Source organism: Diadema antillarum, unplaced genomic scaffold, assembly GCF_040938485.1.
Source record: "Diadema antillarum isolate AM-2024a unplaced genomic scaffold, OU_Dant_1.0 scf00000197, whole genome shotgun sequence".
Taxonomy (NCBI): Eukaryota; Metazoa; Echinodermata; class Echinoidea; order Diadematoida; family Diadematidae; genus Diadema; species Diadema antillarum.
The window spans coordinates 2,686,696-2,830,874 of NW_027271086.1; the positions used below are offsets into that span (position 1 = coordinate 2,686,696).

At 39.9% G+C, this 144,179-nt stretch overlaps 3 protein-coding genes across 3 annotated transcripts; 1 reads left to right on the forward strand and 2 right to left on the reverse strand.

The window, feature by feature from the left end:
* The first annotated feature begins 952 nt into the window (after positions 1 to 952).
* LOC139723692 (NADH-cytochrome b5 reductase-like) lies at positions 953 to 17,028 on the forward strand. The gene is made up of 8 exons (XM_071634915.1): positions 953 to 1,073; positions 1,813 to 1,977; positions 2,626 to 2,825; positions 3,508 to 3,662; positions 7,245 to 7,332; positions 14,855 to 14,959; positions 16,041 to 16,244; positions 16,825 to 17,028. The coding sequence occupies exons 1-8, from the start codon at positions 953 to 955 to the stop codon at positions 17,026 to 17,028; spliced, it is 1,242 nt and encodes a 413-aa protein (XP_071491016.1).
* Positions 17,029 to 23,598: 6,570 nt separating this feature from the next.
* On the reverse strand, positions 23,599 to 97,014 carry LOC139723693 (sushi, von Willebrand factor type A, EGF and pentraxin domain-containing protein 1-like). Its single transcript, XM_071634916.1, is given in 34 exon segments — positions 23,599 to 23,666; positions 24,102 to 24,230; positions 25,816 to 27,844; positions 28,448 to 29,175; positions 29,769 to 30,059; positions 30,690 to 32,582; positions 34,681 to 34,854; positions 35,496 to 35,675; positions 37,173 to 37,412; positions 39,602 to 39,771; positions 40,657 to 40,715; positions 40,717 to 40,859; positions 41,256 to 41,413; positions 42,157 to 42,358; positions 42,732 to 42,845; positions 43,960 to 44,073; positions 44,822 to 44,968; positions 48,754 to 48,915; positions 49,903 to 50,064; positions 51,224 to 51,385; positions 53,317 to 53,586; positions 54,069 to 54,227; positions 55,596 to 55,665; positions 56,096 to 56,214; positions 57,497 to 57,688; positions 60,605 to 60,844; positions 61,689 to 61,937; positions 62,730 to 62,927; positions 64,617 to 64,796; positions 66,453 to 66,626; positions 67,871 to 68,035; positions 68,328 to 68,504; positions 70,766 to 71,021; positions 96,147 to 97,014. Coding segments are annotated over 34 exon segments (10,467 nt in total). The 5' UTR covers positions 96,840 to 97,014.
* Positions 97,015 to 122,106: 25,092 nt separating this feature from the next.
* On the reverse strand, positions 122,107 to 139,744 carry LOC139723694 (uncharacterized). Its single transcript, XM_071634917.1, has 16 exons — positions 139,661 to 139,744; positions 138,230 to 138,277; positions 138,034 to 138,112; positions 137,421 to 137,622; positions 136,723 to 136,832; positions 134,665 to 134,777; positions 133,878 to 133,950; positions 133,127 to 133,287; positions 131,969 to 132,136; positions 130,751 to 130,843; positions 130,402 to 130,494; positions 129,210 to 129,279; positions 127,209 to 128,708; positions 126,514 to 126,688; positions 124,371 to 124,437; positions 122,107 to 122,160 (listed from the first exon to the last, which is right to left on the reverse strand). Exons 1-16 carry the CDS (start codon positions 139,742 to 139,744, stop codon positions 122,107 to 122,109), a joined length of 3,090 nt encoding a protein of 1,029 aa, XP_071491018.1.
* Positions 139,745 to 144,179: the final 4,435 nt, after the last annotated feature.

Consider the following 144,179-nt stretch of genomic DNA (forward strand, 5'->3'; position numbering starts at 1 on the left):
TGATTATTTTTCTTTCAAATGACCAGTACTGGCAGTAGAAACCTTGGCATAATCGTGATATAGTCCCCACCGCTGCGTGTCCGTACTAAATACAACCCTACCTAACCCTATACCCTAACCCTAGTCCGCGGGTGCATGCGCACTGCGGTGGGGCCTATGGTGGGGACTATATCACGATTATACCGAAACCTTTAGCTATATTACTTAAGTGCTAGTGTACTTTCGCGCCACTGTGATTGTCTATGCATGCCTTTTGCGCACAGAACAGTGACAGAAACTAGAATTTACCCGAAAATCCAATAAGAGAACACTGCTTGATATTCAATTACCACACAATGCAAGATACGTGTGAGAGGAATGGAATCATGAGTGAAACTTACATTGTCCTAAGGCATTTGGTGATTTATCGATCAGTTTGGGCACGCCGTCGACTGAGTCATGCATGCGAACGTTGCACATAAAGAGTTAACATTTGTAAGAGCCCAGGTCTAAATCAACAAGGAGATTATATTGTGCGAGTCTATCAATTTCATTATGTTGTTAACCCGTTGAGGACGAGTCCCGAGTATACTCGGCAAGTGTCTATGGGAAATGCGTTTTGTAGCAAAATCAATCTGTCCTCAATGGGTTAATGTCATAGACCCTAGCTACACCAATCATGCCCCTGGTCACACTCCAGTTGGCAAGGAATGGTCGTGTAATTGTGTAGCAAATTGAAGGTTGTGAGTTATGTATGTGTAAGCCATTATTTGTTGGTGATGTACCTGGTAACTGGTATAAATGGAAGACAAGAGAAAATATTGAAACTTTGCCAATGCCTTACACTGGCACCTGTCCAACAGTCCCAGACCAGTAAAAAATAAAAAAAATAATAATATAAAAAAAATTCACTGTTGGGGTCAGTTGCAAAAAGTTAACAGAATTAGTTAATCTAGGTTTGGACCAGTAAAAAATGGAAAAACTGGGTAGGCCTATCAACTGGTCTGACAGGGACAGGTCGGACCAGTGGAAAAAATGGGTTCCTGTGCAGCCCTGCCTCTGCCAAACTGCAGAATGTCGAATGGTAGCCAAAAGTGAGTTTAGTGAAAGCCTGACAAAAGATTGGACAAATTATGTCAAACCTTTGATAACAGAAAGAATAATAAACAAAGTACATTGTATAAAGTCTACACATGGAGTACTATGCCTACTTTAATAGAGATATCTACCTAAAGTGGGATTTTAGACTGTTTTTTTATTGACTATGGTGTCAATCTGAATTCTTCTCTTCATATTTTACTTTTAAAAGAAATTTACCAACTTCTTGTTACAGCTTGTTTTTTGTTAGAAAACTTAAATAATCTGTATGTAAGAATCTTACCAAAATTTGTATAAATTCATTCAAGTGTTAAAGAATTAAAATGTCTGTAAACTCAATTGTCTTGATAGGTAATTCTCATGTCTTTGAGGTTAGGTTATCAAAGTCAAGAGCCATAATAATTATGATCATTTAAGTACAGTGACAGTTCGATATTTAAAAAAAAAAGTGGGAGGGTGGGGTGTCAGGTCAATCAGTTTTCTTTGACAAGGAGAGAAAGATCTTACATTTGATTGTGCAACCATGATAGCAGGCTAAAGATGATGTAATAGTATAATTATGCTTACAGCATTGACATAAGTTCTTTGTAAATGTTTGTACCTTTCATAATACCTTGTTAACATTAAAAACAGAAGTAGGCAAAATGCCTGCAGATGTTGTGTATTCTTGATAACATATGTCACTTCTTGATATGTGTGTACCTTTGATAATTTCTCCATAATTTATTATGATAGGAAACAAACCGAGTCAGAAGAGAAAGCGTGACTCAGGCAGCTGCCCCGATTTGGAGGAGCCGCGCAAGCAGGTTGTCGAGGAAGGAATGTCTTGGTGGACCTGCATGATGCTCGGTGCCTCCCAGGACAAGTCCAGACCTCAGGGCAGAAAAGTGGAGACGAAGAGTGAGAATATCACAAAGAGTTAACCCCCGGCCAGGAAAAGTTTCCTCACAGCTCAGAGTCAGGTATGCATGTTCGATTTGGGTTTCATTTTAACAGCACGCAGCCTATACTTTTTCCTGCAGTGCTGTACTTGTAGTTCTCGGTCTTTCTTGTCCTAAAATGATCTGCTGTTATTGCTTTTGCTAATGATTGATTAACTAATTTTTATTGTTCTTTTTTGTATTTGAGTAGCAAATGAAAAATATAAAAACGTGATGGGGACAGTTTACAATCAAAAGTACCAACACAGATTTTGGTACATGGGACTACAATGATTTCTCTTCAATTTCTGTTCTAATAAAAAAAAAATGATGATGAATAATGTGGATAAATTTCTGGAAATGAATGATATCTCCCTGACTGCGACTAGTCTGTAACTTCTGTCATGTAATTCCCACAATTCATAATTGTGTTATAGTGTAATTTACTATTATAAAGTCATTCACATTTATCATAAACTTGAAAATGTTCCATTACTCAAGCCTTATAACGGGGTCAAGCATTTTGTGCTGATGTGTTATAGTGGCTCACTTGGCATTGTCCTCAGCTTTGTTATTGAAATTTCAATATATGCGTGTCATATGAATAATCACAAATTTCATACTTCAGTCATGGGAGATATAAAGAGACCATTGGACCCAGATGTGTGTGACAGCTGCCAGTGTCTCCGCCCAGCCACACCCCCTCCAGATTCCTGCTGCGGATCCGGCTGCGCAGTCTGCGTCTTTGACATTCATGACCAAGAGGTAGCGCTGTGGAAGAGGGACTGCCGGAGAAAACATGGCCCTGAGCAGGGGCTAGAAAATGAGGTTAGATGTCCTTAAAAAAAAGAAAGAAAGTAAGTAAAAAAAAAAGAACTTCAACATCTGTCAATTGACATTCGTTTGTTGCTCTTTTATTGAATTTCTTCTTGTGATATATTGATAACACAATCATGTATTAGTTCATAGATTCAGTTTCCAAAGTATTGATGTTGTTCAAGTCAAATTGCATTATTTCAGGAAAATTGAAGTTCTTCCTTGAAAAGCCCTGCTTACTCAAGGGCATAGCAAAGGTACCATCATTCTACGATGTAGTTACCTTTTGAAAGAACCACCTGAGAAAAATATTCCAGAGGAAAAGGGACCAATGATTGGTCGTATGTTCCTCATTTTTTTTTAAGAGTGTTACTGTTGTTGAGTCTAGGCGCTACAACTATAATAAAAGTTTGAAGATAACTTTCCTTAAGATAAGACTATCATTTTTTGTGCTGATATAAGATGTAAGCATTGCGGTTTTAATCCATGAGCCTTTATCTTTCTCCAGACCTCTACCAACAAAGCTTTTAAATGAAATCTTTTGCATCATAAGATGTGTATAATCACTTTCATTGATGGTCCGCGGGTATTGTTATTCACAATGAATGTGAAATGAGACCTATTTAGCATCATCTTCAACCTTATGATGTTTTTCCCACCAATGTTAACCTTTGAATCATTGTGTCTATCACAGACGGGCTCTGGAGATTCAGCCATGGACCCCTCCGAGTACAGGGAATATGAGTTGAAGTCTATTACTCCAGTTTGCAGGAATACAGCCATCTACAGATTTGCCTTACCTTCCAGACAGAAGTTGAACCTGTCTATTGCTAAGCACATTATTCTCAGGTTAGCTATTGGCATTTATTTCTAAACTGGACTGACTGATTTTGATACAACATGCTTTTCCTGTAGACACTTGCCCAAGTATACTTGGGACCTATCCTCAATGGCTTAAGTGACTCATAAAATGTATTTTCTCTCCTTTTTTTCTGAATTGAATAAACAGAGGCAACATTACCTGCTGGCCCACTGAAGGTAGCCAATATTGATCAGTATCAGACATACTATATAATTGGATTGTGATCTTTGAAGTGTTTCATACTTGAGATGAGAGCACTGTATCTGCCCTGTTTTGTAGATTTATTAGCTCACCTGAGCTAATCCCCCAAAATCCCCCAATCCCCCAAAAGTAAGGAATCTTTAAAAATTTTCTTCTCTTGAACCAGAAGTGATAAAGCTAAAATTGATACTACGAAATTTTGGCCCTGATTATACATTTTCATCTTTGACTTGAGGATGCCTGGTCAAATTTTAGTGTGTAATTTAGATTAGTGACTGCGTGAAAGGTGAATTTGCGATACTCTGGTGAGCGCAAGACCCCCGGGTCACTTGTTATTTTTGTGTGTCTCGAGCAAGGCTTAAAAATGCTGTATCACTCTTCTTGTATTTCTTTAATTGATTTTTCAATCAATTGGAAAATTGTTTATGATGACGATATTGCAATAGGAGGACATTGAACACACACTAAAATGACAATGTTACCAAAATATTTCAGTAGCTGATCAACTGTCATTTCAATGTGCTCTTTTTGGCTTTGACCCTTCATATTATCACATACAAATCTTGTCTAACTTCTCACATTTATATTTCTCAATATGTCAACTCGTTTTCTTCATGAAAGTACAGAAATGATGAGATGCTTGCTGTCTTGTCAGCTAGTGAGAATTGCCTTTTTTTTTCTTGCTCACGTGTACACCCTAAGTAGAAATAATTTGTAACCCTGCATCACAAAACCAACAAATAGTCACCAGACATGGATTTTTAGTTAAGGGCAAATTCTGAAAGAGCAGACTGTAAGCTTTAAAATGTGACTGTGCACCTCAAAACGAACATAAAGTCGCACACACTGATTTTGCGTGAGGACTGAAAATAAGTGAAATGGATCAAACTAGTCGAACTTGACTTTTTCATATTTTCTGAAAGAGCGGGTCTTCATTTACATTATGCTAAAATTTGGTATCATAAAACGGGCAGGAAAGTGTGTTTTTTAGCAGTTTATCTCGAACATTTTTGGTAGAATAATGTGATTAGGTGTGTCTTTAGAATCCCTTTTTCATTTCTGAAAACCCTTGTCCACACTCTTTACTTTCAACTCTAATCACTTTTGAAGGGATAGTGCTACTACTCTGAAAGTTGGCGTTAATCATGGACAAAGTGTGTTAATGAGGCATACTTAATTTCAGTTTAATGTAATAATCCCTTCATTGTTGTTACTCTGGTGGTTTACTTCCTGTTTTTTGTCCCATTCATCGCACAGCCAGCACAGTTTGGTAAAGACTAAGCGCTTGAATAGACACTGTACTTCAGAGCCTCTTTTCTCAGCTCACACTTTTCCTGAGTTTGTGCTTTCTTTCCAATATTTAGATAGGTTAGGAGAGTCCATTTGATTTGAGTTATACACCATTTTAAAGCTTAAAGTCTGTTCTTTCAGAATATGATCTTAACTAAAAATTCATGTCAGGCGACTTTTTGTTTGTTTTGAGGTGCAGGGTCACAAATGATCATATAACTTGATACAACTGGACCTTCCTCACCTACCTAAATAATGGAGAGAAAGTACACACTCTGGAAAGGTCCTTGTTTAGAAAAGAGCCTTTGAAGTTTCCGGTCTATTTGTGACCCGCTACAACAAACTGGTCCTAAAGTCGCGCACGGTCGAAGCCGTGAAAATCGAGTTTGAAGTCAGAGCATCAAAATCGGTCAAAACTTACGATTTTCTGAATTTGACATATCATTAGAGTATGAAATGTCTTCTATCATCTGTCGAAATTTTGAAGCAAAATGATGAAAGGAAAGACCATAAAAATAGCGTTTTTCTGGGCCATGTTTTTTGGCGTTTCAACGAAGCAGAAACTGATTCGAACATTTGGATTGAGCGCCACACATAGGCTCCGCCCCTAACAACGACCAGCGTGATCTCATTGGTCAGTTTGCCGCTTGCCGCTAAGCGAAGCGTGAAGCTCGCACACTGCCCAGTCGACTGGTGCATGCTGGCGGGGTGCGCTATGCCCAGCCGGCCCAGCGGCTTCTCCTGGCATCCTGGTCACTGATTGGTCGGTGAGGAGACCGCCGACGCTGTGTTTGAATGAGCATTTCGGGGGTTGCCTAGGGCTTACCTTCTATTGTCTGGAGGTGAATACTGCCTTGCGTGTACCGTGATCGTGATTGCGTCGCAAGGAGAACTTTTAGGGCGCTTTTCTCGAAACACTGATTTCCCAGACGTCTTGACATGCTCTCTTTTAAACATCGATATCTCCGCAGCCGATTATCTTTATAAGATGTGTTGTATATCAATTTAAAGCAGAAAGATTAGGGGATTGTGTCATGCAATTTTCAAATAATCGACTTCGCCCGACTTTAGGATCATTTTGTTGTAGCGGGTCACATTTAAATGCTTAATTTCACCAGGTTGTGTGCTGTGCAATGAATAGGACAAAAGGCAGGATGCAAAACCCTCTGATAACCACAGTTAAGGGATTATTAGATTAAAGGGCCTGTACAGTTGTGGTTGAGGTGGGGATTCAGGTTTATAACATTCCTAAGTGAGATAATGAGAAACCTCTTATGAAATATGAAAGAGCATGTAATTTTAAGAAGGATTCAATGTTTATTGGATGAAAATTGGTTTTCAAATGGCTGAGATATCCAAAAAAGTGATAATGATAAAAGGCATGGCCTGATCTCTTTATTTCACCTTGTTTTTTGATATCTCAGCCATTTCAAAACTGATTTTCATCAAATAAACTCTTGATACCCCTTAGAATTGCATGCTCTTTGACATCTCAGGGAGTGGTTTCTGAATATCTCGCAAAACGTTAAAAGCTAAATCCTCACCTCAACCAGAACTGTACAATCCCTTTAAGCTGTAATTTATACCCTCATTAACCTGTTGAAGACAAGTTCCGAGAATACTCGGGCAGGTGTCTATGGGAAATGCATGTTGATAGCACAATCAGTCCGTCGTCAACGGGTTATAAGGCAGATTCTATTCATGACTGATACTAACTTTCAATAAAGTAGAACTATTCTTTCAAAGGTCATCACATTTGAATGAGAACAGTGTGTAACAGGTCTTTATGAAATGAAAAGGGGTCTCTAAGACATACCTAATCTCACCATTGTAAAATAAAGTGTTCTGTAAAAACTGCTGAAAATGCAATATCCTATTCACCTTATAAACTCAAATTTTAGATTTACATAGACGAAGCATTGCTCTTTCAAAAAAATATAAAAAACTGAAGATTGACCACTAGGTTCACCCATTTCATCTATTTTGAGTCCTCACGCAAAATCAGGATATGCAACTTTTTGTTGGTTTGTGATGCACTGTCACATTTTGATCCTTACAAATTTGCTTTCCTCTCTCAGGGGTAACGCTAATGGAAGCATCATCACCAGGCAGTACACACCCATTTCACCACCAGACTCCTCAGGCCATTTTGATGTTCTCATTAAGGTAATGACACACCCTCACTGCCGAGAGATCAGTAAATGTCAATCTACACGTATGGAGCCTGAAAGTGCACGAACGAGACTTCCGATGAGAATCACTTACACATACAATAATTTGTTGCTTCCGTGATGATGCTTAGAAATCCCTGTAGCTGATTGGCTGTCACTGTCATGGTTGCTATTTTATTATTTGTGAAAGTATGAGTATAAGAAGTGCATTATGCTGCTGAGTGCAGATTGTGGTAATGCTAGCGTGTAGTCTTTAATACTATAGGTACATCTCGAAATGTTGAATTATGTTTTGATATTGGACTCTATAGAGTCAATGGTTTGGGATCAAATGTGATATTCATGATATTTATGCTTTTTTTTTTTGGAGAACTTGGAGCTTTGAAGGATGATGGTGAATCTGTGACCAAAAACATTTTTGTTTAATTGTTGCCTTATTTGAATAGCGTTTTCTTTCCTGTTATGAAATGCATGTGTATCAGTACATACCTTACAATCAAAGGGGCCATTTACTTGTTTCAGATAGTCATGTTGTGATTTGATATTTGCTCTGTTTTACATTTGCAAACTCTTTAGTTTCAAAACTGTGATAGATCAAGAAAAGGAAGGATAAGTGTATATGACTGTCATTTTTATGTAGTATTCTTCTTCTTCAGCCTGTTAATTTCACCTTTGCAATCTCTAAAAGAAAGAAAAATTGTGAACTCATTGAAATAAATGTGAGTATTGGAATAAAAGCAATAGAGAGTACCATATATGCTGTAAAGTTTGATAGTGTACATTGTAGATGAAACTGGAAGTTAATTTGATATCATAAAGTTGCATCTGAAAAAGAGATATGGCAATAAAGGACATAGCTACAGTACGCGCAATAGAAAACGCCCGACGAAAGTGCGTCCAAATTTCGTCCCAACGCTTTTTTCGTTGTTGATTTCGTCGGGGACGTTTTCAACGCTTTTTGCGTCCAGACTTCATGGACGGATTTTGGACGAATTCAACGAATTCAACGAAATCCCCGAACGCTTTTCCGAAGCTGTGGACGCATTCAACGCTTTCAGCGCTTTCAACGCTTTCAACCCTTTACACGCGATCACACACACACAGGAAAGTTAGCTCTAATCGCGAATTGCTAGCTCTTCTTTCGTCGAAGTTCTCTAGGTTTCCCGTCCATTTCTCTCATTTTCTCTCTTTTGCTTTCGTATCATTGTATCCCTTTCTTTTCAGAGTACAATCATACTTTAGAGAGTATTTTTTCTCATTTTTATTAAGTGATTACCGTGTTTGCCACAATTTGGGGTGAGTTTTTGTTCGAGTGTTTGTTGAGTTTTTCGATTGAACGATGTGTCGATTATCTTCGTGTGTGCGAGAATATCGTACCCACTCGTTTGTTTCCGTGTAAGTATTTTTACCGTAAAGTGTCTTCATCGTTCGTCTTCACGCATCGGGTTTTCACCCTAGTTTTCCTCATCGTAGTTTTCCACATCCATTTTTTTTTTCCGGTGCAAGATACTCTGTGTATTTTCTGCTACGGTAAAATGCCATCGTCGATATTTTTTGTGTATTCATCGTAGTTTTCCACCTCCATTTCATTTTTGTGTGCAAGATGTGTAGCTAGGTCTGCGATGTCTGAATCGTTTACAGATGTGTTTTGTGAGAGTATTAACCACGATGATTTTGAGGATTTTGAGGGTTTCGCGGTGGATGAGATCGACTGGAATGATAGTGATAATGATAATGAATCTACACTATCTAGTGGTGTTGATATAAGAGCTCTTATGATGATGCAATTTATTTCGTGTGACCGACCATCATGACGTTGGCGATGACGAGTACGAAACGAGTAGCCTATACATGTACAATGTAGGCCTGTAATGATCTAAGACGAGAGTGACACTGACGACATGGCCTGGCCCTGGGGGCTGTTTTAGTGTTGCCTGCTGAGTAGGTGTTCCATTCTATCCTTTCAGTTATCTTTCTATCACTTTCTTCTTTTGACCCTGGATGAAAAAAAAACCCCTATCTTGCCATGTAAAGACAGAACACATACCATCATGAAATATCATGACATTACTAAAGTAATAAAAGAAATAAGTAAGCGATGAAAATTCTTGTTTGTAAAATCATAAATCAAAGGTGATTTCATATGAACCAGCTCTTTGAAACGTATTTAATTTGCCTATTGATACTTGCTTTGCAAGTATACATTTTCTCTCCCATGGACTTTGTGTCCCCCCTTTTTTTATGTGCTTTAATGATTATTCTAATTTGTTTTGTCAATATCATCATTATTGCTGTATTAATATTACCATACTTTGATATGGTTAATTGCATTTGTTGATTGACTCTAACTTTCATTTTGTTGCCTCCTCTTGGTACTTGTACAGATCCTTTCTAGGGCTTGCTGTTTGCTCACCCCCCCCCCCCCCCTTTGCTGTTGCTATTTCACTCTTTACCTTTCTTTGTCTCTCTGTTGTTCCTTATCTTGTTTGATGTTGCCTCAATATTCATCCTTTTCCTTCAATGGTTGCCCCCTGGCCCTCACGACCATTACTAACCTTCCCCTGCCTTTTGTCTGTCCATCCTCCTGCTCTAATCCCCCTCCCTTTACCTGTTGGGCTCCTTGCCCATGACATCCTACCCTCTCCTTTTGTTTTCTTTGTTCCTTGTCCCTTGCCTGTTCCTGACTGTTCTTGTTGTGTGAAGTCGCTTTACATGTGTGTGGTTGCTTTTTCTGCCTATTTGCCATTTTGCTTCTGACGAAGATTCTGCTATGATCGAAAACTTAGGTCCCTTTTGACTCTATCCTAAAAACATTCATGTACACTCCCAAAACTTGCTGGGCTAGTAATGAAAACTTCCATTATCTAGCAGGGGAGAGGGAATGCTTTCATTTTCTCAAGAGAGCTTTTGTGTGAGAGAATGCAAAACTTGATTGAGTGTTGCCAAGTTGTTTTCAAACTTCTTCATTTTATTTGATCTTAAGCATAATCACTTTCGTAAGTACATGTACAGTATTACGATTTCTTCTCCCCTGACTGTAATCGGAAAGTTTGCCATAAGGACGATCGCTAATGTGTTTGGATGTGCCGATATGCGAAACACGTGGTTCAAAAGAATGCACCATGTGCTACTACAGTTGTACTGCCTTAAAGGTTACTGCAAGTTGAATGGATCGAATGCGCCATAGGCTTAGTTACGGTAAACAGTTTACGTTCGATGCGAATAATTATTACGTCTTTCAGGATCGAGGAATAATACACACAAAACATGCAAACAAACAAATCCACGAACGAGTGTTGATAACCAAAATTCATATGAAAAGTAATAGGCAGTTTTGATGAGCGTGAAATTTTATTGTCATGATTTTGCCGTTTAATCGGGTGGTGGCTGCATCACATAGGACATCTCAGTGAATTTGTCTAGGCATATGAGACTTTTCATATAAATCTGTGATTGCATTTTTGAGTGATTAATCAATTCCTTTTTACAGTTCGGGAACCAGAACATCAGAACATCTTTGCAATGATTCCTTTAACTCAACTCACCCGCGAGTTCTTCGATCGATATACTACACCAAATGCGCGCATTCTTTCGTCTGGCACCTGGGGTCTGGCACGCACCTGGTTTTGTGGAAATTTCCACAAAGGGAGAGGGTGGGGTTTTTCCAATCCCAAGAGACCGCATTCATACACAAGAAGACAATCTCGTCGCTTCTATCATTTTCCGTCACTCGTGTTTTCCCCTTATTCTTTGCTAATAATGAACATTTCGATTGAACTTAACGATGGTTGTTCACACGTGGTTCCTTTTGTTGTGAGGTGTAGGTATTTTCTTTTTTTATCATTCTTGGGAGGGGAAAGAAGAGTAAAAGAGGGAAAACTTATTTAAATAAACGAAGGGCACGTACGCTCAGCATCCACAGCAAGCCGTCTTTTACATCAGCATCGTTGATTATCATCACTTGCACTATCATCAGGCATCACTCGGATAATTTTGTCCTTTTTTTTATAAACATTTAGAAACACGATCACCATCACTCGAGATAAACACGTAGCAGTGGCAGATCCAGAGGGGGCGCATGAGGCGCACGCCCCCTTTATTTATCGTGGAAAAAAAAAATAGAAGTGAAACCCGGAAGTGGCACCAGAAATATTAGTTGCGCCCCTCCCCCCTCCTGTACAGAATTCCTGGATCCGCCCATGCCTGTACGAAAATAAATGTCAACAGACAAAGTATCAACAACCTCCCTGACAACCACATAAACATTACCACAGAGCACACCGAAGCGGCTGGCATCAAACACCCTTCGAAATACTGCAGCAAAGCGCGAAATCGCCGTTACGAAAATGCATGTATATATACACAGTGCGAGGCAATTGAAAGATTACCTTTAAATATTTCAGAATATGAAAGGAACAAATAAAGTGATATGAAACGAAAGAAATCGTACACCAAACGAAAGGTATAACGACCTCCAATAGGCCCTTAGCCGCAGCATATCAATAAACATGACGTATAAGCACACGGAATATGCGTGTTTCGGATTCCTCCCTTCTATATTTCTTTCCTGAACTATTCCCAATGCCCGAATAAAATAATGACTAGTTTGTTACACTGATTTCTTCTTCTGAGGTAAGGAAGTTCGTTCGTCCGAAAACAAAAGGATTGACACTCCGAAGGTTTGCTAATCGGGCAATGCCCCCCCCCCCAAAAAAAAAAAACAAAAACAAAAACAAAAAAAAAACAGCCCACAAAATGCTCGTTAATCAAAACATTGGTTAATAATGTTAAAGACGATAATAATAATAATAATAAAAATAATGATAATAATAATAATAATAATAATAATAATAATGATAATAATGATAATAATAATATAACAATATAGACAGAAATAAAACAATATATGGCCCCCTATAGCAATTACCCGCAGCATGATTACATTTTCGAATCAACAAACATGGATAGGCACAAGGAATATGCGTGTTTCGGATTCGAAATAACGCCGTAACCATCGGAATAGCGCACCCGTTTTCTTTTTTTCGGAATAATGAACACCACGGAAATGAATAAATGATTTCAAACTAAGAATCCATCGTAATTCTTGCCTTAAAGATTTTCCTCCCTTCTATATTTTATTCCTGAACTATTCCCAATGCCCGAATAAAATAATGACTAGTTTGTTACTCTGAAACATGGTGTTGTGAGTTAAGGAAGTTCGTTTATCCGAAAACGAAAGGATTGACACTCCGAAGGTTTGCTATACCCATCGAACAATGGGGGAAACAAAATAATAGTAATACATTTTATTTTCACACTAGGTACGAACATCTACAAGGTGTAAGGAATTTGCGTGTTACGGAACATTTTATCACTTTCGCATCAGCGAACTTTATGATACGTGCATTGGGTACTACAAAAATGCCTCCCCCCCCCCCCCAAAAAAAAAAAAATGTATATATAATTACACCAACGCTTGAGCATAACAACAAACAAGCAATCAAACAAACAAATAAACAACTTAAGATTTAATCTCATAGCTGCTTTGAATATTTCACGTTCCGTCTGCATGACTGTATATATACTTCTTTTCAGAATTATCTCTCGCTTCCCGCTTCACAACTAGGAAATAAACGATGTCAAACTACAGGTATATAAGAATTAAACTTATTGTCTTACTCTGAATATAAAATTCATTATTTCAAAAGTTCGTTTATCCTTGAATACAACAGGCTCGATACTACAGTACTCCGAAGGTTTGCTAATCCGACAATAACGCACCTATCCAATCACAAACATTCGTGCATTTTCGAATTATGAATCATAATTTGACTATCACATTTTATACGAACATCTATTTTTCGTGTATATATCGATAGGGAAGTCGCGTGTATCTGAATGTTTCATTTTCGTCCTAATGAACCTTATGGGTGCATGGGTACAACGAACATGAACCTCAACCCCCCCCCCCCAAAAAAAAAAAAATAAAAAAAGAAAGAAAGAAAGAGCCAAGTCAAACTAAGAATCAGTCTGAATTAGTCGCTTTGAAAATTCCACGTACCGTCTGAATTATCTCTCTGTCCAATAAAGAAATAAACGATATCAAACTAAGAATTAAACTTATTGTCTTGTTTTGAATATTACTTTTTTTTTTGCTTTTCTGGGGCCCGTTGCATAAAACTTACCATTGAATTTCAATAGTAACTACCGTCAGCATCAATGATTATAAAATTTACCGCTGATTTAAGACTTACCGCATAGAAAGGAGCGGTAAGTCCAGCGGTAAGGGTTTTATGCAACAGGGCCCTGATTCAATAAAAAAAACGGGCAATGTAACGCGCAATTGCTGAAGAAAGAAAATATATTTAATGACCAAATAACGGCGAACAAATCCTTCTAATTTCTTTTTTCCTCTTTTTGGGGGTTAATTTTCTTTCTATACTCAAATGGATTTTACGTACACGCAATTTTAGTGAAACCATTTTCTTTTTGGTCGGCATTCTACGATAAGGTTCCTGTGGGTTCCTGTGGGTTCACCCTCGCCAAAATTGCGTGATTTCTCTTAAATACTATGAACCCGAATGATCTCTGATTGGTAATTTAGTCTATTTCATGATCAACAGTTGTTTATTTTCTGCTTGTAAAAAAACAAAAAACAACACGTGAACAATTAGTAGGCCTTACTACTGGGTCTTGTCATGTATCGTACATATCTCTGTTTCGTTCAGCCGAGCGAGCCATGCCATGGCAATTGCGACGCACATACGGCGCACTCGCCTTTCCCACACGTGCACATTCCCTGGTTACATGCAGCCCGCATACCAACATGTGATGTATCAGGTGACTTACAAATGCAGTGAATAATCTGCTAACGGTGCCGTACTTACAGCTAGGGTAAGGGAAACTAAACTTTTACAAATTGCTTCAATGAAAACGGCATCGATGTATGTATACATGTTACCATTCTTAATAGTATTATGTGAATCAGGTGAATTCCACGCCTGTCTACTGTTCTCATTCCCGACCGCTGTGCTACTACTAGTACTTGTTGAGTCTAATCTTGCAGTGATTCTTGCCGGCTAGCGGCTGTGGATGTGGCCACTACACACACACGTGTGTACTGTATTCCATGTGCGCCTTGGATCACGGACGCTTTTAACGAAATTTGGACGAAACTGCCGAGCTCCGAACACGCATTTTCCGAACGAGCAACGCATTTGCCGAACGAAATTGAGCGGGCGGTCGTGCGTGAAATGCGTCCACAAAGCGTCAGAATCGTTGCTACTGGATCGATAACGAAATTTCGTCCAAATTTCGTCCAAATTTCGTTGCTACTCGATCGATAACGAACTTTCGTTGGAAAACGAAATTGACGGAGGCGTTTCTTATTGCGCGTACTGTATTGCAGCTGATTGACAAATTGCCTTCCATTAACATTACTACACAATTCACCGCAAGAATCATTGACATGATGGTTGCAATTATGTCTTAAATTCTGTTCTCTTTAATACTCTCAGTTATATGAACACGGTGCAATGTCTCAGTATATCAGCCATTGGAAAGTTGGAGACCATGTTGAATGGAGAGGAACCTTTGGATTGTTGACGTACCTTCCAAATAAGGTAGAATCACTTGTTGCCGAATCTCGTACATTGTGCTGCTACCAGCAAGTGTAACGTTATACAGCCAACCTTGCGCAGGCTGAATCTACTGGAATAGAAGAAAAGGCTGTGGCCCACCTTACAAGATACTATTTCATTGAGAGTTGCAAGACAAGTTTGCGAGTAGTAGAATTGGCGATCAATAACTAAGCTATACATGTAGGTAGCATTGATACTTAGAGTATAAATCCTGAACGTACAATGTATGAGGGCAATTACCCCCGCTAAGATTAGGGTTAGGTTTAGGGTTAGAGTTTCAGTTAGGGTTAGGATTAGGTTCAGGATTCAAATTAGGGTTAGTTTCAGGGGAAGGGTTTGGGGTAATTGTCCAGGGGGTAATTACCCTAGACCCATCCTGAAATCTCTTTCTTGTTTGGTTGAAATCACTCTTTTTCAGCTCATTCTTTTAAACTCAAATGTGAAACTGATATGAGCCAAACTTGGGTCATGACATGTGGCAACTCCTCTTTGATATAACTTTCAGGAAAGGCAAAATAGAACATCTTGTATCATTATCCTTGATAAGAGCTAAAATAACATTTCACTGCCATACGTAGCAACTTCCCAAGATAAAGTCAATTCACACTGTATGATATAGTAGATTGAACATTATGTTTGTGCGTGTGGGTGTTAGTGTGTGCACACACAAAAAGATTTTAAAAAGTTTAAAAACAAGTTTTTAACTCTACAAATATGTCACACCTGTTGGCTTTGAATCGTTTATTAACTGATCATCTTTTTATGTTTGTATTTTAAGGTCCACTGTGCATGTGCAGATGTTGGTATGTGCATGAATGCAAGGATGCGAGTTTAGGAATAAGATTTTAAGTTGATAGATTTGCCACACCTCATGGCTTTAGATCATTTATTAATTGTAATTTTTGTAGGTCCACCACATGTGTGTGGGTGATAATGTGTTGGTGTAGGTGTATGCTTGAGCGAAAGGATGCGAGTGTAAAAATTAGATTTTAAGCTGATTGGTTTCGGACACCTGTTAGCTTGTAATATTTTGCTAATTGATATCTTTATTTTTTTTTGAAAGGTTGACCGCATCCTGATGGTGGCAGCAGGAACCGGCATCACACCCATCATCCAAGTGATACGGCACATCGTGGAGGATGAGGGGGATGAGACTACGGTTAGACTCCTCTACTCCTGTCGCTCCTACGATGAGATCCTCCTGCGAGACGAACTCAACGAGCTGGCCCTCTTCTGGAACATCACGATTGTATACTTTCTGACCCAGGTGAGTCGGGCTCTCTGATATTTGTTTGATTAGATGACATCTTATTGATTGATTGATCTTTTTTGTGTGTGTGGCAGCAATAGAAAGGTAGCATTTGATAATTCCTCATGTTCACACATATGTAAAGCTCCAGAATACCACTCAACTTGATGAAGTTATTCTCCATTCCCTGTAGTCATGATTTGAATGTTGTAGTCCGCTGTACGCACGTGACAATGACAGCATTGCACTGTATCCATCAGCTTATGTGGGAACATGAATCGCTTTTCACTACAATGGCATCCATTACATTTCAGCTCAAATTACGTGTGCATTTTGTAATGTTAAGCAGAGGTAGTCCCTGTGTTTCCTTTTCTATCTCAGGAGTACTTCAGGCATCTTCTTTGTTCCTTACACAAACCATATGTGCCTTGCTCTATCTATGATGGGAAAAGAATAATCAATTTAGGATTTTATCCCATGCATTCAGTGGGGGTATGGAAAGGCCTTCTGTATAGTGGACATTTCACATCAGCAATGCACATTGCATTATGAGGATTTGTCCAAGTCTTCAGAATCTATCATATTTGATGCACTATAGGACTCTCCCGACTCACACAGCAAAGAATACGGAGAGACCGTTCGGCACGGACACATCACCAAGGAGACGATTGCGACGGAAGTGACCACGGTCGCAGGTCGACCGATGAGGGCGCTTGTCTGTGGGACCCGATCTTTCGAGGACGACGTCATCGCTTTCTTAAAGGAGTGCGGCATTGAAGAGACGAGTATTGGCAAGTTCTAGTGATGTCCGCACGTTGAAAGCAAATCTCTGCGTATGGTTTGTCACACACGCATCCCCTTAACATTAACACTGTCCTCCATTGCGCTTGCACATGCGCCTGTCAACATACAATAGGCGACAGTCCTATATGATGCCATACATGTATGTGGCTACTACAGTGAGCTTCTCATAACATATTCCACCTTGGAACAGTGGAGGGATTACTGCTGGTCCATTCATTTACCGAGCATTTCTTGCAATGTAAGAGGATGAAGAGCAAAATCAAGGAAAGTGTGGAGGAATTTTTTTCATCTACACCAAGCTCCCATTACGGGTACTGTTTACTTTTGGGAGCAGTGATTCTAAAAATGTTTTAGTTATCACATTTGATACATATGTGTAGGTCAGTTGTATTACAAAACATCCTACACGTAAGAAATTCTGCAATAAAGCCTAAAATATATGGAGCTATCACCATTTCTCTCAATAAACCATAACTGTAGACGGTTTAGTCTAGAAACATTTTTATTATAACTATTGTTCACATTTTGTATACCAGTATTAACAATACTTAACATTGACTATACTAATTCAAAGTTTTGGATGTTTCTATCCTAAACTCACATCTTGGAACTCTTTTGAAGCACTAAAGCTATCTTTTTGTTTCATCTGCAAATGGTAAATAATGCCTTTAATAGATATTACTTGCGAGCATTTGGGAGTTCGCTCAGTCACATTGACGAAACAATTTTTGTAACATCAAATGGAAAGGGTGAGGATACTGTTTGAAGGAACTGTTCCACCTTTTGGACTAGAAGTGTAGAGTGATAACCAATGTTGCATTGATAGTTATTATAACAGAAGTTAACCTCAGGTTCCATTTTGGTGTTAGCTGCCTGTGCAGATTATGCATGGTGTAAATGGCAGTGCTATGAAGGTGCTTTTTATGTCTAGATATACATGTAACTTCAAGTACTTCCATAAGTTTTTAATACAAGACTACCAGCCAATGTATGTTCTACAATTTCAATGGTGCAAAGATGCGTATGGTACATCACAATGAGAATCTACATGTACCAGCAACTGTGCAATGTGGAATGGGGGAGGGGGCATATTGGTGGAGTTTTGGAGCATCGCTGTGCAGATATTATTTTTTTTTTAAAGTTAACTTTATTTCACATTTTTTATATCACTCAGTGCCTCCATTCACAATTCACATTTGATCCAACACATTCATTATGATATTCAAGGTAAGGGTGTGATGTGTTCACTAGGATCATCCTAAATATGGAATCATTGTCTCTTTACCCGCTCCCTTACATTCCCTGATTCAGGAAGTATACCTCCGATCTATGTAAACCCAAACGCAAAGAACTTTTTATACTTTGTATATTACCAAGATGAATTTTTTAAAAAAGCTGTACATTGCAAGGTGAAATTTGTCTACCATGGTAATTTCAAATTCAAATTGGTAGAAAAAAATCAGATGACACCATGTATTGTTGCTTTAGCCCATTGAGGACAGGCTGATTTTGCTACAATGCGCATTTCCCATAGACACTTGCCCGAGTATACTCAATACTCGTCCTCAACAGGTTAATTAATCGGTTTTGTCGAGACATTGATCATGATAATTTATATCAATGTAATCATGCTTCAGTATGGCCCAGTTTTTGTAATTTATATGCAAATGTTTTACGTGTATGTGTGCTGGATATTGTCCAGTGTAAATAATTGGTAAACTAGAGACTCTTCTGTTTATATTATAGGTTTATAGCAAAGGCTGGGAACAGGTTGTTAGTTGCAACTTCTTTCCACAGATTATAATTTATGTATAGTTGTGGGGAAAGTACATGTAAATTGATTTGAAAATAATATACCGTGTGTTGCGTGTGGTACTTTATTGGGAAGAACCCATTTCATTATGTGTTCGCTCCTTGGCACTTTGTTGCTTGTCCCGTAGGATGCCATGCATTCTGGTACGCAACATCAGCTGGCTTTCAAGCTATGGTGTTGGGTTGTATTGTACATGAAGTCTAGTGACAATCGCTTTCTACATCAGAAGTTTCAGATGTGAAAATGGCATTTGAGAACAGCAAGATTTTGTTATCAGCTACATCTCAAGATGCATATATATTTCTGATACACAGATTTTCCTGGTTGATTCTGTCAAATCTTTGAAAAAAAAACCACACAAACACACCTGATGATTATTTTCTACATCAAGCTTTAAGCTATAGCTTAGTTTCTTACTAATCTTGGAACGATTTATTAACTTATTTTTGTTGTAAGAACAGAGTATACTAAAATTTCCGAAATTAAAGCAGTTAAAAATCTTGACTTTCATGCAAGATGATATGACATTCCACCCATTTTAATGAGCAAACAATTCACAAGTGTTCGTACCTATGCAAGCTTATTGGATTTGCTGTGGTATGAATTGTCACATTTTTACATCCTATCTCATTGTTTTCCAAAAAATAAAAGCTACAAAGTTTTTGTCAATTACTGCACTTTACATTTCACGTCAGTGTGATTCATTGTGCGGTTGTATGTGTAACATGAATAGATATAACATATAACTATATCTATCCATGTCTATATACTTACGTGTATTTAGATAGATATAGAGAAGTAGAGATATAGATAGGTAAATAGATAGATGATATATATATAGATAGATGGATGTCCTAGGAAATACTCAAGCATTTATCGTCAGTGCGATACATGGTGCAATTGCTACATATTTATTGTACAGAAAGCCGTCTTTTAAGAGTAGTATCTTTTATTTTTCACATGTACAACATGGCACAAAATAACATTCAACATAAGTTACATAAGATAAAAGTCTAACTACATGATTGAAATGACAGAAAATCGAGTCTTATTCTTTGTACTGAAATGTCAGCATATCAAACACAACTTTTTCTTTTCTGCAGCTCACATAATGTATCAAATATAATGTAATTATATGCAGACAAGAAGGGAGGGATATTGTGTGATCAAAGTTACAGAAACTGATAGGAACAGTGCAAGCATAAATTAGTCCTGTGTGAGTCTGGTATACCGTTAAAATATATATTCGAAGAAGAATAAAAAGGAATAGATGAAGAGGGGGGAGGAATATATGTGACCAGCTACAACAAAAGGATCCTAAATTCGCTGACGGCTGAGCTGAGAAAATCGAGTTTGAAGTCACATCATAAAAATTGGTAAAAACAATCAGATTCCTGTTTTTGGCATAATTTTGCTGTCTAATGTTTTGTCTATCATCTGCCAAAATTTCAAAGCTAAATGATCAAAGGAAAGGCAAGAAATCAGCATTTTTCTGGGCTATGATTTTCCTACTTTCAACGTAACAGAATCGAGGCCGAAGATTTGGATTTAGCGCTGCAGTTAGACTCCGCCCCTAGCAACGAGGGAACGATCTTATTGGTCGGTGCGTGGCGTCCTGATTACTGATTGGTCGTGCGTAGACGGCTGGCGCTAAGCTTGAATGAACATCGCGGAGGTCGCTAGGAGCATGCCTTCTATTGTCAGGCGGTGAAAACTGTCTCGCCTCCCCTTGAACATGACAGCCTCGATAGGAAAACTTTGAAGGCGTTTTTCTCGAAACTCTGATTTCCTCAACTACTTGACATGCGCTAATAACACCATCGATATCTCCGCAACCGAATTCTTTTATGAGTTGTGCTTTCTATGAAATTAAAGTAGAACAGTAAGGGAATAATGTCATGCCATTTTCAGAAAATTGTCCTTCCAGGACTTTCGGATCCTTTTGTTGTAGCGGGTCACATATTAAGGCATGGCTCGACACTAACTTTTTTGTTTGGTGGCCCGATGGGGCCACCAAAATCCTAAATTTCAAATTTTTGGTGGCCCGAGAGAAAAATTTGGTGTCCCGAAAAAAAACAATAAAAAACATTAAAAGTCCTTTTTTTTTTTTAATGAGTCAAATATTTAAGATTTATGATAGTAAGAATTAGAAATTAGACATATCTACTCATAAATAAACTTCAACAAACTTGCAACACTCACTCTCAGGCATTCATTCAGTCCTTTTCATCCATCCTTTGAACAAATTTAACAGCTAATTTCCGGCGCAAAAAGTTACGAATTTATTGACATACTTTTCAAAACATTTTGGTGGCCCGAGGCGGGCCACCAAATTTGCCCTTTTTTGAAATTTGGTGGCCCGACTTTCATTTTTGGTGGCCCTGGGCCACCGGGCCACCGTTACTGTCGAGCCCTGATTAAGGTATGAGAGAAGTGACAAAGAGATAGAGAGACAGATGATACCCTCTTTGCCATGTTATATGCATTCTCAGAGAATGAAGACTTTACCTGTTATAATCTCTACACTCGGTATGCTCCTGTGGATCTTTGAAAGTTTTCTACAATAAGTACCATGAGATTTCATCCTGGCATACAAATTAGATCAGCTTATCTCTTTATCTTTCAGAAGTACATTGTAGTTCAAATAAACCCTTGGTTCAAGACAAACAAAAATGATATGTTTTTGACAAGAAGACATTGCAATATACAAGTATGTACAAAATATATACATGAGGTTACAAAATGAGAACCTACATCGTCGGCCTTTAGAGGGCATCACCGATATCACAGTAAAGCAATACCATGACAGTGATACATACAATGCTGCATAATTCTTTTGAACCACATAAGAAGGAAGACTTGGGAATTAATCATGAAATATAATATTTCATATTTGATCATTCATCCTGTAATGTAGCAAAATATCTTTATGAGAGTCAAGCTATTGCCTTTCTTTTTTTTCACGAAGAGGTTGAAATATCAATCTTGTTTTTTTTCTTTCTTGAAATTCTTATTTGTTTTCAGACAGCTATTTCGAACAGGAACGTGTCCAGTTCTACATTTTCTTGTTTTCTTTGATAAATGTTCTGATGACATTTTCCATACAGTTCGAGGCCAATTATTTTAAAGAAAAATTTCTTATACAAGATTGTGCATGTTATCTCTTAATCTATTAAAATATCCAGTAGGTCTTTGAACCAACTGGAAACCTGGGCTGCTGAATCTAATCTGTGAAATGACTCCATTTTGGAGTGTTCAGCAGTCTTAAAACTGAATCATGCATCAAGTCGAGAATTTACTACATGTGTTGCAGATTCTCCTTTCAGAATAAACTGTAGTATAGCATCCTTTACAATATCTGCCGTAAAAAGTCATCTAATGACAAACTATAATTAATGTAGCTAGCAATATGTATATTTAAAAAAGAATGCTACACTAAAACTCCTCAATCTATTTCTGAGACTATTAAGAGTTTTTTATCTACTGTTACAAGTTCCCTTATATATGAGTAGAGTATGCATTTATTTTTTAGTCTGCTGCGACATTCAATAGCTACCATATCATAAACCAGGAAAACTTTAAAAATGCACTGGTTTACGGAAAAGTTCTAACAAAAGAAGGGGGAGGGGGTAAGTAAAGGAAATTTCTTTGAAGATCTAATGGAGTTGAAATCCTAATGTGTTTAATTTGATAACCTAATTGGATTTGACAAAAAAAAAAATAGTCAAATTGGATGAATTACAGGGATTTTGCTGCCTTTTCCGTGCTAGTGCAGCATCTTTGCACTGCACGGAAACTGCAAAATGACAACCTACATCACATAAATAGAACATTAACAAATCACTCGAAAAGAAAGCCGGATTAACTCTGCCTTTCAGGCACTTCAAAAGAAAACTCAAAATGACTGACGCCATGGCGAGCGTTGAATCACATTACAATTACAATGCCTTTTTCTGGCATTTTCATAACACCGCTGTTACGAACTACATATGTATTACTTCATTTTCAGTCAGTAAAGCTACTGAATGGATATGGCCACTGAGTATTTGATACATTTTTTGTGTGTCACACATCTGTGCTTGCGAAATCTTTATACAAGCAATGAAAACAAAGCAAGTGGTGACAACATGATTTTTTTAGAACTACAGTGTATTTGCATATTGCTAGAAGCATGGGTGCTTGTGTGTTGGACACTATCATCAACTCTCTTTATTTAATGAGAAGGAAGCACTCTTTTACGTGTGCCCTGCTCTGACACTGTACGAGCAAGCAAGTGAATAGTCAATGACAGTTAATAAACAATACGTGAAAAAAAAATTCTACAATTTTGCTCATACTTGCTCTTTTATCAGGTTTTTAGGGTTATAAATCAAAAGTTTAAAATGTGACCAAAGTGTCCAGATTGCTAGGTGATGTAAATGGTCAGTTTTGACTGTGAGCTAGTGATGAAAAAAAAAAAAATAGATTGGTACATTGTGTCTGTAAGAAACGTCAATGCCTATGAGCCTTAGACATGTAAGTATGAACTTTGACTAAATGTTTGACTAATTGGAAAGCTCTGACTAGGACCTATAAATCCCTCTTTTCTTTACATGAAACTAGAGTACATCATACACTTGCTGCATGTGTTGACGAAATTTTCCATTCTTTGGATGATATTACTTTTCAAATGCTGTCTTCACACTAGATTATATTGCTGCTTCATCCATCATCAGAGAATCTCATTCATAGCGTCGTCGGCTCATCATCATAATGTCACCGACGACATCTTGCATCCCTGGCCGCACACCTAGCTGCTCCTATGCATCTTGAGGCACACAGAACTGCATCGTTGGACAAAGCAAGAAACATATTGTGCAAATGTCATTCTCTTTAATATAACTCTGCATCTTATATATTGGTTTTTGTAAATATCAGATGCTTGAATACCATAACAAATACAAATTACATAACTGCCAAAGCTATTTTGATCATAGCTAATCTATCTAACTCATTGATTACCAGATAATTATTTCAAACATGGAAAGAATACCTTCACTGTTTTAGAAGGCTGTGCAGAATAGCGTCCACTGTGTTAAAAAACAATGATGCAAAAAGAATGAACAAAATGATGTAGCAATGCTGGCTGAAATGCCAATTAATCCAAGCTGAACTCATGCAACAATTGTGCCTAAAATTAGCAGTGATCTGAAGCAAGAAAGGGGTCTTGGTGCCATATTGGACCCCACACAACCTGTATAACCAACTGACATACATACCTGTTCCACAGCGTGGTCCAGCAAAGCCATAGGGGCACTCACAGCTGTATGGTCCCACACATTTCCCACCGTGTAGGCAAGGCACCACACATATCGGCCTGTTTTGAACAGCTGCTACGGAATTGAACCCTGCAGAGGTGAATGCAACGTATGAACAATGAGTCATCTGGGCACCTTCACAATCAAATGCAGGAGTGTTGCTCTCTTTCATTTCTTTTCTGTACACTGTGTACCTCCTACCAACTCAGTTTGACAGCACCTTGACTTGTGCCTCCATACAATCTCTAAAAACACTATATGTGACCCTGCACCTCAAAACAAACAAAAAGTTGCCAGACATGAATTTTTAGTTAAGACCATATTCTGAAAGAGCAGACTTTAAGCTTTAAAATGATGTATAACTCAAATCAAATGGACTCTCCTAACCTATTTAGATATTGGAAAGAAAGCACAAACTCAGGAAAAGTGTGAATTGAGAAAAGAGGCTGTGAAGTACAGTGTCTATTCAAGCGCTTAATCTTTACTTAATCTTTGCTTAATCTTTGGCTGTGCGATGAATGGGACAAAAAACAGGAAGTAAACCACCAGAGTAACAACAATGAAGGGATTATCAGATTAAACTGAAATCATAAACGCCTCATTAACACATTCTGTCCATAATCAATGCCAACTTTCAAAGCAGTAGCACTATCCTTTCAAAAGTTATTAGAGTTGAAAGTGAAGAGTGTGGACAAGGTCTTTCAGAAATGTAAAAGTTATTCTAAAGACACACCTAATCACACTATTCTACCAAAAATGTTCGAGATAAACTGCTAAAAAAACACACTTTCCTGCCCGTTTAATGATAACAAATTTTAGCATAATGTAGAAGAAGACCCGCTCTTTCAGAAAATATGAAAAAATCAAGTTCGGGTAGGTTGACCCATTTCACTTATTTTCAGTCCTCACGCAAAATCAGTGTGTGCGACCTTATGTTCGTTTTGAGGTGCACGGTCACATATAAAGGTGTGATTTGTTCCTTCCAGTAATCATACCAAAGGGTTGCCTCCCTTCTGATATACCCATAAATCTTTGGTGTTATCCTAATCTCTCATGGACAAGAGTTTTACAAGTCACCTCGTTCACTAAACATCATAAACAATAGTTGTCACAACAAAGTTCTAATAATTAGTCAGAATACTAGTAGCACAAGACAGGAAATTAACCTGTGGGGCTACATGTAAACAAATATTCTAGTTCAAAACACTGTAGAAATTTGAGACATGATTAGTCAGTTTGCAGCTGTTACTGCCAAGCCAATATGACACACATGTTACAACAATCAGGTTTTGGTAATTATTCATAGTTCAATTGACAATATTATCTGATGATATCACTGATGATATTATCTGATGATAATATTATCTGATATCTGATGATAATATTATCTGATATCTGATGATAATATTATCTGATGATATCCAGTCATCTGCAAGACATGTTTAACACTCTAGCATTTCAGCTCAGGAGAAGGTCTCTGTTGATTTTTTACTGATATACTCTTTGTTATCTCCTTCGCAGTAACAAAAAAAATTGACACACATCAATCTGATTCTGATTGTTTTAAGCAGGATAAAGCTTGAGGGAAATTGAAATGACTTAAAAAGGCCATACATCATTGATTTAATAGCTGTTGGGAAGTATGGAAAGTATTTTTGAGTGTTTCAAAACTCACTGATGCAAACAGGAGTGGGGTGACTCCAGGTGTTGTCTGGCAGACAGGTAGTTAAGCTGCTCCCCTCCCTGTAGAAGCCTCTGTGACACCGGAAACTGACCACGTCCCCTGGCAGGAAACTGTCTCCGTGGGAAACGCCGTTGTCTGGGGAAGGTGGGGGACCACACCCGCTGGGGATGCACCTAGGTAGGGGGTGACTCCAAGTCCCGTTGGCCAAACACACAACTTGGCTGGCTCCCACCAGGTAAGAATGCCCACTACAGGACATGAGCACAGTAGTGCCGACTGATATTGAGGTACTTGACAGGATTACATTTTCTGGAGCGACGAGTTCAGGACAGGTGGCGGGAAGACACTGGGGCGGAGGGCTACTCCAGTTCAGATTAGCCTGGCAGGTGGCGACTGTCTCGCCAACCGCTCTAAAGCCCTCATTACAGAGGTAAGTCACTGTTGATCCAAATGATACAGAGGTGTATTTTGCCCTCCCATTTTCTAGAAGCAGAGGTTCACTGCAGGAGCTGGGTACGCAGGAGAAGTCATTCGTGGACCAGGTCTGATTTCCCAGGCAGTGAACAACGCCATCAGATGTCGCCTGATATCCGGCTTTGCACTCGAGCTCCACAAAATCACCAACCACAAACTTGGTCTTGTTGGCTGGATAGAGGGCGTACTCTATGACTGGCAGAGGCTGACAAAGTTTGGCCTGGCAGCTGGGAGAGCTCTCACTCCACACACCACTGGCCAGGCATCCTCTTCGCTTCGATCCATTGATGACGAATCCCTCATTGCAGGAATAGATGGCTGTGCTGCGGTACACCTTGCTCTCCACGACCACCCGACCATTCTGTGGATGGGGCAGGGGCCCGCACCTGATTGCCTGACATGCGGGAGCATGGGGATACCACGTCCCATCGGCCATGCACTTGAGAACAGGCGTGCCCCGCAGGACATATCCAGAGTGGCACTCGAATATTGTTGTGCTGTTGAATGTTAGTGACCTGTAAGTCCTGACACCATTCTTGATGATGGGCGGGACTTCGCAAGATATTGGTCTACAGCTGGGTCTCCTCCCACTCCAGGTCTCATCTGCCTGACACACCCGCCTGACATCACCCTGGATCTTATGGCCCGGATGACATCGATAGTGGATATGGTCCAAAAACTGCATCCTCCCAAAGGTTATAATATCTCCATTCTCAATGCTGGTCGGTGTTGGGCAAGTCACAGGAACGCATTCGGGCACAGCGCCACTCCACTCCCCACCTTGCGTGCACCTTCGTGTGTGGGCACCCACCAGTCTGTACCCCATGTCGCACCTGTACCTGGCTATACCGTTCAGAGAGGTGTTGAAAGTCATGACCGTACTGTGAGGTGGCGTCACTGGCATTCCACAAGATATCGGCTCACAGCTCTGCACCACTTCACTCCACAAAGCCGTGGCCTGACACACCCGCACTCTATTGCCCACCAGCACATAACCCATGTAGCAAGAGTACGTGCTCCGAGACCCGAACGTTGTGGTGCTGAAATTGTGGAAACCGTTCAGGAGTGCAGGAGGCTTGCCACAAGATACTGGCTCACACTGTGGAGCTCTGTCACTCCACTCTCCATTCGCCTGACACCTGTGGATCCCTTGTCCTCTAAGCTCATAGCCATATTCGCAAGTGTACTCAGTAACGGTTCCAAATATGGGTTGAGTAAAATTCATCGTCGCTGCTCCATTGGGTATTACCGCGGGAAGGCTACATTCCACTGGCTGGCAGTTGTGATAAATAAGCTCCCAGGAGCCATTTGCCAAACAGGAAGTTCTTGCAGACCCCTCCAGGATGTATCCTTGGTCACAGGCGTATGTGGCATTGCTTTCAAAAGTGTTGCTGGTGTAAGAGGAGTGGCCGTTGAGGAGGGGCGGTGGTGGACCACACGTCACCCTGATGCAGGCTGGTGTCTCTCCACTCAGTGTGCCATCCTGGGTACAGATCCTGGAAGTCTGGCCCAACACTTCATAGCCAGGATTGCAAGAGTAGATCACCTAGGATTTTGGAATACAGAGTGATAGGATCAGAGCATATAATGAAATAATGGGTCCTACAGTTTAAAACTCTTCTTTCACATGGTAAACTCAACTGCACACTATACTTTGTGTTTATTAAACCCAGACCACAATGTATGACTATGGGCACACCTACATTGTCAGCAGTAATCAAGTAAATGTGAAGGAGAAATCTTAATGCTTTTGGTGATTTGCATTTCCTGTCTGAAAAAAACTTGTGGCATATTGTCTTTGCCGATTAGCACTAATGTCCTAAAATTACCTATGAACAGGAATCCCACAAGTCTATCAAGTACTGCTCTTTCCTGATGCACTTCACATTAGACTTGTACCTTCTTTCACCTGTGTTTTTGTCTACCTTCCATTACAAACTTACACTATGGCCAAGTTTGTTGATTTGTTTGTGTGTGTACACATGGAAGGGGGAGGGGAAGGGAGAAAATTGATCAAATGTCTGTAAAGTACCTTTATAGCATGTTACAACTGAGCACAAGTGTGCTCATGCAAGGTTAAGGGGATTTACAGTTACAACAAAAATTTATCTACATACTGAGGTATAATACAGGATCACAGTGAGCTCACCTCGTCCCCAAGAATGACTGTGTCATTCCTGATGACACTGCCTTGTGGGAAGGCATCAGTCACTTCACATTCCACCGGTGTGCAGGAGGGAGATGCCCCACCCCAAGACCCATCCGCCAGACATTCCCTTGTCTCTGTACCTACCAGCCGGTATCCAGGTTCGCAGACGTAGGACACCACATCCCCATAGTAGGTGTCGACAAATATGGCCACTCCGTGGGAGGGGTTAGCAGGATACGAGCAGGAGATTGGGGTGCAGGTTGGAGGAGGGTTGCTCCAAGTGCCACGCCCGGTGCATTCAGTGGTGTTGCTGCCCACCATCTGGAATCCCCTGTCACACTCGAACTCCGCTCGATTTCCATAGGAGTGGTCTTCCACACGCAGCACTCCATTCTCCGGGGTCTGCAGTGCCTCGCAGGTTATCACGACGCACTCTGGGACGCCCCCAATCCACACGCCATCACCAGTGCACAGGATGCTCTCATTTCCGACAAGACGGTATCCCTCCACGCATCCAATCATGAGCTCTTCACCCCATCGTTGAGATCCAGACACAATGATGCCATTCTCAGGTGCCTGGACCGGTGGACAGAATATTGGTTCACAGGATATGTTTTTCGGCATCCAAGTGCCGAGTGCCGTACACTCCATCTGTCGGATAGTATCACTCTTGAAGCCTTCTGTGCAAGATATTTGCACAATGTCTCCATACACATAGGGTCCAGCATCTATTGTTAAAAGAATTGTCCATAATTGAGTCTCATAACTGTGCACAGTAACTTTAAGAGTATAATATTTTGAAGACACAAATTTTGAGAAAATTGATGTGTTGCTGATAAACTATACAAAAATGTTATTTAACAATCATTCTTATATTAAGGCTTGAATAGGTTTTTGGGAAATAGTGATGTAAAGAATAGACTTGTCTTCTACAAGTTAGTATACAACTTTTCTTCTTTGAATCAAATCTGCGAATAGCTATTAAACAAATGCACAAAATCATTGTGACACAAACTCATTATCACCCTAAATCAAGAACCCACTTTGGTAGCCTGTAAAGCAGTTATCACATTGACAAAGATTGCTGAAAATCAAGAAAGACCATGCCATTAAAAAAGAAAGACCACAATACTTGTCTGGAAAAAAAAAAATGTGTAAGGATGAAACTGATGATCTGAAGAAAAGAGCTACCCTGTATGAAACAGAAATAGAAATGGAGATGGTGGCAGTTGCCTTACAACATTCAATGATGTGCAATCTGCATGTAAAAATCATTTCATACATCACATCTGACTATAAATGGTTTCATAGTGTACTCTACCTTCAGCAAATCCATTGTGAATAACCATCTCTTCCTCACACTGAATGCGCTGGCAGCTGGTGTTATCTGCTTCACCCACCCACATCCCAGCTGCATCGCACTGCAGCGTGAGCGGGGTAGAGCTCTGGTAGCCTGTCAAGCAGCTGTAGTTTGCTGTGGATTCAAAGGTAGTCGGGATGTAGCTCGCCACGCCGTTGAGAATCATGGGCGGACCGCCGCAGTCACGCGGCTCACAGGAAGGGGCTGGACCACTCCAGGTGCCATTGGAGGTGCAGGTTTGTGAGCTCAAGCCTATCGACAGTGGAATGAAGTCAATATTGCTTTTTATTCTGCGCGACATGATAGACAGTCTGTCTACATCCAATTTATATGTAACATTGAATTTAATTATTACAATGCCAGAGGTCAAAGCCAACATCGAAACTTAATATATCCCAAACTGGTCAGTCATGACTCTTTTGGATCCTTATCATAAAGAAAACCAATTATAACTTTATCATAATCAATTAAACAAAACTGGATGTACATTTGCAAACAGACCAAGTTTATGGACTTTATCAGCTCATAATACTGGCATCCACATAACACAATGAACGCAAAGGGAGAAAAGGACTGCAGGGTGTACAAGGCATCCTCAGAAGTCATGCACTTCCGACATTCTTGCAATATCAAAAGGAATCAATGATATTAGGATGAAGCATCTATAATTGATATTCAATCCTTGGCAGCATGGTAAATATAAAAACTCTCTCTATCTTTCTATATGCCAGTATAATACAACAGCAATAATGACAACACTAGCAATAATGACAACACTAGCAACAACATCAACAGCAAAGAAATCTAACAGAAGTACATAGCAGTATCCAATCATCTCATTAGAGCACAAGAATGCTGAAATCAATCATCACTGGACTTTACCTATTAAGGTGTATCCAGGATTGCAGGAGTATGTTATGATGCTGGAATATGTGTACACGGATCCAGCGACACTTCCATGGGCAGGAGGTGCTGGTTCCCCGCAGTTCACAGCCCGGCAAACAGCAGTGAGCTGGCTCCAAGTGCCATTGGCCAGGCACATGGCTTCCACGTAGTCCGCTTCCCGGCCGAACTCAAAGCCTGGCTGGCAGATGTAGAGAACCGTCTGGTTGAAGGTGAAGTCGTAGCCGATGTAGAGTCCATCTTCCATGTCTGCTGGAGGGCCGCAGTTGACAGCTCTGCAGCGGGGAGGCGGACCCGACCACAGGGCATTCTCAGTGCAGTGCAGAGTTGACTGGCCCTCCAGGATGTAACCATCGTGACACTGGTACTCTATGTGACTGCCGTATGTGAACTCAAGCCCAATGATGATCCCATGGCTGATGGTCACAGGAAGTTGACAAGACAGAGGAGTGCACCTTGATGATGAGTTGGACCACTGGCCACTTCCAAGGCAATGGATATGGGGATCTCCGAGGAGTTCATACCCTCCGTTGCAGCTTAATTCCACCGAGCTTGGGAAGGTCCAGGTGTCGCCTAGGAAGAAACCATTCTCCTGTGATGGAGGAGGTCCACAGAAGATCGGTGAACAAGTGGGTGGGAGTCCTTGCCAAGTGCCAGTGGCATCACAGAACAGTTCCATAGAGTCATCACTAACATACCCATGTCGGCAGGTATACCTCACTGTTTCATTGAAGCGGCGCTCTGGGGAAATATCGGCATTGTTGATGACTGGAGGATCTCCACAATTGATGAGGCTGCACAGAGCAGTAGTAGGGCTCCACTGTCCACTGGCCTGACACGTTATGCTTGGATTTCCTGTCACTTCATATCCAGTGTCACAGCGATATGTCACCGTCTGATCATAGGTGTGATCCTGACCTTGGTAGGAGGCGTGGAGGATATGGCTGGGAGGGCCACAGGACACTGGCAAGCACGTGGACAGGGACCCCACCCACCTTCCGTCTTCTGCGCAGACAAGCTGGCTTCCTGGAGTTGGACGGTAGAATCCACTGTGGCAATCATACTGCACGATGGCTCCAAACGTGAAGGAACCCACTGCTGCGGTAGCATTATCTGCATAGTCATCAAACACTGGAGGATCTGCACATGGGACTGGATTGCATATTGGTGGGTCACCTGACCAGCGGCCGTTACCGGTGCATCGTATCTGCCTCTCACCGGACAGGACGTACCCACGATCGCATTCAAATACAATGGTGTTGTTGAACGTGAAGTCTGTGCCACGGATGGTAGTGTGGGATATTACTGATGGTATTGCAGGGCACTGCACTGGTCGGCAAACAGGGGCGGGGGGCTCCCATGATCCCCTTGCGCTGCAGTATGATGCTCTCCGGTCTGATTCATACCCTTCCCTGCAGGTGTACCACGCCGTGCTCCGATAGCTGATGCCATCAAATGTGACATCTGCATTGGGGATGCTGCGAGGATTGCCGCAGACGACAACGGAACACGTCGGCACCGGGTAGTCCCACAATCCCGTTTCCTGACACTGGATGACAGCCCGTCCCTGCATCCGGTAACCCACGCTGCAACGGTACTCTGCTATGCTGCTGTACACACTTCCATTGGACGTCACCAGCATGGGGTTTGGCGATGGCACCAGGGGCGGGCATGAGATGATGCGGCAGCTGGGGGGCTCGCTCCACTGACCGTTCGTCTGGCACGTAACATTGGCAGGCCCAGTCAGGCGGAAGCCTCGATTGCACTGGTACTCCGCGACGTGACCGGGGAATGCCATTTCAACACTGCGTGTGGTATCCATGGTGTATGCCTCAGAGTTTGGCATGGCAGGAGGAGCAAGACATATCACATCTAAAAAAGACAGAAAATCAAGATATATCACATTCATAGACTGCTCCAAATTATTTTATGAAGCAATGGACTCATGTTTGGTCAAGCACTCAACTTTACAAAAATTTGCACAAAGCAAACAAAGCATTTCGCATCTCAGCAGCAAAACAGTGTGTTCCCTTCAAATTTGTGCTCCAACTGCTGTGCTCACTGTCATGTAATATCAAACAGCATTTAAAAAAAAATAATATCTTTCAATCACATAAGTCATTACTTCATCAAGTGCCATTTCCTATGCATCACTCTTTAACCATCATCAATGGAGGTATGGTCTCAGAATCTCATAGAAAATGGGTCAAAGAAAAAAGAAGAAGAAAAGACTTCTGTCACTCTCAGATGAAATTTCATCTCCAATGAGTATCTATCTTTTATTCCTTTAGGAATGTTTTCAATTGTCGTAAGACTGCAACAAATTGTAACTCTTGCATGCATGTCATTTTTGTTCAAATGACTACACTATTCATCAACTTGTTTCTACTTATTTAGTCCATATATATGCAAAAGAAAAGCAAGAAAAACGAGAAGTATTTGCAGCATAAAACTTTCGCAAACTGCCGCCGGGATTGTGTAGACAAACACTTTTGCGTGCATTTTACTTTGTGAATCTTCGGCCCCTAGTGAAATTAGCGAAAGTTTCACGCAAGCAATAATTATATAATATTGACTGGCCCTGAGGGAGGTACCAGAAAATATTGCCCAAACTGAAAGCATATTGCCCGAGTCGAAGACGAGGGCAATATGTTTTCAGTGCGGGCAATATTTATCTGGTACCTCCCGAAAGAAAGGCCAGTCAATATCATAATTATTACCTATCCCCCTAGGTAAATTAAGAAAATGTGTAAATACGGCTATACACTATAATTATATATGATAGAGATCAAGCCACATTTGACTACCTGTAGACCATCAACATGTTGAATAATTGCAAAATTGTTCATCAATGTATATCATTCAATTCCAACTTCAAAGATACATGTAGTTGTAACAGGTAAACTTCAAACTTCTGAACGTTCTTACACTTTATTTTTACTTCTCTGTTTAAAGTTTGAGAGTTGTAAAACTGATGGTCACTGTGCAATTACTGATCACAAATGGACTAGTCATTGCCTAGTGCTGCTGTAAGTGGTCGACCTTGTATGAGTTGATTTATCAGCGTTCTTCTGTGGTGCGTGTAACTGACACCCTGGACGTCCTGGAATGTTTTCTTTTCATGGTCGATCGGAGGTGGGGAGAGAGATTCCACTCTTTTTCTTCCCACCTCCCCAAACCGGAAGATTGCATTGTTTGCACATACTATTACTGTTACGCAGCGACATGGCGAAAAGCATATTGACTGCTGACCTTTAACCCTGCAAAATAACAACTCCTGACCTTTAACCCTGCAAAATAACAACCGGAATTGCCTCGCAAAACTCCCTCGTATAGGTAATAATTTCTGGTGTTACAATAGCCTGCCAAGTAGAGAAGCACAAAAGGATTTTATCATGGTACACCATGCAAAATAAGAGACAACCTTGAACGGCATAGGAAGACATGTCCAGTCTCTCAAAAACCAATACACAGTATGTACCCCCAAAAAATTACAATCGGATTTTTGCATTGATAACTTCCAATATGATTAAACTGTCTGAATGCTATTTCAGGGTCTAAAAATATAACATCTTACCTATATTTTGCAGAAAACCCTATTCAATTTGGTCACAGAGAAATGTGAATCATTGTGAACCATGTCGTGGATGTGATTCTTCCAAGTTTAGCACTTGGATGCTCTTGGAACTGCATATTGATGTGTGAACACAATGGACAGAACTTGGAGGGAAGGGATTCCTGACATGCTCTACAAAAATCCTCATTTCTCTTTGACCACCGAAGCAAATCGGAAGGGGGTTTCTGCAAGACGTGGAAAATAAGTTATAGTTTCATACCCTGAAATTGTATTTGGATTGATTCGCTATTTCTAAAGTTATCATTGCAGACGGTCCCGTTGTAATTTTCTTTTGTGACAAATGGTACATTCCTCCGCCTTTGAGAGAAAGAGAATAAAAACAACTCTGCTTACATCTGCATTCTGGAGCTTGTTCTGACCACTGTCCATTTGCTTGACATTCTCTGAAGAGTGGACCCAGAAGGGTGAAATTCCTGTGGCAGGCGTGCAAAACCTGGTCCCCAAACAGGTAGGATCGGCCCACAACGCGGCCGTGGTTCACGGGGCCTGGGTGCCCACAACTGATCCCTTCGAGGGACATGACAGAAGAAATTAAAGATCTTTATAAAGAGTTCACCGCTATCAGTGAAGGATGATGTCATACTAAGAATAAAATGTAAAAAACCTCCCAATTTAATTCTGATTATCAAAAATACTGATTAGAGTTTGAAAACATTACAATAAGTATCACTATCCAAAACAACATTCCTTCATTACTAGACATCAACACTGATGTTATTTGCAAAAACAGTGTGAAAATGAAAAAAAGTCTTATTGCTCCCCTGAAAATGTATGATTTTAATATACATCTTTCCACCCCATATATACATGTATGGCAAACACATATTTGCATACCACCATAAACACACATGAAATATAGTGAGTATTCTGTATACATACTGCATTGATATCACTGATAAAAAAGTGGATTTACGATTGACTCTACATCAATTTTTTTTCTTTTTTTTTTCTGAGCGGGGGGGGGGGGGGGGGGGGGGGGATTTCACAGTTTTTTGGTAGCCATGTAGGTGTGCAGTTTAGCATATCTTTATGAGACCACAGATATGACAAAAGCAAACCAAATATGGGCGTGACAGGTTATGTATTATATAGGGAGAAATGAAAATGAGACGGAAGGGGGAGGGGAGGGTCATAAGTCAAAGACTCACTTTCACAGTACGGCTGCGCTGACGGGCTCCACTCCCCTGATATTTGGCACTCGGCAGAGCTGATCTCGTACCGGGGTAGCTGGAAGCCGGGCTGACAGTCGTACCTCACTGAGCTGAGGGGAGTGGCTGCCTGGTAGTCATGGACCAGTCCATTGTCTGGCCGAGCAGGGGGAGGGCAGCCTAGGGATATGCAACAATTGAGTAAAATTACAGTTGTATAAAATCAACACAGAAGCTGTATCAAAATGTGCCCCATAAACCTGCACATCTCAAGTTGATAACAATGATAAAAGCATACTAACACATAGGTTCATGTTAGATTGAAAGGAAAAGTAGGCAACACTACAAGAATATATTAACTACCATGTCACCAATATACACGGTGAATACTTTGGATTCGTCTATCTTCTTTTTGCTCCCTTTCTATTTCTCACACACACTTTCCCATAGTTTATACATCATAGTTTTGACCTGCATTCTTCTGTATTTTGTTGAGCGATTGGAAAAACTACATGTCTGGGAATGCAGGTGATTAACTGAAGGTGTGCTTGGAAGAACGACAAGAATGCATGCAAGGCCCATAACAACCCCTTGGGTGAGTTTGTTTCATTCTTCCGGGCACACCTTCCCTGATCTGTGTGCATTTGCGTCACACTGTTATGTTCATTATATATATATATATATATCTATATATATATATATATATATATACATACATACATACATATATATACATACATATATATATATATATATATATATATAAGTTAACGAATCAGTAGAAGAAGAACGCCGTGAAAAAAAATAATAAATCCTAGATCTTGAAGATCTTAAAAACGGAGCATAGCTCTCAAATACTGAAAGGCAAGGTCACACTCTTCATCAGTGCCCATGGTGTGACAAAAGATCTTAATCAAACCCGTTTCTGAAACAGACATGAAAACACGTCTGATCATATATATGTATATATATATATATATATATATATATATATATATATATATATATATAAATATATATATATCAGGGCTCCACACGAACTTTTTTTTTTGGTGGCCCGATGGGGCCACCAAAATCATCAATTTCAAATTTTTGATGGCCCGAAAAAAACAATAAAAAACATTAAAAGTCCTTTTTTTTAATAAAAAAATGAGTCAAATATATAAGTTTTATCATAGTAAGAATTGGAAGCTGGACATATCTACTCATAAATAAACCTCAACAAACTCGCAACACTCATTCTCAGGCACACATTCAGTCCTTTTCATCCATCATTTAAACAAATTTAACTGCTAATTTCCGGCGCAAAAAGTTACGAATTTATTGACATACTTTTCAAACATTTTTGGTGGCCCGAGGCGGGCCACCAAATTTGCCCTTTTTTAAAATTTGGTGGCACGACTTTCATTTTTGGTGGCCCTGGGCCACCAGGCCACCGTTAGTGTCGAGCCCTGTATATACAAAGTGTACAGTATATATATATATATATATACTTGTGTGCTGCTGTTATTTTTGCAGTGAAAAGATGATTCATGAAATATGCCCTAATCAATCCACTGCAAAAATTTCAGCTCGTACAGCATTCCTCTTGCAAAAGGTTAGCATGCAAAATGGACATGCAGACAATGCAGGTATTAGATTTTCAGACAAAGAAGGACCGATCTGAAGTGAACCAACCTTCACAGAAATGGTTCTCCACCCTCTGGATGTCACCCTGCACTCCGGGCAGGAAGTCTGGCCAGGCCACCACCACGTCCGCCAACCTCTCGCAGCTCCTGCTCAGCGCCCGCACCTCGTCCGCACCGAGCACCCTGTCCGAGACGGTGAGGAGGTAGAGCTCTCCAACGAAGGACTCCCTGGGGTGGAAGCCCCCACCGAGGGAGTCCTGCTCCTGGCCAAGGATGAATTTCCCACCACCTGTTTCGGAAAAAAGAAATTGAGGAAGAGAGGTTTGCTGTAACACCATGTGTACACAATTTTACAGTCTTTGCAGGGATTGTTGCTTGGTGAAAGAAAAGCTTACAAAGAGGCGAGTACCAAGGGAAGTGACATAGGGACAGTTCAAGGATGGCAAGTAGTTATTTACGTCGATGTAGGGCAATTTGTCAATCAGTTGCAAGTAGTGACATTCGAGGGTAACACCATGTGTATGTAACTCTTGCAGCAACTGTAACTAGGCGAAAGTAAAGACCCTAGAAAGAGGAGAGCTGAGGAGGGAAGTGACATAGTCACAAGGAGAGTGTAAGGAAGGCAATTTGTGACAATCAGGGACAGGGGCAGCTGTAAGCTGCAAGTGGAAGTTTCACTAGTGGAGACGGGAGGATAGGAGACAGGGAGTGTTGTAAAGGAAGATTAAGATGAAAATCAGGTAAAAGGTTTGGAAATCGTTGGGAGGAGAAAGGTGAACCAGAAAGGAGAAGGAGAGGGAGAAGTTAAAGGTTGGAAAATCGTGTAGATAAGAGAGAGAAGTGAAATAGATGTGACATTTCTACAGATGCTTCATGACATGGAGGGAGACAAATAAAGTTGGCGAGCAGATTGATGAGGACTATGGACTGTGGACTCAAAACTACATAAGTAGGAAATAAAAGACGGAGGAAAGTGGAAGTCAAGAAATTCAGCTGCGGTATTAAAAAAACTAGATATATCGCTATGGCGACTGATATGCCTCCGCCATAATGCATGGTTCTCCTAATAGGTGTATAGTACAATGTCTTGACAATGTGTGATGACAGTTTCACACAATTGGCAAAATATTAAAATGACAGGTTTGACACAAATGTGCTGAATGTTCACTTTCCTAGAACTAGGTTCAATTGGATGAATGATTAAAATGTCAGAGTGCAGGTATTTGGGGAACTGATGATTTTTACTTGACTTTTGACCCTTTTACAAGTTTATGCATTGAGTAATTTTCAAGGTATTGAGAAAAAGTATAATTTCAGTATCAAATGGGAAAATAGCATTATCTAAACCTTTCGTTTGACCTTTGACCTCACAGTTCCACAGAGAATCACTGTTAGGTAGAACATGCATAAATATGTAAGTTTCATGATGATACCTTGAGTTACTTTCGAGATATGGAGGAAAAAGTGCAATTGAGCACTTTCACTTGACCTTTTACCTTTTGACCTTTGACCTTTTGGCAAGAAACTTCCCCAAAAATATATATTGGGTAATACATGCCATACATCAAGTTAAAAAAAAAAAACCTTCAGGCATATTGCATTTTAAGGAAAGTAGCGATATTTTGAGGAGTTGACCTTGACCTTTGACCCCCCTGACCTTTGACCCATGACCCCCAACTTCCCTAGATAATCACTGCCCATCGGTACAAGCATATATACTAAGTTCCATGAAGATAACTTGAACCATTTGCAAGCTATGGAGAAAAACATGAAATTTCAATTTTTTTTTCACAAAATAACCTGTGACCTTTGACCTTTGACCCTGTGACCCTAAAATCCACACAAAGTATTATCCCCCAACGATATACCCTCATACCAAGTTTGATGTAAAACCACCACACGGTTCTTGAGATATCGACAAAAACAAAACGGGACGGACGGACGGACGGACGGACGGACGGACGGACGGACGACCCGAAAACATAATGCCTCCGGCCACTTCGTTGCGGAGGCATAAAAATGAAATTGCACTATTGCAGCTTGAAATATATTGTCTGCTGAGCGAGCAGTTTAATCTCTGACTTTTTTTCTCCTCTCACTCCTGCTGGATCTAGATTATTTGTCAACATTTAGTGGAGTCTTACCTGGCACTATTTGTCACACTTACTGCAAAACCAGAAACAGTCGCGACATGAAACTTTTGTGAATGGCCTCTGATATTTAATGCATTTTTTGTGCATTTCATTTTCACAAATCTTGGCTCCTGGTGAAATTCGTTAAAGTTTCACTCACGCGAAAATTTTTGGTTTTACAGTAATCAAACCCACTATGACAGTAAATATTTGTGGAATTGATAGGCCATATCGATTTAACCCATTGAGGATGGTTTGATTTTGCTACAACACGCATTTCCCATAGACACTTGCCGAGTATACTCGGGACTCGTCCTCAATGGGTTAAAGAGTAAAAGTCACTCACCTGGGAGAGTGGCCCCTCTGGCCAGTTCTTGACCGGACGCCTGTAATTCACCATCCTTGAACACCTGGTATGACCCACTGGACTCCCAGGTGATGGCCACATGATGCCAATGTCCATCGTTTGTCGTGACATCGGTCACTTTCAAGTGTCCATTCACGTCCAGTACAAACCTGATAAAACAGCATAACATAGTACAGTCAGCCAACAAGAATATAATGTATACACCTGGGCCCTGTTTTATGAAGAGTTATAGTTGATTATGTAGTTGATTTCTCTCATAAGTCCATGGCAGCATGTGTGTTAAGGAAATGTATAATCGATTATATCTTTTGATAAAACGGGACCCAGATACCCTTCTCAAAGTACACTGTAATTCTTTTACTTTTAAGTTTGATTTTCCACGGTATGTTCACAGACTTTAGGCAACAAGTATTGAGCAAGGGACAGAGTCTACTTGTATTTGTAATTCCTATATAAATATACATTAAAACAAAGTCCTGCAAAAGCAGATCTGTAGATATCTAAAATTGAACAAGTACATTCTTCCTAACATCTCTGTGCATGAAATTATGTTTTCGGCAGTAACAGTATGATTACATTGTGCTTTCATATTTTTACTATGCAGTGATGGAACACGTAGAGAACTCGGTGGAAATGATGGAAGTACACAGAGCATCGCCAAATACAACCTCAAAAGCCATGGCACCCCTTCACTTTCATGAATGGCTTCTGTCCCCAAGCACAGGGATATAGATCATACATGTAAGCAGTGTTGCGGTATTCTGAGGGTTGAAAGGCGTATCTTTGGTAAAAAATGCTATTTTCACCTTTCTGGCAATTGACGTGTGTAATAGTACAATCAAGGCAGAACAGTATTTTCCATGAAACCTGCAGTATGTAAAAACAGTAAAAAAAAGTGCGAAAAAATAAAGAGTTGGCATCTCTGCAAGTGGCCCTGATCAAAGAAAATTAATGTGACAGAAATGGTTGAGGTGTATAGTTGAAAACTAATACTGCAAAGACTGGATGATTATGTGCATTGTAATCATTCTCACCCACTGTAGTCTGTAAGAGTCAACACATTGGCGTTGGAGTCGCTGATGGCATACGAGAAGAACCGTGCCGTAGTTTGCAGTGTCGTCCGTCCTCATCCAGAAAGCGATAGTCACGGCACTGAGGGCGGGAAAGTCCCTCTCAAGGATGACGTAGTCCTCCACGCCGGCCCGGTCAAAGATGAGGTTGAAGTCCCAGCTCATTTCTGATGGGTGTGATGAAAAACTCTTTTATGAGGCGGACTTGCAGTAAAGATCTCTCATCTTTTTAATGTTCCATTACACCAAAAAATATGAACATTGACTGCTGATAATCTTTTGTTTCATATGTGTACATACAGAATTAGACCTATTTTCCAAACTCCCAGAATTAATGCATATCGATTTTCCTTTTCAATTATGTGTACAGCAGCTACACATTTCTTTCGCATGACAGAATAGTGAATTGCAATATATCTATGAACATTATAAAAAGGTGAAATGTTTGAGCAGGGTAGAGAAAATCAGATTAGTGAAGAAAAACATGTAAGACAGCCACCACATTTGATACACAGAATTGCACACTAACTCCTTTCAATTATTCAATTTTAACATCTCTTCACCTTCTTCACAAAGATGTCCTCTGAAACCCGGCAGGCACTGGCACAGTACATCAGCAATGAGATCCGTGCAGGTTGCTCCATTAACACAGGGGTTGGATGCGCAGTCATCAACATTTAGTTCACATCTTTCTCCAGCAAATCCCTCTTTACACTGACAGCTGGAGGGTGAAAGGATGAAAGCTATGACTAACATCACCATAATCAATGACAAACAAGCATCAGTAAATTTTAATTTTTGAAGTACAAACACCAGGTAATGCCAGACAGACCTTTTTTATGTCCATAAGAGTACAATGATCAAACAATGAGTTTCCCAATGAGCGTAATTGTACCAACTCTCTCTAAATCAACTGAACCAAGAGATTTGCCTTCATTATTGCTGAAGGAAAATGCATAAATTTCTGGAAATCTGAATATCAACTGTAGAGAAAACAAGCAATAAATAATTATAATTGTTTTAGATTAAATGGTAAAATCAAAGTTGCCATAATGGAATGCTTAAAAAAAAAATAAAAGCGAAAGCAAATGCACTGACAAACTGCCACATCTTCAACTGCCAGACTGCAATCAGCTCATCCATTTAGCATCAAACTTTTAACATCCGGACATGTGAGAGCAAGATGAAATTCGCCAAGTACAGACTAGTCCCACTTTTTATATTCCCTGATGGTGAGATATAAATATTTATGATATGACAGGAGCTTTCAATACCAATGTCCCACAAACAGTTGTTCAATCAATTGTAAATACATACATACATGATAAAACTAATCAATCATCAAATTCAAATAAATTGGGATCGTGTGCAGAGAAGGCAGATTATTCCAAATGAGTTAACATAAGATGAGACTGAACACCTACAGAGTGAAGGGTAAAACATATCAACCCTTTGATTTAATACCTGAAGTCGTTTTGCAAATCAATGCAGGTTGCATTATTCTGGCACGGATAAGAGGAGCACTCATCGTAGTCCATCTCGCAGATGTTGCCATAGAAACCGGGAGGACAGATGCAGACGAATCCTCCCATGAGATCCCTGCAGCTGCCATTATTGTGACAAGGGGCTGACATGCACTCATCCTTGTCCGCTTCACAGCGGTCTCCTGTCAAACACAAGTTCGAAACGGGTGTTGTTGCTTTCTGATCACACACTATTGTCTTCACTTGATCTGATAATGATAATCTCAATTCACCAGTAACACGATCAGTGCAGCTGTAGTGCAGACAATAAAACAAAAGAAGTGTTCAAGTGTAAAGATGAAAAACTGTTTCGGTTTAATTCATCTTTACAATATTGAAAATACATTTACCTAACATTGCAAGATTTTGTTAGGTTTGTTTGTTTGTTTTTCCATCAAATTCATGAATACTTTTCTCTGTGTTGTGTTGAAACATTCTTTATCACAAACAAAATGTACTATTGATGACAACTAGAAATAGCGAATGATTAAATCAATATTTCTGATATCTACTCACCTGTGTACTGCTCGGGGCAAATGCACTCAAACTGATTTGGACCATTAATGCAGGTGCCTCCATTTGCACAAGGGTATGAGCCACACTCATCAATGTCCTCTGAACAGTGCCTGCCTGTGAAGATGAGAGGGAAATGCAACGATAAGGCCATTAAGTCAAGAGAATGGGAACCAGTGTATTGTTTTAGGGGGCGGGTTTGACAAAGAGTATAGGATGAGATGAAAATAAAACTGGTGGCAATAAATTCCTCCTTTACTGCCCAGTGATTTTCACAAGACATCGTGACACTTATATTCTGAAACTAGGTTTGCTAGAGAGAGCATGTCAATCAGATTTATTACTAACGAGAGACATCCCTTGTGCAATGTTCATTACCATATTTATTTGCCTGCATTCTTCAAAGACTTTAGGTTGATTCACAACTTGCACTGCGCAAGCTGCCAGAGCGTGATCTTCAGTTGTGATATGTAAAAATTTAATGTTACTGAAATACTTCGCACTGAATGGTGGGGCTATAGGGCGCATTCAGACAATGTCCTTTGAAAATCTGTTGAGAGTCCAATGATTAACAATCATTAGGCAGTGGAAGAGGTTCATCTGATTGGTAATTCTCTAATTAAGGCGAAATTTCTTTTGTACACAACCAAAGAAAACTATTTACCTTGCGTGAGCTTTCGCCTACTGTCTGTAGGCTTCATCAGACTGACGTTGACTCCCCGTAGATGGGGTGTAGGCAGTCTTACAGTCCGAATCGTGACGAGGGGCAATACAAATTATCTTCAGCGTATATTCCCATTCTCTCGGACTGTAAGACTGCCTACACCCCATCTACGGCGAGTCAACGTCAGTCTGATGAAGCCTACAGACAGTAGGCGAAAGCTCACGCAAGGTAAATAGTTTTCTTTGGTTGTGTACAAAAGAAATTTCGCCTTAATTAATTAATCATTAGGCAGGTTAATTTGAGTTCAAGCTACTTCCAGGGCTCTTCTGCCATTGGTATCAACCTCATTGAGCCTTGGTGCAAGTGTCTGGAGCTTGTCAGATCAGATTTCATCGAAACTCATCAAATGCTGATATATATATATATATTTTTTGAGATCAGATGAGCCCCCGATGGTCAGTGGAAGCACGAGGGTGGCATGAGATGGCTGCAAGATAGAGTGATGTAACTACGACACATGCAAACAGCTAGAGTACAATATCGAAAGGGATATCACCCCCACCCTACCTGTAAAACCATCCGGGCAGAGGCATTCATATCCATTGAGCAGGTCCTGGCAGGTCCCATTGTTCAGACACATGGCCGTCTCACACTCGTCCACTTCCACCTCACATCGCAGCCCTTACAAGATGATAATAAACACACAGAAAAGGTTGCTTTTATAGAGTGGGATCTATAATGCCTATCAATAAAGGAGGAAAGAAACTCATGTATGTAATTCATCACCAAAAAGCTTGATAAAGTCTCCAAACATAAACCTTTTTAAGTTGTTTTTTTCTAGCATTCTCTCTATGTGAGGCTTTGTAATGATAGGTATGAATTGTCCCACCACATAAATGACATACAATGTAGTCTTGAGGAAAAGCTGCTTTCAAATTCAGCTGCAGACAAATGTAATAGAGACTCAATAGGTAAATTTCAATATGCCACAGTAACATGCTTCATAAAACACTTGAATCTTCTATACAGATAATTACCTCTTAATTTAAAGATTCATTACATAGATCTAAAGCATCATGATTCCACCTGGCAACAAAGAAGCTTTATATCAATACAACAGATGTGAAAAACAGTATGACATGATACATACTATTTCCAATTTCCTGTCTCATCTGATTGCCTGTTTACTGTGAAAGTGGAAAATTTCACGTGAGCAATATTTTTCACTTGGCCGGGTAAGATGAATTTTGCATGTTTATCATAATTCCACGGAATCAAAATATCAAGTCGTATCACGTGTAAACAAGCAATAAAAAAACTGGTGTGCTTTTATTCTTGTGCTAAGCTTCATGTTGCACAAACATGATGGGCAAAAATATCCACACTGCGAAAAACGTCTTCTTTTCCCATATTTGTTTTCGAATCTTACCAGAGAACCCCTGTGGACACTGGCAGGTGTAGCCCCTACTGGCCGAAATGCACGTGGCACCGTTCTGGCAAGGCGACGAGAAACATTCGCTGAAAGGCACGGGCTCGATGGCTGCCATCTGATAGTTGCCCATGGCATTCTGGGCATCTAGGGGTTAAACAGAAAGGTTATACAGTGAAACCCCGTTATAACGAGGTTCGTGGGACCAGCGATATTACCTCGTTATAACCGGTACCTCGTTATATCCATACGCATCAAAAACAAAGAAAAACATAGGCACGACATCATATACATGTACCCATCAATGAAATTGAAGAACATCCTTTGCGTTGTTGTTACACAATTATGGATCATTATATTGAGAGAATAAAGGGAAATTATTTGTGAATTAGACGAAAAAGTAGGGGCTGAAATGAATTAAATCTTTATTGTAATAACCTTGTTTGTGAAGTTTTTCTAAGCACCAGCGCAAATAGAGTAACATACAGGCCTTGTTTACTGTAACTTGCGAGGTATTTTTACGCTGTTGGTGCCCAGTGGGAATGCGATGATTTCATGAATCATTTCGGCTGTAATCTTGTACAATGTATGATCATTGCACCCGAAGGGATTAAAAATGCGTTCTTTATTTTCTTCCGAAAATCTCTTCGCATTTTGTACATCCGTTCTTGAAAAATATGCAACAGGACTAAATGTGGAAGGTTGTGATCCTTTTTACGCAAATCTGTACCTGGTAGACCATTCTGAAAGAAAGAAAGATCTTCATTGTGAAATGCAGTGTTAAAATTGTGATAATGAACAAACCCACACCTATTCAAACTAATAAATGCGTTTGTTTCTTTTTCTGATTCAGATTAACAAGCGTCATTCAACTTTTTTTATGCTACTGTCACCTGGCGAGATTGCGATGATTTCAGAGTAACATACATGGGTTGTTTACCGTTAACTTGCGAGGTATTTTACGCTGTTGGTGCCCAGCGGGAATTCGATAATTTCATGAATCATTTCGGCTGTAATTTTATACAATGTATGATCGTTGCGCCCGAAGGGATTTATATTGCGTTCTTCATTTTCTTCCGAAAATTTCTTCGTGTTTTGTACATCGATTCCGTTCTTGAACTGTTAAATGCGTTTGTTTATATTTCCGAACACCGATTAAGTAGGTTAACATGCGTCATTCAACTATCTTTTACGCTTCTGTCACCCGGCAAGATCGTGATGATTTCACTGATTATTTCGGCTTCAATCATACAGACTCATATTTAAATTATCATTTGTTAAATGATAATGAACAAATCCAGATCTATTGAACTAATAAATGCGTTTGTTTCTTTTTCTAAACACCAATTAAGTAGGTTAACATGCGTTATTCAACTATTTTTACGCTACCGTCACCCGGCGGGATCGCGATAATTTCAATAATTATTTTGGCTTTAATCATACACACTCATATTCAAATTATCATTTGTTAAATGATAATGAACACATTCAGATCTTTTCAAACTAATAAATGTGTTTGCTTCTTTTTCTGAACACCGATTAAGTATAGGTTAACATGCGTTATTCAACAATTTTTACGCTACTGTTACCCGGCGGGATTGCGATGATTTCATTAATTATTTCGGCGTTAAAGGGACTGTACAGTACTGGTTGAGGCAGGGATTCATGTTTAGAACATTCCTAAGTGAGATAATGAAAAGCCTCTTATGAAATATGAAAGAGCATGTAATTTTACGGAGGATTCAACGTTTATTTGATGAAAATTGGTTTTCAAATGGCTGAGATATCCAAAAAAGTGCTAATAATAAAAGGCGACATGCCCCAACTTTATTAGTATCTCTTTGTTTCACCTTGTTTTTGGATATCTCAGCCATTTCAAAACCGATTTTCATCGAAGAAACTTTTGATACCCCTTATAACCGCATGCTCTTTGACATCTCATAGAGTGGTTTCTGAATATTTCACAAAACGTTAACAGCTAAATCTTCACCTCTACCAGAACTGTACACACCCTTTAATCATCCGCACTCATATTTGCTAACCAGCAAAAGAACTGGAAGTTGGAACTAAAAATGGAAAGGATATAATGATGAGATAAACACGCATTCCAATTGTTCATTTTTGGCCACAAGTGTCCCTACATGAAAAGTTTTTGAATGAGTTATCCTTTTTTTTTTCCTCGTTGCGCTGTGGTCTGACCTAACATCACGCACGCGTATCTCGCGAAAAAGAAAATCGAATGATTATCTTTAATAATTCAGTAGGAACATCGGAAGGCATTCCTGTGTCTTATCACGTGGTTTAGAAGAAAATATGGAAGGAACGGTTCTCTGCAAAACGGGAAAAAGACGTATATAGCGTGAATTTGGTTTTCAATGTTTCGTTTGTTGCATGTTTGAAAGCAACAATTTAGTCTAGAAATGGAACCTCGTTATATCCGATCAAATTGCCTATGTTTTTCTTTATCATGATGCGCCGAAATTGTCCTCGTTATAACCGGAATCTCGCTATAACCGAACTCGTTATAACCGATTCGTTCTGCCATAGGTTTACACGCAAAGGAAAACGGGACCGACGCGATCACCTCGTTATAAGCGGTTCCTCGTTATAACTGAACTCCTTATAATGGGGTTTCACTGTAGTCAGTTACATGCAGCATACATAAATTTGTAGCACATTCACTTTTGAAAGCAAGTTAATTTACACATATGCAGGAATCTTGAACTGTACAAACTGTTTTTCAGGAACGTTTTTGAGGTGTGAATTTTCTTCAGTTTGTTTCCCTCTTCTTTTTTTTCCTTTTTATTCTTAACCATCAACTTGGGAAAGAACAAAGGAAAGAACTTTCAATGGGATGATATTGCATCACTGAGCTAGGCTCTCTTTCCATTTCACATAACTGAGTATCATTAGTTTTAAACTGCTGCTAGTAATATACATGTATATGCATAGTACAATAACTGGAGTCTGCAGATGACTTTGTTCTATTCATAGAAAAATATGCTTTTTCATCTTATTCGCAGAGAGATTAGGGTCAAAACTTCATCACAGCTCATGCATTTTGATGACCTCAAGGGAATTATGAAATGAAAATTATGGAAAAGGGGGAAAACTTTGTAAAAATACAATGTATATATTTCAGAGCATGGTTTCCTGGGAGTGAATACGGAAATCAAACTCACATGCAAAAAGTCAATAATTTTATGTAATGCCTGTTGAGTTCTTTACTCAAAGAAGTGTTGATAAAAATTTTTGTGGGTAAATGGTGAAGTTCAACCTTGTTGGGTGCTGTCTTGGTGCTGTCTCCATTCCATTGTGTAATGGGCAGTGGCTACTTAAAGCAGAGTGCAAAAATATTATGTAAAGCCAAGTGATACAAAATCAACTAGAAAAGCACTCTGAGAGCGCAGACCTCCGCCAAGCATGCACCTCATTTCCACCACTGATCTTGTTCTTCCATAGAGATATCAGTGATTTCCACCCATACGTACTCATGGCATTGTGTGCTGAAAGTCGCCAGATTTCCCAATATAGAAGCCTTTGTTACGTCATAAACCCTCAGCTGCACGGCGCGCAGAAACTAGAGCAGATTGCTAGAGCACGCACTTTAGTACGCGCATGCAAACCTCAAATACACGCAGCCTGAACTCCTAAGTTCATTGACCCTACCTGCCAAAATATAAAAAACCCTTCATAAATTCCCCCAAAATTCTCCGATCACTACTAAAATGTAATCATCTGCTACTTGTGTCATTCTAAACCTTTCCTGCAAGTTTCATTCAAATCCATTAACTACTTTTTGAGTTATTTTGCACACGGACAAACTAACTAACTAACAAACGAACATACATTGTACAAACCAACGGTAACGAAAACATAGCATCCTCCCTTGGCGGAGGTAATTATCATTCATCAGAATTTTACACACTCACTTCTACATCCTCTGATGGAGGAGATGCCAGGGTTGGAGAAGGGGAAATCGGCAGGGCATCGGAGACAGTAGGTGAAGCGGTTGCTCATCTTGAATGTCCCTGCCGGACAGGGGAGGCAGGGCTCCAGACCAGTGGCTGACGTGTGACCACTGGGGCATGGGGCTGTGATGGGAGGAGGAGAATTAAGACAGGATTATAAAGCGAGGGATCATGGACTACTGGTGGTACATGTATCTGTCATTACCAAAGCACTGCGATTGTCTCTATATCTCTCTCTCACTCAAACAAAGAACAGGAAACCTCACACGGCCCATTCCCACTGTGAACATTGAAATCTAGCAATGCTTGACAGTCTCCAGTTACCATTCAGTGATAACATGTGATGTTACCACGGTTGGAGAATACAAAATGTATTCATGAGTTTTTGACACCACTTAATACATATGCATGATTATCTGGACAGCAGTCTAATTGTATGATTGATCATTTTAGGTTCCCAGCACAGCTTTTAGTGATGTTGGCCTCTATTAATAAACATGCAGAACAATAACAGAAAAGAGACAACCTAAGGACCAAATATATCATGTATCTCTTGTACCTCATACTGCACATCACTGTTGGGGCAACAAAACCTTGTATCTAAAAAAAGTCAAATATTCAGGAGAGCAAAAAAAACTTGACAGCCAACACTATAACAAATGGGATTGCCCTTCCTTTGACATGCCATAATGGCTTCATTCTTTTTTCTTTTCTTTTTTTTTTTTGGTTGGGGGGTATTAAGGCAGCTATGATTTGGACAGGATATTACTTAACTGATTACTGCAAAACATGATATTTTAGCGGCATGATATTTTCGCGAATATGAGCCGATGGCCTTTTTCATGGCATGAAATTTTTGTGAAGTGCCTCTGGCATTCAATGCATATAGTGTAGACAAGAGCCTTTGCGTGCATTTTAATTTCGCGAATCTTGGCTCTCACGAAATTTGTGAAAGTAAAATGCATGCGAACATTCCTCGTTTTACAGTCTCTGACGAATAATACAAAAGGCAATTTTCGATCAACAACTTTTGAGATACAAGGTTTTATCACCCCAGCACTGACATATCTTTTTAAAGCAAAAGAGATATGTGACAGGCATGCTCCCCACCTCTGCACTGGGAGGGGTTGGCAGCCCCAGGATCGGCCGTCTGTAGCCTCCTGGGACATGGGATGCATTCCGTCGCTCCCCATTCAGACTGGTAGTTGTTGATTGGGCACAGCTCACACAGCTCCAGGCCCGATGGGGAGTGGCTGCCTGGTTGGCAGAGCTCTGCGAAGGAAGAGACGACAAGGTGAATGACATATTGTACCTTTACGATGTCACTTTGACAGTCGAAACATATATTGGAGTAGCACACAAATCGTCTAGAGGTGCGAAAATATACATTGTACCCCACATTTCTCATGAGAAATGCTCAGGAATTGCATACAGTGTACCTATTTTTAGTGATGTGGGTTGTGTACACTTGTTCCTTCCTGTATTGGATTGTGAAGAAAATACATCCTCTCCAGATTTAGTGAGGGAAACTGAGGACAAAGTGTCTTGTTAATTAAAGGACAAGTTCACCTTCATAAACATAAGGATTGAGAGAATGTAGCAATATTAGTATAACACATCAGTGAAAGTTTGAGGAAAATTGGACAATCCGTTCAAAAGTTATGAATTTTTGAAGTTTTTGTGCAGTAACCGCTGGATGAGAAGACTACTGCAGTGTGTGAATAACTTAGATGTCACATGCGTACAACAATATAAGGAAAATATAAAGAGAATTTCACAAAATTTCATCTTTTGAAAAAAGTACACATTCCCCCGACTCGTTACCGACAAATGTTATGGGTAATATCATTCCCCCTGCCTTTAGAAAGAGTCATGTCAAGTGCTCTTTTATTATGCGAAAAAAGTGAAAATATGTTGAATTTTCTTTACATTTTCTTTATACTGTTGTACGCATATGACTCACAAGCTGTAGTAGTCTCCTCATCCAGCGGTTCCAACACAAAAATTTTAAAAATTCATAACTTTTGCATCGATTGTCCAATTTTCCTCAAACTTTCACTGATGTGTTCTACTAATATTGTTGCATTCTCTTAACCCTTATGTTTATGAAGGTGAACTTGTCCTTTAAGGATGCAAGTGTGGTGGCAGGGTTTGAGACCTAAACCTTCTAACTGAAAGTCTCCTGTGCAATCCAATGCACGGCTGCTAGCCTCTACAAATTAAGAACACAGTGATGCCCAGTAGAAACATATTTTGAGGGCAATAAACATGCATTACTAAGGTATGCCTAATCAAATAAAAAAAAAACCAACAACAACACTTGTTCATTTCTAATTAGATTTGTGTGTCCTAGATAAACAAAAATACAACAATTACATATTGTTTAACCACATCAGTTGGTACAGTAACTCTGCTGATGCAACCCCCTCACCTCTGCATTCATCCAGTGTTGTAGCTTTGTTGGTGAGAGTAGAGGTACCCAGAGGACATGGCTGGCACTCTGTCTGACCCACCCTATCCTGGAAGGTTCCACGAGGGCAGTATTCACATGATGACATGGACTCGTTGAAGTAAGTCCCATGGATGCACGGAACTACAAACAGATGCACAATGAAATGGACACAAAAGTCATAAATGATCTCAGTGACATGGATTACTTTGTTGGCCCTGTGAGATCTTGGCTTCAAATTTGATTTCACTGATGAGAGAGACTCGGTGATGATGAATAGTATACAAATATACCAGGCCTGAGAGGCTCTGGTTAAAACTATGCGCATGAGGTAACTTCAGTAGCACTATTTTCTGAGGGGCTGCGCCCCTCAGAAAATAGTGCTACTGAAGTCAACGAAGGCACATAGTTTCAACCGGTGCCTCCAAAAATTGGCTTGGTATATTTGTTTTATATCCCTCCCAATGAATTTAAGAGTATTCGACTGCTGGTATTCTGTAATTTACCTCTTTTTTAAGGGCATCTTGCTTTTATACTTTTCAAAAAGATTGACTAGTCATTCACGCTCGGGAAAGCAGCTCAGCAGGAGGGCAGCGCGTACGCGTACTATGAAGAGACAACTGCGCGCTCAGCCGCTGAAGTGTACTCGGTGCATTGCTGTACAACGTACTGGTAAACATGCGCAAACTGCAAACTCACTACGCGCTTCATACATGCAATACGCCTATCCGATCTGTCAACAAGTACGTTCGGTTGCCAGTGCGGTGATGTGCGTGCTCGAGCTGATCAACGATGTGACTGTGAGCTGCAGTTGATTGTGTTTTCTGTCGTCTTTCTACCTAGCTGTCATGTCTGCACATGAATATGGACTATCATTTCCTGTTAAAATGCAAGTATACATTGTAAATTTGGGTAGCATTCAGTAACAGCGTATAAGGTTAGATTAGGCACTGGAAAAATTCTAGCAATTAAAGCATCGAGTGCCACTGTGAACAAGTTAGACTCTAACTTACTCGTTAGACACTCTAAAAATAATTATTAGGAATGAGATTACGGGAAATAGGGCCTACTGTTAGACAGGTAGAACTAACGTTAGGCTTAACTAGCGCTAACGTTAGAGCAGGCCTACTATCTACTGCAGTTTCGTTTGTCAACATCTTTTGGGTGGGTCGCTCGAGTTTAATAGTGAACTGCGAGACCAACTTTCAAACGGCGAAGCATGAACTCCCCAAAGGCCTACGGTACGTCGAAGAACCCTAGCTTGCTTATTGTTGTCTAATTATAGATCTACGTAGAATGAGGGCTTTATAAGTGTCTGAGTCTGAGTCTCTCTAACGTAACCCGTGTCGCATTGAGTGTATGCGTGCCTTGTGGTTCTCGCGAAGTGCAGTGATCTAAGGCGCTGCGATACCCATTCATTTGTACATGAAATCTCTCGCGAAGCAAAGGTGCTGCGATACCCATTCATTTACACGTGAAATATTTCGCGTCGCGACGCGAAGCAAAAAAGGGGCGAAAATCACCAGCGTGGTATAGTTTTTACCATTTCCCTAGGGAGTACAGTCTTTCGCGGATTTGTATGGTAGAATTATGTTTTGTTGTTTACAGTGCTCTCGACCAATCAGAGGATGAGAAGCAATTTGTGAGGGATATAATATCTGATATAAAGCCTTACTGAGCTTATGAAGAAATAGATATATGGATTTCTCACCTGGTAAGCATTAATCTCGCTCAGAGTGAAACACTGGTTTACATCCCATACAGGGCACTCCTGCTACAACAAACATGCTGATTATTGCAAATCTCGTTATAATGAAGTAAAAATGCAGGTCCCAAATTGAATACATATATATTCTATTCGTTTGGTCATAACTAAATTTTGATACAATGAAAGAAAGAGTGTAGATCGAAAGGACTTTGTTATAATGGGAGGTGCCTGTAATTGCTTTTTGACTCTTATGAGAACCATCTCAGAAAGTCTGTAAGATTTCACATGGCCCAGGCGATACTATCTCAAACAGGACGTTGTTCTCTCTTTGCATGCTTCTTTGAATATACCAAACTCGAGGGCTCACCACACTGGGCATCCCTTCCTCTTCCCTGCCGCACCGATCCTGGCGAGCACTCCGCTTCTGGCTCCTTCCGGATGACCCTAATCCGCCACACCCTGACCCCGCCCTCCCCGTCCAACCCCTCCATGCTCCGGTTGGCGCCGCTCTCGATGCTCCCGTTGTTGAGGTTGGTCTCTATGCGGTTCGAGATCTGCGACGTCTCGGCTACGACCTTGTCGTAGGACTGGGCAGAGAGGCCCTGGTCTGGTGTCGTGTCGTTGGGGATTACCGATGCTATAGTGCACAGAAAACAACAACAACCCAGCAACAGATGTGAAGGATAAATGACATATAACAATCACTTTGGTGGCCTCATTGTACAAAAAAGTGCAAAGCGATAAAACTCCCTTCTACTATTCCTCTTTCTGTCCTGGATACTGCAAATTGTTGAATGGCCGATGTAATGACTGTATGAGTATCCATTATCAAATACAGTAGATGCAAAAGTAAACTTAACCTGTTGAGGACGGACCGATTCTGCTTTTAATAGCACGCATTTCCCAGACACCTGCCCGAGTACACAATGTATACTCGGGGCTATTCTGCAACGGGTTAAGCGGTATACATACAAACAACATTTATTCTACGAAGCTACATGTGACTAACAAATATGTACCACTTGGCTAGAGTAAAGTTCAGCAGAGAGAACAAGTGAGGCATCAGCCAAAATTGAAATATCAAGACAGGATAGAGGATTGAGGTTTAAAGGTACCAACCATTTATGACGACGTTGACGAAGAGGTTTGGGGTGGCGAGCAACCTGAGGCGTTGAGGGTTGACGCTGATGTCACCTGGCCCCTGGAGGGCTTGAGGGGCCCCTGGTTCCAGATCTCCATGGAAAGTGGGAGGCAAGCCATGGAGGAGGGTGATGGGATCTGTTAGGAGCAAATGAGAATAAACTACTGAAGTAATCACGCATCAGTAATAGTGACAATGATAATGATGTCTCATGTCTGGGCGTTAAGTCTGTCACTACCATCAACAGCCTGACTTTAATATGCACATGAATGCTACGTAATCTCAATGGGCATTGAAATAATGAGTTGTAGTGAGTTGCCTTACATGCTTTTTTTTCACATTATGATATTCAAACTTGATGTTTTTTGTTGCGTACTGCACATTCTGTACCTTGTAGTGTCCTACATGTACATGTCTGCTTTTAGTCTTACTATGTAATATGTATTTTGTCTCGTTTATGATTATTACCTCCGCCAAGGGAGGAGGTTATGCTTTCGTTACTGTTGGTCTGTTGGTTTGTTTGTTTGTTTGTTTGTTTGTTTGTCTGTGTGCAAAATAACTCAAAAAAGTAGTTAATGGATTTTGATGAAACTTACAGGAAAGGTTGAGAATGACACCAGTAACAAATGATTAAATTTTGGTAGTGATCCAAGAAATTTTTGGGAATTTATGAAGGATTTTTGATATTTTGACAGGTAGGGTCAATGAACTTGGGAGTTCAAGCTGCGCATTTTTGAGGTTTTCAAACGCGCACTTAAGTACGTGCTCTAGTTTCTGCTAGGGCGAGGCGCGCAGCGCAGCTGAAGGTGTATGACGTAACAAAGGCTTCCATATTGGGAAATCAGGCGATTTTTCAGCATGTATACCTATGGGTGGAAATCACTGATCTCTATGGAAGAGCCCAAAGAGCTTTTCCCCAGTGATGGAGAGGAGAAAAATCTCTTTGGGAAGAGCAAGATCATTGGTGGAAAGTAGCTGCTTGGCGGAGGTCTGCGCTCTCAGAGTGCTTTTCTAGTTATGAAATGATCTCTTTCCTTTTTTTGGGGGGGGGTGGGGTGGGGATAACCTTTGAAAGGCTGGTCTTAGCCTATGTTGATTCCTCCACCCTATAAATATTTTTACTTACATTTCCATATGCTTGCACGCTTCAATATAATGTAACTGTCTTTTGATTTGTGGAATTGAATTGGATTGAATTGGATTGAATTGGATTGAATATGAATTGAATATGAATACGAATTGAATTGAATTGAATTGAATTGAATTGAATTAAACTGAATTGAATTGGATTGAATTGGATTGAATTGGATTGAATTGAATTGAATTGAATTGAATTGAATTGAATTGAATTGAACTGAATTGAAGTGGATTGAATTGAATTGAACTGAATCGAACTGAATTAAACTGAATTGAATTACATTCAAAACTGACACTTTACGGAAGATGCTCCAATTAAAGGAATACACCAAACAGATATACACGTTTCAGCAACTTGTAATATTTACCCTTTGAGTCACATCTGGCCTCTACACTGGACAGTCTGCAGGTCACTCCATCTCCACAATAGTTTCGAATCTGGAAAGAAAAGCACAAAGTAAACAATGATTTTCACTTAAAACTACAGTTCTTGGAGCGTAAAATAATATTACTGTCATACAGTGCACTCCTGTTATAACAAACACAGTAGACATTCTCATCACAACACAGCTTGTTACAACAAAGTAAAATTTCTTTATACACTTTAATGTTTGACTATAATAAAATGTCAACATAACAAAAGAAAACTGCTGGCCCCAAGGACTTTGTCATAATGCGAGTTTCCAGTACTGTATTCAGTTATCATAAGCAGTTTGTGGTCTTAGCACTGCAATATACAATTGTACACAATCAAACATCTTCAATTATCAAAATACAGGAAATAAGCAAAGTATTATGCATATTTTCTGAGCTTCTGAAAATTACTGATCACTGAATGAATGATTAAAGACTGGATCAGGTGTCTTACCGGTTCATCCAAACTGGAGGAAAGTATTTTCTCCACTCTGCGAGCAAAGGGCGTGTCACAATCGCTCGTTTCGTACAAGAAGGTCATTGGTTGGAGTACATTGTTGGCATGGTGGGTTTCTGAACAGGAAAAAGGAAATAAAGCACAGTGATTTAATTACCTTGGAATCATCATCATGGTTGCATATTACTTCCAATGAAAAAGGAGTTCTATATCTAATCAAACAAAAAATCTGTTTGAACTGATAGTTTGTAGGTCTGATTTCTATCCCTAATATTCCAGATTATTCCACAGAGATCTGAAGTCATAACTGCATATCTTCTCTTTGCTGGCGAGGACATTTTATTTCATTCCATTTCATTTCATTTCATTTCAGTCTTTTATTGTCCACATCATGGATATTTGTTTTGTTCACATCCAAGCAAGCATGGTATTATTTGCTCCCTAAAAATAATTTGTAACATAATTGACACTCCCCTGTGGCTAGAGTCATAACCATGGTTGGTGTCATGGTTTTACTGCCATTAAAAACGTTTCACCATAATCTTACAAGTGAGGTTGTCACAGGTGCTGTGGCCACCTTGAATTATGCTATCCACATGAAGTCAGTTCTTACATAAAAAAAGGTAAAAAATACATAATGTAAAATGAAAAAAAAAAATCTGAAACCTCTTTCTTAACCCGTTGAGGACGAGTCCCGAGTATACTCGGGCATGTGTCTATGGGAAATGCATGTTGTAGCAAAATCAAACCGTCCTCAATGGGTTAAGAGGTATCACACTTATTACTTACTACAGTTTCCTAAATTTCATACATTGAACAATTACAAACAGAAAGCCTAATTTTTTATTTTATTTTTTTTTTTGGAGGGGGGGGGGGGAAGCAAAAGTGAATGGGATAATTACTGACACCATGACTGCTCACAAATTAATTTTTACCTGGTACAGACAACAATCCTTGTACAAGAACAAAATCTGACTTTATATGTAGTGTATTTAATAATTCATTCTTAATATACAAATATTTGCAGCAAGGGTTTTTGAAGGAGAAGGTGGTTAATTAATCTCTATTGTTGTTGTTTTTTTTTGGTTCTGTTTTGATTTATTTTTGCCTGTGGGTATACAGAGGGATTTTATCAGTACATTGATATATAATGGAGATCACAAAGAAAAAAAAAACACTGACAGTTTTTTCCCATAAAATATATTTTGCCACACTGCTCTTCTCAAGCTACTGTGTCATTGGAAGGCAAATCTATACTGTAAGCAACATTAAAAAAAAAAAATCTTATTCAAAGTTATCAGTACTTTAACTATGCATACATACAAGATAGCTATAAAGGCTAGACAAAGTAGAGCTAGAAGCCACAGAGCCTGGCCACTTTTCTGTGTTGAGTGATACCTGAGCAGTCATCCCAGGGTACCTTGCCATCTGGATGCCAGGTGCCATCGAGGGCGCAGAAGTACTGGCCCCTGGGGCGCGTGGACAGGGCATAGCCGGGCCCGCAGGTGACGGTGCAGTTCATCCCCTGGGTGGTGTGAAGGCAGACGGCAGACCCGCCAACAGGGTCCCGAGGTTTCTGGCAGAGGTTCTCTACAAGGATGAAGTTGGAGAGGGGGATGGAGAGCACAAGAAGAGAATATTATCCCATTGAGGAAGGACTGATTTTGCTACAACACGCATTTTCCATAGACACCTGTCGCAAGTATACTCGGGACTCGTCCTCAATGGGTTATTCAAAAGTTCTTGAATTTAGGAAAGACTGACCTCTCTCTGCTGGTATAACAAGAAAAGAAGCTAGCCATTACTTACAAAAAAAAATCCTTCTTTGCCCTAGCAATGACACAATAATGTGATTATGAATAAAAATGTATACGATTCTGGCAAATCAGATTTGAAGAATGATACAAATTACAACAACAGCATATCATTCTTGTTTCATGGATAATGAAAAGGTGTGTATTTTTTTACCGATGAAATGTCTACTCATGAAAGTGAGACACCACCTTAATGATTTGAATAATCATTGAATGGTTTTAAATATCCCACATGATAAAAAGATACACACTAGGCGCCACTGCCAGCATACTGTAAGTTAATTTTTACTTGAAAGCAAAACTTTATTCTATTTGCTCGAGAGATAAACAAGAAGCAGAAACAAACAGGCACTTTGAAAATGAGAATTAAATCCCAATGATTTTAACTAAATCAATCAAGCAATCTACGACAACCAGACAAGTGGATTGCACAAATTATTTCATGCTTCTCAATGACTGGCAAGTCTCAATGGCTTGCTTGTGATCAGTCCCTTTAAAGCCATCAGAGTAGAAAATGTAAATAATGTTGGTATTTGAAAAGTAGTGAAACTGTAGTCAGCAGAATTTTGTTCTTTCACATGGTCTTTTCACTCATCACCAACTGCTGAAGATGGCAGTGATGGGGGGGGGGGGGGGGGGGGAAGGGGGAGGAGAGAATCTTGGTCTTTGGTCAATTTAGTCACTTGCAACTCCAAAATATGCTTAAGATGATCTCGGTAGATACACTTGACTTGACTAGACTAGACTAGAATCAAACAAAAAGACTTGTTTCGACAAATTTGTATTTCTTTGATAAATGCACTCACAAGAAATAATTTTGTCCATCTTTTCTATCAAATCATTGTTATGCTGTAACCAGGGAGGTGGAAAGAAAGATGGAGATGGCACTCTGAGAGCTTCCCTCAGAGAAAAAATCAAGTGGTCTTACACCGATTAAAGTCTTGAAATCCAACCCTCATTCTGTGATAAATATGTCAAAATCTGGCCTTATCGGTCCACCCATCACCCTCCGGCGCACTAGAGTGACGCAACATGATCTCCTTTCCAGGCCTTCCATAAACACACGCTCCTAAAAATCGGGCTTTGAAGCGATGCGTGGCACCGACAAAATGACATCATATTCAACATTTTGGCAGTCTATTACATTCAGTGAAAGACATCCCCCTTCGAAAGCTACAACTTATGGCTCAAAAATTGGGTAGCGTGGTATGTCTATACCTTTCGCTGGTTCAGCAGACTGTGCTGAGGAGATTGCCGTTTGAACCAGCGAAATCGGTACACAAACAACGGAGTTACTGAGCAGTTAGTTTTGTGCGCTAGAGATGTCATCATATTGTTTCTGTATCGATTATGAGAAATTCCGCACATTTCCGCAATTTTTTTATAGTTAGAGAGGTAGGCCTGACCTTGATCTTCAAAATGATATAAGTTATATGAGCGTGTTCGAGCGTGTTTTCAAACAGTTCGAGTGTAAAAGTAGTGCTTCATAGAGACCGAAGCGGGATTTCATTCGTCTGCACCCGAGCGAGCTGGGGCTTTTCAGCGTACTCGTCGGGTTGTTGTAGGGCCGCCGCGTAGGCGTCGGGACAGCGTTCGTTGCCGTTGTTTCGGTGAATTTGAGTTACTAGTAAATACATATTGGAATGGAAAGTTGAGTGTTAAAAAGTGTAAATTAGACATATCAGCCTTGATTATAATAATTTTCCGTAGAGAATTAAAGATGATATCTATAAAAGCCTAGATGTATGATGCTGTAAGTATATTTTAGGGGGGAAAATAGAGCTTAGTATACAGTGTTTCGCCTCACTCTCCCTCGATCATTCATCGGTAAATACCGGTAATCGGCTTGACTCTACCCCATGCTAATGTTACAAAAAATTGAATTAAAAAGTAGTAGAGTACACCTCTGGAGCTAGTAGAATCTAACGTTTAACAGTGGTTAGATTCTAGTTTGTGAAATACTAGAGTCTACTAGCTAGGACTAACGTTAGGTATGCTTTTGCTAGGCAGCATACCTGAGGTGACGCTGCGCTATTAAACAGTGTCCTGAGCCTTGCCCTTGCCTTGGCCTCCAATTTCTAAGCCAAGGCCCAACTAACTTTCTGAGTTTCAGTTTCAATTGTAAATCAAATTTAGTTAAGTTGCTGTGTCAATGTGATTTTGAATTTGCTAAAGAAGCAATTCCTCCTCAACAAACTCGTCTCCGTCAAAATCACGATCGCCAGAACCACCACCACTGCTTACACCACTGCTTACACTCTAGAATTCTGTGCTCACACCGTAGGACGCCATTTTATTCCCCGACCACAATGCATTTCGCGTCGTGAGTTTCCGCCACAAGATTTACGACTTGCAGTGCGCCGAGCGTGAGTAATGGGATTACGGGAGGGGGAAAAAAAACACTGTCGGGGCCACGCATGACTTCAAAGGAAACTCAAAAGAGCACACTCCATCTTTCTTCCACCTCCCTGCTGTAACAGAGTAATAACAGCTTTTACAGGTATAAATGAACTGCAGCTCCCATTTCAATGACAAAAAAAAAATGTTAATGTACATTACATTTGGACAGTAAGTATGTAGGATGATATCATTCTTGTTGGTTGATTTTTCTCGTCTATGAAAGTCACATACAAACTGGAAGGGGATGGCACCCTACGGCAAACATGAACCCAGTGTCGAGAGCATCACATACGTTGCACATCTATGAAGATGACACAGGATCGCGTGTTCCCCGCCTCATCCGTTGCCAGGTATTCGACGGATGTGCGCCCCAGTGGGAACAGGCTGCCGGGGGCGTGCGACCGCGTGACCGTGAGGGCGCTGCCGGAGTTGTCGGAGAAGAGCGGCTCGTCCCACATGACCCTGTGCTCCTGCCGCGACGTGATGACAGTGCTAGGCGATCGGCAACGACTGATGGAGGGCGGTTCTCTATCTACAAAATACCAGAACAAATCACACCATGCTACTGTCAGCAGGAAACTAGCAATGGCAGCTATAAGGACTGTGATAGAGTCTTCATATGCTTGCAACAAGCAGTTTGATTAGTTGATGAAGATAAAATCCATAGCAGCGCTTCTAATTTCATGCTATGAATATCTGTCAGCCTTCTGGCTTTTTTTGGCACTATCAATTTCTGTAAAAAGAAAATATCCTGTGTTTGTGTGCATATGCATATGCATTCACCCGTCCCCTGCCAAAGCCTAAAATTTCTGAAACATTTGGCTATAGAATTCGCAAGATACCTGCATTAAAAAGTTTATTGTGTCTTGCATCCATGTGTGCGCAACATTTCATTACCCTCATTTCTTTTGAGATGTACACTGATGCCATATAAACACAAAGGACATTCATGGAAATCAAATACTTTATTTATACTTTATACACAAAAATTACTGTCATTAGTAAGAAGACAATTTGGCACGTGATATCTGTTGTACGACCATATTCATGACAATGTACTGGTCAACATCATTTGAATACCATACCACATTAAATTGTTCCCTGATCTTAAACTTCTTCATGGTTCATACATAGTAAATCTGTCAATTTCAATATTGCCATGATAGAAACTTTAAACAATAGAAAAAGATAAAGTTTACATTTGACAACCATGAATAATGACAACAATTACACAGCCAAAATGAACTACCTTTCACCTGCAAATGTTACTGGAAGGAAAATGTTGATTTAAGTTTTGTTTAAAAAAAAAGAACAAGGAAACAAAACAAACTATATACTGAATGCATTATCTCTAAAAAGGAGAAGTATTAATTTACCTTCCACAATGACACTGAAAACACACTGGGCCCGATTTTGTGACGCATCCTCTGCTATGTAGGTGACATTCCAGTGTCCAAGGGGGAATTCCCATGGTGATTCCACATTTGGGATGGCACGCAGGGTGGGAACTTCCCCAGAGTTGTCAGTGGGAGTGGGGACAGTCCATGTCACCAGGGTGCTGTCTCTGCGAGGGGCGGTCTCCACGGTGATGGGCGATGGGCACACCAGGTTAGGCACTGTGAAATCTACGCAAAGGGAAAACACAAGAGACATTAGTGGATTGAGTGAACCTTTGAACTTCACCAACATACATTTTTGCACCTCTCCTCCTCCTTCAATTCCTCTCATCATCATCATCATCATCATCACTTGTCATCATCATTATTGTCATTATCTCCATCATCTCCATCATCATCATCATCATCATCATCATCATCACAGTATTAATCATCATCAGCTTCAACATCTTCATCATCACCATCAGCATCAGCTTAATCATCATCAGTAGCATTATCATCATTATCATCATCATCATCATCATCATCATCACTTTCACCACCAACATCATTGGTTGATATCTCTTTTCCCCATAATGGGCATTTCCTTTCAAGGGCTTTGTCACGATTCCTCAGACTTGCTCTAGCTACCTGGGTGAAACCAAATATTCCAATATCCCCTAACAGTTTCTGCTTTTTAAGGTCTTGCAGCGTCTACCTCATGGTCTTGACTCAGACACTCATTAACTTTATCAACGCCCCTATATAAATGCAAGCTTTAAATGATAATGGAATTTAGCTCTTGTCTAAACATTGTCTTGCCATCAAGACAGGGAAACTTGATGTATATCCATTATAATCTGCATCAGACTGCCTGATGTAAAGATATACACTCGAGAACGGAGTTTCTTTCACGGCATAACAGAAAAGAGTGACAACACTAGTGTCCTTTTGATTCAGCTCATTATGCATCCACCACTTGGCAGCAAACAGTATCATCCGGGTGCATCAAGCATTACACAGATGGCCACTACATCTCACCCTCACAGACAGCTGAGGGGTCGTACTGGTTGCTCCAGCTGCCATTGGCGAGGCACTCCTTCTTCCTGGGACCCCTGCGCTGGAAGCCGGGGTTGCAGCGAATCCTGCACACACTGCCGTAGTCCTGACGAGTCCGACTGCATCGCGACGGGAAAAGACTGCCGAATGGAATTGCTGACAGCATTGGACACTGAATAGCTGAAATTAAGAACATGAAAGGTACGTGTATATCAGGCAGTTGTTATTTCTGTGATTTTGATTTAAATTGCGGTCATCTTCTTTCATCATTTTCAAGCAAAACAACCACATAAGAACGACAACACATGTTCACATGGACATTCATCTCTCCAAGATATTATCAACACACTGAAATAAAGATAGTACAAAATATTCAATTGCAAATAGGAGAAAATATATATGAAAAAACCATAAAACACTGAGCATAACTTGGCTGATAGTCTCAGCAAAGTATCAGGAAAAATGTTGACAAAATTTGTATGAATATTCATATCTATAAACATACACAAGTATGTCTCTGGAAAAGAAATAATGGACAGAGTATGGAAGAGAACACTTTCTTTATGTTATAGATATGAATATTCATACAGATTTTGTCTACATTTTTACTATATGATTAACAATGAAAATGATGTAGCAGAATGTAATGAATGCAATGTCAGAATACAGTAAATCAATTTGTACAGAGAACCCTCCCCCTAAGATAAAAGAAATAACGGACAAAGTGTGGAAAAGAACACTTTCTTCTAATTATTTCATATGTCCTTCACAGTGACACAATCCATCAAATATTAAATTCTTTTTTTTTCATAAAGCACTGAAAAAAAAATGATGTAAAATTAAATGGTAACCAAAGAATGTAAGCATGTTCTAAATGGAAAACTCACCATCGTCATGGATTTATCTGGTAATATTGTATGCAATGCGTGAAATCACAACATCCACTTTTATATGTGACCCGCTACAACAAAATGGTCCTAAAGTCGCGCACGGTCAAAGCTGTGAAAATTGAGTTTGAAGTCAGAGCATTAAAATTGGTCAAAACTTACGATTATCTGAATTTGACATATTATTAGAGTCTGACATGTCTTCCATCATCTGTCGAAATTTTGAAGCAAAATGATGAAAGGAAAGACCAAAAAATAGCGTTTTTCTGGGCCATGTTTTTTTGGCGTTTCAACGAAGCAGAAACTGGTTGGAACATTTGGAATGAGCGCCACACATAGGCTCCGCCCCTAACAACGACCAGAGTGATCTCATTGGTCAGTTTGCTGCTTGCCGCTAACCGAAGCGTGAAGCTCGCACACTGCCCAGTCGACTGGTGCGTGCTGGCGGGGTGCGCTATGCCCAGCCGCTTCTCCTGCCATCCTGGTCACTGATTGGTCGGTGAGGAGACCGCCGACGCTGTGTTTGAATGAGCATTTCGGGGGTTGCTAGGGCTTACCTTCTATTGTTCGGAGGTGAAAACTGACTTGCGTGTCCTTTGATCGTGATTGCGTGGCAAGGAGAACTTTTAGGGCGCTTTTCTCGAAACAGTGATTTTCCAAACGTATCGACATGCTCTCTTTTAAACATCGATATCTCCGCAGCCGATTATTTGTATATGATGTGTTATATACCAATTTAAAGCAGAAAGATTAGGGATTTGTGTCATGCAATTTTCAAATAATCGACCTCGACCGACTTTAGGATCATTTTGTTGTAGCGGGTCACATATTTGCATTTGCCTATCTGTTACACTTCTTTATCAGATATGGGCTAAAGAAGAGAAACAGCTGAGTGAACTGAAAAACAGCTCAAATGTCTTCAGTTGCCATATATATTCCTCTGGCCACACAAATGACTGACTATCACAACATCCATACTTACGCCGACAGGTAACTGGAAGTCCATCCCACTGGGCTATGGGCAGGCATCGTCGCGAGGGAGACCCAACAAGTTTGAAGCCAGAATCACAGCCAGATGTGCAAACCGTCCCGAATGCAAAGTTGTCACTGGTGCACTGCATCGAACCATTCATGGGTGCCACAAACTCTTCACATTTCTTCACTGTTGCAGATAAAAAAAGGGAAGAAAATGGGAAGTTTATTTCATTTCATTTATTCATTTTTAATAAAAAATGTACATCTACAAAACATATCATGCTACAAAGAAATAGATACAGTATACCTGTATATACATATATCCTAACTGTCAAATACAGTATGATCACACAATAAATATGGTGCAAAGCAAAGACGCATGATATTTACTAAATAATGAAAGTGGATTCGCTTAATGAATTTACTTAATAAAGGAAAGAATGCATTAACTGAGTGCCAAGACTCGGATATGATCAGTATTGTTGGACAAGTGTGTCCAGTACTATCTGTCTTTAAAATCCCTAACGATGAATACACTCTTTTTTTTTTAATTAGTGAAGATTGGGCAATGGGAAACCATGCATGAAATTTAACTTCAAGCTTCCTTTTTCCTTTGGCAATGTACAAAAATATCCTGCCTTCCAAGTACGCTGGAGCTGCAGATTTACTTTCAAACAATTGACAAGGGATTATCATTGGGAACATTTTGCTACATCACTGCTGAAACATTGCAACCCATTTATCACATAATGCATAGTTTTTAACTGCAATGTGTAAATTTTCATTTCTCTGTGCGTCTTCAAAATCCACAGTGAACACTGCATACATATAGAGTACTGTATACGCTATAATTTTCGCGTACATAAATTTTCGCGAATTGCCGCTGTCACACATTTTCGCGAGTGGTTAAATTCGCGATTGGGGGACCAAAGAAAATATGAAGTGGCAAAGAAAGTGTGAATTTTCAACTTACTAGCAAATAAGAATGATACTAGTTATACACTGCATGAAAAAAACTTACCAAACTCTGCGAACTAGTAAGTTAGAATTCAACATTTTTGAAGTGGTTAATTCCATCGCGCTAGATTTCTGACGAGTGGTCCCCTTGCGATAATGAATTGGCTCTCTACAGTACTCGTAAGTATAGACGTGGACGTGCTGTATGTACAAAACTGTACGTAAACAAGCTTAGCCAGTATGGTCTGTTCAGTAAGCCGCGACATGGTATACTATACTAGTACTGAAATGTTTGTATCATCAAGGCAAGGGATTCATTTTGGAAGGTAATATTTTCGCGTGTTGTTAATTTCACGAATAGCTCCCGACTCGCGAAATTCGCGAAAATAAAACCCCCGCGAAATATATAGCGTATACAGTATCCTAATATACCTTACTAATCAACAAATGAAACTGGAGAGGAAGGAAGATATCATATAAAGAGAGAAAAAAAAATCAACTAGTAGCTGAGTGTGACGTCAGGCAAACCTTGAGAGGGAAAGATATATATATTCACAGAGAAATATATATTACAAGACATGACTGTCTACAGAAGCCAACTAAAATGAACAAAAAAAAAAAACCAAGAAGAAAGAGAGTGATGACTGAAAATCATGTCTTTGAAATAATAAAGCAAATTGAGATGGCCAGAAGAAGAAATACATGTATGGGAGAAGTTGAGTGTCTGTTTATTCTGATGACTGTGAAGTAAATGTAGTCAACTGAGAGACAGACAGATGAAAACAGAGAAACAGAGAGAGACAGAGAGACAGAGAAAGAAAGAGAGGGAGGGAGAGAGCAAAAAACCAAGAGAAAGGGGTGGAGAGATGGAGGGTTATAACCGTACCTCGGCACCGAAATTCTTCCCCTGACCAGGACCCGTTCGCAAAGCAAAGTCGTATACTGCTGCCCGTGAGCTCATAACCCCTGTGACACCGCACAGCACACGCCCCGTGGAACACGTTGCTGCACTCCACAAACTCCCCATTCTCTGGACGGGTTAGCACTGGACACTGGATTACTGGAAATGGTTAAAAAAAATAAATAAATAAAAATTCATCTTCTAATCATATGTAAGAAAGGTATTTTTACATAAAGTTTACTCACTTTTGATAACTACCCAATGATTTTGCCATGTTTTATAAATTGATATCAGGGCATTCAACATTATGTTTTATGAAAGCTGTTTGTTGTTGTAGTTTATGTTTAGGTATATCTTATGTAAAGCGCTTAGAGAATTTTATTGATAAGCGCTATATAAATACTGAGTTATTATCATATTGTTGCAACTGATTGACAAATTGCATTATATTGACGTAAATATGCACCAAATAAGTCCATTGTTAATTCAGTGCTTATTTACATTGATGTAGGGCAATTTGTCAATCAGTTGCATTAAAAACAATTCAAGGCAAGAATTTCATTTAATTTAAAGCTGTTACTTGTCAAGAGAAGTTGTCAATCAGTTGCATTAAAAACAACTCAAGGCAAGAATTTCATTTAATTTAAAGCTGTTACTTGTCAAGAGAAGTTGATGAGTGGTGCCGGCTGTATCAAAGCCTGTTTACAAATTATGTATCCCTTTTCACATTGTGTTCTTGCCCCTGAAACTAGTGTATTGATTATTCTTTGCCAGCAAGTTGTAGCTTATTTTCTTTGTGAATAGAATCTGTTCTACAAAAAACAGACACACACTTTGTAATCACAAGTGAACAAGTGAATAGGAATAATTTCCTCCATTGATACCATGCAGTTCCAGCACATGAGATAGAGAAAAAAATCTCCATTTATCTACATTAGATGTGGACATACAATACCTCAGACTTGCAAAATACTGTAAAAGTGGATATTTTTGCACACTGATTTTTCACGCTCAGCTGGGCAAGAAGAGTTTCGTGTGTTTTTAATTCCGCGGAATCAAGATATCAACTAACTGGAACATATGGCAGGCAAAAATATTCACATGCTTTTATTTTCGAGCTAGTTTCTGGTTGCGCGAAATGTGCACAAATTTCCACTTTTACGGTACAAGTAGGTAAAGGTAGAACATTTAATGCAGGTTTGTGTGTCATAAAACACCACCGTCCACAGGTACATAGGACCTACTATATTTGTCTGACTTTTATCATAACCAAGTTTCAAGGGGAATCTAACCAAAATAGCGCTAATGCGTTTAAGACAGGCAAAGAGAAAATGACACTCTGTGGGTACACTATACAAAGGAATTAGTCTGAAACTGGAGACTGTACAACTCCACCCACTGACCTTGGCACCTTGAGGTTGCGATGTCCCAACGGTAACCCTCCTTGCAGATGCACATGAAAGACGAGGTGCTGTTGGTGGGGCTCACTTGGTTGGGGTCGGGGCACGGAAGGCAGGTGCTAATACCGCCGGGCAGGGCCTGGTGTTTGTAGGACCCAACCGGACAAGCTTAAAGGAGAAACACATCGATTGCCACTGAAGTCAATCACTAGCAAGATTGCCCTCCTTCGCAACGCTCTGAATTTACATTTGTAGTTAATGTTCAGAAGTTTTGTGGCTAAAGTTTTCCACTTCCTCCTCAAAGAGATTGTTAATTATCAGCATTTCATGACAGGTAATAAGACAATTTAAACACAATTCCAAAAGTAAAGAACAAAAATTCACGAGGGAAGGAGAAGAGGAAGAAATGAGAGGAATTAGAAGAGAAATGCACACACAAATGAAACAAATCTGAGCTTACGTCTACAACTCCCACGGAGACCGCTGCCGTAAAAGCCTGCCGGGCACACGCAATCGTACGACCCGGTGTGAGTCCCGCACCGGCATGTTGCCGCAGGGTCGCAGCAGTAGGCCCCGCCGAGGCAACGCGAGGCGCACTTTTCCGGCGATTCCTCGATGAACTCACCGACCCGTAAGTCTGGGGGAAAGAGAGAGACACGAGAACGTGCAGGAATTCGAGTGTCTCAGAAAATGTTTCTTCTTCAATGATCGAATGACATTTAATGGGCGGGATTATTATGACAAGTTTTCCAATGACTGCTGCACGCCTCAGAGGAATTTCAGGCCCCTCCTGCGGCGGCATATCGGAGCGATTACTAGGTACGTCGGCGTCGCACGTCGGGTCGGTGGTGGTCCCTCGCACGTCATCTATCTTCGAGATTCGCACATCCGCGCAGAAGCGGCCGGCATGTGTACGTACAGGGGCCTGTTTCACATAGAATCTGCGTCGATCTTGAAATTTCAGATTGACTAAATGTTATGGCATGCCACTGGTTTCCCTGTTCAATTTTACTAGCCTTTCACCATCCACTTCAAACTGTAATTAATATTTACAGAGTAATTCCTTTGTTATTCATTTTATGTTATATCATCAATGCCTACAGGAAAAAAGTCTCCCAAATTTTCATTTTCATTAGAAACTTGAGCAACGTTGAAGACACACACAGCATACCATAATCTTTAGTCAAATCTCGACTTGGCTTCTTTATTATAATTTGTGAAACGGCCCCCTGCAGTGGTAATCCAATGTACGCTTGCACCATCCCTATCCCTACCCGGTTTTAATCAAAGATCCTATACGTGTAGGATCTTTGGTTTTTAACCACGAAGCATGATGGATAAACTCAAGGTCGTTATTTGTAAGGACAGGCCCAGGCAGAAAGCTAGGTGGAGATTTTGCGATCTCTTTAGACGTGATGGGTATCGTTGTCACAATTTACCACCACCCCCACCCGAACCCTTTCCGTCAAGTTCATCATAATTTATACACTCTTGATAGTGAGAGTTGGCTCAATAGTGATGATACTGCGGGCAATTTATGAAGGAAAGGGGCACTGGGAAGATTGGCATGAGTCTTAAAATTTTAGCCACGGGCCACTTCGCGGCACCCCTTGGAATTTAGCCTCGGTAGGATTATCTTCCCAATTATAGAGCTATTATTTTAGTATTCTCAATGAGTGATGAACAAAGTTTGAATTGAATTGAATTGAAAACAAAAGAAACGATAGATCTAAAACGTTGACTTCGAATGTCAAAAGTGATATGAGCGTGCGTCTCGTTTGATGATACAGCACCATCACCTGAGGGTAAAGTTTTGTTGGACGTAAAGTTACGTCTCTTTGGTATCGATCAAATCTCTCGATGGAGACTCGGTGGAAGCTTTATGTTGTATTTGCGTCTCGTTTTCATCGGAGAGAAATCGTGCCTTATCTGCCGTATCTATAATAACATTCGCGGCCTACCTGTCTGCTTGTCTGCTTGCCTGCCCATCTTTCTGTCTGATTTTATCTCCCTCTATCTTTATCTTATACCTCTATCTATGTCTATATCTATCTTTATCTCTATCTATCTAACTATCTATCTATCTATGTATCTATCTATCAATCTATCCATCTTTCTATCTATCTATCTATTTTTATCTATCTATATCTATTATATCTATATATCCACACATTCTACCATTCTGTCAGCCTCTCTGATATTAATATTGTTTAAACCATGTTAACTGTCTTTCTATATCTAGTGCATCCCCTCATTGCGTATCTGTTCAGCACGTAGGCGCATCACAAGATTAGATCAATACAACTCCTCAAATGGTCGATAAAGGCATCAATTTTGCCTAACCTCAATTCTGCTTTTGACAGGTCATAAAATGACCGGTCATTTAGCACTGGCGTCGCGATGGTGACCGGGAAATATATCATATAATTTATTAAACTCACGAAAATGGTTTTAAAACGCTTATGGTAACTGGAATTCTTTCGACGGCAAGGATCGATTTCATCATCTTATAAAAAAAAATAACATACATATACAGACACTGTATTTTTTTCTACACTCGGTTGTACCTTAAAAGATTAATAACATAATAATGGTTGTGATCGGCTATCGCCTCGGGCGTATATACTGTTCCAAAGGGACCATGAGTGGATGGATGAGTGTAAATGCCCTTACTGTTGCCTTCATAATTATTTTGTACAATAATTAAAGACCTGGGGGTGTTTCTTATAGTCAGTGCTGACAAGTTGTCAGTCTCTGACAATAACCATAGTAACAGTCAGTGACCAGAGCCTCTCAGCCAATCAAAACCAAGGATTTTACTGAAATTGTCAGAGACTGACAACTTGTCAGTGCTGACTAAAGCATGATGACCCCCCCCCCCCCCCCCCCCCCCAGTACCTTCATGGAGTGCGCGCCTGGCGAGCGCCTCGAACTCCGCGAAGCTGTCCAGGATGTAGCAGTGTTCGTCTTTCCTCGCCGACGCCATCTGGAGGAGCTCGGGAATGTAGCCGTCCCGAATCCCGAAGGTGAAGACCTCCACACCATCGTCCTTCAGCAACTCGGCCACGGGGACTGGGTTGGGTCCGTTGGACAACCCGTCCGTCAGGAGGAACACGGATTTGGTCGAGTTGGGGCGAGCCGCTTCCAGCACTTTCTGACAGAAGTGGGATAGAAAGCTCATGAGACACTTTGTAATACAGTTTTCGTCATGATCTCATGTTGTCATGGAAGTTTTTTTTTTTTTTTTTTTTTTTTTGTAATCAAAACCATCCCCTCCGAAACCACAACTGTGATGTTAAACTAATTATTTACGACAGAAGGTATGTCAAGTATTATCTCGTTTGGAATATAAAGGGAGATTAGCCTAGAAAGAAATGGTAAAATTTCACAAGTGTTACGGTATAAATTTTATCAAAATCGCAAAGAAATTAAGGAAGTTTTGGTATTGTGAAATTTCGCAAATTCAGTGCACTCCAGTTATAACGAACACAGTAATAACGAAATCCCGGTTACAATGAAGTATATAGAAATTCAGGCCGCAACATAATTCGCTCTATGTATTTCTATTGTTTATTTGTTCGGTTATAACGAAACTTCGATATAACAAAATTAATAGCAGTTCTTGAACAGTCGATGTGAATATGCAAAATAAAATAGTGAGTTGATGATGTCATTACCTCACAATTTTCCATGTAGTTTGCACATAATCTTTGCATTTCTTACATATTTTTTTTTTTGAGGGGGAGGGGGTTCAAATGCAAAATTATGTCCCCGTCTCAACTCCTATAATATTGACTGACAATAATGACTTGAAGCTATTTAACCAGAAATTTATGTTTTACACTTTTATAGCACAATAATTTATTATTCAAGGATTGCTCCTTGAGCAGAGCAACTCAGTGGGGCTCAATCAGTCCTGCTAGGCCTACTTGCAGCAAATCCGGCAAAATAATATGCAAGGGCTTATATAGAGGCGGAGGTATTTGACAGTTCATCGTACGACTAGCATCTTATGAACCTACGAGTTTCAGTACATGTGTTTATCTAGTACTGCTGTCCACCCCGAGGTTCAATCGCAGGCTAGAAGTGCCTGTTTATACTAATTAAGTAAGCGTTTTGATTTGCAGATCGAGCAATGTGAGCTTTCAATGTATCACACTAATGCAAAATCAAATTTAAGTTGACATTCTAATTTTATTTCATTGTCGATAAGAACATACATTCCACGTTCTTTGCCTGATAACAGTTAATAATTCCAGTTCATAAACAAAACAACGCAAAATGGAAAGAGTATTCAATAATGGAACTTTATAATAATTATACATCCTCATGAAAATGAAAATACTTTGCCATTGAAAGTTACAAGGGATTAATGATCACGAAGATCCAATATCATGGCCAGGAATCCAGTCGCCCTAATGTGCACCGCGATGGGTCCCGAATGAAACCATGGACTTCGCAGCTCTATCTGCCTGCTATTATCTTCCAGCTATCGAAATATCTTCCCAATCAACAAGTGAAAGACACGTTCTGATTCATTCCTGCTACGGACAAAAGAACAGATAATGAATAGCGAACGAGACGATAACACAGACACAATGTAATTGTAAACACAATCCATGTACAGATAGATGCACTTGCCGACGCAGATACAGGTATATTAATAAAATGATTATAATGTCCAATGTATTAGACTGTGCTTTCGAAATTCTGTAGTTCTCTTCAATTTTCCTGGACGCCTCAAGCGAAATCAAAGGGCAGAGATGAACAAAATAAATCACACAAAGCCTTAATCAAGATGTTAGAATATGCTGGAGTGAGGAACGCAGCAAAGACAGTGAAACCTAACAAACAGAAAGTAAAGGTGAAAAAAATCTTATTAGATTTGAGTGATACTTATGATATTTGATTTCCTGGTTTCTGTATCATGATTGCTATGTACACAAAATACACATTTTCACTGGATAACATCACATTCAGTCCATGCAAAGACGGTAAGTATACGAACGAAGGGACACATTAAGCATGATCACAGACAGGTGGCTGACTTGCACGAGATAAGAGGAGGAGGAGGAAGGAAGGAAATGAAAAAGAAAAGGGCGCGTGCTGCTTCCGCTAAGTAAGAGGAATGTATATATTCTTCTTACTTATAGGATGAAGGGAAATTAGTGATTTGGAAATCTCAAGATCACTATCTTAATAAGCTTGCGTCTCTCTGATCATGCTGATATAATATCCAAATATATATATTTTTTCATTTATGAAAAGCGTTACAGCCAACATACCGCGATTTGGCAAACAACGATTTTTGTCACGAAGGACCTGTTCTCTGAAACTGACATTTTAACGACGTCATAAAAATCTCGCTCCATCCGCTTCATCCGCTTCATTTCAAAAATGTCGCAACGGTTGCAATGGGTCCTCTTGACATTTGGACACATTAAAGTAGCGTGTGTTCTTTGGATGCTGAATGCAGTTTTCCAGGAATCCTCATCACGAATACCCTTTATTTAAAGGGGATAGCGAGTAACCGATCAGTGGGAATCAGTGGGAATGCTGAGGGATGATTGTTCCAATCCTTGTGGGATTCATTTAAGAGTACATTATATATCTACTGTTGTGTGAAAATTATTTGCTTCAGAACGGTCTCATATACAAGTAATGTGCAGATTAATGCCCCGTCACTGACCAGGGACGCTTACCTGGAAACATTAAACTGCACATTACTTGAATATGAGACCATTCTGAAGCAAATAATTTTCACACAACAAGAGTTATATAACGTACTCTTAAATGAATCCCACAAGGATTGGAACAATCATCCCTCAGCATTCCCACTGATTCCCACTGATCAGTTACTAGCCATCCCCTTTAAGACATGATCATCATGTGTAGCTAGGGACGTTTGTCATTTTGTGCAAATGAGATACGATCACCATGAATCAGGGGGTCATGTCCGATCTTTATTGCCAATTTGATGGCAGTTCAAAGGTTAACTGATGAGATAAAGCTATGGAAGTGCAATCTCCAACTATAGTGCTGCCATATGCAAGTTCACCCATTTTCGCCAAGTCAAAATTCCCTATAATTCAAAATAATGTGCACAGTAGCTGAATTATTTTTTTCCCGAATGCCAAGCACCTTTTGAAGAAAACAAACCGCAATGTTGTGAGGGGAAAGGGGGATATACGCCCCCAAAACAGGACACCGTGAAAAATCTTATATAGGAACAGAAACAACGTTGAAACTACAGGTAAATACAGAAAAAGCACATCCCATTTGAGAAACAACAAAAACAGCAACAACTAATCAGATTCCATAATTACAGCTCATAAAGAAGGAGGGGAAAAAAGTTTTGTCACATCTTCGTGTTGGGTACGAATAACAGTCGCAGAATATACTATCACATCAGATGCCAGTATTATGACATCTACAGTAAGTAATAATCGAAAAATGTGAATTTCTTCGCTACCAATCCAGATAAAGACAAAGTTTTTTTTTTTTCTGCAATGATGTCGAAATACAATTTTTTGTTCTCTTCTCTCAGTATAGACTAAACTGACTCCCCTCAAAAAACCACCCAAAAACAAACAAACAAACAAACAAACAAAAAACCAAAAACAAACAAACAAACAAACAAACAAAGCAAACCAAGAGCACGTACGCTTTGTAAAGTTTTTCTCGAAGGCTTGACCCTGAAAGGAATTTGTACAGAGCCATCCTCCTTTCATCAGCAATTTTAGGCTCTCTAAGGTAAGACAAGCCAATGTGCCTGTAGGCCTATATCATAACCAACCATGTAATCCCATTTGACTGCATGAGTCTATTATGATTATAATTATTACGAAGAATCACTCACAGGTGTGAGACCTTTAGAAGGCGGAACTAAGGATAATCCCTTTGCAATTGCTTTGATTGCGTAAACTGTGTTCACCGGCATTTGACACGAAAGGGGGATTGATCATACCTTAAATCACTATTACTTTCATTTTCTGTAAACATCTTCATTATTTACACTCCTGCTGGAAGTAAATACAGAAATAAATGAATTAAAGGAATGAGTGAATGAATGAAGGAAAATCTCGTCATTTTTCGCTTTGCCTTGTTATAATGCAAGTAGTAATAGCGCGTTCTTCCGAATTATACGACATGAGATCAGCGAAAATGGACATGATGTGATTTATGTGTATAATGTGTAAATAATATGTAGAATAGGTAGCGAGATAGAGAGAGAAAGAGACAGACAGACAGACAAACAGACAGACAGATAGATACGGAGACAGAGAAGGAGAAAAATATAAGATATACAGACAGATCTCTAAAAACAATATTATTCAGTCGTTTCGGGGTCCCGTGACAGAAAAACTTATCAATGGCCTTCACTTTTAGAGAAGAGGAAAACATACCCCTTTTCAACTCTATACTTTCGACGCTCTATTATCATAATAAGAGGTTCAATGACTTTCATATTGATCATTGTAATTCACCTCATTAAGAACCGCAAATTTCACCCACTATCTATCATTTCTACTTGAATTCAATGATAACTTTTCTCATCGTCGGGGTTAATTTCCCCTGCGTTATCTCAGAGTGATATATAATCCAAAACTGGCATCACTGATGGCACCATCATTCCAATGTGCATGGAAATGGTCGCACTGGATATACAGACTGAATATACACAGACAGGGGAAGTGGAGCGATCAGTCGGAAGTGCACGTCAGGTGCCACAGTTATACACTCCGGATTGTGACATATATCAAGAATATAGTATAGGCGATATATCTGCGGCTGTCTACATTACATCGTGAGCACGCCTGACACCTCTTAATGGTACGAAATGACCGTAGTTGTATGCGTAAGGCCATGAAATCACTCGGCTAGCCATGCCAGAGTCTGCATTCATGTATTTTCGTTTTAAGTTCAAGTGAACTTTTCTGGAAAGACGAACAAACAAGTTTTTTTTTCTCCTTTGTCTCATAATTGTCTCGAATGATAGCTACCGTATATAAAATTACTACTCGTCATTATAGAGCAGAACCCTGTTTTTCAACAATGGACATCATTTTGCGTACACGTTTACCCTGACATAATGTCACAATAATTATGGTCGTAATGATGTCCGCCGTATAGAGTTTACCCCCCCCCCCCCAAAAAAAAAAAAAAAAAAGGAAAGGAAATTGCTCGAGCACAACCAGGGGCCGACATCAAGGCATCTAACTTTTTCAATTCACGTTTGGTGCTGGTATTTCTTGCACACTCAAATCGAAGGACCTGGTATTCATTCACTTCAGTCTGTTCAGATCTGTAGGTGAAACTGTTCCAGGATTGGAAATGTTTTTTAATGATTTTGTTTCTCTCTTCTTCTTCTTCTTCTTCACGACGGTCCACAGATTCAAAAGGAACACAAATTTTACAATATGGATAATGTATACGCATGACTTGGAATACACTTCCTGATCTAATACGTTAGTGAAATTTGCAAAAGGTCGCAAGGTCGTAAGGTAGAGATAGCAATCACTCGCACATCGGTTTGTATATTGTCCTTGAAAAAACACACACCATCAAAACGTCTCTTTCGATGTCATAGTCAACTTTTTCTTACGTCGTCTTTAGTTCCAAGTCATACTCTTGTTGTTTCTCTGCTCTGTTTTGTAGGTCTGACGACTATACGTTTGTATTTGGGGCATAGTATAACATCTAACGCAGCTATGAAGTTTTCTGAAGCTATATGAAGTTGTGAGGCAAAATGCTCGAAATAATGTGGAGATTTCAAAGAAAGAGAAGAGGCGGGCAAATCATAAATCAAAAGTGATAAGATTGTTTTTATATAACATAACATAAAGTTACTGCATATATACTGCTGGAATCGATGACAGCACTCACAAACATTCTGACTCTTTTCTCATTTCTATATATAGAGTTTCGTGAAAGAATGAGGATATGAACATTTTGGAGAATAACGTCGTGACCTCGTAAAGCCGTCGAGACGGCAGATGTATCGATGAATAATCATCATATCATCAGTACCCGTTACGTAATCCGCTTCTTGCGGTTTCTAGGGGTTGCAGCTCTCGCGCTCGCAAAGCATTGTGGGTGTCTCGGGGAGGCAGGGGTGCGATACAGTTTCGAAGCGGAGCAACCTATAAAGGTGTTAAAACAGACCGTTTCTGTAACTTCTTTCAATTTATAGATGTTTCTTTTCACAACCCTATAACAAGGAAGTATTAAGTTTCACAGGCAGGAATTCCCTCAGTTGTTGCTAGGTAGGTATAGGGCAAGCCTCCGGCAAGCTTGTTAAGGGCAAATTTTGTGAACAAACCATGCATGAAATATGAATACAATACAGAAACGGTCTAGTTTATTGCAACATAATATACAAAGACAAGCACACATAATTCATATGTGCATATACATTATAATTCTGGGGCGACGCTGCTCATGTAAATTGCATATAATATTTCCGTGTTTTTCCGAGCATGCTTTTTTCGATTATATATCATGATGCATTTTCTCTCAAGGTATTTCCTTTCGCCCTCGTTTGATTAAGTTAAGATTAACATTGGGTGAAGCTCCACTTTAAGATTTCAAATACGGTGCACTGAAATTCACGGATGTCTTAAAGCAGGGAGGTGTAAGAAAAGGAGAGACAACTCCCTCGTAATTCATGCAAACACATGTTTGGGTTCAAAGCGTTACAATGGGATGTCTATATAGCATTCCACTATACGCTTTGAAATCATGCTCTGCACCGATAGTTGCAAGGCGAAGTTCGGAGACGAAAAACGCATTTCACCTTTCGTTGAATTACAAGCTTTATTTCCCCGTAAAATTTTAAATCGAATACTCGAATTGATTGAGAGTATTTAGGATAGAATTCAATATTATAAACATTTATTTCTAGTTTCTTCGTAACGCGCAAATCGAAATGAAATGAAAATCAAGCCCTCTTAAAAACTTAATATTTTTCCTACAAAAGAATTTTAAAAAAATCATAAAATGACTTTCTCTTTACAATTCAAAAGCTTGGATAATCAAAAACAAAAGTACAATTTGGACACGTCATGGTAAGTTCTACTCAAATACTTCCGGAAGCCTAATGAGAATTCGAATTAGTTAACTCTGGAACTCTGATATACAATTAACATATCAAAATGGATAACGCAACACGTCGCATTGAACATAAAAAGTCCAATCCTTCCCTCCACTGAAATGAATTGAGTTGAAACAATGGAAGGAAACTGGCAAATTTATGCTTCAGCAAAGTGGAAAAAGCAGAAATTGGATGAATCCTGTATCTATGCTGACTTTTATTTCCTCCGCGATTCCTTGTGTGATCCTTTTTTCCTCTGAATGTCTGTCTGTCTGTCTGTATCTACTTCTTTATCTCTCTCTCTCTCTCTCTCTCTCTCTCTCTCTCTTCTGTTGATTGATCGACATTGACAAAGTGCATGGAATTCCCGCCTCCAAACATCCAATCACCGCCATAGCTCATCACAACTTCCGAAATTCGCTCCACAAATCGGAATTTTACGAGCCGCCCACAAACTGCGGATCCCATTCGTTTCCATGGCGACCGACACATTTTGCAGCACCGGCCCTTGCTGCAGCACTCATGAGACCGGGCTTCCGAGCGGAAAAGCGGGGAGGACTGCGGGAGGAAATGACAGAGGTCCCGCTTTTAATTTCAGCTGTCCTTACCTGCCATCGAGATTTTATAATGAACAGCAAAATTTTTTGGCGCGAGCTCGTCCTGGACCTTTCGTTACAAGACGAAAGTCTGCTCTCAATTACCAACATGTTAACATCAAGGATATCGTCGTTTCCCTTTCAGTATTTTTTCCCCGCGGCTGATCAGGTCACCTTAAATCCATAACTGTCTTGTCTTAGGTCCGATTTCGACGAAAAAAAATCATTTCATTTGAGTTCACTCTAATTAAACAAACCGACTTGACTGTGTAACAAACTATGTAACAAACAATCTAACAAACAAAGTTTAATGCCTGATTTCCAGTCATGAGCGTTTCATGGCATCACCCTCATAGTACGCTTGTATGACGCAAATCGATTTTTCTTTAAAATTCGTTAAATTAGTACAATGTCATGACTTACATACTCCTCCCCTTTCACAAAAGGAAGTTCAAGAGATCAAATCACATCAGTCCTAAATTCCCTTTCATCCAATGTTTGATGCCGCTATATACTCTAAAATATTATTTGAAGTATACATACTTCAAATATTCAAACTTCAGTTTGGCACATGTGCCAAACTGGGTCTGCTCCACAGATAGGGAGACAATGGATTCATGTCTCATCGCAAAATGACCAGCTACTCTCTATCAAGGACTATAATTACGTCTTTATGGTGGTAATTACTTTTCATCATCTTAAGCCCCGGTCACACAGCACTCCGCGTCTAAATCACGTACAAAAAGTTATGAAAATCTGGTGGACGTGGTCGTAAGTGGTAATTTTTTGGTCAATTTTGGTTTGGCCGTGCTTTGTACGGAGTATGGTCGTTGGCGGCTGTTCCAATGCTGAAGCACTGCCTAAGCACGGCTAACCACGTCCAGCCACGTGTATGTACCGATGTACGCGGATAAATCCATTTGTCAGTGATAAGCTGCTAAACACACGCTATTTCCCGTGATACCAACGCGTAACACGCGTCAGATGACCGTGCTCTGCCCGTGACAGACTGCTAAACTTTCGCGTCTTACCCACGTCTTACCGCGTCTCCCCAAGTTTTAATCACTGCCGGAACACGGATCATCACGTGTGTTTCACGTGTTTTGCACGTCTTTACCACGTGTGCCGCCCGTGGTTGTCCGCGTAATAGTTTTGAGCAGTTCAAAACTTTTTACCGCGTCCGACGCCGTTCCGATTTTTCCCCGCGTCCTGCCACGTCTATAAATCGACCGTAGCTCGTCTTAAACTCGACATCAACGATAACAACATCGTCTGCTTCACGGGAGACCACTTTTTGACGTGTTTTGGCCGTGATTAAGCCACAAAGCGCTGTGTGACCGGGCTTTTAACTTTAAAAAGTCGAGCGGTACATAATGGTAAGAATAAGGTGATGCGCGAATAGAAATATTGCTGAAATAATGATCAAAATTACTCGACTATGATAATCATTATGTCTGGACTCCAATCTTACACATCATTATTCATAACGAACTTTACTTGACGATTAAATCATATCAGTTTCGTGTTGTGGAAATATCGGAAAAGTGATAAAATTGGCTTTCCAGGACGGTACATTAGTACTTTCACAACATACAGCTCCGACTTGAACCTTTGCACATTATACTTCTGGACGGGATTGACTTAAGTTTTATAATGAGTTATCATTAGGTGAAGTTTCATCTTTACCCGATATTACGTTAGTGTTAAATTGAATCTTCAGATTGCTCAGAAAGATGGCGGCATCGAATCCAAATTATCAAAATGTCAAAGGCACCAATGTATGCCTGTGGATTTCTTTTATGCATCCATAGAAAACTGACAGCTGTTTGAATGATCATCATAGCCAGTTGGACCTCCATTGTTTGAACCTCCCGGTTTCACCTGAATTCGTCAGCAGTTCATGACATCGCATCATTGGGGCAAATGAATAACAAGTTACCCTTGAAATAACTTTTGAAGGGATACTCCCATTCTCATGACGATTTCGATTGTAGTTGAAATATCATACATAGACCATGACACGTATGGTATGTGGAAAACGCACTTACACACAACAGACTGCTGCAAAGCGGAAACATAAACAAGGCATTCTCACCATTGCGAAGCGGAAACGTAAACAAGGCATTCTTACGACACCTGTTTCGAGCAGTCGACCCGCTGAAACAATGAAGCGAGAAATGTATCTTGTTCTACCTGTGTCACACAGGTGAACGAAATAAAGGTCGCGCAAGTTCGAATTCATACGCAGCCGGTATTTATTTATCCACTACCTGGGCGGTAATTTATTGCCATCGACATTCTTGGACCTTCTCACCACCATTCGCAGATCACTTTCTTATAGATGTTAAGGTTCGACGAGAACTTTTAATAGAAATATGACGAAAGAATAAGAAATCCACCCCTTGATCCGAGTAAGATTTCATTTCATTTCATTTCATTTCATTTCATTCATATTTTTCAACAAACATTATAAGTGTACAGACCTATACAAAACATAATTAGCAGGACAAAAAAGTAATATACACATGCTAAATAGATGAGAGTAAAATTCGGAAGTTCAGAGATTTGTGCAATATGCCACTGCGCGAATTAAGCAGAATATTGAATAAAATCTGCAACACAATGAACCCATCATGGCCATTCGAATGTGGCTGTACCGCTGAATATGTCGTCCTATGATCTTTTCGTCACAATCGTACTGACGTAACATTGTGACGTCAATCAAGACGACTTGTGCTTCTTACTTCGAATATAAATGACTCGTATTTCAATCAATATCATATTACTACGAGGATGCACTCACGCATCAAGTCTCCGAAAAATGGTAAGAGGCACGATACATTCGTGGAAAGATTGAATAAGTGATATCAATGGTGAAGTCTCACTACCATCTGACCTTGGCGGCTTTTCTTTAATTAGGACGCCCATGGGATATATTCAAGTCTCGATTGTCTGAGAATGTGTCTAATTTCACCTGATTTTCACAGTGGTTTCTTCATTTTTCAACGTTTGTCTTCAAAATATTTTAGAACCTCTCAATCAAGAAGAGGCAGGTTCCATTCGCACGTGCGCGCGCGCACACACACACACAAAGGCAACATAACGTTGATATTTCTTGTCAACGGTTAGACATATTCTATTATCATAAGTGTACATGCACGATAATAAAATAAAGTTGTTAACACATGTTGAAGGGGGGCAGGGGGTCTTTTTTCATGTTCGTTATTCCGAATGTTTGTTATTCGGAAACACACAGATTTCCCATCCCTAGAAGTTCGTTAAATCGAAAATGAAATAGGCCTAAGGGTTCGTTACTGATCCGAATACTGTGGCGTTATTCCGAAGGTTCGTTATTCCTCGGGTTCGTTAATCCGAAAATTAAATAAGATTTGTCATTCCGACGGTTCGTTTATCCGAAAATGAAATAAGGTTCGTTATTTTATTTTCGGATTAACGCACGTTCGGAATAACGAACTGTGCGTGGGGTGACATTCGTTATTCCGAAGGTTCGTAAATCCGAAAGTGTAATAAGGTTCGTTATCCCAAAGGTTCTTTATTCCGAAACACACATATTTTTCATACCTACAATGTTCGTTAATACGAACATTTGTGGCGCTATTCCGAACAATCCGAAGGTTCGTGTAATCCGGAAATAATGTTCGTTAATCTGAAAATGTAAAGAAGATGGGAACAAACGAACATGGGGATTATCGAACATTATTTAGTTTTCAAATTAACGAACCTCTGGAGTTAAATTCGATCAACTCTATTTCATTCTCGGACTAACGAGCCTTTGGAATAACAAACTGTAACCGGTGCTATATTGGTCTCCCTATAAAACGGGCTCTCGTCCGAATATTCTGACTTGTACCAGCATTCTGTAACCTATGTTGTAGAATGGACATGGATAAGAGCTGAAGGAAACCGTGTTCACTTCGAGCTCAAACAGAATAACATCCGGGCAAATAAACAGGTAAAGCTCGATGACCTACTTTTTCTTGGCTTGTCCTTTTCCCATTTTGAGATGACATTACCACACAGTTTCCAGTGCCAGTGAAAAGTTGTTCCTGCAATGTTGTCGGGTTTTTTTTTTTTATTATTGCCTTCATATTCTTCAGCATTGTTTTGAACTTGGAGATGGACAGGGGGCGAGAATTACATTTGCAGGGGCTGGTCAGATGTAGTTCATGTTGAGGACGGCAATAACAAGGCCGGCAGGTCGTTCGAAAAGGGGTTTTCTCGCGAAAAGAGCGACCTTCGTTGCACGGTCGCTTTAGTGATTAGGCAGGTGGGACTAACAAGATAATTATCACTTGTCATGCTTGTGCCAGCATGAAATTCGATTTTACCCTGCGCTGGTATCCGCCCCTTCTTTAAAGGGGATGGCTAGTAACTGATCAATGGGATGGCTAGTAACTGATCAATGGGAATCAGTGGGAATGCTGGGGGATGATTGTTCCAATCCTTGTGGGGTTCATTTAAGAGTACACTATATATCTATTGATGTGTGAAAATTATTTGCTTCAGAACGGTCTCATATTCAAGTACATGTAATGTGCAGTTTAATGCCCCGTCACTGTACAGGCATGCTAACCTAGAACATTAAACTGCTCATTACTTGAACATGAGACCATTCTGAAGCTAATGATTTTCACACAACAATAGATATATAATGTACTCTTAAATGAATCCCACAAGGATTGTAACAATCATCCCCCAGCATTCCCTCTGATTCCCACTGATCAGTTACTAGCCATCCCCTTTAAAGGCCGCCCATGCCAAAACAGAATAAGACAGAGAAAGAAGAAAAAAATCCTTTAATAGATTTGAAACAAAACCTAAAAAGAATAGTATTGTGAACCACTCTCATCGATCATGCTCCCATGAGGAGAAGAGAATGAAAGCACTTATTAAGATTTCCATCATTGTTCTGTTTCATCGCAAAACGAGAGCCTCAGAGTCAGAAACTGAAAATTGAAAAATCAATGTTCAGTGGGACTAACTGTTGGCTTATACAAAAAGTCTACATAGTAAAGTTAGATCTTTTACGTAGTCTAAGTTCTCTAATTTTCTGCCAAAATTCATCTGTACATATAGCAAGCAGCGAACTATTTTTTTTTTTTGTTCTTTTTCGCAAAGGTAATGAGTAGAATTATACACTATCTTGAAATACTCTTTGCTGGCAATCCCCGTTTCTCTCTACAGTAGTCTACGCATGTATCAAAGATGATTGTCTGCAACAAACGTATAATATTCGAGATCATCCTCATTAGTTTGCAAACTAACAATCGGGATGGGGGTGGGGCGGGGTCGAAAGATACAATGGCAGCACCTATAGTGACATTAACATTAAATACACTCTTTTAATATCGAGAAAGGGTCGACAAACGAGGAGGTTAAAGTTTGCTATTCAGAAGGTTCGTCATTCCGATGATTCCTTTAAGAGGAAATCCAGTCCAAATATAAGTTAGTCTGATAAAAAAAGAGTAAAATCTTACGAGTTCAATGGTAAAAATTTCACTGAAATCGGATGAAAAATACGGAAGTTATGACATTTTGAAGTTTTGCTAATTTCTGCAAAACAGTTCTTGTACAGTGAATATGAATATGCAAATGAGTGAGCTAACCATGTCATACCCTCACAATTTTCCATTGATCGTGTACAAAAAAAAAAAATGACGAAAATTCAATGTTTCTGTCATTGAAGTCTGAAACATGATGTTATTCCTGGTTGAATAACTTCAGAATAGTAATCAGTTAGATATACGAGGATTTGAGCCTCGGGCATAATTGCGTTTAATGAAATACTGAAAATTTCACAATTTTATGTACAAACTGCAGTGCATAATATGGTAAGATGTAAGGGAATGACACGCTCACTTTGTCATTTGCATATTCATATTGACTGTTCAAGAACCGTTTCCCTCCCAAATAAACCGAAAAATGGAATAAGGTTTGTTATTCCGAATGTTCGTTAAACCGGAACAAAACAACAACAACAGCAACAACAACAACAACAACAACAACACAAAACATTACAAAACAAAAAGGTTCGATATTCCGAAGGTTCGTTAATTCAAACACGAAATAAGGTTCGTAATTCCGAAGGTTCGTTAGCACGTATAGTGCTTCTTTCCATTTTCGGATTCACGGACCTTCGGAATAGCGAACCTTATTTCATTTTCGGATAAACGGACCTTCGGTTTAACGAACTGTTCAGGATGACGTCAGAATGTTCGGATTAACGAACACTTTTTCATTTGCGGATTAACTTCCATACTCGCAGTATACAGGAAATGTGTGTATTTTGAGATAACGAACCTTCGGAATAACGACCCCTATTTCATTTTCGGATTGACTAAACTTCAAAATAACGAACATCACCCGATCGAGGAATACATGGCACATTTACTGCCAAACTTTAGGTATTATATTGTACTGCGAATCTAAAGTTTAAAGGGATTGTATAGTTTTGGTTGAGACCTAATTTCAGGTTTGTAACATTTTTTGGTGAGATAATGAGAAACCTCTTATGAAATATGAAAGAGCATGTAATTCTATGAGGAATTTAACGTTTATTTGATGAAAATTGGTTTTGAAATGGCTGAGATATCCAAAAAAGAGTGATTCTAATAAAGTGTGGGACCCACACTTTATTACGATCGCTTTGTTTTACTTTGTTTTTGGATGTTTCAGTCATTCCAAACCCGATTTTCATCAAATAAACTTTGAATTCCTCTTAAAATGGTATGCTCGGTACTATATCATAAGTGTTTTCTTGGTATCTCGCAAAAAAATAAAAGCCCAATTCTCATCTCCACCAATACTGTACCATCCCTTTAATCATATTCTTCGAAGAAAAACAAAACAAAAGCATTCATATGATGAGATGAGATCGGGACAGCTTGAGGGGGAGGGGGGAATCTATGCCTTCAAGTCTTTCAAACTCGGATAATTTTTGGCCAGAAAGCTATCAACCTTCTGAACTATTTATATGAAGATCCACGTTACTTCTAGTCTGGCGGTTATCTTGTAATATCATAATTTTGAAGGAGCTACTTGCGGTGAAATTGTTTCAAACAGCGGTGGAAGTATGCAAGGGTTGTTCGAATCGTTGAAGTTTAAGTCCCGGCTTTTCCTAACCGCACATGTTTTGCGGGTTTTCATCGTAACCACACAATACAAATGTAGATGTGCTTCCAGTCCAACGGAAAACCAATGCTTAAAGGGACATTCTTATCCATATTGATATATTGACCACAATGTGGTTTTGGAATATCATAAGTATGTTGTTGTTGTTGTTTGGTCCTGTTTTCGTGAAGTAGATACATTATTTCACACTGTCACACTTATTTCATATATGCATTTCCAATTTTCTACTTTCCAGTATATAGCATGACACAGTCAAAAGTCATGTAAGCTGGGAATATGATATATAATTAATAATGCATGCATTATAAATGCAAAGAGAGAGAGAGAGAGAGAGAGAGAGAGAGAGGAAGAGCAATACTCGACAAGTTGAGAACACCAGAAGTAAAGGAAGCGACTATAAAATAACGTTAAGGTAACATTTCCGGGGGATAAAAGAACTAAAAAAAAACTTATCAATTCACACTCATACAATCTTTAATATAATTTATTTTTTTTTATCGATGCGTTTGTAAGGCATTACCGTTCTGTGATCATGTTGCAATGTGACTGTAACTTTGTGTTACGTGCTCGGAACTGATTTAAAAAAAGTATTCGAAAAAAAAAATTGTGCTGAACATAACGATAACCATAACAAATTAAAGGAACTTTCATCGCGTCACAACTCTTCCATTGGTTGGTATGTGGAAAAAAAGTAAGGAAATAGAAATGATGTTGGGCAATAATGATGTTGGGCAATAATGTATGAATTCCAGCCAATCTCCTTTTCAAAACAAAGTCATCACAATTAAATCATCACAACTATTGAATGACATAAAACGAAGGACCGTTCGATGACTAAGATAATTATCAAAACAAGTCCCCTCTAAGACCTTTGCTCAATCATAACAACTCTGTTTAAATAGAAAGATTGACGAGAGGGCTGATATGTACAGGAAGGTTTAAACACTTCACTGTATTTAATTCACCCTCTTGGAATTCATCAATCCAGAATTATTATCGCAAAGATTTGCGTGGAAGTCAACATTGACCTCACAAAACCAACAAAATGCCGCAAGCCCTGATTTTACGTGAGGACTCAAAATAGGTGAACTAGTCAATTTTGAGGCTTTTATATTTTCTGAAAGAGCAATTTTTCTTCTACATTATTCTAAAGTTTGGGATAATAAAACTAAGAGGAAATTGTATTTTCAGCACTTTTTCTGGAACACATTCTTTAAAAGAATTGTCTGATTAGCCTTTTGATTTCTTAAAAACCATTCACACACTCTTCACGTTCAACTGTAATAACTTTTGTTAAAGTCTGTTCTTTCAGAATCTGCAAATATTAAACTAAAAATCCATGTCTGGCGACTTTTTGTTGGTTTTGTGGTACATAAATATACGTTACTGACAGATTGACTGATTTTATTTGTTACATTTCTCTTTCATACATAAATGCAGCATAATGTCACTTGAACAATGATATTGAATATTGGTTGGATCTAACAGTTAAAACAGCTTTAAGTAATTAACTAAAATGTACTGACATGATTCCATGATAATACAAAATGAATACCAGCCAGTGTTATCTTATGCATATTCAACCTTGAGAATTACAACGTCATGTACCTGCCGTTCAAATGACAAATTAAGCACCTGAAAATGATGCAGAAATGCAGGAGACCATCACTATAAGCAAACGCTTAACGATGATAATAGCCTCAGAAATAGTCGTCATACAGAACGACATTAATGGGATACTCTATAGTCACCCACACAATGAGAACATAGTATTTATAGAAAGAAAAATATGAAGACACAAAAATGTGCAGTGGTGCGTTGTGCAAAATTGGCAAGGTGATATCATTAGCGTATCTTATATGCATATAGTACAGTAATAAGCCAGTTCGGGGTCCCAGTTTGAGCATGAGCATGAGCAGAAAAAGGTCATTTGTACCGAGAGACAGGTTGGTTTTTAATCTCACTGAGATAAGCATCTGTAATGCTATGATTGTTCATGGAATCCTTGTAAATGGTGCCTGCTAGTACATCCACCTGACCGCAAGCCTGGTATTTGGCATTGTTAATAGAAAAAGTTTGCTAATGTATATTAAACCAGCACAATGAAATAGATGCTTCCAAAGGTGTTGATTGACGAACCATTCTGGTCGCTTCATCTACACAGGTTCATTCTTTGTTAGAATACGAGTTCCATGAATTGCTATGTTAGGCAAGCTGCTGCACTATGTCGCTTTGAATTGAGTGAAGTGCCTAACCAACTGAGAAAAATGAAAGGTCATTATTTGTACCCATGTGCACATGAGCTATCTCCGAACTGGCTTATTAGTGACTGCGGTTGCTATCATCGCTTCATGAAAATTCAACATGTCGTTATATCAGTGAAACATTCGTTGTCTCTGCTAAATGAACATGTCCCTGTTCATATTGTTTGATTTATTCTGGATTCTTTGGCTCTTTCTGTAGCAATGAATCCAAAATAACGTGCTCACATTTCACAAACAAACCTATGAGCAAGTAATACACGTAAAATGAGGCACGCAGGTTAACTATAATCATGTATACTTTCTATCTATTGATTTTTTTTAATTTTATTTAATCAAGTTAAAGGGTGTGTACAGTTCTGGTCGAAGTGAAAATGTAGCCTTTAACATTTTGCAAGATATTCAGAAACCACTCTATGAAATGTCAAAGAGCATGCAATTCTAAGGGGTGTCAAAAGTTTATCTTTTATGATGAAAATCGGTTTTGAAATGGCCGAGATATCCAAAAACAAGGTGAAACAAAGAGATCCTAATAAAAGTGTGGCATGTCGCTTTTTATTATTATCACTTTTTTGGATATCTCAGCCATTTGAAAACCAATTTTCATCAAATAAACGTTGAATCCTTCTTAAAATTACATGCTTTTTCATATTTCATATGAGGTTTTTATTTATCTCATTCACGAATGGTCAAAACATGAATCCCTACCTCAACCAGTACTGTACAGTCCCTTTAAAGAAATGCATTGAAAGTTCTAGTTCTTTAAATCAAAGGAAGCTGCGGTGTGCTTCTACTCATCAGTTCGACGATTCAGAGGGCTAAAAAGAAACAAAAATAATGATAACTGTGCCACATGTTTTGAGGTTGGAACGAAAAAAAGAAAATCACACAGCATCCGTTCAAAGTACTTTCACGTATAGCTCCATGGTACTTTCATTTATAACCTGTTCACGCACCTGCCCTGCCGCGGCCGTTTGGAAACCGCGAAGAAAAGAATTGAATATTTGCGCAGGCCCGAGGAAAAACTGTTCTCCGACTTCCTTTTCCAAACACCGTAATAACCCGAGTGTTATTCCTTGCCCGGTTGATTGCTGATCTTAAACCTGGTAATTACCACAAGACAGCTTCCTCCTTTTTTTTCTTCTTCTTTATAGACAAGTAGCCTCGCCAGACAAAAGAGTTATAGACGCGGAAACGTGAAAAAAAAAGTGACGGTACTGTTCACTGGGAGATCGAGCAGAAAGAGAGAGAGAGAAAAAAAAAATGAAAGCAACATGGTGCCAGGCCTTTTTTTTTCAATTATAAGTATAATTTGTTTCTGCAAAATCAGTGCATGCTTTGTGCAAATTGTTGATATCTATATACACGTATAAGAAGCATTACGGAAGTAATCGTTGCCAGAAAGTATGTGCATGTACCCTCATGAATTTCACTGATGACATAAAGAAGTGAATGTCCCATATTTGCATACCATAACTAACATGACGTAACAGATTCAGATATAAATCCAATTTATTAGTTTGAGAAAAAATCGGACTATCGATTCAAAATTATGAATCTTTTAGGTATCGGTGCTGTCATTGCTGGGATATGAAGACTATGCAGTTCATGACGTCATTATGGAAATGCAAACAATCTGAAGAAAACATAAATTAGAATTAAAAACAAAATAAAGAATACACATTCCATCGAATTGTTATTAGTTATAAATGGGTAGTACTATTCCCCTGCTTTCTAAAAGAAGTAAGTCAAGTGATCTTTCATATTATGCAAGAAAAGTGAAAATCATGTTGATTTTTCTTTTTTTAAATGAATAATCCAAATTGATATTTGGGCTTTCATTTCCTTGAAGGGTACTGTTTACCATTGGGATCAGTGATTTAAAAAAATGTTAGAGTTATCACATTTGATAAACATATGTAGGTCAGTTGTATCACAAAACATCCTGCCACGTAGAAATTTCGCAATAAACCCTCTAAATATAAGGAGATAGCACTATTTTCTCAATAAACCATAACTGTAGACAGTTAATTCTACTTATTTCTAGGTAAAATCATATCAAAACTATTGTTCACCTTTTGTTTATTTAACGATACCCCATATATTGATTATGCTGATTAACATTTTTAGATTGGTTGTTTCTATGCCTAACTCACATTTCAGAACTAACTTGAAGTATCAAAGCTAGGTTTTTGTTTCATCTGCAAATGGTAAATGATGCCTTTAAACTCTTAGTTTTGAAGAGCTTCTGTCATCTGCACGCCCTCCAACGAGACATGATGTGCACGAGATTTATAATTAATTCCCGATGTTCATTAATCGGGGCATTCATCTTGGTAAACCCGCTTATGATGTTGAAGGAGATAAGTTATACTGTAGAGCAAAGGTGATGCTGAGAATGACAGTGATAACGATACTGGAGAGTTCTACGGAACCACAATAAAAATTATGGCCTTTTTAAGGAGTATGTTGGGATTATATAAAAATAGACAGACGAGTTGAACTTTGAGAAGTACATACTAGTCCCCCCCCCCCCACACACACAATTATTTCTCATTAGATTGATTTAGTTTAAGAAATTGAGAATTTGAGAGAGAGAGAGGGGGGGGGGAGAAAAAGAAAGGGAGAGGCAGGGGTGGGGGAGGGGTATTGTAGAGGAGAGTTCTGAAAAGCAGTGGAGAGATGAGAGTGCATTTTCCGACGTTTCGGGTGGTCTGCTCTCTTCTTGGAATGCTAATGCTAAATACACACGAAAAAAAAATCATAACGAAATTTGATGAGATAATCCCATTCACGAAAATACAATGTACATTAAAAGGATCATCCCATTCAAGTTAATATTCATTCGAAGATGCAATCATTAACCAATGGTTAGGAAGCTGCTAATGATGACCCCGAGAGTGTCGTTTACCCCTTCAATGTCGCGTATTCGGAAGAATATACCACTACCAGTCAAACGAAAAAAGAATGATGATAATAATACTAATTCGAGAAGTATCCATCGCCAATACTAAGCTGCGACTCGAAATCGGCCGGTTCGATCAAAAAGGCCGACGACTGATCGACAGTTTATTATCAAGAGGGCAAAAATGTTCCCGCGACGAAGGAGATGCTGCCTGGGTCGGCACTACATAAAATGAGAAGAGACTTATGTTTATTTTCACCACGAAGCCAGCGTGATCATCGGCTTCCAAGTTCAGCAGGGACTTGGCGCAATGGCCGAGGCCTGGCGCGTGCCGATATTGTAGTCTCTGTTCAAAACTTCTCGTTTGTTTTGCTATCAGAAGAGCAGGATCCTTTGCTGCAGTGAGGGCCCTTTTAGAAAACGAGTGGCCGAAAAATTTCATCCAGATGTGACGTCAAGTACTGATATCCTTATAAGCAGAAGCCAAATAGCATGTCACACAACCGACGAGTACAGCAGGGATAAAATCAATGCTGATATTCATGGGATTTTTTTCTTTCCTTTTTCAGGAATGTTATGATATCATGCACTTCTATCGCTACCATCTTTGTCACATGGATGCCGGGGGATTCAATGAAACGTTCAATTCAATTCAATTCAATTCAATTCATTTCATTTCAACATATTCTATCCAATACGATAAGACATTGTGACTTGACTTCTGTTCTTCACTCCCCCTCCCCCCCCCCTTTCCCCCCCCCCCCCGGAAATGAGGGTTACTGAGGCATACAAACATGCATACGTTTCGGTGAAACACGTATCTGACACGGTTTAAAATGGAGTCATCCCACGAGAAAAATACCCACGAGTCATACAGCTCATATTGTAAACAGGTCCACGAGTCATACAACTCACGAGCCATACAGCCCATGAGTTCGACACTAGGCAAATAAATCCCATGAGTTCGACACTATAGGTAAAAACAGCCCACGATTTCGAAAAATACAACACGGGGATTAATGTGTCGGTCTCGTGGGCCTTGTTAGCTTAGTGTCGAACTCATGTGCTGTATGACTCGTGAGCTATATAACTCGTAGGCTGTATGACTCGTGGATGTCGGTCTCGTGACGTGCACCCTTTAAAATCATACTTGCAGATTAGATGAGGAGTTGCTGTCACGAAAATAGAACATAATTCTCAAAATATAATTAAACATACAACGACAAATTAATGACTTCTGAGTATCAGAATACAGAATATAAGTATGAACTCGTTCTATTATACGACATCCATTTGTGACAGTGATTAACTTTTGAAAAAAAAAGTAATTACATGTAGGGCCTAAAATTTTGGGATACAACAATTCTCTTAATTTTGACGACTTCTTTTGACTAAGAATTACGCGATGGGTTTGCGCTTTAAAGCGTGCGAATTTAAATACAAGAATACTATAAAAAAAAACCGAGTGGATACAAGTATTCATTATCCATTACATAATTATATCAAGTGGCCACGCAATACAAGAACGAACGATTACTCTATGTAACTGGCTTAGATATGGTCTACAGTTTGAAGCGGTCAACACTTCTCTGGCATGATATATCTAGGCTAACTCAACAGTTCAGGAAGTTGGACATTGGTGAGTTTCCGGTTCTTGATACTCGTGTAGCCCCCCCCCCCCCCCCCCACTGTTGGTTTGATAAGGTCACCTATACCCTGACGAACCACTTGTTCTTTGTCAAAGGATAATTTGACGCCATTTGAGAAATGGATTAATGAAGCGCAAAACGAGTTTAACTTCAAGATGTGCTCAATATCGCACCAGATTATACGATATCCATTTGTGACGTATTAGCTCTCACTGACTAATTACGTGGATGGTATAGTTTTAGTTGAGATGGGGGAATTCAGATCTTAACTTTTTGCGAGATAACTAGAAACTACTTATGGAATATCAAAGAGCATACAATTCCAAGAGGTATTCGAAGTTCATATGATGAAAATTGGTTTTGAAAAGGTTGAGATATCCAGAAACAAAGAGGTCCTAATGAAAGGTGGGACCAACCTTTTATTAGGACCACTTTGTTTTGCTTTTTTTCATATATCCATGGAGCTTCTTGTAGCTCTATGATATATCTTAGCCACTTCAAAAAGATTTTCATCAAACAAACTTTGAATACCCCTTAGAATTGTATGCTTTTTGATATTTCATAAGTGGTTTCTAATTATCGCGCAAAAGTTAAAATGTACACATTCACACATTTCATTTTGTTTTGCGGAGCATATATCACATCGTTTACCAATGCCTCAATATGTATTCGCTAGGTGTGACTTTGTAAAATTAATGGGGAAAACCACGGTCAGAATGGTGGTTCACGTATAACGCCATGATTATGGGCTGCGGCAGAACTGGGGGGGGGGGGAAGGAAGGCGCTGGAGCCTTGGAGCTGAAAAGATACAAATTAGGCATTTATCTCTGGACAAAACTAATCACCAATATAGACGAGGCTTCCGTCCCTTAATTATTGGGGGAGGGGGAGGGTGGGAGGAGCCAGTGCACAAGGAGCACATCCCCCCCCCCCCGACACACACTCACTCGCAAACACACGCAAGCACACATCAAAATCCATTAAAATGTTCTGTTGTATACTAGTACTTGAATGAGCAAGCTAGAAGCTGCAACCAAATATCCTCTTTCTGAAAAAAAAATAAAGATAAAATAAACAAAATGAAAACTCATCAACCACTGAATGTCACGACATATCGATTCATGGGTACCGGATTGATTGTCAATACAATCATTACTGCAAATTAATCAAGGCTTATTTGATGAATGATTAGCATCCTTCGAGCTACTTCCCGTTGTCTGAGACCTTTTAAGACCTTTATGACATCACAATGACAGCCATACATACAAGATCACTGGTGCTGAATCATCTATTCTCATGCAATATTCCTGGGTCTATTGAGGGGGATGACAGGGTATATTGCCTGGTCTATGCAACTCTATCCAAGAATATAGTCATATCCGGGCAATATTTCCATCACAAGCCTCCCCACCCCCTTCGGAAAGTAAAAGTCAATCAATATCACGAAACTGAGAAGTATAACTTGCCGATTCGAATTGAAAGATTAACCTAATAAAGCGGGCGACTCACTCTTCTCGTATGGTATGTATTTCAAACACAGAGAAATGTGTATAAATTATGCTCGGTTTCAGCTAAGCTGTAACATTGGCCCATTTGTATAGATCAATACATTATACGTTTGTTATGACTTAAGAAACACTGTCTATATCATCCTATACCACCTAACCTTATATCTGAACGTTGTCTCTTTTTTCTGTTTTAATCTAATACCACCATGGACCAGGAACATAATTTTCTCTGACTATAGGCCTACGACAGTTACCTCATCATCCTGCAAGACCTCTTCGATCTTCGAAACCGTTGTTGCATGGATTATACCGAGGAGCTTATAGAAATTGTGGGAGAAGTAGGCCCCTTTGAGTGTGGATCTGTGAAACATTACTCTGGAATACACATCCCCCAACAGAGACCAAACATCTCAGCCATTGAATCTATCAAAGGGGAAATCACGTCCAAATGTATAAGTTAGTCTGGTGAAAAAGAGTAAAATCTTACGAGTTCAATGGTAAAAATTTGACAGAAATCGGATGAAAAATAAAGAAGTTATGACATTTCGAAGTTTTGCTAACTTCTGCAAAACAGCTCTTGTTCAGTGGATATGAATATGCAAATGAGTGACCTAACCATGTCATGACCTCACAATTGTCCATTGATAATGTATAAAAAAATGACGAAAATTCAATGTTTCTGTCCTTGAAGTCTGGAACATGATATTCCTGGTTGAATAGCTTTGGAATAGTGATCAGTTAAAACGATATACCAGGATTTGAACCTCGGTCATAATTGCGTTTGAATGGAGAACAGGAAATTTCAAAATTTTATGAACAAACTATATATGGCAAGTTGTGAGGGGATGACATGCTCACTTTGCCATTTGCACTTGATATTCATTGATATTCATATTGACCGTTCAAAGACTATTTCCTAAAAAGAAAATAGCAAAACTTCAAAATGTCATAACTTCCTTATTTTTCACCCGATTTTGATCAAAATTTTACCGTTGAACTCGGAATATTTCACTCTTCTTATCAGACTAACTTATATTTGGACTGGATTTCCCCTTTAATATCTGCTTGAGGGCATAAACATGTTAGAGAACGATTATCATCGTCTTGAAAGCTGCTGTTTATGGAAGACGACAAGAAATTGCTACAACTGGAATGAACCTGTGGACAATTTTACATTCTCGAATTTGTCACATGTACCCCGTTGAAAGCAAACTTTACATCCTACAACTGCTGCCCCTTTGTATCGTCTTTGGAATATAGAAGTGTTGTTTTTGGATTAACATTAATACTATTTTCATTCAGTAAAGTTGTTACTTCGTGAAATAACTTGAATGAAAAGCGGGTTGTGTCCGCCGTTTAACTATATGGGGAGCTACATGGTTTTACCATCGGAGATATACTGACAGCTCCATCCATGGTTCTACATAGAACCCGACCACTGCCGTATATATTAGTACAGAATTTTACGACGCTTCGGCGTGGATTGTTATCATGGAGCTAATGCTATGACTGTAAGAAAGATCTACATCCATCTGTCGACAATGCGGGTGAGCACTTCCCGTCGAAAAAAGGAAATAACAAGTCCGTAAAACAACAGACGGGCTATTGCGATGGCGAAAAGCGTGACTTTGGAACAACACTGCAGTCATGTAATCATGGCATATATAGGCCTACTTAGAACGTCAAAACAGAACCTGGGTAACTCGCAGTGTTACTTCCCTAATGTGTCTGAGCCTGGATTTAATAATATCCTTAAAAGAAAAAAAAGGTTATCAGTAATCAGTAATCATTTAACAGTCAAGTTGTGAAACGTGCGTGCGATGACTTTGACAAGCAAATCGGCAACAATTACTGCACCTTCATTTTTAGTTTCAGTGATACTTTGATACCTGTGGTTACATGTAAAGATAGTGTCAGAGCAGCAAAAGATAACTGAAAGGTCACAGACGCCAGTGTTTCCGTTTGTGCTAGCCATTCTCTATTTCATGTAGGCTTCACAAAAGGGAATATGTGACAAGCCTCTAAACAAATCCCCAAGCAAACGCCGGAGTCCTAAAAAGAGAAAATTAAGGGGGAAAAAAAAATCAAAATTGCACCGTAACATGCGGTCGTTACCTTAGCATTCTCAAAGGCACCTTTGGTGTAAGTCCCACCTCCCACGTATGTAATCTTTGGCAGGTCTTCGTTGAGCAGGGCACATTTATGATGCCTCTTTTGTGGGTTGCTATCGTCCAGCTGATTGACGTTCAAATCTACACGGTGTTTGGAGGAGAATGTAATGATCGCCACCCGAGTGGCGTCGGGAGCGACGGTAAAGTCTGCGAGGAGCTTCTTGACAAACTTGAGTTCGTTGAAAAAGTTTTCGATGCCGACGCTCGCCGAGCTGTCGACGAGGAAGACGAGTTCCACCTGCCCGTTGCTGACGTCGCGAAGTTTCTTGACCTGCTTCTTGAGAAGGTAGCCGAGGACGTCGATCTTCGAAGCAGACGACGTATCCATGGGAACGTTCGCGTTCTTCCAGAGCGACTCGTAAATCTCCTGGTGGGAGCGCTCAATGTGTAAGCTGCGGTGCGACAAGGCCTGCCTGTCCGGCAGACGCCGGGAAGCGCTGGCGAAGAGCGTCGGTGATATCGAGCCATCGGGCTGCGGGTCGTCTGCAAATTCCAGCTGCTGTTCTGAGAGGGATGTGTTAAACCCGGCTTCACCATCTCTCGGAGTCTCCAGGGTACTGAAATGGAGGTTTCTACAGGCACACATGTGTAAACTCATCCAGACCACGACAAGAATCCACAACATATTCCACGTCATTTTGATTCCGGTGAGAATAAATTTCCCTGGGACCAAAGCGAAATAAAAACATCAAGCATGCACGCCACTGATCAACCCACGTCGCTCCAGTGTCCTCCGGTCGTCGATCCGCGATTTATGATCATGTTTTGCTATACGATGTCATACCCCCACCACATCAAAACGTCACCCTGAATCCAGCGTTCACAAAATTAAACATCCATGCTCTGAAATAACAACATTGTCCTGTCATAATCCAGACAGATGTATCCGCGATCCATTCAGCCTGACAGATGTAGAAACACGTAGCGGCGCGCAGGCGACAGGGCGGATTTCTTTTTTCCCTTCATGGCAGCGCGCCCCGCTCGTTTTTCGGTACTGCACGCACGGAGTTTGCCTTGTGTCAATAAACATACCTCAATTTCCTTACTTTTTTTGCGCCTGTAGCTCCTCAATCCCCTAGCAGCATTTTTTTGTATATATCCGCATCAGACTTTAGTCACAAGGGTCTTCACTGCGGTTTCGTCCCTCGATACTCATTCCTGCAGCGACTTGTGAGGTTTAAAGGGGGCAGTCAGACAGAGCACATGTACATTTTTTTTTAATCCCACAAGGACACTGTGTATGCCCTGGGGATTTTCAATGGGGGGGGGGGGGGGGGGGGCGCGAAACTGCATCACCGTTGTATTGGTCACATGAGCCCCCCACCAAGGTTATGACATTGGACATTAGACGGCGGATAGAAATCTACAGTCATGACAGTATGTATCATAACATTGCATGGCTGAGTAAATTCAAAGTTAGTGAATGGAACGTAGAAGGAAAAGGGAAGGCGTTACCATGGACACGAAACCTAGATTCCCACAATTTCCTGCTTGATGTATTAATCATTCATAGTACATTTGCTTTATTATGACGTAAATAAGCACTCAATAAAAATGTAGGGTCAATTTGTGGTCCAGCTAGCTTTTTTTTTCTCTTCATATTTCAGCTTGTCCTACCTCCCCCCTTAAAATCTTAATTGATCTGATCTAGATCTAGTTTCGACAAAGAGCGCGGTTTGATTCGATGTAAATCATTTTTTTTTTGGTACGAATATTGATATTCAGTTATGAAATGATATCACAGAGAAAGTATGACAATAATTGGGTTTTCGTTAATCAAAATGTTCAAGGAGCAAATCAACACTCTTAAAATGTTAAACAAAAGAAAAATAATTCTTATCGTGCACCAAGTCTCCAACAACATCATGAACAATCTTATATCTTTGACGGCTAGATGGGTAATTAAAGTAACAAAACAATTTCTTTTTTTTGGGGGGGGGGAGGACAAGCTGGAAAATGTTGTTACTGGAACTGCTATTGATCTTAAGACTTTGTTACTTTGCTCATGGCCGACTGTAGAAAAAAAATCTAAGAAGAGGAATCACCAGCAAATTACGATTAAAAAATCGAAGAAGACACAACAATCTACCTACCAAATTAGAGACGAGGAAGTTTGCAAAGGCGCCAGCGTGCTTGTGTGTGTGTCGGGGGGGGGGGGGGGGACTGAGAGGTTTATGTTTAAGAAAAGGAAGGAAGAGTGAAAATTCAGGGAAGAAGGAAATCATCTCATTCAATCGAATGTCGAGAGATGAAAAATAAACAAGAAATGAAAGGAAAGAGTTCATGCATGGTCACGACACAAAGCAGACACATTATCCGAGGTGAACAAACTTTTTGATAAAAGAATGGCAAACGAACTGGACCATGTGACCGTTTGATGGATACAAAGATAAGAATATATTGGTTAGCATATACAGTGAATCCACCGGCTTTGGAAACTCAAATTAGCGGGTGTCCCCGGGATCTTTATCTTTATATGCCAATAATTTCCTCTTCATCATGTCCTCTCCTCCTCTTTTTCTTCCTTGTTTTCCTCTTCCTCTTTGTCTTGTTCTTCGTGGCTCAATCCTCTCTTTCTCATACCTCCTCCTCGTCCTCCTCCTCCTCCTCCTCTGTCCTTTCTCTACTTCAAATTCCACCCAGAGTTTCAACAGACATTACTTCCATTTAGAGCTGTTTCGGTGACAAACGTACAAACACCGCTTTATGGCTGGCTTTTACCTGCGACACAAACTTTGGGAAATTCACATAAACCCTGTTGGACTGGAAAACAAAAATACGGCACTTTTTGTTTACTGCGCATGCGTACAAACACGGAGTCGTGCATGTGAATTTATAACGAGTTTGCAGAGTAATTTTGCGTTTTGAGAGCAGCATTCTTGAAGAAAGATATGAACTTATTCAAGCTGTACATTAAAGGGATCGTATAGTTTTGGTTGAGACCTAATTTCAGGTTTCTGACATTTTTTGGTGAGATAATAAGGAACCTCTTATGAAATATGAAAGAGCGTGTAATTCCATGAGGAATTCAACGTTTAATTGATGAAAATTGGTTTTGAAATGGCTGAGATATCGAAACAGAGCGATTCTAATAAAGTGTGGGACCCACACTTTTATTGCGATCGCTTTGTTTTACTTTGTTTTTGGATGTTTCAGTCATTCCAAACCTGATTTTCAACATATAAACTTTGAATTCCTCTTAAAATGGTATGCTCTGTACTATTTCATAAGTGTTTTCTTGGTATCTCGCAAAAAGTTAAAACCCAATTCTCATCTCCACCAATACTGTACTATCCCTTTAATTCATGATCAATTTTAACATCGTCTACAGATATTACACAATCAGTGCAATGATGAAAATTCCAATTCTATCCACATCCAAAATTCAGGATCAGTAGAGTCAATATCCTCTGACCATGGACCCTACGTCCATGCTCTGACATACGGAGTTTTGTCAGTACAGGTCAAAATCTGCACTTGAGCTACGTTCTTATCATGAACGAGAAAACGAACAAACTAAGATGACTGAGCATGAAAGTAATCGGTACCACATGTACCACATGTACTGGTTCCGGGCTTGAACGTATTTGGTGAGACATCAATGATTCGGCCCACAAATGAGTTTAGACGCTAATTGGTATCAATTTAGAGTCATTAAAACTAGTTTGTATCAACAGTGTTTTGGATTTTTTTTTCCCTTTCCTATTTCAAGTACACCAAGAACAACTAAGTACTGGATTTCGGCTTCTGAACACCTCGAAAGATGCCGAAAAGTTAAAGAAAAAAATGTTCGGGAACGGGATGCGTCCTTTTCCTGAGCTTGGTTTCGAGTTGGCGTCAAGTTGTGATAAAAGGATTTGTTACAATGACTCTTAAAACGAAGACCAACTTTTCCGTGATTTTGTTATAATTTTAATCACGCAAATCATTTTGTAGATAGTGTGATTCTACATGATTGTTCTAATTAAACACAAAAACCTCTTAAAGCATCTGTACTAAACCTTTTCTGAACTGACACTGACTATTTAACGGATTCTATTGTTGATGGTGTGAGTCTGTTTTGTTTGAGCTTATGCCAAAAACAAACAAACAAACAAACAAACAAACAAACAAACAATCAAACAAACAAACAAACAAACAAACAAACAAACAAAAAACAAACAAAACTTGTTTGAAATTGCGTGATTGGTCTTCGGTGTGTTCATGGTGGCTCGATCATTGATTTATTTCGAATAAAAGGCCAAATACTTCAACAAGGAAGTTTTCCTGTCGGTTTGTAAATTCAAACTATTATGCAGTTATTCCTTAAGAATATCATTGCCACATCATTACACCTCTATAGAATAATTTGGAGAGGACTTCTTGGATTATAGCCTAACCTTAAGAAATAAGGGAAATTTCATGACGATTTATGCGCAAACGGATAAAGCACATGTGGGGTGATGTCACAATATTCTTACGTAATTTGCCCTATTTATCGTATTATGATCAAGATACATAGTACGATAAACTGTATATGACCGCATAATACTTTTACCGTACACTTGGTAGAGACAATATGAATCCAAATTTTACCCTGTTCACATTTTCTCTTACTTGCTCTGTCAATTCAAGATTAGATGAAGCGAGAGTTTTACTTTAAGGTAGCCTTTTCATAGTGTCCATGCAGCTGAATATTTATACACGAAATATGTGCCTTGCGAATTAAAGTGAAAGTCGTCGATGACTGGACAAATAAAAGGATAAATGAGCTGTTGGGTATGGTTTATGTCTGAATGTTTGTGAACACGTGTGAACGCATGTGAATATAGCAAGATAGATTCATAAGTTAGTGTTTCGGAATGGAGGATGTCTGAGTACAGGCAGCTGCATTTATGTGGTTCCGTAGCAGTAATCTGTTTTACTAATCGTAAGCAGGATACGCCAATAAGGATAAATCATTTGTAAAATGTCAAAAGATTTGTTATGCTCCAAACCAAACTAATATATAGAAGAAAAAACCCACGTTTATGTAAGTTTGCAGTCCTCAAGTTTGGAAAATTATCATCTTTAAAATTATGGCTTTATAAGGGGACTTGCAAAACACACGTTTTTAAGCGTCCTCACCACAAATGTTCTCCTTCATTTGTTTTTGTCTGTTTTTCTTTCCTTTTTGTTTATTTGCATGCCAACTTGAACAGTCTCTGAAAATTCATGATGACAACAGCACATTGACCAGATCGAGTCGTAACTAAAATGCGTTTATCACGAAAAAGGGAATTCAGTGACAGTTTTTAACGCATATTACAGACAATGGAGGATTTTGCGAATGATGCCAGTCATAAACAGGATATTATTACGGAAGCAATGCAACAATCGGTAACCAAGGAAGTTGGTTGCTGTTGCCAATGCATTGCTGTTTGATGGACTTGCAGGTTTCCACGTTTAAGTTCAAGTCAACTGTCGCGAAAAGAGTTAAAATCGAACGCACATGGAACAAGTAAAATTTCCTCGAAACTAGAGTAAAACTGTGGAATTTTAAAGTTTTCGCGTGTACCTAACACGTCTAAGATGTTGGTTTTAATCTCAATGGTTTTAGTCTCATTTTACAAGTATATGCTAAGATGATGATACCATGACCTTAAATGTATATCATTCGCTGCGCTTAAAGATCCCGTTTACTTTTGAGAGCAGTGATTTAAATAATGTTCAAGATATCACTTTGATGTATATTTGTGTAGGCCAGTTGTATCACAAAACATCCTACCATATAACATTTTCGCAACAAAGCCTAAAATGTAAGGAGATATCAGTATTTTTCTCGTTAAACCATAACTGTAGACGGTTTAATCTGGCAACATTTTTACTATAACTATTGTTCCCATTTTGTCTATTCAACAATACTTTACATTGATTATACGGATTCATTTTTTTTTACAGTGGTTGTTTCTGTCCCAAACTCACATTTTCGAACTATTTTAAAGCTCTAATGCTGGATTTTTGTTTTATCTGCAAATGGTAAATTATGCCTTTAAGTTCAAGTCGACTGTTGCGAAAAATTTACCATTTGCAGATGAAACAAAACCCAGCATTAGTGCTTCAAAATAGTTATAAAATGTGAGCTAGGGATAGAAACAACCGGTGTAAAAATTTGAACGAGTGTAATCGATGTTAAGTATTGTTAAGTATACAAAATTGTGAACAATAGTTATAATAAAAAATGTTTCAAAATTAAACCGTCTACAGTTATGGTTTTATGAGAAAAATGTTGATATCTCCTCATATTTTAGGCTTTATTGCAAAAATCTTAAAAGGTAGAATGTTTTGTGATGCAACTGACCTACACATATGCATCAAAAGCGATATCTTGAACATTCTTTTAAATCACTGCTCCCAAAGGTAAACGGGACCTTTAAAATCGAACGCACATGGAACAAGTAGAGTTTCCTCAAAACTGGAGTAGAAATGTGGAATCTTAATTTTTTTTTTTGGTTGTTTTCGACCTAAGATAACGACATTGGCTCTAGTCTCATTTTGCAAATATGGTGATGATAATCATGTTCTTGAATGTATCTCATTCGCTGGGCATAATATTCAGCAAATTTCCGTGCTGACGCGAAGCCAAAAGGAAGAGTTCCCCCATCAGAGTGTGTATGTGCAATACTCAGTATGTGGGTTGTTGGCTTGCCGTCACGGCTTTAATGGGGACAACGTCACCATATTTTCATGAAGCTAATTTCCTGAATATTTTGCTGAGAATGATACTGCTTTGTTTACTCAGTACTTGAATGTCTTTCCACTTCTGATTCAATCAAACTTAAAACAGTGAATATTATTGTATCAGATTTGTTTTGCGCTTGGACTCACTGCACTCATGTGATATTATGCTTACGTCACCCGTTGAGCTTTACGATCTTAAAAAAGAGACCCCAACAAGTTTTGCTGATCACTAATGCATTGTACAAAAACGTGTAGTCATGAAACGTAAACGTGAACTGTTGCTCACTGTATAATCACAAAACCATAAATTGATATAAAAATAAGGCAATTCTATAGATGAATACGAAACCGTGATAAATAAAGCACTTTGGAATTCAGTAAAAAGTTTTGAAATAGCGCGCTATTTTTCTGACTTGGGACATTAAAAAATATCTCGAGCTTGGATATTTATCGGGCTGATGTGAAAACGCCTATTGTTGCTGACATTAAATTGTCATTATTAATTATCATGATGATTGTTATTGCTATACAGTGTCGTCACTATCATTATGAGTAGCTGAATCATTATTATCATCACCTGTTACTTTTGTAAAAATAAATGTTAGACATACTACAGATTTTGAAAAAAAAATGTTTTGGAAACTCCTCTTTTTGGTAATTGTTGCTTGTTACTGATATACACGATATGTGAACATATATATGAACGTAATAATGATATACACGCAGACAGTATCTTATGGCATAATACGATTCTAAGAACTGATGATGACGATGATGATGATGATTATAATCCGTTTGTCAAACGCATGATTAATGTGTACTTAATGCGTGACTACAGCATATCGTAATTCGTGAACTATGAGATGCAATACAAGCTTTCGCTGGTCGTTAAAACCATGATACGACATTATCTTGTAATATTCTTGCCCGCACAGCAAGGATTCATACTCCTCCTCGGGGAAAGAATGGTGAGCGCTCGCGACTCGATCTCCACCCCTTGATTGACAGCCTCCAAGGGCGAGATAACCCTGGTCGCGGTTGCCCGAAGTGGTATAATTGATAGGGCAGTATTAAAACGCGGCTAAACTCGCGGCTGGTATTCGGCGCTTGACATCGGCATCTGGACGGCAGATGGCTTAGATGTCGAGGTCGAGGGGGTAAAAGAGTGGTGGAAGAACATTGCACAACTGCATAATGCTTGCAGGTCGAGTTCTTGTTCCCGTCGGGGATGTGTGTGAATGAAATAGTAATAGAGTTCTTCTTCATGTAATCCATCATCTTTATGATCATCATCATCATTGCTGTCCTTATCAGCGTCTTGTGTTGCTATCTCAAACTTCTCCTTCTCCTGAAATCTGTTCTTCTGTCCTTCTTCCTTTACTTTCCTTCTCCTTCATCATCTTTTCCTCCTCTTCTTCCTCCTCCTCCTAGTGATAATGCTAATGATGATGATGATAATAATAATAATAGTAATAATAATGATGATGATAACAATATTAGTAATAATAATGATGATGATGATAATAATAATAATGATAATAATAATAATAATAATAATAATAATAATGATAATAATAATAATAATAATAATAATAATAATAATAATAATAGTAATAATAATAATAATAATAATAATAATGATAATAAAAATTCTCCTTTATCCTCCTCCTCTCCTCTTCTTCTTGGTCTCCCTCTTCTACACATCCTGTCTATTACTGTCTATCACAGTCCTCTTACGTAGCGTGGTTCCCCATTCATGCCAATCGCAAGGCAGTATACACTGTGGATAATTATGTGCGTTGCGTTTTTAACATACCGGAAACGCGCTAAAAATAGTAACCTGCGGGTCAAATACAGGTATAGTGTAAGTGCACCCTGGACAGCTATTCTACCGATTGAACCTATAACAATTCCTGCACGGTCAAGCTCCTCTCCTCTTCCTCCGTCTTCTTCTTCTTCTTCTTCTTCTTCTTCTTCTTCTTCTTCTTCTTCTCCTCCTCCTCCTCCACCTCCTCCTTCTCCTTCTTCTTCTTATTTTTCTTCTTAATTCTTCTTCTTCATCATGATCATCTTCAATTCTTCTCCTCCTTCTTCTCCTCCTTCCCCTCTTCATCCTCCTCTTCCTCCTTCTCCTTCTCCTCCTCCTCTCCTCTTCCTCCTCTTTCTCCTCCTCATCCTCCTTTTTTCGCCTTCTCCTCCTTTTCCTCCTCTTTCGCCTCCTCCTTCTCATCCTCCTCCCCATCTCCTCTTTCTCCTTTTCCTTCTCCTCGTTTTCCTCCTCCTCCTCCTCCTTCTTCTTCTTCTTCTTCTCCTCCTCCTCCTCCTCTTTCTCCTCCTTTTCCTCCCTCTAATCCTCCTTCCTCTCCACCTCCACCTCCTTCTCATACATCCTCCTCCTTCTCCTCCTTCTCCTTCTTCTTCTTTTTCATCTCAAGATTAATCTTTCTCTTGACTTCTAAAGAGTTTAGAGATGATTATTTTCTGTTATGTATCGGACGAACGACTTCACCTGGTCATGCACCTTACTCTTTTCACAGAAAAAAAAAAAGATAAGAAAAATCAATGAGATCCTGTACGTGGGTGAATTGTAACTCTCTTTGATATTCACAAGTGCTGGATCTCTCTATCATTTCAAATATTTTTTTTTTTTATTTGGCGCGGAGCTTAGAAACAGGTGATTTAAACTCATTATACATTTTGTTATTCAACTTCAAAGAAAGGTACTTAAATATCGGCAAAGTAAGACCTTTCAAAACAGTTTCAAAACAGCTGGTGCCATAATTCCTTAGTTGCTGGTTTATAAAAGGGAATGCAACTATGTTTTCTCGTCTGTTGTACTTCAGACAGTAAGCCCTAGTCATAAAAGCATGATTCGACATATATATATATATATATATATATATATATATATATATATATATATATATATCTATATATTGTTTGTTTGTTTTTCGGGGGGGGGGTTTAATGTATGTCATCATTAATCACATTTGACCTGGTTTTATCAGCGATAGATTCGACTGTCAAGAAAGCGATAATAAAGATTTAAACGCATTTAAATGCATGTAACATACATGAGAAAAAGACACAATTCAAATTCATTATCCGTTTGATATGGGTGTCAGAACTATAAACTGGATCAGCGCCATCTAGTGATAAAATCCATCTGTCACTTTTCTTTGTCTACGTCATTGCTCTCTCTTTCTCGCTCTCTTCTCTCATAGTACTTTTTTTGGCAGAATAAAACGTATAGTACTTTTTTAGCGTATAATACTTTTTGACAGTATAATAACTTTTGGCGTAAATAGTCATGTTTGCCTGACAAGCGCCCCCAAAACCCAACAACAATAACGACAACATGTTCTTTTTTGTTTTGTGTGCTTGAGTGTAATATACATAATACATTTTTTTGGGAGGGGGGGGGAGCTGAAGATAGTATTGTGTCAGACTGTATAACAACAGGTGGCGTCCTAAAAAAAAATAATGAGTCATGTCTGGTCTTGTAAATAATGTTTCGCAGCACCATCTGAATATTCTCGCCAACGCCGACCGGACGAAACAAAACGAATCCTACATATTTCAATGATTTAAAGACGGGATCCCTTTTATGCGAGCCTTCTTCCCGCCACCGAACCTCATAATTATGAGACTGACTTAAGGTACAATTATATAAATCGTGTGTCCAACTATAATATAGCTCCATTTTAACTCCATTAAAAGAGTGTGCCTCCTAATAACGAACCTTCGGAATTATGAAGCTCATTTCATATACGGGTTGGCGAACCTTCGGAATAACGAACTTTAACTCATCCTGATGCCCTAACACCAGCAGTCAATAAAATTCATAAGCGGTTTCTAGCCCTCTTTCGCTTTTTTGCTCTCCTGATAACAAGTTCCACAACGCCAGCTCGTAACCACGGTAGCAAAAAGTCTTGCAGCTCACTTTTATTATGACCTCACTAATGTTTCCATCGGAAAAACTAATGATAATAACAGCTGGCAAAGACGGTAACCTTTAAATGAACTTTTAAATGAAACTTTTAACAATCTCTCATCTGACTACCCAGTGTTGCCAAATGACTTAATTTGCTTTGCGTCAAAGGCGTCGAAAACGTGTATGGCATGCCAAGTGGGAAACTGAGATTCTCTAAAGGTGATTGCAACTTGCGAGCCTAGGAACATGATTAATGCCTGATTGCTTTACGACATTCTTCGACAGCTTATCTTCGATTGGGCCCCACGTTTACATGAGAGAAGTAAATAGAAAGGAAACTGCACCTCAAAATCGCGCAAGCAATTCGAAATCTGAAACTAAAGACAGACATTTGCCGAATCAAGAGGCAATGTGTCACTATTATGTCTTGGGTAGAAAAGTGATGTTGATTTCAGCTATGATCTGGAAATCTATTTCATTGCCGTGAAATGTCTTTATGCAAAATCTTTGAATATGCGAGTGTAAAACGGTCTGGTATATGGAAAGGTTGTCTCTTTTAATACACACAGAACACGCGCGCGCGCACCCTGTGTTATAACCTATGGAGACGCACAAGCAAAACCCGACTTACTGTCATTAATGGAAAAATATCATAAAGTAAGTAATGTCCGTGGACTTGTGGCTAGCGGTTTTCTAGTCTTAGGACATTTTTCTGTAGAATACTAAAATTAGAAGATAAATGGACTTCTAATAACGTCGGACTGGCTGCTCAAAAACAGCTTTGTGAGTTCACTTCAGAATAACTGCCCCATAGGATTGTACACACTTCCTGAAGTGTTCGCCGTGTGATGCAGTGATACCTCCCTATTTGAAAGGCTGTATCTCCGCAACCGAATGGCACATGAAGCTGTGGCTTCTACCATATTACGCGCCAAAAAATTCTCTATCATATATGTCAAACTCATTGTGATTGGATTGTAGGTCTTGTCGGAATTGGCAAAAAACTGAGAAGGTCCCGTCCTCAATCCAATCACAATCAGCGACTCAGAGAAGCTCATTATCATATGAAACATGACGTCACTGTTTATTTGTGGCTGCATTTGGACGAGTTATAATTTCATATACCGTGAGTTATAACGTAAATTGGATATGTATTTCTCATTTCTAAGTTTCCTGAAGTCAGCGGTGAACCCTTGTATTAACTGACCACCTACTGTACCAGTTATGACTTTATATGTTGCTGAGAAGATATAGAAAACGGGAATTTTCTTCTTCGATGATGTTCGATGATCATATCTTTCTCGGCAAGCACATATACGCAGAGTGCACCATTGTGTAATGGGGGTGAACGTGCCCAGGTAACCGCGAGTGGAGCATGAAGCACAGTGCAGTGCAGTGCCGGTGGAACTTGCAGTGGTCAACATTCCAACATGATTGTGAATCTACACTACATCAGCTTTCAGTTTCTATTTGTGCATCTTTTAGAGTGTACTTGGGTTTTGCTATTAATTTACTGAAGTTGCTGCACATGACCAGAAAGCGACGTCTGTCAGCAATATAAGATTGATACCTCAGTGAGTGTGCGCGTATGTGTGTGTGTGTGTGTGTGTGTGAGTGTGTGGTCAGTTAAAAAGCAGATAATGTAAACAATTTCATGAAAAACGTGTAATTCATGTTGTCAATGTAGATTTAACCCATATAATGCTATGTTTATGACTGCCCCTATGTTGTTTCTGCAGCATTTTACCCATATTCGACAATGGACCAGTCCGTATCACTGCTGTGTGCACGACGTGTGTGGCAGACCGTGTAGGCTCATGAATAATTCAAAGCGTGCACCTTGGCGTTCTGTGTGTGCGGGCAGCGTGCACTCTCAGCTGTAGAATGATTTTAGTAGACTTTTGGCCAAAAACCTTTCCATATTATTGCAAGCTAGTAAACATTCCCCTACAATCCCCCCCCAAAAAAAAAGCAACCCAAAAAACAAACAAACAAACAAACAAAAACAAAACAGAAAAACAAAACAAAACAAAACAAACAAACAAACGACAAAAACCAAACAAACCAACAACTACATAAGAACACGCTACATGAATTACTGAGATCAATGACGATGACAGGCCTATCGATACACAAAAAATCTGTAACACTGCAAAAAGTCCGGTGTTAAATAGTAAACACCGAGCTGGTGTTAAATTTTCGGTGCTCATTTATGGTGTTAAATTAACACCTCCGGGTGTCATTTCCAAATATAACACTGTTTTTTGAAGAGTTTCTTAGTAACTGCACTTCTTGTTGATTTTTGATTTAAACAAGACGATCAAGAATTTAACATTAAAATACTAGATTTTTGAAAAAATGTGAAAATAGATTTACACCACAGTAACACCAGCTGGTGTGGTCTCTTATTGAAGCTGGACGGGTGTTAAACCATTGATATTAACACCAACAAATATCAAATCAACACCATGTGGTGTCATTTTTGAATTAACACCAGTACAGTGTCAAAATAACACCAGGTACAGTGCCAAATTAACACCACGAAGTGTCAGGTGAACACTTTTCAACACCATCACAGTGCATTTTCTACACCTGTGGGTGTGGTCCTCTATTGAAGTTTGATCTTTGTTAGATTTAACACCCATGGTGTTAAATCTAACACCGATGTTTTTACAGTGAACACGTACTTTAAGAGATGGCGTGTGAAACGGCTGTTTGAAAGCTGGTCAAACAAAATTAATAAGAAAAATAACAACAAAACAACAGTACGAATAAACAGTCACGTGACTAAGACTTCCGCACGTGTTGTCAAGGCAGGTGTGGCTCATCGAGGTCAAGATATTGGAAAGTTCGCGTTATTTTAGCGCCCCCTATCATCATAAATCATACACCTGCGTACGAGCAGTATCTGCGACATTCCAAGATTTACGGTATCTTGAGCACTAGTGACATACACTTCCAGTGTCATCGCCGGTGATTCACGCCTTTCACCGGAGATAGATAGGACGAGTGTGGTCACCTGAAATACTGTCCCATGGCCTTCTCCTTCGTCCACCCCTCGGTGTCATTTAAAATTGGGTTGTAACACCAATCTCTTTGCGGGACATTGTTCATGAAATTAACACTTTTATAGCAAAGAGGCTTCAAGAAAGAATGTGTAAAAATGCCACCTCTCAATTACTTCGGTTCGAAAATTTCACATCAGGGGCGGATCTAGCTTTTTATAAAGCTAGATCCGCTTCTGCACATACAAATGTATTTATGAATAAAGCATTTTATTCTAATGTTGCTATATAGAAAACTGTCTCCTTTAGTTTCAGGTAGTCCTTCCTTGAAGATAATACATTGATGCAATACAATGTTTGATACATTTTATCAATAATCATATATTTAGACAAGTAGGCCTATAACTGTATCTGGATCATAAACTGGAAGGTGTTTGATATCTTTAAAGTGCAGGTGTCATTTCAAAGTTAGGTGGATTATGCCGTCTAAAACCTCCGCGTAATTTTGAAAATGAGGGTTGTAAATAATGTTGAAATGTGACAAATATAGTGGAAAGGCAGCTGCAGAGAAGCAGTTTATAAACTGTACGCATTAAACAGAACTTTGTCAAATGGAAATCGCTGATAACTGTAAGAAGGGAAATCGTAGTTCACGAAAAGAGTAGTGGTAAAGTAGGTAAACGCAATAAAAGTGTTGTCGCCTTCGTTTTGGTTCTTTTACTGTCAAAACGAACGCGGATTATCATTTTAGAGGACACCATTCGCTGAGGGACCATTTCTCCGTGTCACATCCCTTGCTGACAGAACGACATATCATGGTTCTCGAGTCAGGGGTCTTGCATGGACTCTTGAAGAACGTCACAAACAAGTTTTCTTGTGGGCACATCCAAAAATTCTTATCAAACTTGCTGATGATTAATCGTCTGTTTTTGTTATGCCCTGGAACAGTCACTTAATGCTGATACGTGGTGGCCGAAATCACGTTGATGTTTTGTCACGGAATTTCTTTATATAGCACAATCAATGATGTCATCACACCTACGTCATGACACAACAAACATTGAACATTTCTTGGTCGAGGAGGGAAGCGGAATAGTTTTTTTTTTTGGGGGGGGGGGGGAATTGGCGTGGTTCCATGACATTTTTTGCTCCTGCGATTATTGCTCCCATGAAAATCTGCACGCTACGCCAAGCATACTTAAATTCTACCCACAAACATAACCCTAAAACCCTAATCCTCTCATTAATCTAAACCTAAAACCCTATCACAACCCTAACCCTAATCTCTTTGAGAAAATAAGACCGGAGCTATTGTTGCAGGAGCAAATGTGGTGTTACCAATAATTATCAGTATATTTAAGCAAAAGTTCATAGCTCAATGCAACGCACAATAATACTTCAGAATCAACGACCTTTGAGGAAGTAGTATGTCGATAGATGGCGCTCTTCCTGATTTATTGAGAGACGCACCGGATCAAATCGGACACCGTCCCAGTCTCAATCGCCTGTACCCTGGAGTGAAAATTAATGCTCTGCCAATCGAAGCGCAAAGCAACGATTACTTAGCTAAACACATGATAAAATGGTGACATTTAGGACTAATGGTTAAGGTTTCGTGTTGAATATGAAAATCCCTGCCCAGGCATCTGCAGTAGCAGCCTTGACTTGCTGCACTATACATTTTCATAAACAGTTGAAATTGTTGTTCTGGAACCACGGATGCTTAAGAATGACACATCAACACATGTTATCGGCAATACAGGGCGCTTCCGTTACAAACGTGTTATTTGTAACGAAGTTTGCAACTACATGTACTTAGTAAAAATTCAGATACCCAAATTCCCTTAGATTATAATGAAATTTCGATGTAACGATTCAAAACCTTCTGGTCCCGAGGACTTGTTACAATGGGTATCTCCAGCTTAACTGAACACCATCCTACATGATCAATACAGTATATAAAAAACAATGCATTGTTTTTAAAGTGTTGTTGTTCTAATCTGCTTTTATATGTTACAAAATAAGAAAATGAAAGAGCGATCTTAACATAATCATCATCCTTCAGCCATCACCTAAAACCACACACAAACCTCTACCAACACAAACACTGAACATGACATTCCAAAACAATCAAGACCCATATCTTGATAATTATGTTGACCTAGATGTCGTGATCAGCAAACAACTTTCAGTTACGTACATGTGTATGATATACATTTTGTATCAATCTATTATCTGTAAGAGTTTGAATGCAAAAACAGAAAAATGTCATTTCTATAATTAGTCATCATCAAAAAAACAAAACAAAAACAAATTATTCTCAATGCAATAGCATCAGTTACATAACAAGAAATAGATTTGAAGACATCAAAATCATCACATATACATGTTGAATTCTCAAAAATTCTTTGTCAGCTCTAATCTCATATATCTCAAACTGCTAAAAATTCATGTATATATATATATATATATATATATATATATATATATATATATATATATATATATATATACACATATATAATATATGAAGGGTTTGTTTGCAAAAACCGATGTCCATTTTTGAAGATTTTGAAGTACGATCTCTGTCATTAAGTACAAAATAATACCTTTTAAATGATATATTGGTCACTACATATAAAGGTATATTTTGAAGTTATGGTCAAAAGAAGCAAAAGTTTTCTTATTATTCTCTTTATTTTTCTTGACCTTTAATCGCAAATATCTCCATTTGGCAAATATGGACTTATCGGTTTTTGCAAACAAACTCTTCATATATATATATATATATATATATATATATATATATATATATATATATCAAATCTATCTACCAATCGGTATCATCTACAAACAACACACATGTACGTGCACACACAAACACACCCACACACACCTACACACAAACAAACATTTACAAGTCGTTATGTAAACACAAATCAATTTAGTACCCAGACATTATCAACACACCTGCACTGACACATACAACACTTTGAGCCTTAAGATAGATCACAATATGTCAAAATACATTACAAGTTTGGAAACGACAACAACACAACCAAAACAGTCTTGTGCACATTAACTCCACATGGTAAAAACAAGAATCTATGCAACTCCCGATAGGATACTCGTATATATTACTCAATTTATTTCTTTTTTAACACATGGCTGAGATCGACAAACTTAAACTTACACACACATGACCGAAAAAAAATAAGGTATTAAAAAAAGATACTGTATGTACACAAACTGATAGACTGATTTACTCTACAGAACTTTCATTTCTAGACAATTATGGACGGACAATCACCAATTCTCTGAATTGAATAGAATGAGAAAAAACAAACAAACCAGACCACAGAATGTCAGTCATGTTTCAGATCGAGAGCACTTTGGCGTACATGTATACATGTATTCTCAATCTGCACTTTCATCCACTTTCATCCACATCCTTTCTGTCTGTTTTTCTTCTCTTTTTTTTTTCTTCCTCTCTAGTAGTCTTTCTCTGTGGTAAAGGCAGCTACCACAAACAAACTGATATGCTACTGTAAAACTAGGAACGTTCGCATGTATTCTAATTTCGCGAATTTTGCGAGCCGAGTTTCGCGAAATTAAAATACATGCTAAAGATCTTGTATACACTATATGCATTGAAAGTTATAGGCAACTCACGAAAATTTCACGCTGCCAATAAGGCTGTTGGCTCCCATTCACGAAAATTTCATGTTTTACAGTATTGTGAGACCCTAAGGAAATTATGCCCCCCCCCCATTTTTTTAAAGATATAACACCTGCAATATGTATTCCATTTCATAAAGATACCTAACACGCTTATACCTAAGATGCCTAACAAGTGTGAAAGTTAGATTCGCACCCCCTAAAACAAAATGGAAGAGTCAAGAATGTTGAGAGGAAAGAGTGACGTGGAAGCTGAGGAGGGTGATGATGAAGCCACACTTCGCCATGCCATCTCATTCTAACCAGACCGTCTCTCCTCGCCTCTTTTTCCAGCGAGTCCAGTGAGCTTATTTCCTAAAAGACCCTTGCCACAAAGGCACAGGGCTTACATTTGGCGACCCTGCCAGGACGTCACACGGAGCAGACAGAGTAACTCAGAGGTGACCCGTTGTGGCATCCCATGGACTTGATCCTGTAGTCACCTAGGCTGCCCAGACCAAGTACCAGTTACCAACATCCAAGATGGCGTCAGACCTAGCAGCCGTGAGCCAAAGAGTGCAAGAAGGGCTCCACCAGCTGGACGAGGCGCAGCTCCTTGAAATCGTCCGGAAGCTGAACATCTCCTCAGATGATGAGACAAAGGTAAGGGGGAGAGGGAGGATGGGCGTTTTAAGATGGGTGGTCAGGTACTTGGCTCGGGAAGAGGTGGAGGAGTTGGATGATGGAGGGCTCTCGATCTTGGAGAGAATTCTGTCTTCGATAGAGGAGCTGGTGGGGGGCACAAAGAAAGAAGCACCACCTGCACCGCAAGGATCTGGAGACGCCCCTACCCAAGAGGAAGATGCCAAACCAACCACCCCTTTTCCATCGCCAGCAGCAACAGCAGACCAGGTCCCACTCGCTGTCCTGACGAACCTGATGAAGCAGGATTTCAAAATCTCTGGGCAGATTGGTGAACCGCGGCAGAGAGACCGCATCAAATATACAAGCCTCATGAGGCAGTTAGAGGCAGGACAAGCAAAAGGTTACAACGACAGGGAGTTGGTTGAGGCGATTATTCGCGCAATATCTCCGGGGATGCGCCTCCGCAGTTACCTGGAGAGCTCGGAGAACTTGACACTAACAACAGTCAAAGATATCTTAGAGGTCCACTTTAAAGAAGGAGATGCCACCACCCTGTACAAGGAATTATCTTCGGCAAGCCCGGGGTCAAGTGAGTCCTGCCAGGAATTCGTCCTGAGGATGCTGGACCTACGGCAGAAGGTCCTTTTAGCCTCAAAGCGGGTGGATGCGCAATACCGATACAATCCCGCCTTGGTACAGCAGATGTTCCTTCACTCCTTGAGCACAGGTATTGGCAATGACAGTGTCCGCCTGGAGGTGCGGCTGCTCCTCCAGGAGCCAAGTGTCTCAGATGAAGCCTTACTCAAATGCGTCAAGGATGCTGATGAAGGAAAGCAGAGCGGAGGGGTAAACAAAAATCAAAGGCAAAAATAAGCAAGGTTGATGAAGGCAACTGCGAGCTCACCAACCAAATCAAGCAGTTGCAGGCAGACCTGGCTGCACTGAAGGCTGCACCTGGCTGCACCGACTGGGGCTGCGCTGCATGCCGGGAAGCTGGAAGGGGCCTGGAGTGCAGACATTGCTTCCACTGCGGGAGCGAGGATCATTTCTTGCGGGGGTGTAGGCTCCGTTACAGACAAACCAAGGTGTCGGGAAATGGTCAAGGGTCACCCAGGTGGGACGGGGGTCGACCCCAAGGCCCAAGGCCCGGAATGGGCCCGCAGGACCAATAGGAGACGCTCACCCCAAAGACCAGCCTACCTTCACATACAATATCAGCACAGTAAAGGGCAAACACAGGAAAAGGTTAATAAAACTCCTAGGGGACAAATGCATTGTAAAATGCCGATTCAACAGAATAGACACCATGTAAGGCTTTATGGGATACGGGTGCCCAAGTATCTATAATCTCTCGCGAGTGGAAGAACAACTATTTCCCAAACGAGGCAATTCACCCCAAATCGGAACTGCTGCAGGGTACAGAACTCCAACTTCGGACTGCTAATGGCCAAGAGCTCCCCTTTGTGGGATGGATAAAGTTGAGCTTTCCAGTAGAAGATGGACAAGATGCCCCAGTCATAGATATCCCAGTGCTCGTGACTCCTGACTACCTCAGTGAACCCATCATAGGCTTCAATGTTATCAGTGAGCTGGTGAAGCTGCCTCCCTACATACACACCAACAGACCCACAGATAGGTTACGCCATGCATTCCAGTCCAATCCTGCAATCATCAACTCAGTTGTCAGCCTCCTTCAAAACCCGGACGATGAAGAGGAGGTGGGCGTGGTAAGGCACCCCAGGACGATGACCACAATCCCACGTCAGTCATCAGTCATGGTTACATGCAGAGTCCGGACAACTGCTCCAATACAGTCTGAGACAGAGGTGTACTTCCACCCAGATAGCAATGACCTTCCCAACGGCCTTCATCCCAGTTAAGGTTTACTCAAACTCAAGATTGGTACTTGCAGTAAAGTTTCTGTTCAGATAAATAACACCACCAAGCACGACATAAACCTCCATGGTAGATTGATCGGTGGCAGGTTACACCAAATCTCTGCTATTATCCGTGGGACCATAGCCTCTTGCGAGACTCCCATGCCTGCTAGCCCAGAAGCCCAGAGTAACAGAACGACAAGGACAGATGATTTCTTATCCGGTGTAGACATGACGGGGTTAGATGAGGACCAAAGGGCTCGCGTGTTGAAAGTTCTGGAAGAAGAGAAAGATGCATTCTCAAGAGATGAATCAGATGTAGGATGCACTGAAGATCTTCGCATGCACATTAAGCTCACCGACCCAAATCCGGTGCAGCGAAACTACATGTCTATACCGCGCCCACTGTATGAAGAGGTCAAAGATTACCTGACCAATCTAATCGCTAGAGGATGGGTAACAAAATCGAAGTCTCCCTACTCGTCACTGGTAGTCTGTGTGTGAAAGAAAGATGGCACCCTACGTCTGTGCATAGACTACCGTGAGCTCAACAAAAAGACAATAGCAGACCGACAACCCATCCCAAGGATCCAGGACGTAGTCGATGGACTCGGGGGAAGCTGTTGGTTCTCCACACTTGACCAGGAGAAAGCCTACCACCAGGGTTTCATGGATGAAGAGAGCCAGCCCCTCACTGCGTTTGTGACTCCCTGGGGGCTGTACCAATGGCTTCGAATTCCGTTTGGGTTGAAGAACGCGCCTGCTGTATACCAACGACACATGGAATCTGCTCTCGAGGGACTAACTCACAGCTGTTGTGTTGTTTACCTTGATGAAATCTTGGTTTACAGCAAGTTCTTCGATGAGCATCTCCACCACATCGAACAAGTGCTTGGCCGAGTTAAGACACATGGCATTAAGCTAAAGCCTACTAAATGCAAAGTGTTCCAGAAGGAGGCCAAGTACTTGGGAAGGATAATCTCAGAGGAAGGTTACAGAGCGGATCCGGACGACACAGCAGCCCTGGGGTTGTTGAAAGAGAAAAGACCGAATACAGTTGGAGGAGTCAGAAAACTTCTGGGTCTTGTCGGATACTACCGTCGGTATATTCCCGACTTCTCCCGCCGTGCAAAGCCCCTTTACGACCTGCTCAAGGGACCGTGTACCCCCAACAACAAGCCAAACAAAAGAAAGCCTAGCAGAAAGAAGAATCTAGTCCCATCCAGTCAACCTGTGACCTGGACCGAAGTACACCAGAAGATCCTAGAAGAGCTGGTTGATCTCCTGTCCTCTCCACCGATCATGACGTACCCAGATTTTGGCGAACCCTTCTGTCTGTATACGGATGCTTCTCAGGAAGGTTTGGGCGCCGTACTGACCCAGCAACACGATGGTAAACAATGGGTAATTGGTTACGATTCTCGGACACTAAGCCCTGCCGAGAAAAACTATCACCTGCATTCAGGGAAGCTTGAATTTCTTGCGCTCAAGTGGGCTATAACCGAGCACTTCCGAGACTACTTGTTCCATGCACCCTCTTTCACCGTCTATACCGATAATAATCCCCTTACATACGTCATGACAACAGCCAAACTAAATGCAACGGGACTTAGATGGGTGGGGGAGCTGGCTGATTATAACTTTGATATCAAGTACCTACCTGGAAGGAAGAATGTAACAGCTGACACACTATCTCGCTTACCCTTGAATTTGGAGGAATACCAGGCAGCATGCACCCAAGGGGTATCCCCAGACACTATACGGGCAACAAGCGTGTCAGTCCTACAAGACACCTCCACAGCCTATCTTCATGCTCTGACAAGCAGTGATGCCACGGATGAGGACATCGAGAACCATGCTACAGAGCCTGCGTTGTCCAGGGAAGAAATCCGAGAAGCACAAGATCAAGACCTAACAATCAGCCCTGTTCTAACTGCAAAAAGGCAAAACAGGTTCCCATCTCGTAAATCTCAAATGAGCATGACCCACAGTACTAAGAGTCTTCTCCATGAATGGAGAAACCTTGAGATAAGCGAGGACGGCATCCTGTATCGCAAGACCACCAACCGAAACCAGATGCTTCTACCGAAGGTCTACCACAGCCTGGTGTTGAGCCAACTGCATGACGAGATGAGGCACCAAGGGGCTGAACGAGTCCTGTCACTCCTACGGGACCGATTCTTCTGGCCCTACATGCAGCGAGATGTAGAAAAGTATACCAGCAGCATGTGTACTTGCCTGAAGGACAAGAAACCGACCAAGAATACACGGGCACCATTACACCAAATAACCACAACTCAACCATTCGAACTGGTGTCGTTAGACTTCCTTCATCTTGAGAGAAGCACAGGAGGCTATGAGTAAATTCTGGTCATTGTAGACGACTTTACCAGGTTTGCTCAAGCCTATCCAACTACGAACAAGAGTGGGAAAACTGCAGCCGACAAGTTCTTCAATGATTATGTCCTTCGCTTCGGGCTCCCGAAAAGAATCCATCATGACCAAGGACGGGAATTCGAGAACAAGTTCTTTGCCCAGCTCTGCAAACATACTGGAATTGCCCGCTCTCACACGACACCCTACCATCCTTAGGGAAACGGGAAAGTCGAAAGAATGAACCGAACGATCCACGGAATGCTCCGGACACTGACAGACACAGAAAAATCCTGTTGGAGAGACCATGTAAACAAAGTCGTCCATGCTTATAACTGCACCAGACATTCTGCCACAGGATACTCACCATTCTTGCTCCTGTATGGACGATCACCCCGCCTTCCTGTTGATCTTGCCTTTGGGTTGAAGAATAATGAAGACAAAAACGCACCTAAGAACCACTCTGAGTATGTTGCGAAATGGCGAGATCAAATGACAGAGGCATACAAACTTGCTTCTAGACGGATAGCCTCTGCTGCAGACCGGAACAAACAGTTCTATGATCAGAAGGTTCACAGCTCTATATTGTCCCCAGGTGACAGAGTGTTGGTGAAGAATTTGGCTCCAGCGAGTGGCCCTGGAAAACTTCGCGGGTACTGGGAAGATAGGGTCTACATAGTCATTTCCCAGAAATATGAGATGCCAGTGTATGAGATAGCACCAGAAAAAGGAAAAGGGAGAACTAGGGTTCTTCACAGGAACCATCTTCGGCCGTGCGACTATCTCGAAGAATCCCCACCCATCGGTCAACATGTCTCGCAGCCTCACTACAGACCAAATTCCACAAATAGAACCCCTAGGAAAGTGAAAAGGACTCGACCACCATCGCCCTTACTTGACTCAGACTCTGAGGACTCAGAGACTGAATACTATATGGAATTCATGCGGCGTCATGTGCCCATTGATCCCCAAAATGACAAGGAAGTCCCACCACCAAATACCCAACCAGTTGAAAATGAGGAAACCGAACCTCAACCCCCAGATGACAGTGAGGTAGATAACATGAATGATACTGATGATAACCAAGATGAAGTTATTGTTCAGCCTCAAGAAGAGCAAAATGAAAATGGTCAAGTTCAGCCCCCAGAAGTTGTTGCTCAAGACGATCCCCTGCCTCCCCAAGATGCATCACCCTCATTAGAAAGGAGGACTTCTAGCCGTAACAAGAGACCTCCCACTTTGCTGACATATGACCAATTGGGACAGCCTTCATCAAATGTGCTACATTTAAACAACATGAATGCCCATACTTACCAATGGCCCTATGCCCACCCACCATATCAGCCCACACAGAGATCCAATCAACCGATGCAGCACGAGTTCAGCTACCAACCGCATGTGGAGACACCCCAGCCTCCTCTCCAATTCTCCAATCCTCCTCCATACCTCTTTCCAAACCAGTATCCCACAAATTTTCAGCACCAAACTCTCCCCCAATTCCTTGGTAACCGCTACGCACCAAGGATGAGCTTTCGCTAAATTCTGGACTAAGATAGAACCCATATCCACCATAGCCCGAGTGTTCATCTGTGGGACTGAAGGGGAAAATCAACTCTGTAGAGCTAATGATGAGGCCGACCCAACTACCACATGAAGCTAGGACCCGGATTTTCAACAATGCCCCAGAAACGAGGACATTTCATTGGGAATAATAAGAAAAAGATTGACAGAACGCTGACAGTTTTTATAATGACTGTTGTAATATAAATTTGATATCCAATTTGACGGAGAAAACAAGAAGGGAAAGACGAGAGATGAAGAACAAACCTATGCGCAAGGTTTACAGGGAAAGGAATCGGGACCCACAAGTACGACGGACAATACATGATGAAATGCATTGTTAGTTATGTTATTTTGTTCGGCACGAATTGTGTCAAGACGAAATGTCCTGATCCCTTTTTTTGTTTCGTTATTATAGGATTGATGTGTACCAAATTGTACTGAAGTGCAGAACCTACCTGTTAAACCAGAAATTTTTGTTAAAATTCAATGGCTTGCACCCAACTGGGCTTGTGCACCCCCGGTTTAGGTCAAGTCATAACGGTTCCGGTAAATCGGAGTGATACTGGAAGCGAGGAGGAGATATTCCTCATTGTGGTTAATAGGGTAGTTACTCCAAGTGGTACAGTCAAAACACATTGGTTGATGTGAAGGATAATCATTAAGACTGTCTTGTTTCAATACTTTGTTTAGGAAAATGTATGTAATGTCGTGGAAGACATTATTTTAAGAGGGGAGAGATGTGAGACCATAAGGAGATTATTGCCCCCCCCCCATTTTTTTAAGATATAACACCTGCAATATGTATTCCATTTCATAAAGATACCTAACACGTTTATACCTAAGATGCCTAACAAGTGTGAAAGTTAGATTCACACCCCTAAAACAAAATGGAAGAGTCAAGAATGTTGAGAGGAAAGAGTGACGTGGAAGCTGAGGAGGGTGATGATGAAGCCACACTTCGCCATGCCATCTCATTCTAACCAGACCGTCTCTCCTCGTCTCTTTTTCCAGTCCAGTGAGCTTATTTCCTAAAAGACCCTTGCCCTATTGGCACGGGCCTTACAGTATTATAGCTTCACTCTCCAGTAATGGCTAAGGCTACTTGTCCCTTCTCTTTGGACACTAACACTGGGGAGATAATAGGAAAATTTTTATCTCAGATAGCAGCACTATCACATATTGAATGATTAATCCATTCACTATGGTCAACGTAGCATAAGTCGAGTCGCACAAGTCAAAAATTGGCTATGTCGAAGAAAAATTCTAACCTGGGTGAATATAAACATGTATTAAATTCTACCGTATCAGGCAAAATTCATGAACAACTGCAAGTCGAAGAATATTCTCCAGGCCTTTTGGATTCCATGTTATAGGTGAAGTGACTGTACTTACTTCATAAGAATGGGCAACAGTCAGTCATCAACCTTAAGGGACATCTTCACATAAACTTTGGTGTGCATCAGCAGAAATCAATACTGTTGCCCTCACATATAAGCTTGTAACACTGTATTGATTTGCTCCCCCCCCCCCCATCTAATTCACTTGGAATTTGATAGAAAGTCATGGGAATTTCACTGGACGAGTCTATAAAATAAACTTCTCTGCTTATTTCAAGAATTCCATCTACATGTATGACTTTAATCATAATCCTACATTTCTATGCTCTTCATTGATGATTAAAAGAATTCAGCACATACTCAAATTAACTAATTGGAATGATTTTGACAATGATTTAAAAAAAAATATATAATGATGATCAGAGGTAAATTTGGACGAAGGAGTCGTGGAACATATTTCACATAGCTTATAGGTTACAGGTATATAACTCAAGTGAATATTTGACTGATAAAGAGCTTCACTTCCGATGACGTATACAGCAGGTGTGATGTTTTCTACCTCTATTACACTGACTGAAGATGCCCTGTGAATTACTGCGAGTGGGGCATTGCAGCAATTTCCAACTGTTGATAATCATCATCATGCTGCATGCATTATCCATCTTTCTGCTGTTCCACATTGTTCCTTGTTATTCGTTTGCATGCCTTGAGTGCTGTTTGGCACAGAAAACTCCATAGCAATAATTTAACACACTGTCCAAAGTCCCCTGCACGGAAAGGGAGCCTCGGTGCTCACGGTACACGGTTGAGAGGCTCATGACGAGATGTGTGCTTTGAGAGCAAAGAATTCCTCTTCTCCGTGGGAGTCCTGAATATCAGAGAAATAATCATAAATCAGATATAAACTATCATAAACTAAGAGAGATAGATTAATAGACAGATGGAAGCACAATCAACAGGTGGGTAGATAGACAGGTAAATCGATGGAATGGGTGGATAGATTGATCGACGGATGGGTAAACTGATGGATAAAAATACTAGAAATGTCGCTATGGCGACTGATGCCTCCGCCATAATGCATGATTCTCCCGATAGGCGTATAGTACAATGTCTTCACAATGTGTGATCCATGACAGTTTCACATAACTGGCAAAATATTGAAATGACAGGTTTGTCAGAAATGTCTTGAACTGGGTTTGCTTTAATTTTCTAAGAGTGCAGGTACACATATTTGGGGAATTGAGAATTTTTACTTGAATTCTGACAAACCTTTTTATAAGTTTATGCATTGAGTAATTTCCAAGGTATGAAGAAAGAGTGTAATGACGGTACAAAATGGATTTTTTTTTTTTTTTTTGGGGGGGGGGGAGGGGGGCATTGAAACCTGGCCTTTGACCCTTAACCTTTGACCTTTGACCTTCCGGCTGGAAATTTCCAAGAGAATCTCCATTAGGTAATGCACGTAATAAGTTTTGAAACTAATAATGCAAGCATTGTATGTACTAGTATATGAGGGAAATAGGGAGAGGGAGAGGGAAATTTTGAGGAGTTGACCTTGACCTTTGACCCCTGACTATTGACCCATGACCCCTAAATTCCCTAGATAATCCCTGCCAGTCAGTACATGCGTATGTACAAAGTTCCACGAAGATACATTGAACCATTTGTGACAAAAGTGATATTGAAACATTTTCACCTAACCTTTGACCTTTTGACCTTTTACCTTATGACATGAAACTCTCTCTAGAGACTCTTTACGCAGTAGTACATGTCCACACCAAGTTTCAAGAAAATACCTATGGGCAGTGCATAGATATGGGGGAAATTGCAACATTTGTAGCATTTGACCTTGACCATTTGTAGCATTTGACCTTGACCTTTTGACCTTTGACCTCTTGCAAATGTCACTAAAATCATATCAACTAATTCTCCCATCATACATCATCCTTGGACCAAGTTTGGTGAAAGCTGCTTCATCCAGTTTTGAGTTATCACGTAAACAGATAAATTTTAGGATTTGACCTTGATCTTTGACCTTTGACCTCTGCCCGATTTCACTGAAAAACTAATCAAGTAATTGTCCCATCATACATCATCCTCCAACAAAGTTTGGTGAAATTTACTCCATCCAGTCTTGAGTTATCGCGTAAACGGATACAATTTCATGATTTGACCTTGACCTTTGACATTTGACCTTCAGCCGATTTCACCCAAAATCTAATCAAATAATTGCCCCATCATACTTCGTACTTGGACCAAGTTTGGTAAAATTCCAGTACATATTACTCAAGTTATCGCGTAAACGAAAGCGGACAGACGGACGTACGTACGGACGTACGGACGGACGGACAACCCGAAAACATAATGCCTCCGGCACCACTTCGTGGCGGAGGCATAATAAGGATAAAGGAAGAGACAGATGAAATGAAAATCTGCAAGAATGCATTTACATCTACAGATTACCTTATTCAATTCAGTTTGAAGAACTTTATTTCCTATCATTATTAGTAAACTAAAAAGAAATGACATCTTTCACTTTGCATGGAAGAAAGGAATCAGAATGAAGACTGAGGCTGAAGACAAAGCTTAGGACATAACAAGGCTTAGCTGAGGGGCAAAGAAAGATACTCACTATGTCCATACAAATGTATGTGCCATACAAGGTGATTTGGTAGCGACATTCAAACTGTCAAATCCTTTTAATCACTTCTCTTTACTGTATTTAACTCAAAACTTTGACAGATCTGACTTTACGTCGTTGCCTCGATTGAAAGAGATAATTCCTCTTTCGAGGAAGTTCATCCCCATGAGACTGCAAGAAGCAGACAAGACAAGGCAAGGGGGATTTGCACACCTTACTGTACCAAACAAATTCAGTCAAATAGCTCTTCTGAGAATGAAGATATAGGGCTTATATCCACTAAACACAACACTGCACTTGACTTGTGTGGCAATGCTGCTAACCTTGGATTACAATCATGGTATCAAAAGATTTAATTGATTGCAGCTCTTTAGTAGAATGGGGCTGTGACGTGACAGGATAGGGCTGAGAGGAATATTTGTGGATAGGTGACGTACCTTCAGCGGTGTCTTCCAGTTAATCTGATCAATACTGGGAGAGGGCCCATCACTACCAAATGAAGTCCTGCAATGAGTAAAGAAGAAGCCACCTTAACCCAATTGTCTAATAGTACTGATGACAACAATAAAAACAATGATGATGATGATGATGATGATGAAAATGACGATGATAATAACAATAATGATAATGATAATAATAATAAAAATAATAATAATAATAACAACAACATCAATATTACTGACACTACTTCTACTACTGAGGATAATGAATTACTAACCAAACTATGTCAAATACAAATAATAATGGTATTAATCTGTTTTTAAAATAATAATGTCATTAAAAAAAAGTCACATACTTTTTTTTTCTTCCTTTTCTTAAACCTAAAAACCTAAAAAGCATCTTTTTGACGGATTGTTGCACTATAAAAGTGTACACTATAATTGTTATCATCATTCTTCTTCTTTCAGTAGGCAATGTTCCTACAAGTACACTGTAGATCACAGATTTGGTGTATCACAAAATCAACAACAGCCATGAGATTTTGTCAGACATCACACTAGTCTCAGAGTCACTCCTCATAAATGTGACATTCTTAGAGAGGGACAAAAGTACTCCATCACATCTCGGGAGGAACATCCCTAAGGCTATCATCCCTCACCCTCCACTCACGAAACTATTCTTTAGTACACAGTAAATACCAAGTGCTAGATACAGCCATGTGACAATGACATCTTATGAATAGTCACAGGGTAATCCATGTTTGCTTTGTACCTATAAAAGACCTATACTTGAAAGAGTTAAATTGACTTGCAAGGGTTTAATTTTCGCAAATTTTGCGAATCACCGATAGACTGCAAATTCAACAACACACAAAAAATGTCACAATGCACTAGGTTAATAGTGCCCTTACGATAGCCTCAAGTGTCCATTTGCAAAAAACAACATCTCACAACTAGATATATCGCTATGGCGACTGATATGCCTCCGTCATAATGCATGGTTCTCCTAATAGGTCTATAGTACAATGTCTTGACAATGTGTGATGACAGTTTCACACAATTGGCAAAATATCAAAATGACAGGTTTAACACAAATGTGCTGAATGTTCACTTTCCTAGAACTAGGTTCAATTGGATGAATGATTAAAATGTCAGAGTGCAGGTATTTGGGGAACTGATGATTTTTACTTGACTTTTGACCCTTTTATAAGTTTATGCATTGAGTAATCGTCAAGGTATTGAGAAAAAGTATAATTTCAGTATCAAATGGGAAAATAGCATTATCTAAACCTGGCCTTTGACCTTTGACCTCACAGTTCCAAAGAAAATCACTGTTAGGTTGAACATGCATAAATATGTAAGTTTCATGATGATACCTTGAGTTACTTTCGAGATATGGAGGAAAAAGTGCAATTTAGCACTTTCACTTGACCTTTGACCTTTTGACCTTTGACCTTTTGGCAAGAAACTTCCCCAGAAATATATATTGGGTAATACATGCCATACATCAAGTTAAAAAAAAAAAAAACCCTTCAGGCATATTGCATTTTAAGGAAAGTAGTGATATTTTGAGGAGTTGACCTTGACCTTTGACCCCTGACCTTTGACCAATGACCCCCAACTTCCCTAGATAATCACTGCCCATCGGTACAAGCATATATACTAAGTTCCATGAAGATCCCTTGAACCATTTGCGAGATATGGAGAAAAACATGAAATTTCAATTTTTTTTTTCAAAAAATAACCTGTGACCTTTGACCTTTGACCCTGTGACCCTAAAATCCACACAAAGTATTATCCCCCAAGGATATACCCTCATACCAAGTTTGATGTAAAACCACCACACGGTTCTTGAGATATCGACAAAAACAAAACGGGACGGACGGACGTACGGACGGACGTACGGACGGACGGACGGACGGACGGACGACCCGAAAACATAATGCCTCTGGCCACTTCGTTGCGGAGGCATAAAAATGGCTGTGATCTCCTCATTCTTGAAAATATCTGTACGCAAGAGTAAGAGCTTATACAGTATATTTTCGGTAGAAGATCATAGCCTCCAACTCCAACCCCCCTCCCCCTCCCAAATGCAGGATTGCTGGTGCTGATCAGTTTACAACCTCACTGACAACCTTACCGCTTTGAGGCTGGGGTGCTTGTTGCGGAGATCTCCAGGTCATCTGGCTTTGGTAGGGAAACATGGATGGCTCTCCCCTTTGAGGATGCCCAGGAGGACTGTGTTGCCATGGAAACTGGGGCTGGCGGTTCCCTCGGGATCGGCGACACTGGTGGCGATGCTCCGAGCAGCACTCCTTCAAAAAGATCAACGGAGGGACAGATTCAAAACTGTGTGGTGAGTGCTAATGGAAAGGATGCTTCTTGCACTGAATGACTTTACTGTTCATCACGAATCGAGTCCTATCAACCCTACACTCCTTGTCAGGACACAAATATCGTGAATACAAAGTCATCTACAATCCACTCTGGTGGTAAGGAGGTACAAACCCATTGGAAAATTTGTCAGAGCACATGCCATAGTCTTTTTTCTACACGCAGTGCAAGCAGAATACTTCCTATCCTCATATAGCACTGGAGTAGCAGTTAAAACTTTGCTGCAGTATGAAGAGGGATCCGTTTTAATCTATTTGTGTCCTCTACCATGCTGTAATTGATATGTCTACACAAAATATGAATAACATGTACTTGTCAGGTGTATACTATACAAGACCCAGTCTCTTAAATTCATCAAGTTGAAATGCAATATGCCAAGTGCATGACATAAACAAAACAATCCATTAAAGTATCACCAATCGCTTGTGTTAAAAGAATTACCTGCATGTGTATATGAAGTCCCATTTGTTTGGTTGAGAGGAGGAGCCCCCGCACCACTGGCAGATGGTCGCTGTCGAATGTCCATGCTTTTGTTTGTGGTGTGGACATTCTTCAGCTGCTGCAACCTTGCCTGGGCCTCGGCGCGCTGGCGGGAGAGAGCTGCGATTTTCTCGTTCATGTCCACGGATAGCTCAGCCGCAATTTCGCTGTTGGCCTCCACGGTTCCGTCAGCCGATTCTGAGTCCAGCCCTCGCAGACTATCCTGGTCTCCTGCTCGAGGAGGATGTGAGTGATCCTGCCCGTTTGGACCAGGTCGATGCCTAACGAGGGGGTCTTGACGGGCCTCGCCAGCAGGAGGCAGCTCTGGCTTCAGGATGTTCTTGATGACCACTGCCTCTCTGTGCTGACTGGGGAGAGAAAGGTAACGGGTGGATGAGCTGTCTAGAGACAAGACAGAGGGCGCTGTTTGCCTATTATCTTGCAGATGGTCGCTTGCCGGCAGCTTAGTCTGTGTAGGTCTAGCCTGATTGTTGAGGGAGTAGAAGGGTGGGGCACCAGTTTGGTTTAAAGAGGCATTGGGACGTAGCGACTGTCCACTCTGAATTCCTGCGGGCCTCATTATAGGGACTGCAGCTGATCTTGAAGCTGGCCCCGAAGCTGGGCCTGAGGCTGCCATTGCAGAAGCAGTATTTGACCCTCTGCTTCCAGCTGCGCCTGTGTTGGGAGCATGCTCTCTGTAGGCCATGGTTTGCTGGTACCCCTGTGGTCTGATGAAGTCTCTTCTGTCCTTCTGCCTTGGAGGTGAGAGAAGCATGGCTGGCTGGATAGGGTGCAGGCGGTTTATTTCGCTGCCGACTGTGGCATCCGCACCAGTTGCCGGTCTCGATGTCCCCGCAAAAGTTTCTGCACCACCTCCTGAATATGAGTTTGTGGATGAAGTCCTTGCAGCAGGTAACGACTGCACAGCTTGGGGTTTCTCATCCACACCAGAAAGTCCTGATGACCTGTACCGAGTCTGAAAGGGGTCGGTTGGTTTCAGTTGCTCGGACTTTGCGATGTCATTCATCAAACCGCCTTGAACAAATGGGATATTTGTCTGCACCTTCCTGATGTTTACACCAACATGAATGTGTTCCTTCTCTTGCGACGACCGCTGCTCCAGTCCAGCAGAGGCAGCAACTGGTTCACTGGACTGAAAGTTTGCTGGATTCATGAGCCTATCTATGGTGTGCTGGCTCAGATGGGTATGACTCTCCCCTGTAAATAGTGGGGCACTTGATGTGTGTGGTGCACCACTGATGCTGGGTGTCACCAGTGACGAAGATTGAGATAGAGGAGCCGGGACGGATGAGATGGAAGAAAACACGGGTTGTGACTCCTCGGTTTCTCCGACACCCTTCCGTTGATCTGAGAGGCTGTCAGGCGCTCCTGGCGAGGGTACAGCTGAACTTGCCACGGAAGTTACAGCTTGCTGCTTTGACTGGTCGTTTTCAGGCAGTTCTGTGTCACACAACAAAAGGCAAGAATATGCTGCATTTCAGTCTTTTTCAAAGTTTTTCTCTATATTGGGGGAAACCTTGTCATAAAACTCAGTGTGAGGACAATGTACATACTGAATCCTTACTTTCCCTCATGTTAACTATGCTTTCATTCATGGTAGGCAGCGATGAACTATTCAGTTTACATACACAAAAATATCTTAGTCCAAAGCCCATTAAATTTTCAACATATTGAGCCATTTCCTAATCTAATCCCAAACCTAATTTTTTTTCCTTTACTACATAACTTCATAGGATTTTTGTTGACCAGCCATGAAAAAAAAAGGAGAGAGAGAAAAAAGAAGATAGAAAATGTCCTCCTTATGCCCTACAGCTACCAGCTTCATCTTATCCTGCAATAACAATTTAGCTCTCTCCCTCTCCATAACCATTCATGGAAGCGACTCTGCTTGATGAAAAGGAACAAGAAATTTGCATTCCTTGTTGATTAGCAATGACTCACCACCAGGTTCCTTAGCAGAGGGCTGAGCAGTTGAGATGCCTTCAGCAAAATCTGAGTTCACCATGAGGTGCTGGAGAAAAAAACGAAATAGACAAAACTGTGAGTCAATCTTTACAGGCAGATCTGTTAGTCTACTTTATAAGCCAATTAGCAGAGCTGCCCAGAAACTGACAGTCTACGATTAAAATGATTTCCTTTTCCTGCTGCTGCATTGTGACGGTCAAGTGTGGAACTATGAAGAAAAATATCATACCTGAGTAGGTAGACTGGAAATACATACATGGGCTTAAAGGAATCATGCAATGCAAATGCATAGTGTTTTTAAAGTGATTACAGTTACATTACTGATACCCTCAATTTCACTTATGTGATATCTACACGTGTGCCATACATGTATATTCAAAAATAATTTTGTACTACATTTCTTCAGATTACTCAGACATGCCCCTCCAAAAAAACAAAATCAAACCAAGATTCTGTCAATGACATCATCTGTAAATCACTGCTATAAAAGTACTAATATGTTTAACAAAATACATGTACCTTCCCCCAGACAAAGCATAACTTGTATGTTTCCCTTCAATGTGTTTTGCCAATCAGATTAGCAAAATGCATGTGCATTGCATAGTTCCATTAAAGGGATCGTACAGTTCTGGTTGAGACCTAATTTCAGGTTTCTAACATTTTTTATGTGAGATAATGAGAAATCTTATATGAAATATGAAAGAGCATGGAATTTTATGAGGAATTCAACGTTTATTTGATAAAAATTGGTTTTGAAATGGCTGAGATATCCAAAAAAGAACGATTCTAGTAAAGTGTGGGACCCACACTTTGTAACGATCGCTATGTTTTACTTTGTTTTTGGATGTTTCAGTTATTCCAAAACCAATTTTCATCAAATAAACTTTGAATTCCTCTTAAAATGGTAGGCTCTGTACAATATCATAAGTGTTTTCTTGGTATCTTGCAAAATTTTAAAAGCCTAATTCTCATCTCGACCAAAACTGTACTATCCCTTTAAAGTATCATAACATAGTCCCATTAGTGCTTTGTATCCAGTAGAAAAGGTGCTATAAAAACAAAAACTATTATTAGCATTAGTAAAGTGCCATGTCACATATCAGTTCACACTGCTTGAAAGTCAATAATAGAAGAAGCAGAAAGGGGGAACAAGGAGAAGTAAGCCCACCTCCACAATCTGTAGTCTCCTCTCAAGCTGGTTTATCTGAAGTCTGGCCTCTGACTGAATCTTCATACTAAGCTCCTGTGACTGGATCATGTCCTGCATGAATGGATCTCAAGAGTTAGTTCATCACTATCATAAATGGAAGACACGATGACACAACATTTGCTCCTGCGACAATTGCTCCAGTCTTATTTTCTCCAGGGACTTAGGGTTAGGATTATAATGGGTTTTTATATATTATCATGAATGGAAAGGCCACTAAGGTTGTAATAAATGAGTTGCACTTTCATCACAATACAATTCTCAATATAGATTTATATAATACTATACAGTACTTGATTTATCAACTTACCACTGTCATTGCATCAATTAGTTCTCTGTTTTGCAATATCTCTCCTTCCAGTTGTTGGTTTTTGGCCTCCTGCTGTTGTAGTCTTGACTCAGTCTATCAAATATAGATAAAAACACAAACACAACTGAAACAATATTTACAAGGGAATGAGTGGGCATACATCTATAGCCTCTGTAAGATCAGACAGCATTGCGGCTGGAGTTTTTAATGATGTTCAGTCATTGCAGGAAATATCTGGAGCAGGCTACATGCTTTGGAACAAAACCTTGGAACAAAGTCGGTCTTTCCTGCATGACAGGCATAACAATGTTAAATTGTCATGATTGTGAGCAACTTTAATGCATCATGGCATTAATTTCTTACAATAAATTGTCACATCAGCATGACTAATCACACTGATTACATGGCTAACATAAATTTGATAAAAGTTTGTTCGAGCATTCACTGAAGGAATATCTGAACTTCATAGAGCCCTTGGACCTGGGCGCCGTTTCCTAAAACGTGTTATAAGCTACTGAAAACCTTGCATCTGATTGGCTGAGAGCAAAATTTGTCACAGAAATGTGTCAGTTGTTACTGATAGCAAGTTTTTTGAAACGGGACCCTGAAATGACCTTGCCACAAATTTTTGCACGTGGTGTCCCAACTTTACTCGCTGTCAATTGAGACAAAAATGAGAAACAAAACATTAAATGTCTCATGTTGAGTTTCCTAATCAATTTCAAATATTAATCTTATTGCCAGTACAATTATGCTGTATTTCAATATACTCATTAATGATTTAACTACCTTTTTGCTCTTGATCTGTTTGAAAATCATGTCTGTGAAGTGTAACTACAGCTGTGTGTGTTACATTCTTTACTTGTGACACTCTTCATTCTTCCTCTTTTCTATAATTTGCAGTGTTTAAAAGCAAACAGGATAACAACATCCCCTAAGCTCCCACCTCGGCTATCGAGAAACACCCACAACTGCCTTAGTAATATTTGAAATGCAAATACTGCAATGCTGAGCCATTTGGAACCTATTTCTCATTTGTTTGTTTGTTTTGTTTTTTTTGTATATACGGTGGTGGTTGGAAATAGAGATAGAGATGCAATTTCCTCATTACTAGCCTGTCTGTGACATGAATAGCAGAACAAACACACAAACCATCATCAACAACAATAACATCAAGAAACCGAGCTTGTGAAAGTGTGCATGGATTGCGCTACTTACGTCACTGAGGTATGTGAGGACCTTTGTGAGTGTCTGGACAAGGAAGGAAGTGTAGCCGGACAGCTGGGAGAACCTGCTGGTGTCGAGGGGTGCAGTGGTCTCCCCGCCCCCTCCCTCTCCCCTCTTCCTCTCCAACTCACTGCATGCCCTCATCAGCTCATTTAAACACTGTACATGGTAAGAAGGTGTACATTGTACTTCAATTATAATTGTGATCTGTCATTATGTAACCCATGTACAGTCACCATTATTGGTAGGCCTACATGAAGATAAGGAGCATTGCCACCGGCAAAAAAAAAAAAAAAAAGGTGTTAGCAAACACACGCATGACTGGTATCATTTTTGCGAATATGTTCAGTAATATATTATTCAATTCAATTCAATTTCAATTTTCAATTCAATTTCCGATCAACCAAACACACAATGTTAATGAGTTTCTGTTCTTTATGTACCTGTGATATCTGTTTTCTCCATGTGTGTTTTTTTTAATTCTTTTGTCTTTATCATAATCTCGCCTTGTTTTGTTGACGTTTTCATTGTTTTTAAACTCACTTTTTGTACAATTTGCTCATATTCACATGTATTTTTTCATATATTTATATATTGAATCGGAAATGGAGATTGAATTGAATTGAATTGTAGTGTAAAACCTAAAATTTTGTAAGGATAAAACTTTTGCAAATTTTGCAGAGCCACAATTTGGAAAAGTAAAATGCACACGGAAGTTTTTGTCTACACAATTCAGTACATAAGTGTATACTCATAATTATTTTTATGGTCTGCAATTGCGAAAGTTTCAAGCCATGAAAAAGGCTGTCGGCTCCAATTCCCAAAGTTTCATGCCATGAATGTTTCTAGTATCACAGGAAACTTGAAAACAAGTTATTTAGTTAAAAAAAGTAATTTTTAGTTAGTTCACTATTTAAAGTTGGATTATCATAACTGCAATCTGTCAGAAATTCAAAGTCTTTGAATGTTTTAAAACATGAAATTTTTAATCTTTTAATAGGACGTGTTACCATGAAATTTTAATTTTTTCACTGTATTCAACATGGAATCGGCATTTTGGGTTTAGAATGACTAAAGAAAAAAAATTTACTCTAAATCATGCCAAGAAATAAGTGCCCACAACCAAGGAACATGAGAGATAACACTTACAGCAGTGAGGTCTTCTGATCTTGTTTTGTGACCAACATCTTGTGACCTTTGACCTGTACTCTTGACCCTTGACCTCATTCTATTCTTGACCTTGGCTGTGTCATTGATAGCCCTCGTGTCTTGCGAGAGATCTGCTTTGTCAGATGGCGTCATATTCGGATCTGCAGTGCAACATAATAATTTCAAAACACTCATGCATAAGGTGAGTTACTATGCCTTTAGGGTCTAATGCACATAAAAAAAAAAAAAAAAAAATCCTGCCAATATGTGTGGTACAGAAAGCAATAAAACAACATTCCACATAGTAGTATTCAAGGGTATATCATGGAGAAAAAGACAAGGTTCTAAGCATTCAATAACATTCTCCCTACACACATCACATAGTTATCTTTTATTTTTCTTTATCTCACCAACATGAAAACTGCAACACTGTACAGAATTAGGTGAGACTATGATTGAGCAGGGGTCAGTGGACAAAACTCTAATTGTCTTCAGAGGATTAAGGAAAATCAACAGAAAGAAGATAACGGTAGTAAAATTAACATTAAAAAAATACTGTAAATGCCTATGGAGAAAATAAAAGAAGTAACTGCTTACAATGTAAAAGACTAAAATGCTCAAATTACAAGCTATGTTACAGTGTACTTCCTGTTACTTCTCACTATGAATGTGTACTGCTGGACTTCATGTCATAGTCATGTCCTACTCCCTACGCAGAGTGCATTTGTACAATTGCACGTCAGGATTCTACCATAATTTTCTTTGTTTGAAGGCCGCTGCTGTGAAGGTCCGCCTGCTAGCCTGGACTGGTCATCTGAATGAAACTTTAATATGAGAACAGGAAAGAAAACAAAATGAGAGTATAGTGCAATTCAACACTATGGTCACATTGGCTTTGATACAAAATAGGTCGGTTCAAATTAATTCAGTTTTTCTTTTGACTTCCTATACATGATTAGTTATACTGCTTTGAGTTTGCGATCTAACTTTTGAGGAAGTTCCACACTCAGAAGACAATTTGTTGTGGCAAAAAGAGCACGGGTCATCAAACTTTCTTCACAACTCCATTAACTGTGTTTGGCCTTATCACAAAATTTTGAATATAAAAGTCTACTGTAACCCCTGTACCTTAATGTTAGTTTCAATTTTAATGGTCATACTACTTGCAGTTTTGTTTATAAGCTTTCTTTTTCTCTGCAAATATGAATTTTGTCAGAAATACTAAGAGTGCATCACACTTACATGTTGTAGACATTTCAGATATGCACTACATGTATCTCTTCCCCCCCCCCCCCAGGTCATTATCATCATAACAAGTTCTAAACCCAAATCAATACATTAAACTGTAAAAGTTCTCCAAATGGAAACTGAGGACACCCTTGGAAAAACAAAGACACAATATGGCATAACACACAACAGTACAGATAACGCCTTCTTTGATACAATACAAATTATGGCAAAATTTGAACAAAAGTGAAACTTCAAAGGCAATTGAAGTTTGAAGGGGATGTGAGGTGGTAATTTAAGTTCAGACTGACCTGATCTGATGCCTTACTAATGTAGCTCTGAAAGCGATCGATGTCCAGTTTGCTGTCAAACACTGGCTTCTCTTCATCTCCACTGTGCTCCACATCAATCTCATCGCCAGAGGCTGTACAGTTTGCATATTCCAAGTCAGACAGGAAGAATTCTTGAACACGAGAACACTGCAAAAGCTGTACACTCTTAAAATATTGCCACATTTAATTAATACCCAAAAGGAATTTTATACAAATGCATTGTGCCTCATAATTGTCTATTACAGCTTGAGAAAATTCCACTAACAAAATCTAGCAAGAAATTCAGTAATGGAAATGGTTGTAGATACACAGATGGCACTGTAAATTTCTGCCACACCTATACAGGGGATGCTGCTTTGGTTTATTGCCACTTGGTCTACTATCAGATGGTCTACTTCTCAGTTTTTCTCACACCACTACAGCTAAACTCATTTGGTCTTCTATCACTTTCGTTTAATGCCCCTTTGGTCCTATTCTCACTTGGTCTAATGGCCAGTTTGGCTACTTACTGTTTTGTCCAATTTCCAGATGGTCTAATTGCAGTTTTGCCTCCTTGGACTTTTTCCCATTTTGTCTAATAAAGTGTGGGTATTAGACAAAGTGGGCATAGCCCATCTGGAAGTAGACTAACTGGTAATGAGGCTAAGTGGCAATTTGACTAAATGGTCATTAGACGAACTGGTTGTAGACGAAACAGGATTAGACCATGTGGGTTGAGACTAAATGGCTATTAGACGAAGTGAGAGTAGACCAAGTGATAGATCACCGCCGGTTTGGTGTGAAATTATCCATCTGAAAGTCACTAATGATCAGGGGTGCACCATACATTGAACCTCATGTACACAAAGGATCACAATCCACCTCTCTGCATGAGCAGAACATAATTTCAGTATAGTGCAATCTAGTGCACTATATCAGGGAGGTGCTAGAGAAAGAGAGACAACTACTGCTCTCCTTTGAAGTCATGCGCGGCGCCGCCAAGAAGTTATGCGTTCCACTACAGGTGTTATCCATGTGCTTTGACAAAAGAGAGCATCAATAATCGGGACTAGCGTTCTCACATCTAGAAATACTTGCCCCTACTGCAATTTGCTCTCTCTTTCAATGTGATGGCAACAATGAATTTGTGTACTTTGAATTGGAGCAGCGAATCAAAATGCAGTGTAAAACTGACAATTTTAACAGCAAATAGTTTAAAAGCACGCTGGAACACGCTTTAGCAGAGTACTTCATTTGAAAGATCAAAGTATACCAGATTAAAAGATAGAAAACTAACATGCAGAAATGTGCGCATTATAGAAAAATATTACGTTTTTAAGAGGGCCTAATTTTCATTTCATTTCGATTTGCGCATTACGAAGAAACTAGAAATACATGTTTATATTATTGAATTCTTTCCTAAACTATTCTTAATCAATTTGAGTATTTCATTTAAAATTTAATGGTAAAATAAAGCTTTTCATTCAACGAAAAAAGAAATGCTTTCTTCGTCTCCGAACTTCGTCTTGCAACTAGAGCGGTGACGAGCATGACTTCAAAGCATAGTGGAATGCTAGACATCCCATTGTAACGCCTTGGCCCCAAACATGTGTTCGCATGAATTAAGAAGAGTTGCCACTCCATCTTTGTAACACCTCCCTGACTATATCTACAAATGTACAACAACTTCAAAATCTATTCATGAACCATCTAAGGTACAGCCTTGAATAGAGAATGAAATCTTTTATGAACTGAGAATATCGATCCTTGAAAATGAAATAACTGCATGAATGAGTTAGTGAAATGATGAATTATTGAAATTTTATGTTTAGAATAATGAGATGAATGGAAGGGTGACCAGCAATATTATATGGTGGAGGCGTAAACAGAGGAATTAGGTAATAAATCAACATTTAGCAGATTCTTCACTGATATAACAATGTAATGCCATGATAAATGAATGGATAAATAACACAGAATTAAAGAAAAAACAACCAAAACCTGCCATACACACGACAGATGAAGATACAGATGATTCATTTTCTGCTGGAGGTTTACCTTCTTCCTCATCCTCCATGTCATTCAGAGCATGGGGATCCATGATGGAGTCACTCAGGACATCCAGGTGACTGGTATGAGGCTCAGCCTCACGGATGGGGCCTGCCCTCCTGAAGAAGAACAGATGAACAAACACACATAAACACACATAAACACACACACACACACACACACACAAACAAACAAACAAATAAACAAACAAACACCAAGAAAGAGAAATAAAAAAAAGAAGATTGAGCATATCATTACCACATGTGGATGAAACGTCGAGAAAATACAGCTACGCATACAGAATCCTCATACCAATCTAATAAACAATGCAATGTAAAACAATAGTTCTAAGTATATATGCCTTTCCTTGGTTGCCAAATTTGGAAAGAAATCTACAATGTAAGTTCTATGCATGACCTCGTACAGGATCTCCTGATGTACAAAATTTATTTTAAGTGGCAGGAAATATCAGAAAGTATTAAACAGAAGTCATTCCACTGCCACTAATAACCAACCTTCCCATTCTGAATTAATACTTTCCATGCAAACAGACAGGCATAAATGAAGCTAGCTTATTAATAACACATTGTAATAACCATAAGTGCACTCGAACAACAAGATCTTGTCAATTTATTATTATTATTTGTTTTTTTTGCAGGGTACACGCATAGTACTCATACACAAATTGCAGTGACATATGGCACTACCTTCTTTCGCCATCCGCCCCCGGTGCCCGAGTGACGTTGGGCATCCCGCGCAACCTCTTCGGGTCGTCGTAGAACAGGTCCTTGACGACGGACATGACGCGGTCAGAGTGCGCCAGGGCATCGTTGAGCTGCTTCTCGTCGTAGAGAATCTCCCGCAGCAGACCCACCTGGCTTCCCTCGCTCTGCGACCTCTCTTTCCTGGCTGTTTGGAAAGGTCAAAGGTGACTGAATGTCAAGTCACACTGTGCTCTACCACATTCAGTAGATCATGTATTTTGTTTCATGTAACATCTTTCTCTTGAAATTGTGCAACACTTCTTTCCTATTCACACAATGTTGTTCATGATCACAAATTTAACCATTCGTGAAATTGTATTACCAAAGTCCAATTCACAAAATATATGGGGTTTACAGTATGCAACAGTTCCCAACATTTTAAGAATGTGCATTATTTGTAACAATATCTGTACCTCTAATCCAAAGGAAAAGACAGCTTGTGGTTTTAGTCATGCGGTGAGAAAGGAAGATCTTGAAAAACCTGACAATGACAGGAAAATTTAGAGAGTTCAAGAACAATGAAGAAATAAAAATGGAAAATAATGATTTATGTTACCTTTAATCAGTGCTTGCCTCCTGAGCTGTTCCCGAACAGCTTCAATATTGCTTGACTGGTGTACCTTATGACGCCGTTCCTTTGAGGTTGGAAGAAAGTTAAACAAAGATGAGACGAGACAAGGCATCATAAGACAAGATTTAAAAAAACAAACAAACCCAAAACGACAGATTGAAGAAAAAGAGCGTTTACTCACCAACTCTTCTCTGTTCAATCTATGCACTGTCAGATCACTGGTGGTGTCCTGTGCACATAATGTACAAATTGTAAAGAACAAAGGGTACACTGCTCATTTGTTTCAGTACTGAAATTCAGGATTTGACAAATTTCTAAAAGTATGAAATGGGCTAGAAGTATCCTTACTAAATACTTATAGAACAACTTCAAGAGTCTTGAACATTGGTTTGTTTGTTTGTTTTTGGTTTTTTTAAGTGGAGTAAAAATAATATACAATTACATAGCAAAAAACATCAACACAGCTTTGGCTATGTACACGTTAGATACATATAGAACTCTTAATTCTCCTAAAGCTACATCCTTCTTTTATAATGAAAAAACAGCCATTTTAACAGTGCTCAAAGAGGGACAAGACAAGGGGAGGAGTGATCTAGCAAACAAAAGTGTATAGATGAAACATCGATCTGTGGTGTGTGTCAGATTTGACAGCTTAAAAAGTGTATTCATGTGGTACACATACCAGTATTTTAACGATCAAAACCCTACACTTTACAGTAGTTCCTTTCTTTTCTATGTTCGTACAATCACCAACAAATGAAACTGCATTCTTTAAATCCACATACACTTGTGCACATCTGTAGTTAGAAAGCAATCTACAATGGTACAGTCAAACCTGTCTATAGCGGCCACCCAAGGGAGACGGAAAATGTGGCCATTATAGACATCCAACCTTGTGTGCATTGCTTATATTATGTGCAGGTATCATCGCTGCATCCTTACATGTACATGTATGTGTGTACGTATGCACACGTGTGTTTCATGCATTTAACCATGCCGGTGTATATGAAATTGTTGCACAGTAGTACGTGTACTGTCGTGAAGAAAGCATTATTATGACTGGATGAAGGATGAATGGTGATCACTGAACGTTGCCCGCACGGCTACAAAGGAGAAAAACACGCTGAATTATCGGCTCGACTAGGGCTCCATTGGGTTTTTGGCCGCTATAGACAGGTTAAAATCTACCGCGGGAAACAAAATTTGTGGCTGCTGGCAGCGTTAGACAGGTGGCCGCTATACACAGTGTCTTTAACAGGGCTTTTCTCTCGGGGGGATTTTTCAGTGGCCGCTATAGACAGGTGGCTGCTATAGACAGGTGGCCGCTAAGGCAGGTTTGACTGTACTTGTATATGGTGCAGGTCATACTTCTCCGAAATAGACTGTAATACAAACACTGTGTTGGACAATCAATTGAAGTGAGAGGAGTTATAAAAGAAGTTTCTTCCTTCCACATTTAAAAGAACAGTTTCACTGTATGGAACCCACTGCAAAATTTACAGGAACTCTGTATCATGCTGCAAGGACCAACAACATTAATTAAGTACATGAAATGTATAAATGTATGATAAACCCGGGAGGGGGGGGGGGGGGAGGTTGATCAAGTACTTACATCCCATTTTGGCAGCCTCCTCTGTTTTTTTCTGGACTTTCCTGACAGCGACTGAGAGCGTCGAGGTACCCGCACAAAGGACATTGTGGCAGAGGCCAAGTTCGCAGAGTTTAATGTCGAGTGTATAGCTGTAGATAAGTTTTACATGCAACACCAAACAAAGCAAAAGAATGATAACTTTTACCCATTAAAAACAGAAAGAAAAATCACAATATTACACACTGTGTATTGATTTTGAACCTTGAAAATGTATTTACTTTATTTCCATAAACATATTAAAAGAAATAAAAGCTTTGTCAGTACACATCCAGAATGACAAAATTTGCTGAACTCATGCATTGCCATTGAAATGGTGTAGAACAGATCTTAACTGCGACCAGCAGCCCCATACGCATAGTGTAATGGGGCTGCAGACTGTAGCATTCAGGATCATGACAGGGTACCATCGCGGATAAATATCAACTTAAAATCGAAAAATTTCTTCAATTTGAAGACTTACCAGTGAAGTTGAAGTATTGACAACAGGCTTCGGGCAACATTTGGTTCTGCCAATAGTCCCTTTCTGTTCGAATTGATGACTTAATGTGACTCAGTCGAGAGGAACCTGGGAGAGCTACACTGAATTGACGGCCAGCGCATGCGCACAGACATCTTATCCGGTCAATGGATTTGAAATTTGTGCGCATGTGATGTGTGCGCATGCGCTGGCTAATCAATACAGGTATTCTAATCAATACAGGTATGTGACCCGTTACAACAAAAGGATCGAGGGAGGTTGATTTTCTGAAAATGGCATGACATTATTCCCTTCTGCCAAGTCTTTCGCTTTCATTTCATATATAACACTTAACTCGTTGCAGAGATATGCATGATTTTATGAGACCATGTTGAATGGTCTAGGAAATCAGAGTTTCGAGAACACCGCCTCCAAAGTTTTCTTTCCGACACGACAATCAGGGTGCTCCGATCCCACAAGGGTTAGCTGGCTGCAGCTGTAATTTAAATTATAGTCTAGAAGTTCTAACTCATCGCAGCGCTGGTCCAGTCTGTAATGAAATTTTGACATGGTTCCATGATGGTTCAAAATCACTAACCACAAAGCAGAGCAGAGGCCCTACTAACCGCAGCAGCGACCCTAGCCCCGGAGACCGCACCGCCAGGCGCGGTCCTGGCGGCTTCCCCCCAGTTTCGCTAATGTGAGAGCTCCCCTATTCTGTGTGCTTGTGCGAGTGATTGTGAATTCTGTGAACATCGGTGAGCTGCTTATAAGACATCATTTTGTGCATCACAAGCAATGAAATGCCTCAAACAGTCGCCGATGATAGTCATTTAGGTTTCATCGACCCATGTAAGTATTCCTAGTAGTTTCTGTTGAAAATTTAAGGAAATATAGCGCCGCAAAGGCACCCGTTTGTTCAACATGAAGATCTGAAATGGGAGCACGGCGCAGCCGCCACACTGCGTGTGGCGGCTGTCGCAGTTACAGCGACCCCATACGGACAAATACAGTATGTACGTATGTTACAGCGCCCCGCGACGGGGTTAAGGCCCTACCAATTCACAACATAATCATTGCTGATCATGTTGTGACTGTTGATAACCAAATAGCACAGAAATTCAGATCTCTTAGTCTTAAAACCGGTAGGCTACTGGGTACTTAACTATACACAGCCCAGTTGCTGTACGTAGGTACGTCGCGACAGGTATTCGCACAGCGTACTCACAGCGTCTGGTCGGGCTACTAAACTGGTAGACAGAAAGATCCGTCTGTTCGGAGGACTCTTTTTATATTTTGCCATTAACGCTGTCCTCCGTAGACAGACGGAAGGTTGCAGTACCCATTGCTGTGTGGATGTTCTTAACTACTGTCTCTATGGAAAATTGGGTGAGGTACCTCACCCTTCTCGATTGCGTCTAATTCACGGCCCTAGGTCGGCAAATTTAAGCTTGTATAGTGAAATTAGCTTTTTAAGAATACATTAAACTCACCAGATTAATGAATAATCCAAAATTTTAGTAGAATTTTCAACGTAAAACACAGCCTGTCGCGTCGTCACGTTCAAACTGCAGAAACATACACTATGAATCTATAGTATTAGCCAATCACATGCGAGGTAGTTTCTAAGTGTTTGTTTTACTAAAACACGTACCTCGCATGTGATTGGCTTACAGATTCAAAATGGCGACTTACAGCTTGCGAACGGCGATGTTGCGATATCGATAAAATGTCTGCGTTATAACCGAGTTTATGTGAGTATTTCGATTGCACAATTTAGAAATTTATCCCAAATATTGCTGCATAATGTGTCATGTCATGTCAAACTTGTTTGAATGTAAAAAAGCTGTCTGAAATTTGGTTAATCGTAACGTTTGATCTGTGCGAGACTGCTCCACACAGGAGCCGCAATCATTGACTTCGGTCTGTATACGGAGGGGATCCGTGAAGCCAGACGCAGTCTCCACGGAACATTCCCCGACGGACAGATACAGACCGATCTTTCGGTCAACTAAACTGGGTAGAATCTACTGTGAACTAAAGTCTAAGTGGACTACGGACAATATTAGAGCCAAATAGACTGAGCACTGCGAAATGAATTTCTTTTGGGTTAGCCGTTCTGAAAGAGGTAAAAGTAGAAAAAAAGAGCTAATAAATTAGCTACCGCGGTACTTAATTAATGGCTAACTATTGCACAGCCCTGTCGGTCGCTGAGCTGCGTGCTGCGCTGTCTGGCAACAGGGGCGTCTGGTAGGGTTACTGAATGACATATATTCTAACGAGTGGGACTACATATAGTACAGTTTGTTCATGACATTTACGTTCCAGCCTCACCAATAACAGGATCTCTAAACTTCATCCGACCAGTTATGCATGCAAAATTGAAACGAAAACAGATATTCAGACAAAGAGTAGATGAACTCACATTAACCACTACTGTGCAATCACAGCAGTAGCATGAGGCGGTCTTTGGGGGAATAATCTTGCACGACGATCCAGTTTGAATTTAGTGACAAGCTTTGCCTGAACTTTGCGCGCTAGCGCCCTCTCCCGATAATTACACCCACAACAACGTTGCTGCGCATTTCGGGGTATCTTTGGCAAGAACGCCTCGTCACGCGACCAGTCCTGTGCCAAAGAGATTATAATCTCTTTGTCCTGTGCCAACCGACTGGGTGACGACGACGCACACTACTACTGCATACATACTTCCTTAGGCCTACACAAGTCCGGATACAAGTGCAGAATACTCAGTGCTAGCAGTCTTTTCCTACACCTCCAGCCTACAGCAGTGCTGCTGCTGAAGCATTACAATCGTACACTTTCTACATGCATTTTAAATAGATGCTACCTGTTACTTCTTTGAGGTATTTTGTACTGTCTATTGCTTAAAATACTGCAGGTTTCATGGAAAATATGAAGAGTTTGTTTGCAAAAACCGATAAGTCCATATTTGCCAAATGGAGATATTTGCGATTAAAGTTCAAGAAAAATAAAGAGAATAATATTTTTTTTTGCTTCTTTTGACCATAACTTCAAAAATGTACCTTTATATGTAGTGACCAATATATAATTTAAAAGGTATTATTTTGTACTTTATGACAGAAACCGTACTTCAAAATCTTCAAAAATGGACTTACCGGTTTTTGCGAACAAACACTTCATATCGTTTTTCCAAATTTGTATTTCTACACACATGCACACACCTATTGTAGAAAAGGTAAATATACTGTTTTTCCAACAAAAAGATTAGCCTTTTCAGTGGCGGATCCAGAGGGGGTGCAGGAGGCGCACGCCCCCTTTATTTTTCGTTAAAAGCAAAAGAAATAAAAAGAACAAAATGAAATGAAACCCGGAAGTGGCACCAGAAATATTAGTTGCGCCCCCCTTTACAGAATTCCTGGATCCGCCCCTGCTTTTTAAGCCCCCAGAATACTGCAGTATACAAAGTTGGCGTCCATGGTGTATTGCAAGGAAGAGCATATTGCTTTTAGACTGAAATCCAGATAGTTTAATGATTGTTGATGCTATCTATACTAGTCAACCTTTTCATGTGTCATCATGTAAGCCAGTGTCAGGACGTCTTGAGAACTGCAAGATATGCATTATATCATTATTGATAATAATGAAAGTACATAATAAAAACTGACACTCTGGCGATAATGTTAACTCAATTGAGAATAATTCGGGTCGAGAAGAGATGAAAACTCACCGGCACCAAAATTATCAACAAAAACCAGCAACAGCAAAAACAGCAATATCCCAGACGTGAATCAATCGTAGTACCTACATAAGAGTTATTTGTGTTTGAATGATTATCAAGAATTTTCTTTAGTCTGAATTTCAAGAGATTTTCTACGAAACAAAAGTCTATGTCATGTGAGATGATCTTGATGTGTTTCATTACCTTAGACTTGCATCTGCAACAAAGTTCGTAATACATGTTATTTTTCTTACTGTGACCCGAATGGAATTCATGGGGGCCTAAAACACTTTTAACCCATTGGCATAATGATAATGATT

Excerpts from the sequence above, each read along its gene's own strand:
- LOC139723694 (XM_071634917.1), bottom strand. The coding sequence starts at position 139,744 with ATGTCCTTTGTGCGGGTACCTCGACGCTCTCAGTCGCTGTCAGGAAAG. Across the intron at positions 138,278-139,660 it reads GGAGGCTGCCAAAATGGGAT|GACACCACCAGTGATCTGAC; the intron begins GTAAGTACTTGA and ends TTATGTGCACAG. Across the intron at positions 129,280-130,401 it reads GGAGACTACAGATTGTGGAG|CACCTCATGGTGAACTCAGA; the intron begins GTGGGCTTACTT and ends TTTTTTCTCCAG.
- LOC139723692 (XM_071634915.1), top strand. The coding sequence starts at position 953 with ATGGAAAAACTGGGTAGGCCTATCAACTGGTCTGACAGGGACAGGTCG. Across the intron at positions 2,826-3,507 it reads AGCAGGGGCTAGAAAATGAG|ACGGGCTCTGGAGATTCAGC; the intron begins GTTAGATGTCCT and ends TGTCTATCACAG. Across the intron at positions 14,960-16,040 it reads TGACGTACCTTCCAAATAAG|GTTGACCGCATCCTGATGGT; the intron begins GTAGAATCACTT and ends TTTTTTTGAAAG.